Here is a 107,284-nt window from a genome sequence, read left to right on the forward strand (position 1 = left end):
TGTCCCATATAATCCAGTTGTCTTTTTTGTTACAAATAACTAACTTAAAACTGTGTTACTAAAACACTTAAATGTTATGATGTATAGAGAAAAGGTCCTGTTGCTCATATGGCCAACTCAACTTACGGAGGGGTATCCATTCTGATCATAACTTCTTACTGGATCCAGCTTAGTAATAGTGCTACACTAAAATCTACAAGCTGTAGCAGCTTGAATATCCATGCATTTTATTCTTACTATTGTCACCTTATAACCTCTCACTAAAAATAAGAATTTTTTGTATAGAGACCTTGGCCCACTCCATTTTGCACTGTGAGAGATTTTAATGCACACCATTGATTACAAATTTAGATAAGCTAGATAGGCTAAATTTGACTGGATCCAGCTTAATAATTTCTTTATGCTCTACATCTTTTTATTTTCACAGCTTGACTGGTCTCTTCATGATAATTTACTAGATATCAATTGTCATCCAGTAGCCTGTCATATAGTTGCAAATTTACTATCTTGCTGGCATATGTAACTCTGTAGCATATGTAACTTTGTAGATGCTAATTGGAAAAAATATAGCAACTAGCAACCTGGAAAAATCGGTTGGGTTGTGTCAAATCAGTTAATTAATGCCAATTTTTTGCTTATAAATCAAATGAATATTCGAAGGTTGCTGAGATGACAATCCCAAGAAAGTTTAAAAGACATCAACCTCCCAAAATGTTGGTGGAGTGATAAATACAATCAAGCTAATTGAGACAAAAAATAAATAATGGAATAATTTTTAGAAGCACCTTATTGCCAAAATTCTAGTGCTGTTTAAGAGAGCCAGAGCAAAATACCAGATAAAAATAAAACTGACAAACATTCTACCCAGTGAGCCTTGTACAGAAATAGTGCATCAGTAAAACAATGTCTTTTAATGGGGGATATTAATTTTTCAGATATTGCCTGGAACTTGAAGGTTGGCAAGACTAGCAAGACTTTTTTGGATTTATTAAATAATGTTGCCTTTCTAACTTGCTACTGTTTTCTACAGCAGCAAGTTAGAGAGGCAACAAGGGGTGTAACACTCTTGATCTGATTATCAGCAGTTATTATTCATGCATTATGAATCTGCAGATAAAAGAACCACTAAGTGGCAGAAATCACAGTATATTGATTTGGAATTTACTTAAAGTTGTAATTACCATCAAGGGTAGGAAGAGGTTTTTGCTTTCGTAAAGGTGACTTCAGTGGTCTCAGAGTTTTTAAATTCTATATAGTGGGACCAGCATCAAATTTTAAATGGGAAGCATTCAAGGAATTAGAGGAGCAACTAGGCTTTTCATACCAACTAAGAAATACTCTTAAAGCTGTAGGCACAAATGAATGCCAAATGAACTGATGAGACTTGAAGCAGAGAAGAAAAATGCATGGGATGCATATAAATTATCTGGCAGCACAGAAGCCTGTAGTAGATATAAATTAGTTTTTAATCAAATCACAAAGGCGGTTAGGCAAGTGAAGGCAGATTACGAAAGGATGCAAAGAAAGACAGCAATGATTTCTTTGTTTATGTAAACACGAGAAGGAAGGGGATGAATCAAATTGATCCACTGATATTGATGGTTTGGCCGTTGATGATCCTGCTCAGGTTGCTGACGAACTCAATGAGTATTTTGCATTAACGTTAACACATGAGATATTCTTTAGGGAAGCAGATGCCAGAGGTTTATCAAACTCTAACAGAGAACTAAATGATTTTGTAATAATTCAGTGGAAAGTGGAAGAGAAATTGTCGAAGTTAAATATAAGAAAAGTCCTGGGGAAAACTGGGATCTACCCAATTATATGAAGGGAGGCAGCAAAGGAAGTTAGCAAACACTTAGCCATAATTATTAGAGCATCCTTGGAATCGGGGGAGGTCCCTGTGGACTGCAGATGCGCACATGTATCCCCAATTCATAAGGAGGGATCAAAGTGACACGAGTCATTACAGACCTGTTAGTTTAACTTCTGTTCCAGGGAAAATAATGGAGTCATTGGATAATAAATAATGCAGTATCATCTAGACGACGTGACAATTATACTTCAAATACAGCATGGGTTTATTAAGGGAAAATCTTGTCTGGTCAATTTGATTGGATACTATGATGTTGTCACAAAGGAACTGGATGCAAAAAATTATTTTGATATCATAAATTTAGATTTCATGTAATCTTTTAATACTGTTGCACTTAAGGCTGCTATACAAATTGGAGCATTGTGGCGGTTGCTGCTATTGATAAAGGGATGGATAAGTGGGAGAAAACAGAGTGGTAATCAATGGACACTGCTCTACGTGAACTAATTTAGGACGAGGCTACTAGAGACGGTCGTGTTCCAAGCCGCTAAGTGGATTTTTCTTATTTATTGATTTGAAATTATTGTTTTTCTAAAACTTTTGATTTAAATTTAGTAGTATAACATTATTTTGTGATTTTCTGATTAACTTGGTGTATTTATTCTTTACTCGGCCTTGTAATTGCATAAAAGTATCGGTAAAGGTTTCCACGTGTTTCAACTCCGTTACCGTTCGTAATTTTCCCGCCATTGTGATACGATAGTTGTATGCCGTACTAGATAGCGTTAGTTGAACTTCGTTAGCAGTTAAATTGTACGTTTAAATAAATACATATAACGACTTAGATTACAAACGTAATATAATTAATTATATTTAACATAATTAATAACATAACATAATTAATTATAATTAATTAATAAATTAATAGAATCATGACTCAGACCAGAGCAGCAAAGCAAAAGGCTCAAGCTAATGGAAGCGCTGTGGCTCAGAGCAGAACTGAGGGGGGCAGTTGTCCTCTGACTCACAGCCTTATAAAATGCACTGTTTGCTTGATGTTTGCAGAGCAATCGGGTACGGGACATGATACTGCCAAGGGGGATGTCTTTGTGTGTGCGCGATGCAAGGAGTGTATCGATATCAGGCAACAACTCGGCGTTCTTGTGGGCCTATATGAGAGCTTGAAGGACAGGGTGGATGCCCTCGAAGAAACTAAATTGAGGGGCTCATCAAGCTCTCAGCTGCCCACATCAACGCCAGAGCTTGCACTTGGGCATCGCGTGACACAGAGACAACCCCCAAGGCAGAATGCGCTGGTCCCGAAGGAACTAGTAGTTGTTGGTGACTCTATTGTCAGGGAAACGGGGAACATGCTTTGTAAAAAAGATAGGTGGAACAGGACCAGGGTATGTCTGCCAGGGGCAAAGGTTGATGACATTGTAGAGCGAATATCATCTTTTAAGGGCACAAAAGGTGATATAGTTGTACACGTTGGCACCAATAATATTAAGAGTAGGAGACCGGCAGAATTACTTAACAAGTACAGGTCACTGTTGAACAAAAGCCGAAATTAGGGTTGAATTTGAAAGTGTCTGCAATTCTGCCCAGACACGATAGGAGGGAGTATATGATGAGAGCCTTGTCGATCAATTCGGCCCTGGAAAGACTGTGCAAGGCTCAAGGGGTAGAATTTTTTTCAGCCTGGACTGTACTTGTTAACAGGAGAGATTGCTTCTACAGGGATGGGATACACTTAAATAGAAAGGGTGCAAGAATATTTGCTGATGCTATCGAGGCAGTGTTAGGTGGGTCGGAAAACTGCTAGCTTGGGGGGGGGGGGGGACAAAGACCAATAGATTGACAGTAGCCACTGGCAGAGGTGAAAGAGATTCTTGCACTGCTTCTATTAGAATGAGCAGAAGCCTGAAAAACAAGATGCATGGTATTTCAGAGACTGCTGAGAGCCATTGCGGTACAAGTAAACACATGGGTTGTGTTAGGGTAGCTAAGAATAGAAACAGGTGCAGGTATACTTGCGTGTACACCAATGCTAGGAGTTTAGTAAATAAATTTGATGAATTTGAGGTATTGCTCAAAACATCAAAGGCAGATATTGTTGGGATATCAGAGACGTGGTGTCACACAGATATAAGGGATGAAGAACTGCAATTTGGGGAGTACAACGTCTACAGAAAGGATAGACAGGATAGGAAGGGGGGAGGGGTTATGCTATTAGTTCAGAAACACATAAAAACCAAGGAAGTGAAGCCAGTCGACATCGCCGGACAGTGCAGTGTTGAGTCAGTTTGGTGTGACATAAGCATTGGGAGATCAAAATTGAGAGTAGGAGTGTGCTATAGGCCTAATGACTCTGATGAGTATAATAAGGAACTGTACAGGGAAATAGAGTGGGCCAGTAAATCAGAGAGTCTTATAATGGGAGATTTTAATTTCCCAGATATTGACTGGAATTTGGGGGCTGGTTACTCACACACTAGCAGGGCTTTTGTGGATTTATTGGATGATTGTTTTCTACATCAGCATGTTCGGGAGGCAACTAGAGGGAGTAATACTCTTGATTTGATTATCAGCAGTGATTCTTCATGCATTAAGAATCTGCAGATAAATGAACCACTAGGTGGCAGTAATCACAGTGTGCTGAAGTGGGATTTACTGAAAGAGGTAACTACCATTAGGGGTAAAGGGAAGGGTTATTGCTTCCGTAAAGGCGACTACGATGGACTGAGACAGTATTTAAATTCTATACAGTGGGACCAACTGATGATGTTACCAACAGCAAATTCAAAATGGGAAGCATTCAAAGAACTTATCTTGGAAGCTACAGGGCTTTACATACCAACTAAGAAATATTGTTCAAGGTTTAGGCCTAAATGGATGTCAGATGAACTAATGAGGCATATGGCAGAGAAGAAAAATGCATGAGATACTTACAAATTAACACATGACACAGAAGCCTATGATAGATACAAGTCGATATGCAACCAAGTTACAAAGGAGGTTAGGCAGGCGAAGGCAGATTACGAGAAATCCTTGGCAAGGGATGCAAAGAAAAACAGCAAAGAGTTCTTTACTTATGTAAACTCTAGAAGGAAGGGGATGAATCAGATTGGTCCACTTGATATTGATGGGTCAACTGTTGAAGATCCTGCTCAGGTAGCTAACAAACTAAATGAATATTTTGCATTGACATTCACACATGAGGAGTTATTCAGCAAGGAGAATGCCAGAGGTGTATTCAACTCTAGCAGTAAGCTACAGAATCTTGAAATAACTGGGAGTAAAGTGGAGGAGAAACTGTTGAAGATAAACACAAGAAAGGCACCCGGGGTGGATGGGATCTATCCAGTTATATTAAAGGAGGCAGCAAAGGAAGTAAGCAAACCCTTAGCCATAATTATGAGAGCTTCCTTGGACTCAGGGGAGGTACCCATAGACTGGAAATGTGCAAATGTGACCCCAATTCACAAAGGAGGATCAAAGGCTGACACAAGTAATTATAGACCTGTGAGCTTAACTTCTGTTCCAGGAAAATTAATGGAGGCACTGGTTAAAGAAGCACTGCAGGATCATTTAGACAAGACTTCAGTTATAGCTCAGACACAGCATGGTTTTGTTAAGGGGAAGTCTTGCCTGACCAACTTGATTGGATACTATGATGCAGTCACAAAAGAACTGGATGCAGGGAATAACTTTGATATTATATACTTGGATCTTAGAAAGGCTTTTGATACTGTTGCACATGGAAGACTGCTACACAAATTGGAGCAGTGTGACATTGGAGGCAAATTGCTGCTATGGATAAAGGGGTGGTTGAGGGGGAGAAGACAGAGAGTAGTAATCAATGGACACTGCTCATCGTGGACTAATGTTATTAGTGGAGTCCCTCAGGGCTCAGTGTTGGGTCCATTATTGTTTTCTGTATTTTTAAATGATATTGATGATGGTATATCAAGCTTAATGTCCAAGTTTGCAGATGATACAAAGGTTGGCAGGGTTGTCAAGGACACTACTGACACTATGCTGCTGCAACAGGATCTGGAAAGGTTGAGCAGATGGGCTGAGAGGTGGCAAATGAAGTTTAACATTGACAAATGTAAAGTACTACACATGGGAAACAGCAACCCCAGAGCAACGTATCAACTCTGTGGTACTACACTGACAGTGGTAGAGAATGAAAGGGACTTGGGGGTGATTGTGCAGGCAGATATGAAGTTCTCTGAGCAGTGCAGACGGGCTGCAAGAGTAGCTCATGGAGTATTGTCAATGATATACAGGAATTTTTCCAGCAGGGATAAGGAGGTGATTATTCCATTGTATAAGGCAATGGTCAGGCCACACCTAGAGTACTGTATACAGGTCTGGAGGCCTCATTTCAAGAAGGATGTAGAGCTGCTGGAACGAGTACAGAGAAGGGCAACAAGATTAGTGAATGGAACAAAGGGGTGCTCTTACGAAGAAAGGCTTAAGTTTTGCAAATTACAGTGTCTGGAGACTAGGCACCAGCGAGGTGATCTGATAGAGGTGTATAAAGCCTTGAATGGTTTAAGCATGCTCAATGCTGATGAGATTCTTCCTCTAGCTCAGAAAAATCACCTGAGAGGGCATAAATTCAAATTGAGGAAAGACAGATGTAGGATAGACGTGCGGAAATTTGCCTTTAGCCAGCGGGTGGTTGGTTGGTGGAACAGACTGCCATCCCTTGTGGTGGAGGTTGATAGCCTAAATAAGTTTAAGGCTCAGCTGGACAGATATTTTGAACGAACAGAGGGGTGAAGTGGAAGTGGGTTTTTTTTTTTTTTTTTTTTGGGCTGATGCTGCATAAGCTTGCTTTCTTGCATCAAATGCCTCTACTAATGCTAATGCTAATGTATTAGTGGATTCCCCCAGGACCAGGTGTTGGGACCATTGTTGTTTTCAATATTTTTCATTGATATTGATGAAGGCATATCAGGCTTAATGTCCAATTTGCATATGATACAAAGTTTAACAGGGTGGTTAATGACAATACTTAAGGTGTGCTACTGTACCAGAATCTAGAAAGGTTAGGCAGAAGGACTGGGGAATGGCGACTAAAGTTTAACCTTGACAAATGCAAAGTACCATATGGATAGCAGTAACCCCAGAGTCATGTATCAACTTTCCGGTACTATACTTAGGCTTGTAGAAAATAAAAAAGACCTGGAGGGAATTATGCAGTCAGATGTGAAGTTTACTGAGCAGTGGAGACAGGTTGTCTGGACATCTAATGGGGATTTGTCAATGATATCCAGAAATTTTGCTAGCAGGAATAAGGAGGTAATTATTACATTGTATAAGGCAATTGCTAGGCCTCATCTTGGGCTGCATCTGGGTCTGGTGGCCTCATTTTATGAAGTATGTGGAATTCTGCTAATGAGTGCAGAGAAGGGCAAAGAGATTGGTGATGGGAACAAAAGTGTGCTTTTACCAAAAAAAAGCTTCTATTCTGCAAATTGCAGCATCCAGAGAAGACTAGGCACCTGCATGGTGATCTGATTGAGTTGGTTAAGGTGTTGAATGGATTGAACACACTCAGTGCTGATGGGATTCTTCGTTTTGCTCAGATTACCCTCATGAGGGCCACAAATTCAAACTGAGGAAGACGGTTGCAGAATAGATGTGTGGAAGTTTGTCTCTTGCCAGTGGGTGATTGATTGCTGGAATAAACTTTCATCTGTTGTGGAAGTTGATAGTTTAAATAAATTCATTGAAGAATTAGATGACTTATTGGTGGGAATAAATAGGTGAAATGGGAGGTGTTTTTTCTTTTTTTCTTGGCTGATGCTTAAAATATACTTATCCAGAGAAAATCTCATATATTATGAGATTTTCTCTGGATAAATATCACCTCGACTAATGGTTGAAACCCAAAGAGAAATGACTGTGCCACTGTTCACTCCTATCACACACTATCTGTTAAGTTTACGAAAACCCTCACATAAAGATCAATCAGTTACCACTCCCATTTTGGTACTTGTTAATTCTCCACCAGTAACAAAAGAAGTTGCTGGAGAAAAGAACAAGAAGTCTGAAATACCCCATAGTTCCTAAGAAAAAATGGAATGTTGAGAAGAAACTATTGGAGGATTCAGTCTTGGAACCCTTTGCAGAGGAGGAAATGGTCACAGAACATTGTTTATTTCCCCAAAAGACATAACTGCAAAACTGAGAAAAGTAAGCCTTCAGCACTTTGTAGATGGAGCCACCAAACCGAAATAATGGCTAAATTCCTACAATGGAATTGTTGTGGATTCCGGCAAAACACTAATGATATCAAGGCCCTCCTGAAAAAGCATGGCCAGTTGGTTTTTCTTGCAGGAGACTTACCTAAAGGCAAATAATTACCCCACCATGAATAAAATCACAAATTTTTCATAAGGATAGAATTGCAGATGGTCATGCTCATGGAGGAGTGGCTATCCTTGTGGGCAACCAAATCTCATTTCAGCCTTTGTGACTTACAACCAGCATAGAGGCAGTAATTTGCCTTACAGTGGGATTTTTGTTAACCATCTGCTCTTTATTTGCCACCTGGAACTGACATCCCCAGACAGACCCTGATGTTCTTGTAATTTAGTTGCCTCACCATTTCTTACTTCTTGGGGATTTTAACAGATATAAGACCCTGCGGGGTAGTGCCAGCATCAATGGAAGGGATGAGTCATAGTGCATATACACAATGACCTCTTCTTCCTAAATGTGGGAGCACAACCTTCTATGCCTACCCCTTCTTTTACTGCCATTGTTCTTTCTATCTGCTCCCTTCACTTACTTGGGAGGTGGAAGACAACTCTTATTGAAGTGATCACGTTTCTGTGATAACCAACTTAATTAATGGGAGACTGTTTTCTTGTTAGGTTACAGCAGAGTAAGATTGAACAGGGTGACTGAAATGCTTTTCAACATCAGGCCAATTTTTACATCACTGCAGTCAGTCAATGATGCAGTTACGTGCATTACAGAAAATATCGTCTGTGCAGCTGCAATTGCAATTCTAAAAACATTACCCAGTTTCCACCCTTTTCTAAATCATTGCACAGCAGCAAAAAAGGCTCAAAACAAAGCATGGGGTACATTCCAACAATATCCTACCATGGCCAACCTTATAGCTATTAAATGCCCCAAGCCATTTTAGTACCTGAGGCAAGAATGAAAAATTGTGCCCTCCCCTAAAATATATTTTTAAAAAAATGTAATTAAAAAATATATGATTTATTTAAAATATATTACTGGTACATAAATGTATTTTAAATTAAATGTATTTTAAATGTATTTCTGGTTTTAATAAAAATAAAAGGATGACAAAAAAAAAAAAGGAAAAATACTCTTAAATTGCATATCTTCCGTAGAGGTAGAGAGCGTTTACGCTCGACACTGTCAATGATAACTTTGCCTGAACATAAGTAATTGAGGTTATAAAAATGACAACCATGGTGGTGCCCCATATAGCGCTGCCGTGCAGAGCTTGGTATCTGTACAGTGGCGCGACAAAGATTTTCCTCTTTCAAAAGCAAGATGATAAACGGATTGGAATAATGAAAACATAAAATTGACAACTGACAAATATTTAATCTTTCTTTTGGCACCCCTTTCAACATTTAACCTGAGGCAAGGCCTTGGCACTGCTCTGAGCCAAAGCACACTGCTTCCGCTGTCAGAATCGGAAGGTAATTGTGGATCTGTTTCATGTCATCGATTACTCAGTCCACTAGTACTAAGGTGGTCTGGGATAAAATCCGGAAAATGAAGGGAAAATATGCATCATCGATTCTAGAATGTAATGGATGCACCCAGTGTTGAATCCAGGGGGGGGGGGTGACGGGGTGAGTTTCACTCCTGGTGGAATAAAATTCCCCCCCCTGTGAAAAATAGTAATTGTTATTTTATAAAACATGAATTCAATAAATTTATGTCAAATAAAGACAACACGAAAAATCACATCAACTAAGTGTGGTAGACAGCGAAAATAAATCACTAAAATTCAAGACATGAAATTTTCAAAATAATTAAATGGGCAGTATTTTTGGCTGCACACATTGTAACTAAAAGCCGCTATTTCAAGTGGCTGCATATTTGTTTTATGGTTTTCAGGTTCCCTTTATTTTCACACAAACCATCTCTTGATAGTATTTCACACAAATGGTCTACTTGCAACTAATTCTTTGTTTATATATTGCAAACAAGATTGCAGGCCGTGAATTGGTCCTTGACAGATGCAATTGTAATTATAAAGTGTCCTGCGGCTTTCAGGGGACTCTACTGCAGCCACTAATTCAATCATCAGCAATTTCACTTTAAGGTTTTCACATTCCCTTTTTTGATTTTTTCACAGCAAGAGTACTCGTGGCTAATTCTTCCTTTGTGTACCACAAACAAGATGGTTTGGTCACAGCCAATAAACTACATTTTATAATCTTTATATTATCTATGCACCTGTACTGTAATATTTCATAAAGATAAGCTGAGGGCCTAAATGAGTTATCAAAAAAATTAATAAATGAAGTGATTGATACACATATAAAGAAAAAGCACCAGTGATCTTACCAATCATGCTACCCATGAGGGCAAATTTGTGTGGGATCCTCACTCTCTCATCCATTTTGCCAAGAGGAGAGAGAGAGTACCACAATGATCAGTATTAAGTGTCACGCTTTTCACAAGAACAACTTCCTCCAACTGGACAAAGTGCCTTCTATGTTGATGACTAGACAAGGATAGGCAGGCAACCTATTTAAATGGAAAACCAAATAAAATGTGTGAGGTAAATGCAGACTAGATTTTTTTTAGCTTTCCATGATTTTTCAGATTATTAAAACGGTGTGTAATATAAAAACTTTTATGTTATTTATACATACTGGTACATATGACCATTTACCTACCAATCAAATTCAAATATATTGCATACCGCAGACCATTTTCATACATTCTTGTTGTATAGGGTTTTCCGGAATTTTTATCCTGAACCTGAGCCTAAATTGAGGCTCAGGGGCCTCATTTTCCCCCCACCCTCCAAGTGTCAAACCTACTATACTGAAATTCGGTTCAAACCCCACTCCAATACTACTTACGACCTAATGTGGCCCATCTCTGATGTCGATTTACATTTCTTAATCCTAGCTGTATAAGTATGCTGCCTACACGGGTAGAACAGCAGAATTTGCCACGGTCCCCCCCCACATTGAGTGGAAAAGGCCGGTTCGAATCCCGTTGATGATGCGAGGAAGTTTAATGAGCTTCTTTCACTTAGTGGCTGAGTTAGTCGGTCTCAGGCATAGATAGCAAGGTTTTTACCCCCATAAGTTGAGGTTTTTCGACCACAAAACAGGCAAACTGAACATAATATGAAGTATTTTTTTTTTTTTAAATTTAGTTCTAACCGATTGGTGCCATGATTTTCAAAAATCTTCCCTTTCCTCCTACCACAGGAATTCTCTACACTCAAGGTCATAGCCCTGAGTGCCAAGAGATATATTGTGCAATACATGAGTGCTCTTTCTCAGTGGATATATTTATTTTACAGTGTCTCTATTTTTCCTTATTTTCATAAGTGATTCTTTACTTAAAAGCTATGAAGTAGAACTCAGAAAGGAAATACACCTTTCTTTCCTTGTATATATATATATATTTATATAATCCATACTAACCTAACTAACTTTCTAAACCGCTTGGTCACTGATGGCACTGTTCCTGCTTCCACGTGGCGGGGCTGGTAACCTGGGAGAAGAAAATCACTCTTCTAGGGCAAAAAGGAGCAAAGATGGACATAAAGAGACATGCCACTTGCGGATCTCATTAGTATTAGTAATGGCCACATGGTGCAAGAAAGCTGGCTTAATGCTGCACCAGCCAAAAAAAAAAAAAAAAAAAAACGAATAAAACTGATAAAAAATAAAATAAATAATAATTAATAAAAGAAAAGGAAATTAAACCTATCATCCTATGCACTTCCCTGACACGAAGGTACTATCCAGATGACCTTTGAATTTGCCCAAACTGTCAGCCTCTACCACCCATGTAGGCAACTTATTCTAGTAATTTATAATTCGCTGGCTAAAATGAAACTTTCTGCAGTCCAATCTAAACATTTCCCCCCATAACTTGAATTTATGTCCCCTAGTTCTAGCATCATTTATAATCTTGAAACTTTCGTCCTCATTCATTTTACTGATACCTCTCAGAGCCTTAAAACACCTCAATCAAATCTCCTCTAAGGTGTCTAGTTTCCAACCTCTGCAACCCAGATCATGATCAACTCATGATCTAGATCTCCCAAACAGAGATGACTTAAATGCATGTAATGCAAAACGGCAGAAAAAAGAAGGAACAGAAAGCCCTGCTCTCTTTTTCTGATACTGCATTCTTTAACTGATGATCCTTTGAGTAAGCTCTTCCCATTCTTAATACAGGAATGTCTTGAAAATGTGGCAAGCCCTTTAAAATGGTTCGGAGATTAAAATCTGGAGACCTAGTGGAGATGAGTGAGAATAAGCACTCAGAAAGACTATTAAAAACATCGACTTTTGGTGGAATTCCCCACATGCCATCCTAAACTATTCTAAAGGGGTAATAGCTGAGTGGAATCTCCTTAATGTATCTGAGGAGGAGATCGTTCAAGAATTAGGAGATCAAAATGTAATAAATGCCAAAAGAACAGTAATTAAGAAAGATGGGTTTTACTCCTACCCGAACAGTCATCCTTACATTTAAAACACCAATTTTACCAACAACTGTTAAAACTCGATATTTAAGGTGCAAACTTCGACTTTATATTCCAAACCCAGTCCGGTGTTTTAAATGCCAAAAATTTGGACACGAAAGAGCATGTTCACACAGACTGCACCACTGAAATGCAATACTGCCCAAACTGTAAGGGAAATCATTCAGCATTTTCAAATTAGTGCATCCAGTGGCAGACAGAAAAGAATATACAAAAGTACAAAGTGGAACACAAGGTGCCACACCAAGAAGCAAAACGACATTTTTCGATTTCTAATAAATTGCCATCTTATTCTTCAGTTGTAAAAAAGCAACGAACCATAACAGTACAAACAGATTGTTCAGTTCTGCCAAGCAACTTAATTTCTGATTGGGCAAGGTGGGTCCTCTATACTACAGCCTGCCCAACAGCAATCAACTCATTCGGTAAATACAATATTGACAATACCGCCAGATAAAAATGCTGTACAACAGCCAGCTAATCAAACAAGCTCTGAAAGAAATAATCAAAAATCGAGTACTGATACCATGGACATAGATAGAATTTCACACCAAGATGAACCACTTCTTGAATTTCATGCAGAAAAGGAGGACATGGACGTCACTAGACAAAATTTCCCAAAAAGGGAAAAAAACAAGACTAGACAGGTGCAAACAAACCACATCCCACAAGCAAGCACACACACCGGATAATCCTCAATAATGCATAGAATCATTCAACGGAATTGCGGCGCACTCCGAGCTAACTTAGATGATGTTTATGACTTAATTACCGAATATAAGCCTGCTGTTCTTTGTCTACAGGAAACAAAACTTGACCCCTAAAATCTATGAGCATAAAACATCATATAATGCTTAGAAAGGATAGGAACCACTCTAATACAGCACACGGAGGTGTAGCATTGCTAGTAAACTCTACAACTCCCTTCAGACATGTCCCACTGCAAACAACTTTAGGAGCAATCGCTGCTAGAGTTATGATTGAGATAGCGGTAACAGTTGTTTCCTTATACCTTTCGCCCAATTATTCATACACTTTAGCAGATTTGGATGATTTAGTTACCCTGCTGCCATCACCTTTCTGTATCTTGGTAACTGGAATGGACATCACCCCTTATGGGGTTTCTCGCACCTTGATAAGAGAGGTCAATTAATTGAAAAATTTCTTGAAAGGCACAACTGAACATTATTAAACAATGGGACTCACACGTACGCGCATCTTTCCTCAAGGTCAACCTCTGCATTTGATCTTTCAATATGCTCGCCAAACCTCTTTCCGCCTATTGATTGGACGGTCACTGATAACCTTCGTAATAGTGACAACTTTCCAGTAATATGCACACCCTCGACAAACCCTCCTTCTCAAACTGAAATAAAAACTGTTTGGAAATTCGTCAAAGCTAACTGGAAGAAATATCAAAAACTGGCACATCTAGATATTCAGACCATTGAGACTCTCACCATTGACTCTGCCGTAACTTACATAACTCAGCAAATGATAGCAGCTGCAGAAACCGGTATACCCAGATGATCCATGAAAACCCGCTCACACCCAAAAATATGGTGGAACGAAGCCTCTAGCAATGCCAAAAAAGAGAAGAATAGATACTTGAACTTATTTCGTAAATACCCAACCATACAAGCAGAAAAATATAATCTCAATTTCAATACTTCACGACAGCTTCCATATAATCTACCCTTTACCATGGCAGAGTTACGTAATGCACTTGCAAGATCCCATAATAGTGCTGCTGGCTCTAATGGAGTGTATTATGCCATGATATATCATTTCAATATGCTAAAACTGTATAATAGGATCTTTGACGAAGATTACTACCATACCAGTTGGCGTCATTCTATTGCATTAGATTTCCTAAAACCAGCAAAGGACCATTCAGATCCAGCAAATTACCGACCGATAGCTTTAACTAGTTGTATAGGAAAAATATTAGAAATAATAATTAATGCCAGATTGACATGGTTCCTAGAAACTGAAAGCATTCTAAATCAAAATCAATATGGATTTCGAAGAACTAGATCAACACCTGACCTCAAGATCAACACCTGACTTTGAAGGAAACATCCGAAATGCATTTCTCAGGAACGAACACCTAGTGATGATATATCTTGACATCAATAAAAGCTTTCGATACAACTTGGCGATATGGGATTCTTAATGATCTCTATGAATCCGATCTTCGTGGTCATCTTTATGAATGATATTGATGATGGTATATCAAGTTTAATGTCCAAGTTTGCAGATGATACAAAGGTTGGCAGGGTTGTTAAGGACACTACTGACGCTATGCTGCTGCAACAGGATCTGGGAAGGTTGAGCAGATGGGCTGAGAGGTGGCAAATGAAGTTTAACATTGACAAATGTAAAGTATTACATATGGGAAACAGTAACCCCAGAGCAACGTATCAACTCTGCGGTACTACACTGACAGTGGTGGAGAATAAAAAGGACCTGGGGGTAATTGTGCAGGCAGATATGAAGTTCTCTGAGCAGTGCAGACGAGCTGCAAGAGTAGCTCATGGTGTCTTGTCAATGATATACAGGAATTTTTCTAGCAGGGATAAGGAAGTGATTATTCCCTTGTATAAGGCAATGGTTAGGCCACATCTTGAGTACTGTATACAGGTCTGGAGGCCTCATTTCAAGAAGGATGTAGAGCTGCTGGAACGGGTACAGAGAAGGGCAACAAGATTAGTGAATGGAACAAAGGGTTGCTCTTACGAAGAAAGGCTTAAGTTTTGCAAATTACAGAGTCTGGAGACTAGGCACCGGCGAGGTGATCTGATAGAGGTGTATAAGGCTTTGAATGGTTTGAGCATGCTCAATGCCAATGGGATTCTTCATCTTGCTCAGAATAATCACCTCAGAGGGCATAAATTCAAATTGAGGAAGGACGGATGTCGGATAGATGTGCGGAAATTTGCCTTTGGCCAGCGGGTGGTTGGTTGGCGGAACCGACTTCCATCACTTGTTGTTGAAGTTGATAGCCTAAACAAATTTAAGGCTCAACTGGACAGGTATTTCGAACGAACGGAGGGGTGAAATGAATGGGAGTGGTGTGTTTTTTTTTTTTTTTTTTTGGCTGATGCTGAATAAGCTTGCTTTCTTGCACCATATGCCTCTACTAATGCTAATGCTAATCTTCCGAAATTTATCCAGAACGTTTTGAGCAATAGTGCCTTTCAAGTACGATTTCACTCTGCTCTGTCGCAAACATTTGCGCAACAAGAGGGGGGGGTCCCTCAAGGTTCTGTGCTTAGTGCCACGCTCTTCTCCATCAGGATTCATTCAATTACCAAATGTATTCCCGACACAGTTGAAACATATCTCTATGCCGAAGATCTAGCAATCTCATGCCACTCACAAAACATGCGTTTCATTGAAAGGCAGCTTCAAGGCACAATTAACAATCTTGTTCAGTAGGGAAAAAATAATGGATATAGACTTTCAAAACAAAAAACAACAGTAATTCATTTTTGCCGTAATAAAATCAGAAGTTTCCCCTATCGTCCTATAAGGCAGTTCACCCCAAAATGGCATAATTTGTACCAAAATAAACTTTTTCAGAATAAACCATGTGGCATTAGATTACAAAGCATAACTATGTACTGGGAACTAAATATGAATAATATAATTCTAGATATTAGCACGGCTACACCATCGTGGCAAATACCCTTGGCCAATGTTGATCAACATTTCCAATAATGGGGAAAGGATGCACTTCCAAATTTCAGTATTCAGCAGATCCATGTAACTCACTCTTTTCAGTTCTCTAGTTTTACCCAAATTTGCACTGATGGTTCCAAGATAGATAGTAAAGTTGGCGCAGCTGCAGTTCTACCAAACATTGCAATGTCCTAGCAGCTCCCTTTGGAGTGCAGTATTTACACCGCAGAACTGTATGCTATCCTGATGGCTCTAGACAATGTAAAACAGTCTTTATATCCTCAAACCGCTATCTACACCGATTCCTTAAGCGCTGTATCTGATCTTCAGTGTAAATTTCCTTCCAGTCATCCGTTACTACAACAAATTCAAATAAAGTTAGTGCAGCTTCTTGCAAACAGGCAAAAATTAATTTTCTGCTGGATACCTGGGCATTCTGGTATCATAGGAAAGGAACAAGCGGATTTTGCTGCCTCACGTAACATCAGACAAGCAGATACCTTACATAGATTTCAAACACATCATACATAGCACTGTTAGAAAAAATAGGCCCTCGATTTGGCAGAGACAAAAGAAAAAAAAAAAAGGAATAAGCTCTTTCAGATTAAAATCTATCACAAGCAGTGGCTATCAAGCCTAAGAGGCAATAGAAAGGAAGAAATAGTACTTGCCAGATTGCGAATAGGACATACCCACTAAACTCATAGTTATTTACTCACTCAGGATGACCCTCAACTATGCAACAACTGTCAAACTGAACTCACAGTAAACTACTTTATCATTGAATGCCCATTTTACTTGAGAGAACGACAAACAGCTTTCTCTTCACATCTATAGTCCTCTAATAAACTTAACACAGCAGATTCTCGGAGACCGACAAGATATTAATGATGTTTTTACCTTCCTCAGAATGATAAACAAATATCATCTGATCTGAATCCTTTTTTGTAATATAACAATCATGTACTAAATAAGATTGTAATAGGTACATTACAATATGGCCTTAGTAGCTCTTGCACCATAAATCCAACAAACAACAACAACTCAAGATCATACTACCAACCAATACTGTGCTGGCTTAAATGAAATGCTTCAGTCCTGCAAATTGCAGCTTCTGGTGACTACATACTTTCTAGGTGATCTGATTGAGATGTTTAAGGCTTTGCATGAATTGAACAAGCTCAATGTCGATAGCATTCTTTCTATTTCTCAGACTACAGACCTGAGGGGGCGTAAATTCAAACTGAGGAAGGATAGTTGCAGGCTAGATGTGCAAATGCTTACCTTTAACCAGCGGGTAGTTGATTATTGGAACAAACTTCAATCTGTTGTTGCTGTGGAATGGGTAGTTTTTGAATAAATTTAACGAAGAATTATATTAAAGAGGGACAGACAGATGATGGGCGATTTTTTTAGCTGATTCTTTATAAGCGGGGTTTCTCATATCATATGCCTCTACTAATGCTAATACCAATACCTTTTCAATCTCTCTCTCATCCAAAGATGATTTAGTGATAAATAGTGAAAGCACCTCAAAATTTTTTTTATGTAAAAATCACATTTGTTAGATGACTCCGTAACAAAAAAATAATTTATTAAATATTATTCATTAGGAACAATATTACTACGAGGATTTATTCTGTGATTTATTTTGGGAAATTTTACTGGTATAATTTTTAATTTTCGGTTTTGCTCGTTATCAACATTGTTTAGAATTTAAAGAAGTGTTAAATAAGTTGGTAAATTACATAATTCTAAAACAGTGTATAATTATATCACATTCGCCTTGAAATGGATTGAAACTTTATTTTATCCCTCCAGTAACCTGTGACCTGGACAACAAAACTGGAACCTAAAAAGGGTTCTCTTTTGAACACAAAAAATATTTTTGGATATACACTGGAGTTCAAAGAAAGTGAACCCCTTAAAATTGTAATTGTCGTCCGAATAATGTAAGTATATGGCAATATTCCTTACAGATTGCATCAGATAAGACTGACACGCGTAGGTGATGACGTAATATTGCATCAGCTGTTACTTTCAGCTATATAAGCACCTCTGCAAAAGTTGCAGCATTCCTTGTATCAGGATGGAGAGTTAGTGCACAGTGGCGTAGGAAATGCCTTGGCTTTGGGGCAGGTGCCAAGGGCGCCACTGACAGGCTACATAAGTACAGTGCCAAGCTATTTAGATACCCGAGGCTAGCTGACGAATTGTTGATGATGGCGAATCAAGATGACAGCACAGGGAGGGTGAAAATTAATTTTGACACGGCGATGCAAGCATGCTTTCTTACCTCTGAGTACGTTCTGCATAGCGTCATAGAGTCTGCGTGGGTAGCACAGTGGTACCGCCACCGTCCTCCCCACACCGGGTGGAAAAAGGCCCGGGTTCGAATCCCGTCGATGACGGGAGGAACTTTAGTGAGCTTTTTTCACTCCGTGGCTGAGTTAGTCGGTCTCAGGCGTAGATAGCAAGGTTTTTTCCCTCAGAAACTGGGGTTTTTTCGTCCATCAAAACAGGCAAATCGACCAGAGAACACACGCAATTTACAGACACGAATACGGGTTAATGTATTTAATTACGGGAAACCCTAAAATAATAATAATAATAATAAATAGCGTCATAGATCAGACTGTAACTTTGAAGGGACCAATCAGGCGATCGCTTCATCAGCGCATGCTCGAATGCATAGTAGATCGCAATTCACTCATTGTGTACAAACTGAATAAGTTATAAGTAATAGTGTTTTTGTGATTGCTATATAAGCAGATAATCGTAAATATTGTGATTTATAATTTAAATAAAACAATAAAGGGAAAATTAATTTTAGACATGCCATCGAAGAAAAAATGTGGACATCAGTACCGCGTAGAAAGACTGCATAAAGAAGAAATTAGAAAAAAACATTCCGCTAGTTTACAAAACTGGATTACAATAAGCCACTCCGAACCTGAAAGTGACAAAGAAAACGAACATGATTCGAATGAAGATGAAATAAATGAAGATGCCACTGAAATAGAAGTCCAAGAAAAAGCTCAAACAGTTCAAGTTCTTTTAAAAGAATTAAAAAGTGTGGACGATAACCAACAACAGTTAGCAGAAGAAAATAAATGGCAGCAATAATATTAACATGGAACATGTAAGTCTGAATTTTAATGAATCGACCACATGGAACTTTAATACCCACAAAAACAGATCTCTTATGGTGCAACACAGTCCCGAACATATAGTCTTAAATACGGATCCTGTCACTAATGGCCGATGTTTCAATAATTCGTAGAAATACAAAAATGAAGGTATTAGGGGAAAAAAAAAGAGCGGAAATGTTATTTTATTGCAAAAACAAAGATGCAATATATTGTTTTCCGTGCCTCTTTATTTGTATCTGGCACAAATAGTGTTCCGTTTTGCAGCTCAGATGGATTTAACGATTGGAAACATCTAAACCCAAACGTTCTTTTTCATGAGAAATCATTACAATACAAACAATTTCACAAAATGTAGATTATTAGAAAAGGGTCTTCAAAAAGGTGGACTAATTGACGACGCTGCAAAAGCAGCACTAAGAAGCGTATCGAAATGGCATCATGTATTGAAAATAATATTGAAATGTATATTGTTCTGTGCTGAAAATAATTTGGCATTTCGTAGACACGCTAGTAATATCGATACCGAAGAAAAAAAATTGTGGCGTATTTTTAAACTTGATAAAATTTGTCAGCCAATTTTACGTTGGTATGAAAAATGCTCTTGAATCGCATATTAAACACCACACTAATTATTTATCTCCAGAAATTCAGAATGAATTGATTAATTTGTTAGCAACAAAAGTACGAAGTAAAATAATTTAAAATAACTAAATGCAACAAGGCATAATATGTTAAGAGTTTTATATCTATATAATATCGGTGTGGATACATCATAGATAACTCTTAAGAAAACACAACGATAGTAGTGTGGGAGGCATCATTTCCTCTGTATCTCATATTGTGCTAGATGATAGGCCAATAGCTTTGAAACGGTGCCGTTTCACTTCCACGAAACAACAGATGAACGCTTGTCAGGATAAAGGAAAACCACTTTACCAGGTGGTAGATGACTTTCATCAACCGGTGAAATACCACCACTTTGCTTATTGGAGGCTTGAAGTGGTGAAACCCATGTTTAGTCTCTAGAGCAAAGTTTCCGGCATCCCCCTCCCCCCATACTTCTCCTTCAACCCATGCATGGTACTAAGTACTATAGGTTTTGATACCTTTCGTGTTTGGGGTTTTCATAAAAAAAAAAAAAAAACTCTCTTCTAAATCTCTAACAGGGTGCTTACAATAGAAGGTTGACCAGAGCCTTGGTCTGCCCACTGGCTATGGATACACAGAAAGTAGTTGACCAGCTCGACTTCTCAGTATGTGGGACAGGTAGTCGGATAGGTTTTACGGGTCCCACTGAATTGCAGATGGTAATCTCTTTATCTTTTAATTCGGGCGTAACAACAGCACTGTTGCTTGCTTGAAGGCCATGGGTGCGAACGATGTGTACCCAATTAAGCATCGTAATGCAGTCGTTATATGGAAATTTTCTTCGTTCTACGAACGAAGAAAATTTTCGTTTCCATAAAATGAAGAAATAAAAAAATTCGGTAAAGAATAAAATTCTTTAGTCGCGTTAATTGACATGATTCGCAGTCAAACTGTTAAAATAGAAGAAATATAAGGCCGCCGTAGCCTAGTGGTCAGGCGCGCGGGTACATAAGTGCATGTGCCTTGAGTGACCGGGGTTCAAACCCGTGACTGTTGAATACGGTGCTGTTTCTTGTATTGTCTATCTTGTGAACTCCTTTGGTCGTCCCGGAGTATAAACAGAAAATTTATTTATTTTATCCCCCTCTTTAACACATTTTGGAATAAAAGTGCCTAGGGCCTACGAACACCAAAATACGGCCTTGTCTGCAGTTTATAAAACGTTCCGTAAATGCCAATGGATACTTGGCTATATTGGAAGGGAAATTGCTGCCAACCATTAGAGACCATTTCAACTTGCCAAGTAACTGCATCTTTCAGGACGACACTGCTCCTTGTCATCGGGCGAAAAGTGTAAGTAGTCACTTCAGTTTCATTTCTGCATTAGAGGTTCGACAGTAATGTGTTTACATTTGTTACAAGTGAAAAATGGTTGGAATAACGGTCCATTACAACAGTTAGCTGGCCAGGAAACAGCCCAGACCTGAATCCTATAGAGAACTGTTGGCATCGTGTGGAATCTGCAGTTGTCAGAAAGAAACCAATGTTTCTTGTTTGGAACCACGATCTATCGGTTGATTATCTTCAGAAATTGATCTTGTCAATGCCTCGACGATGTGCTGCTGTCATCAGGGCCAGAGGCGGTTCAACTAAATATTAGTTTGCACCTGGTAATCTTTTCATATCATTTTCCATTTAAAATGATAAACTGAAGCAAATTGAGGGCTTCTGATAACATTTCAGCTATAATTGTCTTGTTTACCAAAACTGTTGTGCAAAGGTTGCAAATGCTTATTTTGGAACATTTCTATTTGTTATGCTATTAATTAATTATTATTATTAGCCATATGGTGCAAGGAAGCCTAAAGCTTTTGCTGCACCAGCAAAAAAAAAAAAAAAAAAATTCTAAGTTACCGAGAGAGAGAGAGAGAGAGAGAACAAACAAGAGTAAGAAGTAGTAGGGAATCACCAAGGAAAGAGAAGAATGATGATATCCAGCTCAGGACCCTGGGTGTGCCAAGCCCATACTCACCAGATGTGAGCCCCTGGGGTTAATGTAACATACTAGTTAAATAACTGCCATTGTAAACAGTTTAAATTGAATAAATAATTGTATTTTGTAAACAATTTTAATTGCAAATAAAATGCAACGAGGCTTACTCTTGTTGATATTAGACAAAATTAGATATGAAACTACATACAGTATTTCAGTTTGTTACCCTTCGCAAATTAGTAATATGTCCCTTGGACATGTGTCCCTGTTTTATACCATAGTATGTAAATATCACTCCCTTCCCCCTCACTCACCCACCGCGGTCCATGGGGGTGGTGGAACCGCTCATTAAACAAGCAACAACAATACTAGAGTTAGTTGTGGCCTTTGGGATACCGTGTTGATTCAGTATCTTAATGCGAAATGGAAGCCATATGCAACTAAAAAAAAAAATCTCATTTAACTACTGCGCTGGTGTAGCGGCTGCTCGATATACCAGAGAAGTTACAATGAATTTTTGAATCCTCTATTCCCGTCTAGCCGTTCTGGAGTATAAACGGGATTGGATTTTCATTTTGATTATTGTTATTATTTTTGTCTCGAAATACTTTTTTCATTAAAATTCTATTATTATTTTTGGCGAGACCTCCAATTTCGCAGAAGGCGCTTTGCAGAAATGGTAAGGTCAAATATTTAGAAAATAAGTGTATGCACGATGCTTTCGTTCCTGCGTTGATTTGTCCTATTTTTGTTGTTATTCGTTCAGGAAGAAAATTGTAAGACTCTCGTCTTAGTAATAGAGTTAATAAATATATATTTTTGTGTAGTTTGACTGAAAAAAATTGAAAACGGTTCTGCTGTTTAGTCGCGGTACTTATCTAAGACTTCTAGGGAAGTTTGGTTTCATAATTAGCTGCAAAATGGCGGGAAGGTCTCTTTCGCATTGTTCTCTGCATACATATGTGTGTAGTGCAAATTCTGCAGTTGAATTAAAGCTTGTGAAAGAAGAAAGTGATTTGGAAAATAACGAGGCTTCATTTCATCCAGAGTTTACACACCAGCTGTTTGGAGATGGCGAGAGCATTTTTGGGTATGTTGGACTTAAAGTCAAACTGTATTATAGTGCTGCACGCTTGACTACTTTTTTAGGAATGACATACACTGAACGAGTAAATCCAAGACGTAGTGAAGGAGTTGAACCCGACGATGTCCTGAAAATTATAGGAGAAAAACTTCAGCCAGGATTTATTACGAATATTAATGACTTTTCAGCATGTTTAGCGAAAGATGAAAATTTCAAACCGGTTGGCGAATTGTTGCATACGTTTGAAATAGATGAAGCAATTTGTGCTGGCACCTATGAAATATATCGCGCAGATGTTTCTTATTCTGGCTTTCAAGACTATCATCAGAGGATGCAGACATTCGTATTGTGGTTTATTGATGCCGCGTCTTATATAGATATTGATGATGACCGATGGGAATTCTTTACTATCTACGAAAAAAGTATGCGCAATGGTGAACCTCGTTATTATTTCATTGGATATACAACAGTGTATCGGTATTATGCATACCCAACGAAGGTACGACCAAGAATTAGTCAAATGCTTGTTTTACCCCCATTTCAAAGGAGAGGTTTAGGGGCAGAAATGCTTCAAGCTATATATAATTGGTATATTCGTGATCGTGATGTTATTGATATTACAGTTGAGGATCCTTCTGACAACTTTATTAGGCTTAGAGATTTTGTTGATGCAAGGAATTGTTTAAGGCTTCAGAGTTTTAAACCAGAAAAATTGAAAAAAGGTTTTAATGAGGAGATGCAGTGGGAAGCACAGAAAGTTCTCAAACTTGGTAAGAAGCAAGCGAGGAGAATTTATGAAATTTTAAGACTGAAAGTGACTTGTACAGCAGACAAAGAAGAATACAGACAGTATAGATTAGATGTTAAAAACAGACTTAATTCTCCATTTCAAAGACAGAAATTGGACCTAGGAAAGCTCCAGAAGACTTTAACAGCAGAAGAGCTAAAAGCAGCACTGCACTGTATTAGTCGAGAACAAAGAATTGACCAGTTAGAAAGGCTTTATAAAGATCTTGAAGCAGATTACAGAAAAATTTTGGAAAGACTAGCAGTGGAAAAATGTTTATAACTAATATTAGTTGGGTAAATATTCAGAGATTTACTAAGAAGTAACATTCTTTGTGGAGTTGCCATAATTAAAAGTGCTCTGTTAATTAGTGTAAGGATATTCATAGTATGAAAGCTGTGTTGCAAATTGCATCTCATTGTGTTTAGGGTTTATTTATTTTTATTTTTTTTGTTGCATTGAATTTTCAAGAATTTGTATTTTTTTTCTGTTTTATTGCAGTTTTATTTTATTATTTTTTTTTATATTCAGCCGTACTCAGAATATTGTTCAGCCACAGTTATATATAAGTTAAGTACAACACCAGAAATTCATAATTATCAAAAACCTGGAACACATTTCTCTTACGGTTGCTGACTGAGGGCAGAAGGAAAATAGGCCAGTTGGATGTAAAAAAAAAAAAAAAAAAAAAAAAAAAAGCTGCAGGTACCAGATCTATCCATTATGTTTTGTTAATAATCTCCAAACACCAATTTCTTTCTGTTTTACATATTTGCTAGAATGTATATCATTATTTATGTATTTCCAATATATAAAATCATTCATTTTGCAAGACGTTAAATATTCTACTAGTTCACAGTATAGTACTTAATAGTACATACTACTAATAGTATGTATTTAGCTTTTGAGCATTTGGATTACTGATTATACTGTTCTACTTATATTACATATTAAAAATACTGGACAATCACAATTTGTCAATTAGAAAAGGCTTCTCTATCTTGGCATCCTTGTTTTGAAGCATGGGAATTTAATGCTACTGTATGATGAAATTTTTTCTTTTTCTAGGATGTTTATGAACTATGTAAACAAATTAAATATAGCCGTCCCCCCTTCTGTTAAGTAAATACTACAATATTTTTTTTTTTTTTTTTTTTTTGTAGATGACAAATCATTTGAACTTGATCTGTCTGGGTGTTTTCTACATCTTGGACAGCCTTGTTTGTGGTTGTCCAAGATGTGGGCGTCCATGGATACCCACCTTTCTTTTAAAATCTGTTTTATGCATAGTGGGATTTCTTTGATAATTTTCACTTAAATACAAATACATCAGTTCTTGATGTGCAACTTTTACTAGTTAAATTACTTCAACTTGCTCATTAGTGAAATAAGGCATTGTACAATAGTTTCGTATCCTTGAAGGAAAAAGTAATATGATTTCAAGTATCTGATACATTTTGTATAAGAGAGTAATAGTATTTATTTATTTATTTATTTTTTTTACTGTTGTAGTCATACTGTTTGAACAAGTATGGATTCTTTATTGTTAATTTTTCAGCCAAAGGTAATCAGCAGATTATTAGCAGTTTGTAATCTCAAATAAAAACAATCCTGGTTATCTGAAACAGTTGCTTATTTTGAATTGTCTGTTTTAATTTAATTTTTTTTGGAATAATCAATTTAAATTCAGTCTATCTACAGTATAAAAGGGTTACAGGAAAAATATTTGAGAGTCAATAAGGTAGTTTGCATTTATTATTTACACATGTACAGATTTAAAATAATTGATAATGTTTTACTGTTTGAAAGATGTTTTTTTTCCTTCCCATTTCAAGATTCTGTATTGTTGTCAAACACTCCAGTTGGTTCCTATTCAAAATTTTCTTGCAGTTCTGCACATGTGTTAGTGATTTGAAGGGTATTAAAATGCTTTGCTGACTTTGGTTGCCAGGGTGGCCAAGTGATTAAGGCACCAGACCCTGCCAAGCTAGATATATAGATGGCCTGGACTGAAAGTTGATATAATCCTTATGGATGTTATTGATAATATAAAGTTTTATAATGTTTAATAATATAAAGTTGAATGTTTAATGAAAATGCTGTGTATTCAATGAAATTCAAGTATGTTATTCATCATAATGTATCTCTTTATTTCAAAAAAAAACCAAAAAAATTGCCATCACCTGCTATACCCCCTCCAATAATTTGTCTAATTGGAATTAGACTCTACTACTACTACCCCCCAACTAGATACAACTACCGAAAGATTTCATCAGAATCCTTCCTCTTGACACTGCAATTTGCAGAACTGAAGCCTTTCTTGGTAAGGCCACCCTTTTTTCCCTCCACAAATCTTATTTCCCTTCTCTGCACCTGGCAGATCTACATCATTAATATGCCTCCAGACCTGTTTGCAGTACTCATTACCTATAATTACCTCCTTATTCCTGCTAGCAAGATTCCCATATATCATTGATAAAATCCCATGAGCTATCCTGCATCATGTCTGTGCTGCTTAGATAACTTCATCTGACTGTATAATTACCCCATGTATTTTTCATTTTTACACTATCCTGAGAGGTGTACCACACAGCTAGTATGTTAATCTGTGATTACTGCTACACATATGCAGTACCTTGCTTTTGTCAATGTTAAATTTTAAATTTGAACTGGCGTTTCTCAGTCATATCTGCTTAATTTTTCTAGATATTGTTGCAGTGGCTTACCTTGATTACTGTTATTAACCACTCTGCCAACCTTTGTATCATTTACAAACTTAGACATTAAGCCTCATGTATTCATCAGTATCTTCAACAGTATTCATCAGTATCATTAATAAATATAGAAAATAACAGTACTCCACTGCTACATTAGTCCACTAAGAGCAGTGTCTGTTAATAACTACTCTCTGTCTTCTCCCATTCAACCATCTCTTTATCCATTGCTGAATGCTAAATTAATTAGAAGAAAATATCACCTGACCTTATAACATTCCCGCTGGTAATGTATGTAGTACACAACTCATCCAACTCCCACTGTAGCCAGTCTCCTTTCATAGAATTGTAAAATTTTACAACCTGTGGTTCTTTTTTTCTCCCTTTCCTGTTGGAGCATCAATTTTACTGGCATACTACATATCAGAATAATGTTCTATGTTCTGGCCTTTTTTAGTAATGTAGGATGCTATTATGGCACCTTCCGGGATGCAGATACATTGGAGTTAGCCGATTTACTGCTCATGACCACACACTGCCAGAATTTCTCTGTCTTATTTTCAGTGGTAATACCCTCATAGACAAATGGTGAATGTGGAGATGCTTTTGGATAGTGGAAACATGCCATTATGATGAAAAGTAAGATTATACGGATCTTGCACATGTTCCCACAGATCCATGCCATTTCTTAAGCGCAAAACAAAAAATTGATTCCTTGTAATTCATAGTATTTTGAAATGAACACAGAAGGTACTGCATAAACATGGAGAATATAGGGAAAGGTACAAGGAGGGTTTGATTTTATTTCCAAATTTAAAAAAAATATATATATAGTTTAAGTGAAGTCTTTAGTAGAGGATACTTTTTCCACAAAAACAAGTAATTCCACAAATGGTATTGCTTTTTTTAATACCATTTGTGGATTTTTTCATCAGTTCATTATCAGATACTGTTCTGTTTTCTTTTAATGGCCAAAAATTAATATTTAGAGATATCTCTTATTTAGTTTTTTAGACAGTGATTGTTATGAGACACTTCCAATTCAGGAAAGCTTGAATAGGTTTTGTGATTACATTATTGGTCTCTTAGTGAAATTGTTTGAATGAATTTCTTGAGATTGAGGAGCCATATATATTTCTTTATTAACTAATAGTATGTTTAACTGCTGCTACCTACACAAGAAATTTCAGAAGAAGAATTTTTACACTGGAATGTGTTCCCAAAATTTTTACATTTTGGGAACATATTTTTCCCCTAGTGTACAAAATAGGGGGGAAAAATATATATATATATATATGTGTCCAATTCAGGAAGATTACAGAGCTATGGTTATTCGAATTAAAAAAAAAATGATTATGGAATTTTGATTGTTAAAAAAATTATAAAAAAAATAAAAAGTAAATGAGGATAAGCAGAAATATTGATCAATCTATCTGTCTACCTCTCTACTTACATAAAATGTTATATAAAAATTTTACTAGTTGCTTGTGTTATTCCTATTTGTGTTCTATTTTATCAGTGAAAACTTCATAACTGTTTTCTAAAGTTCCAAAAGCTGCAACTCCACTATTTAGTATCCAACACATTTATGACATTGGTTTCCATCATCAATCCCCCCCCCCCCCCCTCAGTTTCAGAATTTTTGCACATGTTTGAATTAATAAATGCAGCTATAGTGGAATTTGGTACTGAGTTGGCCAATTCAATTTGCTGATATTAGAAATTTGTGAATCAAAAGTAACAAATATGATATATTAAATTGTTTGTGGCTTTTGGCATTGAACATTTACTGTTAGTATTATTTTTCTTAACATATGGATTGTTGACCTTGGAATACTGTTTGTTGATATTTGTAAATAATATATCTTTAATACTAATCAAACACATTTCATCAGTTCAATCAGCACCCAAGATTCTAATTGTATTCTTCTTAACTTGTATAAATAATGGCTGATATAAATTAAAACGTGTTTTAAGATTGCTTAAACTAAAGAAATGTAATGGTGCCAAACCAATTTGTGAAAGGCATTCTCCTTAGCCATGTGCATGCTTATGACAAAATTAGTTTTAATAAATAAAGTTGAAATGAGGACATTTGTACATGGAATTTGTGCTTATTGATTACTTTAGCTCTGTGTTGATTAAACCTTTTAATAAAACTCCTGTCATCCATATTGAGATTTTATCAGGAATTTTGCTCACTTTCTTTTGTGTAATATGAATCAGGATTTTGTTTTTGTATAAATGCATATAATTAACCTTTCAAGAATTCTTTGTTCAAGTTATTTCAGCCAGTTAGCTATTAATATAATAGAATATTTTATATCCAAATTATGTAGCCGTTTTCTTTTTGTATATTACTGAACTTAATTTTTATACCATTGTTCTTGCTTAAAGATATCTTTAAAAGTTTTTATAAATCTGTATTATGTACCAAGGAGAGTAATCCATTAACTCTTGTTTTCTAGATAATGAATGTTGTATAAGTTGTATTTAAAATGGCAAAAGAAGGCATTTGGAATACTGCTTTTTGATACTTCTGTAACATAGAAAGGTAAAAATAAATATGTTCTCAGATTATGGATATATAGTCTGTTATAGTGAACTTTACTTAAACATGCAAAACAAATTTATATTTGTTGTGTTTAACATAAATATAGTATGCAATTATTGATACTATATTTATGTTAACATAAACATAAATATAGTATCAATATGCAACTAATATAGTATAAAAACAGGAGGCCCACTTACAAACTGTGTAGGTTTTTCAAAAGCAACCTCTTCCCATACATGGTTTTAGCATTAGCATTAGCATTAGTAGAGGCATATGATGCAAGAAAGCAAGCTTATTCAGCATCAGCCAAAAAAAAAAAAAAAAAAAACCCACTCCCATTTCACCCCTCCGTTCGTTCGAAATACCTGTCCAGTTGAGCTTTAAATTTGTTTAGGCTATCAACTTCAACAACAAGTGATGGAAGTCGGTTCCACCAACCAACCACCCGCTGGCCAAAGGCAAATTTCCGCACATCTATCCGACATCCGTCCTTCCGCAATTTGAATTTATGCCCTCTGAGGTGATTATTCTGAGCAAGATGAAATATCCCATTGGCATTGAGCATGCTCAAACCATTCAAAGCCTTATACACCTCTATCAGATCACCTCGCCGGTGCCTAGTCTCCAGACTCTGTAATTTGCAAAACTTAAGCCTTTCTTCGTAAGAGCAACCCTTTGTTCCATTCACTAATCTTGTTGCCCTTCTCTGTACCCGTTCCAGCAGCTCTACATCCTTCCTGAAATGAGGCCTCCAGACCTGTATACAGTACTCAAGGTGTGGCCTGACCATTGCCTTATACAAGGGAATAATCACATCCTTATCCCTGCTAGAAAAATTCCTGTATATCATTGACAAGACACCATGAGCTACTCTTGCAGCCCGTCTGCACTGCTCAGAGAACTTCATATCTGCCTGCACAATTACCCCCAGGTCCTTTTCATTCTCCACCACTGTCAGTGTAGTACCACAGAGTTGATACGTTGCTCTGGGGTTACTGTTTCCCATATGTAGTACTTTACATTTGTCAATGTTAAACTTCATTTGCCACCTCTCAGCCCACCTGTTCAACCTTTCCAGATCCTGTTGCAGCAGCATAGCATCAGTAGTGTCCTTAACGACCCTGCCAACCTTTGTATCATCTGCAAACTTGGACATTAAACTTGATATACCATCATCAATATCATTCATAAACACCGAAAACAACAACGGACCCAACACTGAACCTTGAGGAACTCCACTAATAACATTAGTCCACGTTGAGCAGTGTCCATTGATTACCACTCTCTGTCTTCTGCCACTCAACCATCCCCTTATCCATAGCAGCAATTTGCCTCCAATACCACTCTGCTCCAATTTGTGCAGCAGTCTTCCATGTGCAACAGTATCAAAAGCCTTTCTAAGATCCAAATATATAATATCAAAGTTATTCCTTGCATCCAGTTCTTTTGTGACTACATCATAGTATCCAATCAAATTGGTCAGGCAAGACCTGCCCTTAACAAAACCATGCTGCGTCTGAGCTATAACTGAATTCTTGTCTAGATGATCCTGCAGTGCTTCTTTAACCAGTGCCTTCATTAATTTACCTTGAACAGAAGTTAAACTAACAGGTCTATAATTACTTGTGTCAGCCTTTGATCCTCCTTTGTGAATTGGGGTTACATTTGCACATCTCCAGTCTATGGGTACCTCCCCTGAGTCCAAAGAAGCTCTCATAATTATGGCTAGGGGTTTGCATACTTCCTTTGCTGCCTCCTTTAATATAACTGGATAGATCCCATCCACCCCAGGTGCCTTTTTTATGTTTATCCTCAACAATCTCTCCTCCACTTTCCTCTCAGTTATTACAAAATCATCCAGCTCACTGCCCATGTTTACTTTACCTACATCATTCTCCTTCCTGAATAACTCCTCATGCGTGAATGTAGATGCAAAATACTCGTTTAGATTGTTAGCCATCTGAGCAGGATCCTCAACTGTTGAACCATCAATATCCAGTGGACCAATCTGATTCATTCCTTTCCTTCTCGAGTTCAAATATGTAAAGAACTCTTTTCTGTTTTTCTTTGCATCCTTTGCCAAGGATTTTTCGTAGTCTGCCTTTGCCTGCCTAATCTCCTTTGTGACTTGGTTACAGACCAACTTATATCTATCATAGGCTTCCATGTCACCCATTAATTTGTATGTATCCCATGCATTTTTCTTCTCTGCCACATGTCTCATTAGTTCATCTGACAACCATTTAGGCCTAAACCTTGAACAATATTTCTTAGTTGGTATGTAAAGCCTGGTAGCCTCCAAAATTAGTTCCTTGAATGCTTCCCATTTTGAGTTTGCTGTTGGTAACATCATCAGTTGGTCCCACTGTATAGAATTTAAATACTGTCTCAGACCATCATAGTCGCCTTTACGAAAACAAAAACCCTTCCCTTTACCTCTGATGGTAGTTACCTCCTTGAGTAAATCCCACTTCAACACACTGTGATCACTGCCACCTAGTGGTTCATTTATCTGCAGATTCTTAATGCATGAAGAATCACTACTGATAATCAGATCAAGAGTATTGCTCCCTCTTGTTGCCTCACGAACATGCTGATGTAGAAAACAATCATCCAATAAATCCACAAAAGCCTTGCTAGTGTGCGAGTGACCAACCCACAAATTCCAGTCAATATCTGGGAAATTAAAATCCCCCATTATAAGACTCTCTGATTTACTGGCCCACTCTATTTCCCTGTACAATATCTTATTATACTCATCAGAGTCATTAGGCCTATAGCACACTCCTACTCTCAATTTTGATTTCCCTATGCTTATGTCACACCAAACTGACTCGACACTGCCCTGTCCATCGATGTCGACTGGCTTCACTTCCTTGGACTTTATGTGTTTCTTAATTAATAGCATAACCCCTCCTCCCCTCCTGTCCTGTCTATCTTTTCTATACACATTGTATTCCCCAAATTCCAGTTCCGCATTACTTATATCTGTGTGACACCACGTCTCTGATATCCCAACAATATCTGCCTTTGATGTTTTGAGCAATACCTCAAATTCATCAAATTTATTTACCAAACTCCTAGCATTGGTGTACACGCAGGTATACATGCACCTGTTTCTATTCTTAGCTACCCTAACACAACCCATGTGTTTACTTGTACCGCAATGACTACCAGCAGTCTCTGAAATATCCGGCATCTTGTTTTTCAGGCTTCTGCTCATTTCAATAGAAGCAGTGCAAGAATCACTTCCACCTCTGCCAGTGGCTACTGTTAATCTATTAGTCCTTGTATCCCCCCCAACTAGCAGTTTTCCGACCCACCTAACACTGCCTCGACAGCATCAGCAAAAATTCTTGCACCCTTTCTATTTAAGTGTATCCCATCCCTGTAGAAGCAATCTCTCCTGTTAAACAGTTATGGGAAGAGGCAATAATTAATACGCTGTTTACAAAATTGCAAATTTTGTATATAGTGTTACCAAATACCTATAAATTCAGCGTCAGCTTTGGCAACAAAATGCTGATATTGGATTTATAGATTGCCCTTTAAGCAAATACTTGAATCAATTCCTAGAAGGCTATCCTTTTTACGGTGTAGTGGATTCATCACTCATTTTGAGTGGTCTGGGTTCACATTCATTTGCAGACAGGAATTGAATTCTTTTCAATTTATTGAAGCTTTTGGGTTAGCTGATTTTGGAGGAGGGGAATTAATTCCCATATCGTTAAGAATTTTTTTTCAACTCACAATGTTGCAATTAGCCTGTGAACATAAAATTTTATAGGCAACGTACAGTACACCACATGAAATAGCACAATAGGAAGTGGTGCTCTGTGTGGTATTTACGAGATAGTAAATATGCCATAAATCTCCGAATTAAAAGTAATTAATTACTTTTCTAGTAATTAAGTATATTTATTTTTTAAAATTAGTTTTCATTATTTATGAATTAGAAAACAGTTGGCTTGCAAGTACCACAGCACCCAGTGATGTCAAATATATATCATGTAAAATCCCAATCTATAAAATATGTAAAATAACTTGCTGAAATAAATAATAAAAAACAAATGTAGTAAATCTCATGATAACACTCCCCCATATTGCACTGTCTTGCTTTTAGTGCTCATTTATCGTGGGGCAAGACATGTTCCTTGTGAAGTTGGGGAGGGTCTTGTTCATAGTGCTGTTTGGAACCAGTCTCTTTGAAAGTGCTATAATGGGAGTTTACTGTATACAAAAAAATTTTTTAAGGAAATAAACATGTCTTTCTCTTCTAGTGCAGGTGATTTGATTTTTTTTTTCCAAGATTATAATCCACAGAAGTAACTTTTTCTAGTAATTAACAACTTGCTGGCTAAAAGTGAACCTCCTACAATCCAGTCTAAATATCTTTCACTAATTTGAATTTCCCTTATTTCTGGATTTATAAGAATGAAAGTTTTGCCTTCATTAATTTTACTATCCCCTCTCAGAGCCTTATAGACCTTTACTGGATCTTCTCTAAGGTGATTCGTTGCTTCAAATGTGGACTCTGAATATGTGGTTTCCTTGTATGCCCTTTACAGGTCTTTCTAAGAGGTTTGTCTGTTTCTGTACCCTTTAAGAAGTGCAGTGTCTTGCTTTATACAGTGGCATCATGACCTATTTCTACAGGCAAATGCTTGATAAATCATTAGAACACCATGTCTATGCTGCTCCACTTTTGATCTAACACAACTTCTAGATCCTTTTCTTTCTGTTTTATTTTTAATTTAACTTCACCAAATAGAGTTGAATTAAAAAGTGTATAGGTTATTTTGGGGTTGCTATACCCCAAGTGCAAGGCTGCATTTTTCTGCATTGAAACACAGCTATGACTTTACTGACTATCCTTGAAGCTTGTTCAAGTCATCCTGAAGGAGCACTGCTTTTTGCTGACCATTAAACACTTCCAATCTTCATATCTGCAAATTTTGCCCTCTATTGATTTGTCAATGTCATTTATGAAAATCAGAACGAACAGTGGTTCCAGAAGGTGCCCTTCCAAGAGTCAACTTTTTACTCTAGACCAACCTGAACAGGAACCAGTAATCATGGCCCTCTGTTTTCTGCCCAGCAACCATCCTGTGACCCATCTTTGAATCTTATCCATGATCAAAAGTGTTCTAGCTTATATGGTAAATAGGGACTGAGTCAGATGCTTTGCTTAAATCCAAATTAAATTATTTCTTATATCTAGCACTTGAGTAACTGCATTCAAATAGCCAACCAGATTAGTTAAATATGATTTTCTCTTAATAGAACTTATGTATCCTTCAAATTACATTTTTAACTAAATAACAGGAATGGAATTCTAGTGGTACATTGGCACTCTTCTTATCCGGACTCATCTCTTCCAAGTCCAATGATACCCTCATAATTAAGAAAATATTTATGGTTAATGGTTTTGTGCACTCCGTTGCTGCCTCCATCAAAATTACTGGGTATATGCCATCAACTCCAGAAGTTTTACTTGCCTTTAGGCTCAAATAAGCAGTCATCTATAATTTCATTGTCACTAATCTTCTATTGCTCAGCCTCACATTCACATCTTTTCAGCCTTAAGAAGGGTCTTAAGGTGACCAAGAGGAAGGATTCTCGGTAACTTGGGCAGCATCAAGCTCCTCCAGACAGCACCGTTTCAAGGCTTTTTTCCCTTTCATTGGTGGGTGGGCATGTACCCTGGTGTTGCAACAATGACAACCCACTTACGAAGTATAACTCCTCAATATGAGAGATGCCTGGTGGTGTACAGTAGTTTAAACTAAATCGCTAGAGACATCTTTATGGCTAGAGCCTTAGACTACAAATGAGTTTACTGATAAACTGACATAGTTATACTTCATAATCGGGTTGTCACTGTTGCAACACCAGGGTACCTGCCCACCCACCGATGAAGGCCAAAAAGGCTCGAAACATTGCCGTCTTGATGGTTGTATCCACCGAGAATAAGTGACAATAGTCTGCTCCATTGGTGAAGCGTTACTTATTTGGGGTAGTGCAATATCATGGCAACCCTTTGTGAAGGTATTCACAATATGAGATATAATAAAAACGATGCCAATTCATCTACCTTGGTAGTTTACTGTATGTAAAACTGTTGCGATTGCATTAATCCACATTAGCATTAGTTGAGGCATGTGATGCAAGAAAGCAAGCTTATAGAGCATCAGCCAAAAAAAAAAAAAAAAAAAGCTTCACATCTGGTCACTCCAGATGTTTGTCTAGTTTAGTCTTAAATTTATTTAAGTTATCAACTTCCACAACAGATGGAAGTCTGTTCCAGCAATCAACTACCCTCTGGCTACAGGCAAACTTCCACACATCTATTCTACAACTGTCTTTCTTCAATTTGACTCTATGCCCCCTTGGGTTCATAATCTCAGCAAGTGGAAGTATCCCATCAGCATTGACCCTGCTCAAACTATTCAAGGCCTTGTACACCTCAATCAGATCACCTCGCAGGATGCCTAGTATCCAGATGCTGCAACTGACAGAATTTAAGCCTCTCCTGGTAAGAGAACCCCTTTGTTCCTCTCGCCAATCTTGTTTCCCTTCACTATTCTCGTTCTAGTAACTCTACATCCTTCTTAAAATGAGACTTCCAGAGCTGTACGCAGTACTCAAGGTGTGGCTTGACCAGCCTTATACAAAGGTATAATCACTTGTCTCTGCTAGCAAAAGTCCTGTATATCATTGACAAAACTCCATGACCTGCTCTGCCAGCCCATCTGCACTGCTCAGAGAACTTCATATCCGACTGCACAATTCCCCCCAGGTCTTTTTCATTCTCCACCTCCCTGAGTTTAGTACCACACAGTTGGTACATTTCTCTTGAGTTATTGCTACCCATATGCAGTACTTTGCATTTGTCAATATTAAACTTCAATTGCCACTTCTGAGCCCATCTACCTAACTTTTCTAGATCCTGTAGCATACTGTCTTTACTATCATTAACAACCCTGCAAACTGGGACATTAAGCCTGATATACTTTCATCGATATCATTAATAAATACAATAAACACTAGTTACATTTGCTTTGCAGACCACACTTTTGTTGAATTATGTTATCACACAGACATGATTGAAACAAAAACTAAAAAAAAAATTGAATTCTTTTTTCTCACTGTCCTTTCTTTAGTGTTAATATTGGTAACATGATGGAAGAAACCAGAGCTTGTATGCAAAAGAAAAAAAAAACAACCTACTTAATTTGTCCATTACTTCTAATAATTGGTCCAAGCCCTCTTTAAATTTATTTATACAATTCACGTCTACATCACTAGGTGAAATTTTATTCCGACAGTTGATTATTCTCTCTAGCTTATTAAAATATCTGTACATCTATTTTGCAGCCATCCTCAAAAGACAGCTGGTAAGTGTTTACGTATTATTGTTATTTACTATATAAAAATTAACCTTACAACAAAATCCTTTGAATTAGACTTGAGTAATTTACTAGAACTTTTAATGCTATTAAAATTTTGAATAATTCCATAATAATAACCCTTAGTTACTGTCTTTGCAGTCACTGAAGAAATGGTAAGAAAATACAACAAAACATTTGAATCCATTATGTATATATTCCCAATCCAGAAATAAACATAATAATACCAACATATATTTTGAGTTCTTTATCTTCAAACATCCTTTTTCAATTTAAATTTATGCTCCCTTGTACGTGTTATCTGAGAATCAGTAAAGATGCCATCAACATTTAGTTTACTTAACCCATTTAAGCCTTTTACACTTAGATCACCACACAGATGCCTAGTTTTCAAAGATTACAATATATAGAAGTCTGCAGTCTTCCTAAGAATATCCTTTTGTGCCCTGACTAATCTTGTTTCTCTTCTTTGCAACTCTCCAACAGATCTCTGTATGTCCTAAAATGAGAATGTGCACAACCATTGCCTTTACAAGGTAATTACCCCCTTTATCTCTGGCAGCATTATTGTGTCTTTGGCAGGATCACATGAGCCTGTTCTAAAAGGAAAACTTCCTTTTCAATTGCCTTGAGTTTGCTACCAAAATGATATGTTATTCTGAGATTACTGCTATGCAGTAACACACATTTATCAGTGTTAAACCTTAAATTGCTGTTTTTAGCTGATCTGCCTAGTTTATGTAGATCTTGTAGCATGCTCTGATTATTCTTATTAACCATCTCGTTGCCTTTCTGAGTAGTGCAAACAGGCTGCTAGAGTAGCCCATGGGGGTCTTGTCAATGATATACAGGAATTTTACTAGCAGGGATAAGGAGGTGGGTATCCCCTCGTATAAGGCAATGGTCAGGCCATGCCTTGAGTACTGCATACAGGTCTGGAGGCCTCATTTTAGGAAAGATGTTGAGCTACTAGAACGAGTACAGAGAAGGGCAACAAGATTAGTGAGTGGAACAAAGGGTTGCTGTACCAAGATAGGCTTAAGTTCTGCAAATTTCAGTGTCTGGAGACTAGGCACCTGCAAGGTGATCTGATTGAGGTGTATGTCTTGAATGGTTTGAGCAAGCTCAATACTGATGGGATTCTTCCTCTTGCTCAGATTCCGCACATGAGCGGGCGTAAATTCAAATCAATTAAAGACAGTTGTAGAATAGATCTGCGGAAATTTGCCTTTAGTCAGTGGGTGGTTGATTTCTGGAACAAACTTCCATCTGTCGTTGTGGAAGTTGACAGCTTGAATAAATTCAAGGCTGAGCTAGACAAACTTTTGGATTGAATGGATAGGTAAAACGGGAAGGGTTTTTTTTTTTTTTTTTGGCTGATGCTATGTAAACTTGCTATCTTGCATCATATGCCTCTACTAATGCTAATCACTGTGCCAACCTGCCCACCTTTGTATCATCAGCAAATTCAGGCATCAAACTTTGAAATACTTATATCGGTATCATTAATAAATAATAAAAACAGTAAGGGATGCCCAACACCATTCCTGTGTGTGTGTGTGTGTGTGTGTTACCCGACTCATTACATTCCTTCATAAAGAGCAATGGCCATTTATTAGTGATGATGCTATGGTAATGGCAAATGATGCTAGAACAAAAAAAAATTTTTTCCCATATCCACCTGTCCATCCCCTCTAATAGTTTGTCCAGTTCTTCCATTTATTTATTCAAACTACTACTGGAATACCAGATGGAAGTTTATTCCAATACCTGCTGACTGAAGGCAAATTTATACATGTCTAACCTGTGACCATTCAGGTTCACAATTAATTAGAATTTAATTAAATACTAATTAATTCTTAAATTCTTCTTCAATTAGAATTTATGCCTCATCATGTGTAATTTGAGTAAGAGGAAGGATTCTATCAATATAGAGCTTACTCTATATTGATAGAGTAAGCTCTATCAATATAGACTATAAATTCATTTTATGCTCTATCGTGTTAGATTCGATAGAATCTAACATGATCCATTCAAAGTCTTAAACACTTTTTCAGACCTCACAGGTGCCTAATCCCTAGATGCTGCAGTTAATAGAACTGAGGCCTTTCTTGGTAATAGTACCCTTTTGTTCCCTCTCACTAATATCTTATTGCTCTTCTGTTCATGTGTTTCAAGAGATCCACATCCTTCCTAAAAAAAAAAAGAAAAATAATTGTATATTAATAATTTTTTTTTTTTTAATGAAAATGCTCAGTTTTGTGTTTTAATATAATAAAACTGATATCAAGATCAACAAGAATATATGTTATTTTGATATGTCTAGTATAAAATGTTTTTTTTTTTTTAATTCTAATAACTTAAAATGCATCGTGTGTCTTGTTTTAGCTGACCGATAATGGCATTACTGGATCTGATAAATCAAGTTCAAAATGGGATGGCTAATCCACAAAGCTTGGTTGCTGCAGAAACAACACGCCGTGTTTTGTCATTGGAGCTTAGCAAATATAGAGATCTCGAGCATTCTCATTGTGGTGGTGGAGTGAATTCTCTTGATATTGGGGGAATTGAGAGTAGATAGTAAGTTTTCTTACTTCTCATTTTAAGATTATAATTGGGTGATTAGTAATAATTTAATATCAAAATCTATGGTTTCTTTAGAGATTTTCTGGAAAAGGGGTTAACAAACTTTTGCTAAGCAAAAATACTATAACTAGCAACAATTTAAATTTTGCAAAAAAAACAAAACATGCACATTTTCTTTTGTGATTGTTAATAAGAGGTCAGTATTTCTGTTTGCTAATTTTGTCTAATGTGACATTTTACAAAATGCATGCATTGGGCAGCATTCTTGAATTCTGATCGTAAAGAATGGTTAGCAGAAAAATAAATTACAGTTTAGCAGATTCTAGCATTAGCAAGGACATTGCAAAACTTGGATAAGGATTCAAAATATAGGGAGCTAATTCCAGTGCTCAAAATAAACTATTTCCCATTCTAGTTCTGTTTTTGTCAAAAAAAAAAAATAAAATAAAAGCTGGGTTCCAGTTTATTTAAAAAAGAACTGAGCAGTACCTGATATAATGTGAGAATTGAAGAGTATTAATTTGATTACCACACATCTGGCAGAATGCAATTTGATGTTTGGGAACCATACACTATATAGTTTCCCTTTGCACCATATGGTCTTACACTAATATTTCTGGTATGTTAAATCATTTTTAAATGCTTTAACATAGCAGAAACATAGCATTTTTTATTTTCTTTAAAACAATTTTTATTTCAGTGTATATTAACTTATATTTTCCATAGTATCTATTAAAAATTATGTATTATGTACTCCCAGATTTAATAGATGGAACTGAGAATAGCTATTTCCATATCCACAAACATTTATAAATGTTATATAAACTTCATGAAAAATGTGCATTTTGTGATTTTTCTAGATGCTTCCTTTCTTGATAAATTTCAGTTTGAGTTTGTTATGTTTTTCAAATGTGCATTTCTATTGTTTTTCCACCACAGTCCTACTGACTACTGAAGTCACAGTGAGTGTAATTAGGTATAAAGGTATAGTGTATAAAGAGTATTAGTATTGGTAACATGATGCAAGAGAACAAAACTTATACATCACCAGCTAAAAAAAACTGTTGCCCATTTTTTCTAATACAGGTAGTTCCCGACTTTACGAGTTAATTCGTTCCTAGTGAGCACTCATAAAGCGATAACTGATAAAGTGGTAATTTATTTCCCATAGACATAACATTAAAAACAGGCGGTTACATTCTCAACAATGGAATTAGTTAGCTAATTAGTTTATTTTTAAACGATGATTGATTGATCCAAAGAAATGAAAACATAGCCTGTAAAATAAAGCAAATTATAATTTAAAGAAATTATTTATGACTTACAAATGTTAAAGAATGTTTATTCTTCATCATCACACTCGTTGATCACTCATTGTTGGTTTGTTGCACAAGGAGTTGTCTTCTCCAGAAATGCTTCAAGAGGCATTTGTTTTCAAGATAATCTCTTCTCTTTTCTTTATAAATTACGCGATAGAATGCATAAGCATTTTTTACGCACAGATTGCAACTAACTAACACGATATGTGCAAGTGAGATTGCAACTAACACGATTCGCGTGCAGTAATAAGTTTATGAAGCTTTAAACAAAAAAAAAAAGGAATGAAGAGAAGATTCTGAAAATTTATGTTTTTTATATGATTGAAGACTGCAGTAAAGGGGAAACACATTTCATCATAATAATGTAAAAACCCACACAATTCCAGCTATCGCTATTTTTGCATTGATAACATCGAGTTTACTACCCGTTTATAATAGATTGTGCTAACAGAAAAGCCCAATAAACTAGAAAGTGCAAATTGTTTTATGGTCACATAATATCGCAAAATTGTTCAAAATTGGTTCTTATAACAGAACATGTGATAATAATGAAAGTGTAGTGCATTTTAATGATTTGAATTGGACTAATACAATTTACATTATAAAAATGACCTTTTAGAGAGATAAATAGCTTAGTTATATAGCGAAAATTTCAACTTACGAGGTCTTGGCACGAATAACTAAAAAACAATGTGTTATTGGGTTCACATTACAATATTTTCACGATACGATGGTGTCTTTGAAACGGATTAATATCGTAAAGCAAGGTGCACTGTATTGTATAGCTATGCGTGTGGTTTGAAATGCGGTACTTATGAATGTTTAATCTTCTTTTTTGCAATTAATGTTCATATATATTCGATTTTGTTGATACTTGATACTTGCGAAAAAAAAAAACTCGTAAACCCGGGAACTGGTAAAGTGGGAACAGCCTGTAATTTGTATGAATGTTCCATAAATTTATTCAAACGACCCATTTCCACAATGCTAGATGGATGTTTATTATAACGATCAGTTACTCTTCATCTGAATGCAATTTCCACTCATCTGTTCTGCAACTGTTGTTTTTAGGGTCTGTAGTCTAACGAAGGACCTTTTATAATGTCACTCGGTTGTCTGTCTGTCCATCCATCTGTCACAGCATTGTATCTCTGAAAACACTCAACCTATTGACTTGAATGAAGTTTTGCATGGGTTTGTACATTACGTGTGCCAACTTAACACCATATTGATCGTTGTTAACAAAAATTTGTCTATGAAATGTGGAGGGGACAAAAATGTTGTCGACAACCTATAGCTCATTATACACCATTGGAAAGAGCTCAATGAGTAGGTTTAAAATATAATTTTAAAATATTTTTAAAATTAAAAATGGCATCTCCAGACAGGAAAATGTGAGTAATTTTCATGTCCCCCCCTCTATTTACATTGCTTACAGAGCTAAAAAATGTAAAAATCACATTAGCTATGCGTTATTCAATGCTTATCAAGGGAAAACAATTCCGATTGAAATCTATCATTTACTTTTTGTGTTAAAATTAAAAAAAACAATTTTTTATTGCACTTCGGTAGTGCACTTCTTTGTACTAAGATTCTCCTTTTGGTGACAAAAAAGGTTGCTAAATAGTTAGTTAATAATTCTATATATGTCATTTATAAATTTTGCAATGAGAAGTATTTTTTAACCATTTTCAAAGCTGGAGTTGTCCTGGTAAGGAGGTACTCAGAGAGCCAGTGCTGAGGCAGTGGTGGTGGTGGGGAGGCACCTGTGCGGAGTCTTGCCATTCGCTTTTCCCTCCCCCAAGACTTTAATCGCTTCTCCAGAAAGAAGTTGGAGTTGTTCTCCCACCAGGCCAAACCAGGGTACTAGAAACTTTTTTCAGTTACCATAAAGCTCTATTTGAGATACTACACTAACAACCATTCATGACTATGGATCCTTAATCCCGAGTGCCCAGCACTCAGTAGTTGGCCGATTTATGTTAAAGCATGAAATCAAATTTATATATTTTAATTTGAGAATTTCGTTTTGCCAAATATAAAATCATCACTGAGATCATTACTAAAAGCATTATTCCAGAAAACCAATATATTTTTTTTTATTTCCTATTTTTTGAACGAATGAGTTAGATTTAATTGTAAGGAAATGATAGGGGCATTGTCTATAACTATTATGGCAGCCTTTACAGGTTAATTGGGTCGCATTATGTGATGCCCATTTTTCAAAAATTTCTGGATACATCTGATTGTGATAATCCCCCGTTGTTTTAATTTTAATTTGTTCTCTTTTATGCATCTGAGGAGGATTGAAGATACTATCAGCATTAAGTTTAACCCTTTTAGAGCCATACAGATGCCTATACATTCCCAGACTGCAATTTACACAATCCAGGTCTTGTTAACAATGTCCTTTTGTGCCAATAACAATATCCCCCAACTAATACTGTTGTTGCTCTCTGAACCCAATATGGCCTTCCTAAAGTGAGGGTTCCACATTCCAGATGTGGTCTAACCATTTCCTTATACAACTTAATGACCTCTTTGTTCTTAGTGGCAAAATTCCTGTATGTTACTGACAGAACCCCATGAGCTGTTTTAGTGGCCAATTTGCACTGCCCAGAGAACTTCATGTTGACTGTACAATTACCCTCAGGTCTTTTTCCTTATTTTGAGGTTGATTCTACCCAAATGGTATGTTATTCCAGGCTTACTTCTATCCAAATGTTAAATGGAAGCAAACTTACTGCCACCCATTTTATCAATCTTAAATCTCAAGTGCTATTTTTCAGCCCATCTTATTATTTTATCTAAGCCTTCTTGAAGTAGCATACTCTAATTACTTCATTAATCACCCTACCCACATTTTCTTGTTGGCAAACTTGGGTGCTAAACCTGAAATTTCTACATTCACATCATCATTCATTAATAAATATTAAAAACAGTAAAGACATATATTGATCCCTATGTTATCTTTAGTGCCCCACAAAGAGGCCATAAATAACCACTTTCTGTATCCTGCTACTCAACTACTTTTAACCATAGTAGTCATTTGTGCTTAATGCCATATTTGCTCCTGTTTATACAAAATTATTCATGTGGTGCAGTATCAAGGGCTTTACTGAAATCTAAGTATATGATATAAGAATTCTTTTCCTCCAGTTATTTTGTGATAACCTCATGGTAGCTGATAAGCTTAAATTCTATATACCAAGCAAATTGTTTGATCAAGTGACTTTGCTAGTAAATTTGCCCTCTTTCTTGAAAAAAATGAATCATTTTTTATTTAAAGCATTATATTATATTAATGTTGTGGATAACAATGATTTTTATATAGTGAAACCCATATGATGTGCATTGAGAAAGGTGCACTTTCCTCTATGCAGTTTAATTTTAACCAGTTTTTAATATCCAATTCTTTTTAATTCTGATCCATTAACACATATGCAGTAGGGAGATAAGTTCCTGTATTTATATTTCTGATCCTTTTATTGTTAAGGTGTTATGTTCACGGTGACAGTGATCACAAGGTATTGATGTGGGAATTACTTAAAGATATAACTACCTTCAAGGCTAAAGGGAAGGGCTTTTGTAAAGGTAACTACAGAAGTCTCAGACAGTTTTTAAATTCTGTACAGTGGGATCAACTGATGATGTTACCAATGTTGAATTCTAAGTGGGAAGCCTTCAGGGACTTAATTTTGGAGGCTACTAGGCTTTTCATTCCAACTAAGAAATACTGTTTAAAATTTAGGCCTAAATGGATATCAGCTGGATTAATGAGGCTTGTGGCAGAGAAGAAGAATGTATGGGGTGCATATAAAGTATCACGTGACACAGAAGCCTATGGCAGGTATAAACTAGTCTGTAATCACGTCACAAAGGAGGTTAGGCAGGCGAAGGCAGATTACTAGAAATCTTTGGCAAAGGATGCAAAGAAAAACAGCAAAGAGTTCTTTACTTATATAAACTCTAGAAGGAAAGGGATGAATCAGATTGGACCACTTAACATAGATGGGTTGACTATTGATGATCATGCTCAGGTAGCTGATAAACTGCATGAGTATTTTGCATCTACATTCACACATGAGGAGTTATTCAATGAGGAGAGTGCCAGAAGTTTATCAAATGCTAACAGGAAGCTAAGTGATTTTGTAATAACTGAGAGTCAAAGTGGAGGAGAAATTGTTGAAGTTAAACATAAGGAAGGCACCTGGGGTGGATGGGATCTATCCAGTTATATTAAAGAAGGCAGCAAAGGAAGTAAATCTTAGCCATAATTATGAGAGCTTCCTTGGACTCAGGGGAAGTCCCCATGGACTGGAGGTGTGCAAATGTATCATCAATTCACAAAGGGAGTTCAAAAGGTGACACAAGTAACTGCAGACCTGTTAGTTTAACTTGTGTTCTGGGGAAAATAATGGAATCACTGGTGAAAGAAGCATTGCAGGATCATCTAGACAAGACTGCAGTAATAGTTAAGACACAGCATAGGTTTGTTAAATCCCATCAGCATTCAGCATGCTGATAGGATTCTTCCTCCTCTTCTTTTTTTTTTTTTTTTTTCTATGAAACCCCCAAACACGAGAGATATTAGAACCTATAGTACTTGGTACCATGCTCGGGTTGGAGGTTGAGAAGATGAAATAAGATATTTATTGACATTAGACTTGAACATCTGTAGACTGTAATTTTCAGGAAATACGTACGAAGGAAGGTTGTTCCAGAAAACGGCAGTTGAATGAAAAAAACGAGGAAGATGAAAAGTTGGGCAGTAAATGGATGATTGATGGTGGCGGTACGTGTTTGGACTGTTTTGAAAGAGAATGAGTGGGAATTATAGAAGCCAATTCAGAAGAACAGTGCCCATAGAAGTATCTGTAGAAAAGGCATGCAGCAGAAACAGTACATCTATGAGACAGCGAGTGGGGAGACTCTGTTAGAGAGGAGTCATTAATTAACCTAACTGCCTTCTTCTGAATGGAATTTAGAAGCCCGAGAGAGGTTTTCGGGGCATTGCCCGAGATGTGGGAACAATATTCCATGGTAGGGCGGATTTGTGATTTGTACAGAGTGAACAGCTGTTTAGAAGAAAAGTAACACCGAGAACGAAAGAGAAAACCAAGTTTATAGATGCAGAGGAAGCAATATTTGTAATGTGCTTGTGCCAAGAGAGATTAGAATTCAGGGTAATCCCCAAAAGATATATATCATCTTGGCTAGAAATTGGAGTGTCACCAAAAGATAAGCATAGGAGTAGAAGAATCCTTTTTATGAGATATAAGACAAGACTGGGTTTTAGAAGGATCGAAATCTACCAAGTTGTCTTTGCCCCACTGGAGAATTACCTGGAGATCAGCATTTAAGGAATTGGTAGTGGATATTCGAGAAGTTGAAGCTGATTGAGCAGGGCGAGGTTTCTCAAAATGGAAAGTGGAATGTAATGTGCTATCATCGGTAAAACTATGGATAGGATTTCCAGTCATTAATATACAAGAGGAAAAGAGTGGGAGAAAGAACTGAACCGTGGGAGACACCAGCATTAGTGGAAAAGTTAAAGACAGAGGGTGCCTCCATAGCCAGATGGGCAGGAGCAAAAGTGCTAGCACACGTTTCTTGATTAAACTGGGGTTCGAGCCCGTGCCCACCAAATACGGAGAATACGGAAAGGTCAGGTAATGACCAGCACATATCCCCGGAGCAATATGGCCTTAGTTGCTAATGCTCCTAAAAACCAAATAACAAACAAACAAACAATAACAGAAGACAGAGAGCCATCTATCATCACCCTCAGTGAGCAATCAGAGAGAAAACTGGTTAAACAATTACAAAAAACAGTTGGAAAACCATAAGATGGAAGCTTGTTTAGAAGACCTTTATGCCAAACACAATCAAAAGCATTTGAAATGTCTAGAGCAACTGCTTGTGTTTCACTGAACTTTTCCATTGAATTTTTCCATAAATGGGTAACATAAGCCAGAATTTCATCAGAGGATCGACACTGAAGGAATCCATACTGACGATTGTTGATCAGATAGAGGTTTCTAGGTAGTTTAAGAGTTGGCAGTTAATTGATTTCTCCATTACCTTAGAAAGAGTACAGGTAATTGGATGGGAGGAATTTGTCACCCTTTTGAGGAACTGGCTGCATATGAGCAAATTTCCAAGCAGAAGGAAAAACACCTTTGGAATAAGAAAGTGAAAAAAGGTGGCAAAGAACAGGAGTAAGTTCAGAAGCACAGGTTTTGAGAACAAGTGGAGAAATACCATTAGGACCTGGAGCTTTCTTAGCATCAAGATTTGTCAAAATCTTTCTGACATCCTTTTGACGGAAGACTACAGGAGGCATTGAATGGAGCGTGTTGGGAATGGTGGGAGGTGTTTTACCAAGATTATTAGTACATGAGTTGGAAGAAAAATGGGATGCTAGTAGGTCAGCTTTACCCTTGGCTGAAGTGACAACAGAACCAACTGGTTTTGACAGAAGTGGGAGCAGAGATGGGCAAAAGTTGTGGCCAATAGTTTTGGCAAGAGACCAGAATGCTCAGCTACCATTAGGGCAGGAAGCAATTTTTCTACTCTTAGTCTGTTCAAAATGTAGTTTGGACTGATTAATAACTGCTTTACAATTGTTGTGAGCTTTGGTGTACGTAGAAAATGAAATTGAAGTTTTGGAAACAAGCCAATTATGATATGCAATATTCTTCTCTTGAACAGCCTTAGCACATTTATTGGAAAACCAAGGTTTGGATAAAGGACGAGATTTTAAATTGGAGCATGGAATAAGAATTCCATTCCTACAAGAATAATTTTTCTGACAAGATCTGAGCAAACATTGACATCAGAAGTTTTGAAAGAGTAATCTGACCAAGGAAAAGAAGAAAAGAAATTTTGCAGGTCATCCCATTTTGCATTCTTGTAATACCAAACAACACGAGGTTGGGAATAGCCTTGAGATAAAGGCTCCATTGGAGAAGAGACAATCACCAAGTTGTGATCTGAGGTGCCTAAAGGACCACTCAGTTCGACCATGTACTTAGATGGGTTGTTTGTGAGAAAAAGATCTAATGTGTTGACTGTATGATTAGGATTGTCCGGTATTCTGGTAGGTAAATGAACAATCTGTGTGAGTCATTAGCAATTGCAAAAGCCTCAGCATCTCGATCAGCTGGGTCTGTGTAACTAGAAAATGGAAGCCAGCTGGAGTTGTGAACATTAAACTCACCAAGGAAAATTACCTCACTGTTAGGAAAGTTGGAGTAGAGAAAGTCAAGTTAGTTCATTTATGGACTAATTCAATGGAAAGGTTCGGTGAAACACAAGTAGTTGCTCTTGACATCTCTAAGGCTTTTGATCGTGTTTGGCATAAAGGTCTTCTAAACAAGCTTCCATCTTATGGTTTGCCAACTGTTTTTACTAATTGGTCATCCAGTTTTCTCTCTGATCGCTCACTGAAGGTGATGGTAGATGGCTCTCTGTCTTCTAATTTTTCCCACTAATGCCGGTGTCCCCCAAGGTTCGGTTCTTTCCCCCACTCTTTTCCTCTTGTATATTAATGACCTTCTTCCATTGACTGGAAATCCTATCCATAGTTTTGCCAATGATAGCACATTGCATTCCACTTTCCATTTTGAGAAACCTTGTCCTGCTCAATCAGCTTCAACTTCTCGAAAATCTGCTACCAATTCCTTAAATGCTGATCTTCAGGTAATTCTCCAGTGGGGCAAAGACGACTTAGTTGATTTCAACCCTTCTAAAACTCAGTCTTGTCTTATATCTCGCAAAAAGGATTCTTCTGCTCCTGTGCTTATCTTTAGTGACACTCTGATTTCTAGGCAAAATGATATATCTCTTTTGAGGATTACCTTGACTTCTAATCTCTCTCTCTTGGCACAAGCACATTACAAATATTGCTTCCTCTGCATCTAAAAAACTTGGTTTTCTCTTTCGCTCTCGGCGTTACTTTTCTTCCAAACAGCTGCTCACTCTGTATAAATCGCAAATCCGCCCTACCATGGAATATTGTTCCCACATCTGGGATGGTGCCCCCAAAACCTCTCTCAGGCTGCTTGATTCCATTCAGAAGAGGGCAGTTATGTTAATTAATGGTTCATCTCTAACAGAGTCTCTCCACTCGCTTTCTCATAGATGTACTGTTTCTGCTGCATGCCTCTTCTACAGATACTTCCATGGGCACTGTTCTTCTGAATTGGCTTCTATAATTCCCGCTCTCTCTTTCAAAACAGTCCGAACACGTGCCGCCACCAGCCAACATCCATTTACTGTCCAACTTCAAACCCCCAGAACCAACTTTTCATCTTCCTCATTTATTCATTCAACTGCCGTTTTCTGGAACAACCTTCCTTCGTACGTATTTCCTGAAAATTACAATCTACAGAAGTTCAAGTCCAATGTCAACAAATATCTTCTTTCATCTTCTCAACCTCCAACCCAAGCATGGTACCAAGTACTATAGGTTCTACTACCTCTCGTGTTTGGGGTTCATATAAAGTTGTAAAGAGAGGAAGTCAAAGTGTTCCAAGTGATTAGTGGAGTTGGGAGAATGGTAGAGAGAACTTTATGAATTTAATAGAATGAGGTAGAGAGATTTTAAGCCAGAGAAAGTCGAAAAGAGGAGATTCCAAATTACCAAGTCTCTGACAGGGAATATCAGAATGGACATATGCACAAGTAACACCTTTGCGGTGAAAGGAATCATACAGCGAATAATTTGGGCAGCTGAGATGAGCAGTGGTTGAATCAACTTCTGACTGAAATTCTGTCAGAAAAAGTACATGGGGTTTGGCAGACTGCAAGTGGAAACAGACATTGTTGAGATTAGAATGGAGACCACATATATTTGTGAAATGAACTAGGAAGTGTTTGGGAGGTTTAGATCTTTTTGCAGATAAGCTTACTCTATTAGTTTGACAATTCATGGTGTATTCAATAGTAAGAAAAGGTGGGAGGGGGCATTCTGTATGAAGTAATGAAATTTTTGGATATGGCACACACATGGTAAGAATATACCCAGATCCTTGACATAATCACCCCAGGGGCTCACATCTGGTGAGAATGGGCTTGGCACACCCAGGGTCCTGAGCTGGATATCATCACTCTTCTCTTTCTTGGTGATTCCCTTCTACTTCTGACTTGTTCTCTCTCTCTCTCTCTCTCTCTCTCTCTCTGTCTCTCTCTCTCAGGGTAACTCAGTAAATTTTTTTGGTTGGTGCAGCATAAGCCTCAAGCTTCCTTGCACCATATGACTTTTTTTTTTTTTTTTTTTGTTCTCGGCTTTTTCCCATTATATGTATGAGGTTACGTTTTTACTGTTTTGACAAGAACTTTTTACGGCCGAATGCCCTTCCTGACGCCAACCTTCACCCTTTATCTGGTCTGGGGATATGCGGTGGTCATTCCCTGAACTTCCGTATCCCCCGTATTTGGTGGTCACGGGCTCGAACCCCGGTCTAATCAAGAAGCGTGTGCTACGCAGTGCTGCTCTTGCCCACCTGGCTATGGAGGTGCTCTTGCACCATATGACTAATAATAATATAATAACTTTGCTTCGACATTCCCCCCTCCCCACATACACATAATCGGACTCCCTCCAGTCATTATCTGGCAGAGTAGAGGTAGTAAGATTATACACTAGCTGATCCGGAAGACTCCTAGAGAGTTACCAATAGTTTCAGTCTGATGTACTAGCTAGTGGCTGGCTTGCGAACACTGTTTTAGAGCTGTACCTTTGAAATGTAAGGAAGGTTGAATCTTGTCATGGTGTTCATCATAATCTCAAAAGACATCAACCATACTGCATGATGGAAGAGATGGGGTCAGGTTGACTGGAACTTAGCTCTTGAGACTAAACATGGGTTCCACTCCTTCAAGCCTCCAATAAGCAAAGTGGTTGTATTGCACTAGTTGATGAGAGTCATCTACCACCTAGTATTGCCTGGTAACACAGAGGGGTGGCATTCCTATGTGTCGTGTGGGCACCACACCTCGACCACTGCTTGTGTTGGTTCGCACCTGGGTAGTCACCCACAGTGTGCTTGGTCATGGGGGTTATATCCTGGATTACTAACAGTCCCACCATCGTGAAGGTGCAAGCAGAGGATTTGGCTGTTGGAGACTGTCCGGACTTCACTGAAATTGGGTCCACTTGACTGAGTGTCACCCATATATCAGTTCCATCAGCATTTTAGACTCCCAGGTAGCAAGCACAGCTTGTCTGGCATATCTGAGAGAATGTCTGTGACAGCCTCAAGGACCTACAGCAAGAATTGCAAGATCAGGGAGTGACTAATGTGAGATGAGTCATGACGATGCAAGAAGGTAGGTTAGTTCCCATGTGGAACATAACCCTTATCTTTGATTAGCCTAGACCACCAACAGTGAAGCAGGCTAACTTACCTGCTGTATTTAACCTCACATTCTAAATATCCCTTATGTTGTTACACATACTTGAAGTTTGGGTACTTGCAAGCAATCTTCAGAGGAGTAGCCACCTGTGCCATATATAGATCTAGTGCACTCCTTGACATGGGCACCTGTACATGGTGAGAGGACTTCCCCAGTGATGCTGCTGTTTCTACAGATTAGCATCACCAGTATCCAATGCCCATAACCTAGGTTCCATGCTAACACCATAAGAATAGTATGTTTGCTGTGTTCTGGAACCCATGGAAAAGGGGATCCTGGTGGTTGAGCGTTCCAACTTCAACACACCACTTCAGTTGTGCTTTGACAAGATAAGTGTCCCTGGTATGTCTTGCCCAAGATCATTCATTTAGTGGATTTGTCCAGAACGGTCAACTGTGTCGAGGCCATGCCCCCACTCTCATATCTAAGAGATGGGATTCAAGCTGGCAGAAGTGCAGGTAACCCTGGAATCCCACTCCTGAGTGCATTTATTGCTTGCTGCATAGCGGGGCTTTCCCTTAGGCTCTGTGGTAGGTGCAGAGTTTGGGCACTGAAACATAAAAAAAAAAAAAAAAAACTTTATGAATCCTGATAATGTAGTATTCTGGGACCCCAACACTGTCCCTTGCATAAAATCTAAACACTGATTCAGCTAAGGGGTGTGAAATCGAAGCAGTATTAGGTTCTAGATAATGCACTCAACAGAGAAACCGTTTAAAAAAATGTTGCTGCCCCTCGTTATACAGAAGGGTTTAGAAGGACTAGCAGGTGCCTACAAGTCAGTTAAGAGGATTTGTTCTGGAGACCTAATTGAAATTAAAAGTGATGCATTCTAAACGACTACGTCAACCTCCATTGGAGGGATACCAATTGTGGTGCCACCACATAAAACATTAACATCATCAAGAAGTGTCATCTTAGAGTGAGACCTCCGTGATTTTTCTAAGAAGGAAATCTGTGCTTAATTGAAGTCTCAGGGAGTGTTAGCAACAAAAGATATTTGTGCATGGGGAAGAGATTTCAGTGCCAACCAGAAACCTCATCCTTATGCTCGATAACAGTTGGGTATCTACACTGCACAGTAAAGCCATATATCCCAAACCCTTTGCTTTATTTCAAATGGTTAAAATATGGATGTTCACAGATGGCCTGCCTTGGAGAACATGTCTGTGGTCATTGTGGTGCAAAAGACAACGAGAAGTGCATGTACAGCCACCACACCCACTTGTATCAATTGTCAAGGCATACTCTAGGGCAGGCCTGGGCAAACTACGACCCATGGGCTGCATCTGCTTTTTGTTCGGCTATCTTGTGCCTTCATTTCACTAGTAACTTTATCAAGATAATGAATACTATCATAAACGGTGTACTATAATACTATCACTGATGAGCCAAAACATTATGACCACCTATCTAATATGATGTTGGTCCTTCACGTGCAGCTGAAACAGCTCGTACCGGGTGAGGCATGGATGCTGCAAGATTTCTAAATGTGTTTTGTGGTATCTGGTACCACGTAACCAGCAGATCCTTTAACTCCTGTGAGGTCTGCGATTGAGACACTGCAGATCGGAGTTGCTGTTCCAACACAAACTACAGATGCTCGATGGGATTGATGTCTGGGGAATTTGGAGGCCAGGGCAATACCTGGAAGTCTTCCTCACGTTTCACGAACCAATCTCGAACAATCCGGGTGGTGTGGTGTGGTCTGGCGCATTATCCTTCTGAAAGACGGCACTGCCAGAGGGGAAGACCGTTACCATGAAAGGGTGTACCTGGTCAGCAATGATGTTTAGGTAGGTGGTAGACGTCAGATTGCCCAGGATATCCCAGCAGGACACCGCCCAAAGCATGACACCTCTGCCATCAGCTTGTTTTCTTCCCACAGTGCATCCAGGTGCCATCACTTACCCAGGTAAATGACGCATACATACCCAGCCATCCACATGGTGAACAGGAAACGTGATTCATCAGACCAGACGACCTTCTTCCAATCACTCAAGGTCCAGTTTCGATGCTTGCGTGCTCATTGTAGGCACTGTCACCGGTGAACTGTGGTTAGCATGGGCATTCAGAGTGGCCTTGCGTCTGCTCAGCCCCATTTTCATCAGGGTTCGATATACTGTGTGTTGTGACACATTACTCCCATCACCAGCATTCCAATTACCGGCGAGTTGCACCACAGTCTCCCTTCTGTTGCCACGTACCATCCAGCAGAGCCTTCGCCCATCTCGAGCATCAATGAGCCGTGGTTGTCCAACACCTTGCCGGCGGTTCATGGGTTTCCCCTCCTCGAACCATGTTCGGTAGGTACTAATCACAGCTGACCATGAGCATCCCACCAGTCGTGCTGTTTCAGATATGTTCTGACCCAGTCATCTGGCCGTTACAATTTGGTCTTTGTCAAACTCGTTTAAGTCCGCTGCCTTTCCCATCTGAAGAACAAGAGTAACACTGAGTAACAGAGCTCAGTATCAGGTCCCGACCCGCACTCATGCCGTAGTTCACATGCAGCTGCTTCGATTTGCATAACGACTCGCTGGTCATAATGTTTTGGCTCATTGGTGTAATACTATCATACTATATAAATACAATGGAATCAGCAGTGATAGTGGTATACTATCAACAGTGGTAGATTATCAACAATACTATCTTCACAATGCTATGATGGAACTTCCGAGAAATACTGTTTTGACAAAATTGCTGAGTAATCATGTGCATGTGGAACAATAGGGATGTGAATCCATACTTTCTACCTGCAGTTCGAGTCAGACAGTCAGGTAGTATGGAGCTCATCGCTCACAGTAACAGTGTTCTTGTGTGTGGATTTACAAAGTTTATATAAAAATCAGTGTGGTGAAGTTGACAGTGATTAGGTGAGTGGATTACCACCAAGTCGGATTAGTCAGTGATCACTAACACATGCGTTATTTTCTGGGTTGAATTGATGTTTTAGGATATTTTGATTTGATTTGGATTTATCTTTTGAACTTGTGACAAGCTTATCTTATTAGCTTATAATTTGAGCATACTTTGTGACTTTTTGTTTTAATTTTGTTATCCCTGTATATTTCATAAAATGAGTAAAAAATGAAAAATCGAGGATGAGTGTCGTACATTTAATGAGGAACGGAAAACTAAATATTTTTTCACAAGCATTAAAAATAGGCTGTATCTCTCATTGGCAATGAAAGTTTCGGTTTTTAAGGAATATAACATTAAGAGACATTACACGACTAAACACTCTATGCATGGAGAAAACTTAACTGATGATGCAAGAAATAATTTCCTAATGATCAACTCATTAGGAAATTATCTCTACAACAAAGTGTTTTTATTCGACAAAATGATAAACAGAAAGCTGCCACAAAAGTAAGTTATATCATTACCAGCAAAATCTCAAAAGCATGTAAATCACTTTCAGATGGCAAATTCATTAAAGAATGCATGTTAGAAGCTAGTACAATGTTATGTCCAACTATGAAGTCTGAATTCCAAAACAAGTTTGTCCCGGCGTACTGTAGCTCGACGTGTCGAAAATATTGCTGATAACTTGGTAGAGCAACTATCAGCAGAACTGAAATCCGTGGAGTAGTATTCCCTGGCTCTCGATGAAAGTACCAACATAAAAGGCACTGCACAGTTGCTAATTTTTATTCATGCTTGTAACAGTGATTTTGGAATTGTTGAAGAGTTGTTATCCATGGACTCAATGCAAGACAGCACACAACTTCATCATATATTTTTGAAAAAGTAGAAAATTGTCTAAAGAGGTTTAATTTACCCTGGAATAAAATTATTAGTGTAACAACGGATGGTGCACCATATTTGACTGGTAAAAAATAACGGATTATTGAAATTGATTCAAGACAAAATTAATGAGACTGATCCAAAACACAAAATAATACCAGTTCATTGTATTATTTATCAGCAAGTCTTATGCAAAACTGTACTCAATGTGTAGCATATAACCACACCTATTATAAAGATTGTAAATTTCATTCCATTCAAGGGGTGAAATCACCGACAGTTCATAAACTTTCTAGAAGACCTTCAGTGTGAGCATACCAATGTATCTTATCATAGTCACATAAGGTGGTTAAGTTTAGGAAACTTGCTTCGTAGAGTATGGGAGCTGAAAGATGAAATTATATTATTTTTAGAAATGAAAAATAAAAAATAACTGCAATTTCACCGAGCTGCAAATTTCTGCAAATTGCATGTCTGGAGACTAGGCATCTGCGAGGTGATCGAATTGAGGTGTATAAGGCCCTGAATGGTTTGAGCAAGCTCAATGCTGATGGGATTACACACCTGAGGGGATTTAAATTCAAATTGAGGAAAGAAAATTGTAGAATAGATGTGTGGAAATTTGCATTTAGCCAGTGGGTGGTTGATAGTTGGAACAAACTTCCATCTGTCGTAGTGGAGATCAACAACTTAAATAAGTTCAGGGCAGAACTGGACAAGCATTTAGAGTTATGGATGGATTTTTTTTGTTTTTGTTTTTTTTTTTTGGCTGATGCTATATAAGCTCAGCTTTCTTGCATCATATGTCTCTACTAATGCTAATGTTATTTTTTCCCAAGGTCTGATCGGTTCAGGAAAAATGTACACCACCCAACACCAATATGGTAATGGGAGCTTTTTTAATCCAGTCACTGAAGGGTTAACAGAAGCGAAAATGTGGTGACATAAAGAGAATGTCACTGTAAAGCTGTTGATGAAAAGAGAGATGTTAAGTAGTAGATGCAAATCCTGCCTCTACTGCTGTGGATAATGACGATGAGAGAGGTAGCAGTAGTAAAAGGCAAAGGAATGGGTTTTAATTTCAGAAAAGGAAATTATGATACCTTAATGTACTACATGGCCTCTATTAACTGGGTAGATATCGCACAGAGAATGAATACAATTGAACAGTGGTATGCTTTTAAAACATTAATCACAGATGCCTTGAATGCGTATTTACCATTAAAAAAATACTCCACGAGAAGGGTTCCAAGTTGGATGAATAGTGAAGTTGCCACATTACTTGAACAGAAAAAGGTGTCATGAAAAGGTTACAGAGCAATAAAAAGTACTGAAGACTATAACAGCTACAAGATTATCTGTAATAGAGCCACAGAAAAGGTTCGACAGGCAAAGGCAGTTTATGAGAAATCACTAGCAAACAGAGCAAAGAGGGGGGGGGGGATAAGGAATTCTTCACATATATAAATGCCAAGAAGAGCAGGACAAAGCAGATCGGACCTTTACGTAAGGGAAGGGGGATAGTATTAAATACACCAGCTGCCGTTGCAGATGAACTCAACAGTTATTTTGCATCGATATTTACCAATGAAGTGGCAATGGGAAATTGTGGGAGCGAAGTTGAAAAATATGTAATTAATGATATTGAAATTTCGCAAGATTATTTAATGAAAAAACTTTCGAGCCTACAGGCCAGTAAGGCTCCTGGAGTTGATGGAATATACCCTATAATCTCAAGGGAGGCGGCAAGTGAGTGCATTGAACCATTGAAGCTAATTATGAGACTTTATAGAGTCTGGGGAGATTCGGTTGGATTGGAAAAGTGCCAATGTATCTCCCATACATAAGGGTGGCTCTAAGAGTGAAGTGGGAAATTATCGACCTGTCAGTCTGACTTCAGTGGTAGGAAAAATCATGGAGGCAATGATCAACGGTGGAATTCAGGATCATTTGGATCGAATTGAAATTCTCAAGGATACTCAGCATGGTTTTGTAAAGGGAAAATCATGGTTAACAAATCTGGTTCGCTATTTTGAAAGTGTCACTAACGAGCTGGATTTAGGTAATAATCCAGCTCGTAATAATTTCGACATCGTTTATTTAGATTTCAGCAAAGCTTTTGACTCAGTCGCACATGAGCGGTTGCTTTATAAGCTGGAACAGGTTGGAATCACTGGGAAAATCCTTAGATGGATAGAAAGACGGCTTCAGGGCAGGAGGCAGAGGGTTGTGATAAATGTCTATTCCTCAGATTGGGTTTATGTAAGAAGTGAGGTTCCCCAAGGATCAGTATTAGGACCACTGTTGTTTTTAATTTTCATTAATGAAGGGATATCCCTTCATCGACATCGATGAAGGGATAGAGGGCGTGATGTCTAACTTTTCAGATGATGTTAAAATTGGTAGAGTAGTTAACGATCACTGTCAAGCTGAGCTTCTTTAGAGAGACCCAGATAGACTTCAGGAATGGTCAGAAAAATGCCAGCTATACTTTATTCCAACAAAGTGTAAAGTATACACCTGGGAAACAGTAATCCCAAAATAACTTATTCTCTTGGTGGAGTTCAACTAAACCCAGTACTGGAGGAAAGAGACTTGAGTGTTACGATACGGTCAGATATGAAATTCTCTGAGCATTGTAAACAGGTTGCAAGGAAGGCCCATGGTGTCCTATCGATGATCTATCGAACTTTTGCAAGTAGAGATAGGGACGTGATAATCCCATTATATAAGGCTTATGTTAGACCACACTTGGAATACTGTGTTCAAGTATGGAGACTGCACCTAAAGAAAGACATCGAGCTTCTTGAAAGGGTGCAAAGACGGGTAACTCGCCTGGTGAGATCGGCAAAAGGGCGTCCTTATGAAGAAAGACTTCGAATATGTCGGTTGCAGAGTTTGGAAACTAGACACGTTAGAGAAGATTTGATTGAGGTGTTTAAGGCTCTGAGAGGCATCAGTAAAATGAATGAGGACGAAATTTTCAAGATTATAAATGATGCTAGAACTAGGAGACATAAATTCAAGTTACGGGGGGAAATGTTTAGATTGGACTGCAGGAAGTTTTATTTTAGCCAGCAAGTTATAAATTACTGGAATAAGTTGCCTACATGGGTGGTAGAGGCTAAAAGTTTGGGGAAATTCAAAGGTCATCTGGACAGTACCTTCGGGTGAGGGAAGCGCATAGGATGATAGGTTTAATTTCCTTTTCCTTTATTAATTATTATTATTTATTTATTTTTATTTTATTTTTTGTCATTGTTTTATTTGGTTTTTTTTTTTTTTTTTTTTTTTTGGCTGGTGCAGCATAAGCCATAGGCTTTCTTGCACCAAGCGGCCATTACTAATACTAATACTAACACAGAGGAAGAAGTGATGGGGATGGTAGTGCTGCCCAAATCTTCTGCCTAATTATTATACTGAGGTAATTCATGTTTTCTGCTTAATGAGTTGTGGGGATATTGATTTGTTAGAAATTGTAGAAACCTGTTTGTTATTTGTTATTTGGTGTTTAGGAGCATTAGCAACTAAGGCCATATTGCTCTGGGATATGCGGTGGTCATTCCCTGACCTTTCCGCATCTTCCGTATTTGGTGGTGACAGGCTCGAACCCCAGTCTAATCAAGAAGCATGTGCTACACACTGCTGCTCTTTCCCACCTGGCTACGGAGGGGTAGAAACCTGTGGTATTCTTTTAGTATTATCAGGAGATTCAGGATTAAGAAGACCCAAGTCCTCTTGATACTGAATTTTCAGATTGCTAAGTGCAACAACTGTATGTTAGGTGCCCTTATTGAGTTCCTGGTGCACTGTTGTGATTTATTTCAGGAGTAGACATCCAGGTTTAAAGATTTTCAAGATGATTGGGACTTTTGAAGGCACTTTCTGTGGAAATTGGCAGCATTCTGGTACCTTTCCTTCACCTATGTTGAGCGAAGGGTATTTTATTTAATTTATGTCTCATTGCATATAGAATGCTTGATTTGTCAAATATATAGAGCAATTAGTTTTAAAATAACTGTGCCTTGTATTATTTTATTGTATTTTAGTTTGTTGTCTGCTGGGGGAAATGGAAACCTCTGTATTCATGATCTGTATAATTTTAAAGGTCAGCCACACTATACGTGCAAGATTATTTGCAAAGTTGAGAAGTAAGTATTTTGTCATAATTGATTATAATTTTTTTTATTTTAAGTGTTTGTACCTCTGAAAGTATTAAATAGGTTTCAAGGTTTTGATAATTAACTCCACAGGACCATACAATCTTGTTTATTAGCCTCTGGAACTAGGAAAACATTTAATATCAAACTCAGAAAAGAGTATTGTCTATTGTAAGTAAAGTAATATATATATACAATAAATTCCCATTATAACATTCCTGCCTATAGTGTGCTCTGCTTTTTGCTTTAATACTTTTCTTCTTGTCCGATGGTTAATTTTATGAAATTCCATAATTTTTTTTTTAACATCTGTGGTGTTCCTGTTTAAAACTCTTTCCCACTTATAATCACTTATTTAAGGATATAAAGAAGGAACAAACCTGGATGTAATCCACTTTCTTTTGATTTTTACTTTTGGTAAAGGGATTCTTTATTTATTCTAGTTCAGGTGATGTTTGTTTATTTCATATTTAACTGAAAGCTTTGGAGATGGAAAGGCTGCTCTTCATCACTCAGTGTTTAGTCATTTATTGTTGTATATTTACATACTATCCTCAGCTTTGTCTTAATATTCAACATTGTTCTGTTTTCCATGCTGGTATAGTAATAAGTCGTGTGTGTGTGTGTGTGGGGGGGGGGGGGGCAGCAATTTCAACATGGCATCAATAAATTTTGTTAATGACAGCATTATTGTTATTTTATTAATACTACATTTATTATGTTTATAATACTTGAGATACATTTAATTTATTAAAATATTTTAATAAATTAACTAGGGGGGCTCTGCCCTCTTGCTCACTTTGCTTGCCAACCCCACACATGCTTTTCTACGTAATATGTAGAGGTATGGCAGAGTAAGTAAGTCAAATCTTTCTATGTAAAAGACACACCTGTTGAAACGCACTGATCGATATCAAATCTAATATATAAAAGAAAATAGAAGGTGTAAGAAAAAAACTATAAAAAGTAAAACTGTGTGAATGTTGTGTGAATGAAAGATATTATTAATTGCATGTTCTATCTTAGCCTCTTCACCGGACAGACTGATGGCCCTCAGGGGCCTCATGGTTATCCAAGCTGACACCATGCTGTAGCTTTTCCTAGCTGGCATGGTGTGGGATGCTGACACTGGCCATTAGGGTAACCCCTAGGCCAGTGTGAGACAGCTGCAAAAAGCATGCTCCACCATAGGAATCCTTATGTTCTTTTATTTATGTTCTCTTTCCCTATGTTCTTTTATGCCTACCACCTGGGGTGGTTGAGTCTCCTTCCCCAATCCCCTTCCCCCACCCTGTGTGGCCCCTACCTCCTTTTGCCTGGTGGCTCACTCCACCACCCAATTTCAACTCCCATGCTCTGGAATAGGATGGATGTCTTGTACCATGGGTACCCTTACTATCTCCCCTTTTAAATCAGGCGAGTGCCTCAACACTGCACCCTCTGTTGTTCTCTATCCCTTTTATCTCACCCTCTTCCTATCTCCCCATTATCTTCTTTCTAATAAAAATTTTTTTCTTTTCTTTTTTTTTTTTTTTTTTTTTTTTTGGGCTCTCCTTGGATGCCTAGGCTACCCCAGGATTCACCCTGCCAGAGCTTTCTTCTCTTCTAATGTGTCCTGGCCATCCTTCCCGTGGCAGTGAAGGAAACTGGGGGTTGTTAGTGTCCGATCCCAGGCTAAGTGGCCAGAGGAACAACACAACCCACACTAATACTTCACAAAACACACACCTTGGCCTTATGCAGAGTATTGTATTCTATGCAAAGTAAAAATGTGGAGTTGGGGGTGCCCCCCAGTGCTGCCAGACAAAAAAACACTATGTCACTGTGATCGACATCTAATCAGGAAATGACCTATGTAATTATTTACCTATGCATTTGTAGTGTGCAGCATTCTCAAGGTCGAATAAATATCACTATGTAATTATTTACCTGCGTTCACATAGGTCATTAGAAAAAGCCCTTTTGCTTCGAGTTCTCATAATGCATGAGAACACCTGAAAGAGCAGGACTAAAATATTTACAAACTATACAAATATTTAAAATATTTCTAAATTACTAAACTTATACAAATATACAATATTCATTAATATACAAAAAACATTACAATGGAACATCAAATGTTAGACAGCGATGCCTGTGCATGAGGTTGGTGAACTTTATGGAGGCAGTTGTCAATTGAGTGAACTTTATGGAGGCATTTGTGACATAACTGTCTTGCTCTCTTCTCTCATTGGCTCGAATAAATATTACTAGGAGGAAAACTTTTTTAATGTATAGTGAGAAATAAAAAGTAAAATAAAAGTATTTTCATTATTTTTTTTAATAGCATTCAAAAAAGATTAAAAGGAAAAAAGACGCATTCCTAGTACATTAGGTGAGTAGGTGCACATCAGTTCTTAAAAAACTGAAAGTGCAAAAAAAACTGAAAAATTATTATTATTATCAACTTTTTCTCCTTTTTTTCTGCCCTGTGATAGGTACCAGGTGCGTGGGGTGTTTGTTTTGTCCGGTTACTATATTATTGGTTGAGGAACTTTCTGATCATCCTACAGGTGTCCAGGATTACAGCTTTCGCAGAGTTACATGTAAGTGTTCTTTGTGAGGCTTATTGCCTGTCAGGTTGTAATGGAGGCTCTTTGGCACCACACCAATGGTTGATATGGTGATTGGGATGGTCATTAGTAGTTCCATATGTCTCATTTCTTTGATTTCCTATCTTAGGTCTGTATACTTCTTGATCATTTCCTCATACGTTTTCTGGAGGTTGTTGGTGTTGGACACCACTATGCCAATCAGATAGGTAGCCCTTCATTCATTGGTTATGTCTGGCCTGCTGTGGTGGATCATTTTGTCCATAATTATGGCATGGTCCCAGTACAATTTGAGTAGGGGTCTCTAGTATGGCCTAAGGTTCATACTTGTAACACAGTACACTTTCTTTGATCAACTTTTATTTTTGTTCTAGCTTCCGATGTGTTATCTTGGCTACCTGATTGTGCTTATGAGTATACTTCGTCTGCGTCCTGTGGTGATGTGCTGGATTGTTTCTAGGGCCAGGTGGCACTAGTGACTTGTGTCATCTGTCACTCCAGGGTCTTTGGTGATGTATTTTTTTGTTGTTCCTGGTCTTGAATGGCAAGCATAGATCCTTCAGTCTCGGGGAAGAGCATCCTGCTCATGAGCTATGTGTTGGAAGCCATCTTATCTATATAGTCTTGTTGGAGGTCATTGTAGCATCTGCCATGGAGTGCCTTCTTCACCCACCTTTCTGTATTTGTTTCTTCTGTTTGGGTGAATGGTATCTCCTTGTTGAGGTTGAGCAGTGTGTGCTGTTTGTCTATGCTCCTCATGTATTGGTAGATTAGTGCAAGTAATCCCTCAAATTCTTAATCACTTACTGTTATTCAGTGAGGTCTGTCGAACTCCTTCCTTGTTCTTTCCGGGCTATGATTAGTCTTTCGATGGCTGACTTTGGGTGGTGTTGGCTGCTCTTGGTCACCATTATCCTAATCGATCTCCTATACCTCGGTATTGGTCCAATTGTGATCCTGAAGTAGTACGTTAGTACTGGGACTGTGTAGGTGTTTATGGCTCTGACCATGTTTCCGCCATTCAGCTTTGATTTTAGTGGTCTTCTCTGATGGTAATTCTCAATCAGGTGGGCTTTGATTTCCTTGTATTCTAGTTGTTAAGCCTGCATCAACTCTAGGTATTTGTAGGTCTCTCCCTCTGTTGCTTCAATCTCTTCACTGGAATTTAATTGTTAGTTTCAGCCAACTATATTTCTCTGATGTATTCTATGAGTCTTGCACATGTGTAGGCCAAATTGCATCCTGATGTCAGTGTTGAACTCTTCAGTGATCTGGAGTAGCTGCTTAAGTTGTTTCTCAGGTGCTCTGTAGAGTTTGAGATCATCCATATATATCAGGGAAGATAGTGTGCAGTTTGTTCCTTCCTTCTTTGAGGGTATATCCGTACTTACTGTGTATCAGTTCTCAGTGACGATGCAAATCTGTCCGACTTATTTAATTTTTTAAAAGAAACTCATTTATATGAACTTATCTCACATGAAAAAAAATAATAAATAATAATTCAATTGCAGAATTACTGTGACAGGCACAATTTTGCCGTTGTTGCCCTTGTGCCAATAAAATTCCATTAAAACCAACCAACCAGCTGTGGTGTCAGCATGGTGGATAACAGGTTGAGTGCCAGACAGAACCACAGTGGGCTCAGGGCATTCTCTGGAAAGATTCCTCTCTTGATTGGGATTGGCCTTGTTGTGATGTTTTCTACCTTGAAGGTGATACTCCATTTCATCATGGTTGCTTCTAGGAAGTTTGTCAGTGTCAAGTTAACTTTGCATGAGGTCCTTGCGATAGTCAATGTGAGGAAGTATTTTATGACTGCATGTGACTACGTAGTGCACCAGTTGAGAGTTTGAGGTGTAGGGTAGATGCCCTGGAAGGAATTAAAATGGGGGCCCATCAAGCTCTCAGCTGCCCAACTCAACACCAGAGCTCACTTCTGTGCATCAGGCAACACAGCAGCACCAGCAGCAGCAATCTTCAGGGCAGAATGTGCTGGTCCCACAGGAGCTAGTTATTGTCGGTGACTCTATATACCTTACCTGAAGAGTCACCGACTCTTCAGGTAAGGTATATGAACAATTTATCCAAATCATTTGAACAAGAGGAGGGTGTACCGCAGGGTTCCATTCTAAGTCCAACGTTATTTGCAGTAAGAATTACAAATATGACACGGGAAGTACCAAATACAGTAGAATTGTACATGTTTGCCGATGACCTCATTATCTCATGTCAATCCCAAACTATGAACACCATTGAAAGACAACTTCAAATTTCCATAGCTAAAATAGAATCATGGACACTGCGGAATGGTTATTCTTTAGCAGAAAAAAAATCCACTGCAATTCACTTTTGTAAAAAATGCAAACTCCACCCGGATCCAGAAATATTTTTAAAAAACAGCCTGATACCTGTCACTAACAATTTTCGTCTGTTGGGGTTACATTTAGATAATAAACTTAATTTTGCTTCCCATATATCCTACCTTCGAACTACATGTCTTAAAAAACTGAACATCCTAAGAGCCGTTTCAGCTATGTCCTGGGGTGCTGACAGAAGCTCTCTTCTTCATCTCTATAGAGCTTTAATAAGATCACGCTTAGATTATGGATCACCTGTCTATGACTCCGCTAGGAACAGTTCGCTATTATGTCTGAACACCATACAGCATAGTTCCCTTAGGATAGCTGTGGGAGCCTTCAGAACATCTCCAATCCACAGCCTGTATATTGAGGCAAATGAACCTCCACTGCACCTAAGGAGAAAATCCTTATTATGTAACTATGCACTAAAGATTGAGTATTCCATCACATCCTAGCTGGCAGCGCTTGTTCGACCCTAAATACACCATGCTATATCAAAATAAACCTAATGCGAATCGCCCCGCAGGGCTTTGACTGCAAGAACTCATGATCAGTTGGAACATTAATTTTCAGAATGTCTTCCAAGACCTTGGTACTCTTGAACCTCCCTGGACTGAATTCGTACCTCTCTGTGACAATTTCTTTTTAAGATGGGGGAAGACATCCCTGGCTAATACAAATTTTCAACAGCTCCATAAATCGCATTCCTTGGAAAACTCAGGAAAAGTACATATCTATACTGATGGCTCCAAAACAGATACAGCTGTAGGTGCACCTTCTCAGTAGCTATGTCTCTTTCCATTGAATGCAGTATCTATACTGCAGAATTATTCGCAATAAAACTAACTCTAGATAATATAAACAAGTACCATATCAAGGAATCTTTGATATATACAGACTCCTTAAGCGCAATCACTGCCATTGAATCTACTTTTTCTCCCTCTCACCCCATTCTTAAAGAGATCCGATCTAAGTTATTTCACTATCAAACAGTCAATCAGAAGGTTACTTTCTTCTGGATCCCTGGTCACGTTGGCATCTCAGGTAATGAACATACGGATGCTGCTGCAAAACATCCCGACTCTGGATCTTCCAGACAACTAAACCCTACACCGATCACAAATCTTTCATTAAAACAACATGCAGGAAACAATGGTCTCTCCTTTGGAAAACTCAAACCAATAATAAACTGCTGCAGATAAAAAAAAAGAGCCACAACTGTAGACATCTAGTTCCAGGAGAAGCAGGCGACAAGAAGTGATTCTAGCAAGGCTCCGCATCGGTCATTCGCATCCAACTCACCTGTATTTGCTTATGGGAGAGAATCCTTCTTAGTGTTTCTTTTGTCAGTCGCAGCTAACAATAAAACACATCCTCATAGAATGTTCCCACTTTCAACAGTCAGAAAATCAAGCTTTAGCTCGCTGTCCAACTTACAGGAACCCTTAACCTTATTTCATATTCTTGGCAATGAAGCAAATTTCGAGGAACTGTTTAATTATTTGAAACACAAATCTGTATAATAGACTGTGATCTTAGTGACAAACAAATCACGAACAGGCACAATATGGCCCAAGAGGCCCTTGTGCCAAAAAAACCCAAATACAACAACAACAGCAAAAACAGGATACCTGCCACCCACCGATGAGTAAGCCAACAAGCTTCGAAATGGTGCCGTCTGGGTGGTGGTATCCGCTGAGAATAAGTAACATTAGTCTTCTCCACTGGTGAAGCATTGCTTATTCAAAGCAGTGCAATACCTTGGTAACTCTTTGTGAAGGTATTCACAATATGAGATATAATTAAGCAATGCATGCATACTACCTTGTTAGTAGAAATGATGGAAGTGCATTACCCATGCATAAACAACCATTTCAATTTCAGACATGATTGAATAAATTCAAGGAGGGATTAGAAGAATTCTTAGAGAGATTGTGCAGAATTTTTTTTTTTTTAAATAAATTAGAGTTAATAAATGAACAAGTTGAGATCACTCCAAAAACTCAGGTCACTGTCTCATAGATGGCTGTAAACAATCGGTTACTGAGTCAACAGAGTGAAAGTTTACCTAGTGTTAATCAAGTTGATCTTGTTTAATACTAGGAGAACAAGAGATACATGATTTTCAACCAAAACAATATGTGCTGTATGAGCATGTGTTTGTGGAAGGTGGTATTATTGTAGATGTACTCCCTCCAACTGCTTCAGTGAGTTGTTCATTTATTCAAACTGGGATTGTATCAAATGAAAATAATTAAAGAGTGCAGCGAAATACATGCTTTAAGAACTGAGTCACAAAGAACGGTTCTAGCATATTTTGTATGGATGTGTGGGGATTGTATGGAATTAAAAATAATTGGAAAGTAATGATCACTATTATGGACTGCCCAACAGTACCAACTGTATACTTGGGTAAAGAGTGGAAGAGCAGATAGATCTATGACAGAAGATTGTACAGATGTGTGTGTGTGTCGCCCCTACATGCATGTGCCAGTTTTCAATCAAGTTAGATTATAATAATATTCTTATTATAGCTGTAAAAGATATAATTACAGCGATCTCATAACAGAAACCAAAGGGATTTAAAAAACCAGAAACACATAACAAACCTCAAGTATTGTGCCTTAATGCAAATATGCATCCATTCAATTGTGGCCGTCTAGAGAGTGCTGTAAAAGCTGTAAAATACAGTTTCATGCTTAATTTATGTTGAAATTATTTCACCTAGCTTAGTATTTTCCACAAGAAGAAAAGGTAAAATTTCAACCCAGTGCTTTTTTTTGATTGATTTTTGGATTTTCATAAAGAGCTACAGTGAAATATAAAATAAAGTTGAGTATTATGTAATATAATTAATATAAACTAGGAATATTTTCCTGAAAAAACTGTGGTGATTTTATTCAAAATATTTTTGTGCTTGTTTTTTTGCCAAAGCAACTAAGGCTACAAAACATCAGTGTATTGTGTTTGTAAATTTGCATGTATTGCATGAAATACAGTTCCATGCTTAATTTATGTTGAAATTATTTCATCTAGCTTAGTATTTTATCCAGAAGATAAAAACCATGCAACCTATGCTTGTGGCCAATGGTTGCATGGTTTTTGCCATGCATAATTCAGCCATGGTGTAAAAAAAAAAGGTTCACAAAACATAAATCATTTCTCTGGGATTTGAGTCCAGGCTTTTAATACATGGAGTTGAAAGAAAAAACTATAACTAATTGTTACTTCCTGAAGGCATTTTATTGAATGTGCATTCAGAAAAGTTCATTCCCTATGACAGTGATGCAAATACATGGCACTTTATTTTTTATGGAAAAAGACACTAGATTCCTTTTTAGGAATAGTGTAAAATAGTGTAACTTATATTTTTTTCTAGATTTTGATTTGATATCATTCTTCAGTAAATATTTTTATACTTACTGAAGAATGATATCAAATCAAAATCTAGAAAAAATATTATAATTTACACTAAAGGCACATAGAAAGGACCCTCAAAATATAAGCAGCAGCAAATGTTTTAAACTGAATAATTTGACAAAGGTTAAAAAAAATAATAATAATATGCTCATTCAAAATTTCATGAAGTTAAGCTTCTAATTCTGAAAGAAACTAAGTCACAATTACTGCTGGGATGATTGAAGAAAATGATCAAATGATTATTGGTTCAAAGGTCCAGAACTCTACATGAGGTGATCTGCAAGATTTATATTCCTCTTTCCCTTGGTTGGATTAAATCTTTCTGTCCTAATGTTTGCTCAGATCATATTAGTAAAATTATTCTTTTTGGGTTGAAATCTTTTATCCTTTATTGAAATCCTTGGTTTTCCAATAAATGTGTGAAGGCTATTCGAGATAAAAATGTAGCATATCACAATTGACTTGCATCTAAATTTGCAACTTTTCTGAACTTATACCAACACCAATTTTCTGAATTCGACTAGATCTTGCAACAATTTTAAACAGTTATTAATCAATCCAAATTCTATTTTGAACAGGCCAAGAGTTGAAAACTTGTTTCTCATTCAAGTATTGTCAAGTGTCCTGGTCTTTTGCAAAAACCATAAATTCTGTACATTTGTATCCACTTCTGTTAATCTGATGATTCTGTTGCATCCTCAGCTAAGAGAAGGGCTGAAGTATTAGCATCCTACTTTCTTTCTAACTCTTGTATTGACTTGGCAAATCACCAGCTACCATATTAAATATACTTCACTCAATTCCTACCATGGTCTTCTGACAGGCAGATGTTAGAAGAACTCTGAACGATCTTGATGTTAAGAAAGCTCTACGAGCCTGATGATATTTCTCTACTTGTTCTCAAAACCTGTGTTTGTGGCTTGCACCCGTTTGCATCCAGTTGAAATTTGCTCACATCAAGCCAGTTCCTAAAAAAAGGGCAACAAATCCCACTTACCTCTAATCTTTCCAAAGTGATGGGGAAATTGATCAACTATCAGGTCTGACACTGTCTTAACCTTTCCTGTGATTAATGATCACCAATATGGATTCTGTAAGTGTTGATCTGCTGATATATTGACTTATGTTATTCATTTTTGGACAGATTCAGTGGAATGGTTTGTGAAATTCGCATTTGCTCTTGATTCCAATGCTTTTGACTGCGTTTGGCATAAATCTTTTAAACAAGCTCCCATTTTATGGATTTCAACGTATTTTTTAAAATTTGGTAGCCAGTTTTATCTCTCTGACTGCTCACTGTTGATGATGACAGATCTTGTCTTCTGACTTCTCAACTAATGACAGTGTCTACAAAAGTTTTGTTCTTTTTCTTGTATTTCCTTGTATTTCAATGACCTTTTCTTGTATTTTGATGACCTCCTACTGATTGGAAATTTTTGAGAAACCTTGTCCTGCACAAACAACTTGAACTTGTAAAATATCCACCACCAATTCCTTAAATGCCAATCTCTAGGTAAATCTCCAATAGGGCAAAGGAGTAAAGTCAGAAAGTCAGTCCTATCTTATTTCTAATAAAAAAAGAGCCTGTGTCTATTATGCTCATCTTCGATAACACTCAGATTTTTAGACAAAATTGCATATCTATTGAGGTAACTAATCTTTCTTGATGTAAGCACATCACAGATATTTCTTTCTCTGCACCAAAAAAAAAAAAAAAAAAAAAGCAACATTTTCTTTTTTCATCCCAGGTGGTGCCTCCAAAACATCTCATGCACCTTTAGTGTCTATTCAAAAGTCACACTCTGATTTATTAATGACCCATCTCTTACAATATCTCTCCACTCTTTATCTCAATAAGTGTTCATTTTCTACTGCATACCTTTTCTATAGATACTTCCATGTCATCTATGATTCTGCCACTCTCCCTCTTCCAAACCAGTCTGAACCTTTTTATGCCTAAACAAGTTAACACCCACTCATTGCCCAACTCCAAAAATCACAGAACTCTCTTTTTCTCTTCCTAATTTATCCCTTCTACTTCTCTTCTTGAGGAAAACCTTCTTTCACATGTATTTACCAAAAATTATAATCTCAGAAATTAAAGTTTTCTTTGCTTTGAAGTGTTGGGAGTTTTGTTTTCATATATAAAAAAAACTCCCCATATTTGCATAAAAACAAATTGACAATTTGGTGTCACATGGAGAATTCTTTCGGTAAGTAATATAAAAAAGACATAATCACGAGCACACACACGATTATGTCTGTTCTATAATACCTTCTGTGTTTTCTGTATTACTTGCTTTCTATTTTAAACCATTCAAATATATCTGTATTGATTTAGTCATATTAAATTTTTGAAATTGGAAAATCATATTGAATTACACTGTATTTTACAAAAGACAAATAATACTGAAATTATTCAGATCTGTAAGAAGTTTTTTTGCTTAAAAATAATAATATAACTAAGCAACTAATAACAAAAATACCTTACTACAATTTAACTGAACTCGCAGAATTTGCTTGTCATTTAGATAATATACATAGTTGTAATTTGGATGTGATATAAAAATGGTATGCAATTTGGCTTCCTTTCCAATCATCTAATAAGCTGATTGGAATTTGATCTAATAAACAATCAAATAATAATCTAATAAATCAATCATCTAATAAACTGATTGGAAAAGAAGTTGAGAATTGCAACATTTGTTATTTCTTAATTTGAAATATTATCCTTAAAAACTTTTACACAATTTCATTCTTCATTACAGCATCATCTTGCTGTTTCTTTCAGATCATCTCGTTATGCTCACCGTTACAGTGTAGAAACTGTTCAGTGGTACCCTTTTGATACTGGTCTTTTCATTTCAAGTGGAATGGATAACAAAATGAAAGTATGGGATACCAATACTCTTAAACCTGCTGAAACATTTTCACTACAAGGCAAAGTTTATAGACACCATATGTCTGATGTGGCAACTTGTCATTGTCTTGTGGCAAGTAAGTAAAGTCTTAATTCTTAAAATAAGTTAGGATACTGTAGGTACAGTTTGCATAATTTGTTATTTTCAGTGTTTTTTTAGAAATAACTGTGATTTTTACACACAAGCTGCAGCTCACAAAATCTTTTGTCATGAATGTTAATACAAAGTGAAGGATGCAGTGTTGGCATTCTTAGAGGAACTGTCTTCTGGAAGAATGGAAAAGTATTCTTTGGAGGAGTGAATCTCAATATGTACAGTTTTCATCAGATAGAAAAACTTAGTTGTGGTACCAGCCCAGAGAATGTTTTGAAAGAGGATTGCACCATTCTAACACAATGATAGCAGTCTGGTTTGTTCTTCTTTTTGTGGTATAGTGTTTTATAGAACTGACAGCTTTTGGCTCTCTCTCTCTCTCTGGAACAGGAATAAAACTGGCAGGATCATTATTGACAGTAATCAGGGTATGCTACTGCAACAAAGATCTAGACAAATTAGGCAGACAGGCTGGGAAATGGCAATTGAAGTTTAATATTGACAAATGCAAGGCATTGCACATGAGGAGCACTAATCTCAGATGAAAGTACTGACTATGTGACACTACGATCAGGGTAGTGGAGAATGAAAAAGACCTGGAGGTAATTGTGCAGTTAGATATGAAGTTCTCTGAGCAATGCAGACATGCTCTCAGGACAGCTCATGGGGTTTTGTCAGTGATATACAGGAACTCTGCTAGCAGTGATAAGAACGTGATTATCCCATTATACAAGCCAATGGTTAAGTTGCATCTTGAGTAACAGCATATAGGTCTGGAGGCCTCATTTTAGGAAGGTTGTAGAGCTGCTGGAATGGGTGGGGGCAGAGAAGAGCAATGAGATTAGTGAGAGGAACAAAAGGGTATGCTAACCAGGAAAAGCTTCAGTTCTGCAAATTGTAGCACCTGGAGACTAGATGATCTGACTGAAGTGTTTAAAGCTTTGAATGGATTGAATAAGCTCAGTGCTGATGGTGGAATCCCTCCTCTCAGATTACATACAAGAGGAGGTATAAATTCAAACCAAGGAAGGCTGGGTGCAGGGTAGATGTGTGGAAAATTGCCTTCAGCCAGCAAGTGGTCAATTGTTGGAACAAACTTTCTTCTGACATTGTAGAGGCAAGTAGTTTGAATAAATTCAAGGAGACACTAGACAAATTATTGGAAGTGCAGCTTTTTTTTTTTGACTGATTCTGTACAATCTTTCTTTCTTGCCTCTTTTGCTACTACTAATACTAACTGTATAAAGTAGTTTCGGAATAAAAAAAACAGATGTATTTTACTTCATGCAACAGCTGCCAAACTTTTGTTAATAAATTTGAAAATAATTACGACAGGTATGACCATTAACAAAGATAGGTTCACTTATGATACAGACCTGTCATAAGTGTCATCACTTTAATAAGTGATATTCACTTATGATAGGTTCACTTGGATTCACAGAATTTAGTAGATTAACTGCTGCAAGAGTGGTTCTATCTTCTACTTCATACCTTTTAGGTTTGATAGGTGTTGAGACCTGCATTCCATGTCATTAGCTGTGTATTGGTTTGAGCTTAGTGAGATATGGCAAATGGATTTCTGTATGTACTGTATGGATGTTTCAAGTAGGTGTCCTGGAGAACTCAAATAACATTTTACCTATAATTACATGAAGCTATTTAATAGCTAATTAGACTGCTCTATTGAACACTTTTTTCTTTTATTATATTTTAGAGAGAGAACTATAGGACAGGTTTGAAAAATACAGTAATGCAACTATACTATAGTAATTTATTAAGGCTAGTGTTAATTTTAGTAAAAACCTATAGTACCATATTTCTTCAACTAAATTCTTTAGCAATAGCTTATGTTTTCTACAATACTCACCTTTGAAATCCATATGGTTCAAGTGAAGGAATTAGCATTAGCATTAGTAGAGGCATACAATGCAAGAAAGCAAGCTTATGCAGCATCAGCCAAACCCCCCCCCCTCCCATTTCATCCCTCCATTCATTCCAAATGCCTGTCCAGCTCAGCCTTAAATTTATTTAAGCTATCAACTTCCACAACAAAAGATGGAAGTCTGTTCCACCAATCATCTACCTGCTGGCTAAAAGCAAATTTCTGCACATCTATTCTACAACTGTCTTTCCTCAGTTTCAATCTGTGCCCCCTCAGGTTCTTAATCTGAGCAAGAGGAAGAATCCCATAAGCATTCAGTTTGCTCAACCCATTCAAGGCTTTATACACCTCATTCAGATCACCTTGCAGGTGCCTACTCTCCAAGTGCTGCAGTTTGCATAATCTAAGCCTTTCTTGGTAAGAGCATCCCTTTGTTCCCCTCACCAATCTTGTTGCTCTTCTTTGTACTCATTCTAGCAACTCTAAATCCTTCTTAAACTGTACACAGTACTCCAGACCTGTACACAGTACTCTAGGTGTGGCGTGACCATTGCCTTGTATAATGGGATAATCACCTCCCTATCCCTGCTAGCAAAATTTCTGTATATCATTGACAAGACTCCATGACCTGCCCTGTCAGCCCCTCTGCACTGCTCAGCAAACTTCATATTTGACTGCACAATTACCAGGTCTTTTTCACTTTCCACTTCCCTGAGTGTAGTACCACACAGTTGATACGTTTCTCTTCGGTTATTGCTACCCATATGCAGTACTTTGCATTTGTCAATGTTAAACTTCAGTTTCCACTTTTCAGCCCATTTGCCCAACTTATCTAGATCCAGTTGGAGTAGTATATTGTTTTTATTGTCATTAACAACCTTGTCAACCTTTGTATCATCTGCAAACTTGGACGTTAAACCTGATATACCTTCATCAATATCATTGATAAATATACAAAACAACAATGGGCCCAACACGGAACCCCGGTGAACTCCACAAAGAGCAGCGTCCATTGATTACCACTCTCTGTCGTCTTCCACTCAACCATCCCTTTATTCATTGTAGAAACTTACCCTTAATGCCATACCTATCCAAATTGTACAGCAGTCTTCCATGTGCAACAGTATCAAAAGCTTTCCTGAAATCCAAGTATATGATATCAAAATTATTTTTGGCATTCAGTTCCTTTGTGACCACGTTATAGTATCCAATCAAATTGGTCAGACAAGACCTCCTTTAACAAACCCATGTTGTGTCTTAACTGTTAGTGCAGACTTGTCTAGATGATCCTGCAATGCTTCTTTAACCAGTAATTCCATTATAACTATAGAAACTAACAGGTCTATAGTTATCTCTGTCACCTTTTGAACCCCCTTTGTGAATTGGTGATACATTTGCACACATCCGGTCCATGGGACCTCCCCTGAGTCCAAGGAAGCTCTCATAATCATGGCTAAAGGTTTGCTTACTTCCTTTGCTGCCTCCTTTAATATAACTGGATAGATCCAGGCCACCCCAGGTGCCTTTTTTATGTTTAACTTCAACAATTTCTTCTCCACTTTGCTCTCAGATATTACAAAATCACTTATCTCCCAGTTAACGTTTGATAAACTTCTGGCATTCCCCCTCATTGAATAACTCCTCATGTGTGAATGTTGATGCAAAATACTCATTCAGTTTATCAGCTACCTGATCATGATCATCAATAGTCAACCCATCTATGTTAAGTGGTCCAATCTGATTCATCCCTTTCCTTCTAGAGTTTACATAAATAAAGAACTCTTTGCATCCTTTGCCAAGGATTTCTTGTAATCTGCCTTTGCCTGCCTAACCTCCTTTGTGACTTGATTACAGACTAGTTTATATCTGCCATAGGCTTCTGTGTCACCTGATACTTTATATGTATCCCATAAATTTTTCTTCTCTGCCACGAGCCTCATTAGTTCATCTGACATCTGTTTAGGCCTAAACCTTGAACAGTATTTCTTAGTTGGAATGAAAAGCCTAGTAGCCTCCAAAATTAAGCCCCTGAAAGCTTTCCATTTAGAATCAATGCTGGTAACATCATCCGTTGATCCCACTGTACAGAATTTAAAAACTGTCTGAGACCCGTGTAGTCACCTTTACGAAAGCAAAAGCCCTTCCCTTTAGCCTTGATGGTAGTTACATCTTTAAGTAATTCCCACATTAGTACCATTGTGATCACTGTCACCCAGTGGTTCCTTTATCTCCAAATTCTTAATGCATGAATAATCACTGCTGAATATCAGATCAAGAGTATTACTCTCTCTGGTTGCCTCTCGAACATGCTGCTGTAGAAAATGGTCATCCAATAAATCCACAAAAGTCTTGCTAGTATGCGAGTGACCAATCCACAAGTTCCAGTCAATATCTAGAAAGTTAAAATCCCCCCATTATAAGACATTCTGATTTTCTGGCCCACTCTATTTCTCTGCACAATTGCTCATTATGCTCATCAGATTCATTAGGCCTATAACACACACCTACTCTCATTTTTTAGTCTGTGTTAATTAGGAATTTAGTTTGTGTTAGTAGAATTAATTGTTATTAAGAAATTGTAGTTAAAATAAAGTTAAGAATAGCCCTAAGGAAAGAAGTGTACCACACTTTTCTCAGGTGTTACAGCCAACTGATGATGATTTCAAAAGCCCTACGTCAAGGCTCTTGGTTTAGTTCATATTTTAACTCGTATCACAGTTTATTCATGTATGACAACCCGAGAAAAAAGTGGTGCACTTTTTTCCTTAGGGCTATTCTTAATTTTATTTTAACTACAATTTCTTAATCATAATTCTTAATTCCAGTTACTTCACTTGAATCATATGGATTTCGGAGGTGAGTACTGTAGAAAACATAAGCTATGGCTAAAGAATTTAGTTAGTTTATTAAGGCTTTAATAAGTTTTTGTGATATCTATACATCAAGTGGTTGTCAACTGACTGACCAGTTATTCAGCTGCCATTGTGAGCTTGTTGCCTATTGCCCAATTGCAGTTAAATGTGATTATTGCTAATTTTAATATGTAAGTGTATTATATATATATATATATATGAGACATTCTTTTAGTCTGGCTATCGGTCTGCTCAAATCCCCCGAAGAAGTAGCAGACCGATGACCAAATGGAAGAATGTTATTTTCATTTTCATTTTCATTGTTTATTATCATTTTTATTGTTATTTTCATTTTTCATTATGATTTTTATTTTTATATAGACCTTTCAGGCTAAAGCTAGTTTACTTTTTACTAACTTGTTAGTTTGGTCCTTATACACCTAATTCCCTATAGATAGATACCATAAAATAAAATTTACTAATATATATATATATAGATAATAATAAAATAAAAAAAAAAATAAAAAATAAATATATATATATATATATATATATTTTTTTTTAAGAAACTGGTATTATTCACTAATTATGCTGTTGACTTTGCAGTGGAAATCCTCCACTGGGAGATTAATATTCTGCTACCAACTTTATAACGATTCTGGGTTTCAGTTTTTTTCATGGTAGGATATTAGCATTAGTAGAGGCATATGATGCAAGAAAGCAAGCTTATGCAGCATCAGCCAAAAAATAAAAATAAAAATTCCCATATTCACCCCTCCATTCAGCCTGTCCAGCTCAGCTTTAAATTTATTTTGGCTATCAACTTCCAAAACAAAAGATGGAAGTCTGTTCCACCAATCAACTACCCACTGGCTAAAGGCAAATTTCCACACATCTATTCTACGACTATCTTTCCTCAATTTGAATCTATGCCTCCTATTTGAATCTATATGAGAAATGATTACAGTTTGCCTCATAAGCTTTATGAGGGTTATACTAATTATTTCTTTTATCTATCTGTTGTTATAAATCTTGGAAAACAGGTTCTACTTAGTTTTCTACATGTAACTCAAGTGTTTTTCAACAATATTGAAGACTGTTGCTTTCGAAAATTCAAATTTCCTGCCCAAATTAATTCATTAGTGCCACTTTCAGTTCTGTTTATCATGATTAAAAGGTTATATATATTATAAGTAAAATGTATTGTACATAATTATTATAATGGTTTAATTTAAAACCAAAATGGTTTTAAAAATTCTAAATGCTGATAAGCTAAATTAAAATGATTTTAAAAATTTTAGTATTATTATTATTTTAATACTTGTTGTAGTACTGATAAATAATGTAAGCAAGCTTATACAGCATCAGCCAAAGAAAAAACACAAATAAGAAACACATTACTCACCTTATCTGTGTCCATCTCTTCAAATAATATGTCTAATTTTTCCTCAAATTTATTCAAACTACCCACTTCCATTACACTAGATGATAGTTTGTTTTAACAATCAAGTAATGTCTGCTGAGAGGAAATATTTGCACACCAATCTTGCAGCCATTCTTTTTCAAAATGAAATAATATTGTACCAACCACAAACTGTTTAAAAATAAATAATTTTAATCTGAGAATTTAATTACATATACACAAAATAAAAAATTACAGACTGAGAATTGTATAAATAAAAGCACTAAAACTGTGTACAACTAACTAAAATAAAATGAGATAAACCAATATTAAACCTTATGAGAATCTTTTAAGGCATCATGCTTCTTTGTTAGCTCAAAATAAGAAATACGACACTGGCCAATATATTGTCAGAAGCAGTCTTGCACATGCACAGACATCTTCCAGTGCAGATTGTGGTTGGCAGAAGTAAAAAAAAAAAAAGTGAGAAATGGAAAGGGGTGGTGAGATGTGAAAGAAAAGAAGGACATCACTCACTAGACTCTGCAAACCCAGTGTGGTGGAATTGGCGATGCAATTAGGCTGGCATTTCTCATCACACTGTAAAATAACGACCTCCATAATAAGATGCACATGAGTTCCACCACTATGATTAATGGTGGAACCCACTGCAGCTATATGGTGGGCTTCCCTCCACATGAGATGGCTGGATGCAATCATGAATGCAATCACACTTTAACTGTCTGGCTAGTGTGAATATGTACTATAACATGTAACAAAGGGACTGGATACAAATAATAATTTTGACATCATACAAAGCTTTTGACACACAGAAAAGATTGCTGTACAAATTGGCACACTGTGGCATCAGAATCAAGTTACTGCTGAGGATAAAGAGATGGTTGAGTGGCAGAAGGTATGAAGTAATCAAGATGTGTTCAGGCCACATCTTGATTGATTACTTCATATTGATACAGGTCTGGAGCCCTCAATTTAGGAAGGATGTAGAGCTGCTGAAGTGGGTACAGAAAAGGCAAAATTGGTAAGCAGAACAATGGAGTGCTCTTACTGCAAAAGGCTTCAGTTTTGCAGATTGTAGCATGTGGAGACTAGGCACCTGCAAGGTGACCTAATTGAGGTGTTTAAGGTTTTAATGGATTGAGCAAGCTTAATGCTGATGGGATTTTTTCTCTTGCTCAGACTATGCACATGAGGGGGCATAAATTCAAATTGAGGATGGATGGTTGCAGATTAGATGTGCAGAAGTTTTCCTTTACCCAGTGGGTGGTTGATTGCTGGAACTAACTTCTTTCTGTTGTGAATGTGGATAACTGAAATCAATTCAAGGAAGAACTGGACAAAGTATTGGCAAGAATGGATAGGTAAAAAGTGAATTTTTTTTTTTTTTTTGGCTGGTGCTGTATAAGCTTGCTTTTTTTTGCATCATTTGCTAATACTAATACTGAAATCTCTTTGTTGGTACAAAAAAAGCTTAGTACTTTCTGTGATTAGTTTCCCAAATGCCTCCCACTTAGAATTTGCTGATGGTCCCACTGAAAGGAATTTAAATACTACCTATGGCAACTGTTGCTACCTTCATGAAGTAAAATCCCTTTCCCTTACTGTTGACAATAGTTATATCCTAAGTATGTCCAATCAGTATATTATGATCACTGCTTACCTAGTGGTTCCTTTATGTGTATATTTGTAATGGATATTCTTAACATGTAGCAAGGTTTTTAAAGGAATTTTAATATAGTTAACTAATTTTATTACAGTGAACTGTGACATAAAATTTTTTGTCACAGTTCACTATAATAAAAAGAACACTGCAGTGTTTCTGTTCCAAAATTCTTTAGTAGTTAAAGGTACCATTCAGTGTTTTTTTGATCCTTAGCCACCAATTAAGAATTACACTTAAAATTTGTAACACAAAGCAGTCCTTTTTCCCCTCTTAAATAATATTCCTCAACATTATTCTTATTATGTATTTTGTGATTCTTCAACTTTTTATTCATTAATCATCTAATTAATCTTAAAGCACAGAAATAAGGTACAGTATTTTTTTGCTTGGGAGAATTTTTATGTGAATATTTATTTATATGAACCATTGTCAGTAAGAAGATATTTTGCCTATTTTGTAACACATATTAATGTGGTCATGATTATTGAGAATGGTAATCTGGCTATAACAAATAGCTAAATGTTGTAAAAACATTTGCTCATCTTCTTTTATAGGGTATCTACATTTTTTTTAAAGATCGTTTGACAACAGTCAAGAGGGAGAATAAATAATAAATTTTTTCATATGAGTTTTAGAAATTGAATTATCTAGAGCAGAGGTTTCCAGCGTGGGAAACCCCTACCTGGGAGACACACATGGTTTTTTTTTTGGAGGACTTGTTTTTATGAAGCACTTTTTTTTAATGAAATTTGGACAAACCACCCCACAATCCAGGTATAAAGTTTAGTTTTATTTCACTCTTTTTGAGATTAAATATATTGATGTATGTATTAATTTATAAGAGTATATATACCCATTAGCTAAATTTTACGTCAAATATGTTTATTTGCACTTGTTCTGCAAGATGGGGACATTAATTTTATGAAATATATTGAGGGAGACACAAGGTACAAAAATTTGGGAACCTCTGGTCTAGAGATTAAAAAATTGATTTCTGTAGATGATAAGTATTAATGCAAATGTTATCCTTTCTTAGCTGCCATGTCTTATCCTCATGTCGTTTTGGTTGATCTGAAGTCAGGCGCCCACACACACGAACTGAGAGGGCATAGAGGAGGAGGAGTAGTAAGTGTGCAGTGGTGTCCAAGCCAAGAATTTTTGCTTGCATCTGGTGGAGCTGATAATCGTCTGCTATTGTGGGATATACGATGTGCCAAAGGCTTTCTTAAGGCTTTTGATCAGCATAATGGCAAGGCTAATCGAGGTCCAAAAAGTATTAGTACTGCACATGATGGTATAGTCAATAGTTTACGTTTTTCTCCTGATGGTCTCTTTATTTTATCATATGGAACAGATAGTCGCCTTCGATTGTGGGACATTGCTCTGTGCCAGAATACAATGGTAAACTTTGGAAAAATATTAAACGACTGCCCCAAAGCTTTACAAATGGATCTTTGTTTTGATTCTTTCCCTCCAGTAGCATTTGTACCAAGTTTTGGTGATATATTTGTTATGGATATGATATCAGGAGAAAAAATTAGTACACTTCATGGTCATTTTAATAGTGTAAATTGTTGTATATATCGTCAGAGGTATCATGAACTTTATAGTGGTGGAAATGATAGGAACATATTATTTTGGACTCCTGATGGTGAGCAGGAGATCTTATTTGCTCAGAAAATCAGACAGTCTGGAGATAAATCTTCAGCTTCTGGATTAAGTAGATTAATAACTGGTGATAATTGGTCCAGTGATGAAGATTAAAATTGTTTTACCGTATTTTATGTTTGTAATATTTCGTTGATATGTTATGTATATTACAGTAGAACCTCATAAATGTGGCATCCTCAAAGACACAGCATTTTACAGATTTTTGAAAATTCTGGTTTTTTGAAGGTTATGCATATAGCCTTAAGTATTCAGGGGTAATTCATTATTTCTATTATGTAATACAGTAGCTCTGATCTGTATAATCTCCACCATTAAGCCTTAATTGTTAATCCTTATTGGTCTGGTAGATAATGCACTTACAAAGAAATAAAGGTCATGGGCTTCAATGCCCCCTTTAGTATGGGTGTTGCCTTGTCCATTATTTTTTAATATGAGGTATAAATAGTGCGATATTATTTCAGCAAACAAATTGCCTTAAAAAAAGTAAATCCATACCACTGTACTATTAAGTATTGTTCTGTGAACTAATGTTGGATATCTTCTAAAATGAATGATTTTATACATTGTGAATACATAATTATGTAAAGTCTGGCCAGCTTGTTTTCTCCTTGCCATTGTACATTCAACTACCCTCAGAGGAATATTCAAAAAGTTTTGGATTTTTGATGTTCTACTGTATATCATTTCATATACATTTATTATAATCATATTTAGTTACAAACTTTGTATTCTTCTTCTCTTCCACACAGAATTATATTTAAACCTAAAACTTTTTTTTTTCATATTTTAGTGAATTCTTGGAGTCTTAGAATGTGTGATTGTTTCTTTATATGAATCTGATGTTCCATTGTGTTAATTTGTCACTGGGAAATATCTGTTGCTAATGAAAATGCTATGTAGAGAAAAGAAAGTCAGCATCTTAAAAAGGTGATAAATCCAGTACTGATGTTAATTTAATGAAGTTTAAAGCTGAATAGGGCCTCAAACTGAAGATGAACATAATATTGTGTTCATCTTCAGCTCTAACTGACATCAAAAATATGTTCTTTTTCAGAAGTGCTGATGCAGACTGTGAAAGCATACATGTAGCACACAGTAACTTCCTTTAGGTCTGATGCTAGTATATTTCAAACTATCCTTTGAGAAAAACACTAACTTTCAAGAAAGACCTACCCACCTGATTTAAACTTCCCAGTCTATCTTACTCAAATGATTCATGTTGTCAACAGATATCACCTGCAATCATCCAGTAGATAAGATAAACCAATATAAATATATATATATATATATATGTTAGTCATTGTTTCATTACTGCACCTTATTATAACTTATATTGAAAACTGAAAGGCTTTACTCCTATAGTTATTATAAAATTAATAAAAAAAAAAATTCTTTGAGTCTGTCCACAGAATTCTACAGTAATGGCTCAGGTTTAGAAGTACTATGAATATTACTTTCCTTTTCCCTATTTATTTTTGTGAAATAAAGGGTATGGGTGGGTGGCTAAATTAGAATGAATTCTTCACTTTAATGTCTTGTGCAAAGTTAATAGTATAATTTTAACTTTCACATATACAAACAATAATAAACTACTATATTAGATATGAATAAGGTGGCCATCAGTCATTAACTCGACAGTACTTATCCACCCAGTCACAAAGAAAAAAAAAATGCTTATGCTGTACCTGACAGGTGTCTAACTTCCTTTTTTATGTCTGGAAAAGTTTCTGGTTTTTAATTTTATTTGGAGTGTATGAATGCGTGACCTTTTACTAATATATTGTAATTTTAAAATTTAAAATTTTTTTAATGAAACATCTAAAGATGTTTTTTACACCTGTTATTTTTATTCACTTCCATTCTCAAGTTTATTAAACTGAAGTGTTCAAAATTTCAGAATTATGCATTTATACATATTTCTGCTTACAAATCATGTACATAAATATTTAAAAAATAAAAAAAAATATTTTTTTTAACTTTTATTTATTTTAAAATAAAATATAAAATTTTTATATGTGTGTGTGTGTGTGTGTGTGTGTGTGTGTGTGTGTGTGTGTGTGTGTGTGTGTGTGTGTGTTCCCTCACAGGTTTTGCTTAAAATGCAAAATGTAATGCTCAAATGGCCTCTGAACAAAAAAATTAAAGGAATGTTCCCACTTAACCTCAAAAACCTTACTTCAATAACTACTTCAGTAAAACTGTTAATGATAACTTTGAACTTATAATCTTTCCACAAAGATTTTTCTAATGCTGCACCCGATATGTACAGCATGAGCACTGCAAGGTTAATGCTAATATTAAGCCTTTTGTGGTATGCACACGCATATGTTTTTTCATGTGAAGGACCAAAGGAGCATGAACATGTATACATTTTTTGAAGGTTCTTTTAACACGCTGTATCTATATATGTACTGATTCTTTCGAAACTCTACAGAGACATGCTGTTATTTACCTACTCTTTTTACAAGTAATAGTAGCTGTTTTTACATTTATGATAGTTTTGAAAATCTTAATGAGGTGTATCTATTTGACAAGATTCAAGATAATTAGGTTTACATGAGCTGAACTTGAAGAAATTCTTTTGAACTTTTATTCAGAAGCTGATGAAACTAAATCAAATAATACATGTATAAACATAGAGGATATTACGGCAAAGAAAAAGTAATGATGAATTTTAAAAATTTTTTTAAATGAACTTTTGATTTTAATGTTTATTGTTTAATGTCAAAATGGGAAATAATTAATATTTAAGAGCATTTATGTCTGTAGTTTTTTAAATTTTTTCAAACTTTCACATTCCTTAAAAAAATAATTCACTCTAAGTTGCATGTGTTTATATGGACCAGAAACCCAAATTAAATGTCTGACATTTAACTTTCAGTAATCATGTAGATGATAATAGTAATCCACCATTTTTAGTTGGGTGGTGGTGGGCGGTAGTTCCAAGTTGTGGCAAACACAGTAGAAGCATGGCACCTGACAGGTGCCAATTTCTTTTTAATTTCTGGAAAAAGTTAAAACTACATATACTTAAAAAATAAAAAATATATATATACAGGGTGTCTGGGCTAGAGGTATCTAAAAATACACACACACATATCTCAGCATCTATAAGGTGTATTAAAATAATTTTTTTGTTATTATACAGAGTAACTCACCAAGTTTTTATGAAGGTTAGTAAGGTTCAATGTAGGCATCTTTTATAGCTCTACAGATGTCAAAGCAATACTCGAGCTCTTGCCAAGTGTTTTCCAGTATCTGAGGCGTTATTAGAGCAACTGCTTTAAAGATACGCTGTTTCAAATCGGTCCATTTTTTTTCATAGAGCCCACAGTGATTGGACACACTTTCCTTGACATGCTGCAGATCTTTGCTGTTCCAGATTCTCCCAGGTTTCAGCAAAGTGGTGCTTCATCACACTTCCATCAAGATGTTACCACGTTTTTGAACAAGACTTTTCCTGGACATTGGATGGGAAGAGGAGGCCCAACTGCCTTGCCACCTAAATCTCCGGATATGACTCTATTGGACTTTTTTGCATGGGGCTTTATTAAAGACTATGTACCAGAGAAAAGTTTGGGATTTGGACAATTTGAAACTGCGTATCGTTGAAGCAGTTGCTCTAATAACGCCTCAGATGCTGGAAAACACTTGGCAAGAGCTCAAGTATTGTCTTGACATCTGCCGAGCTACAAAAGGTGCCCACATTGAACTTTACTAACCTTCATAAAAACTTGGTGAGTTACTCTGTATAATAATAACAAAAAAATATTTCAATATACCTTATAGATGCTGCGATATATGTATGTATTTTTAGATACTTCTAGCCCAGGCACCCTGTATATATTAGATATTATTACTCACTTCCATTTTCAAAATTTATTTAAATTTGGTGCACTATGAAGCATGCCAAATTTTAAATGTACACATCTTGCTTTCCACAGAGTAGTAGACATCTTTAATGGATATTGCATTTCATGGTCTTTTCTTTATTTATACAAAGTTATAGAAATTTTTTCAAAACAACTCCTGTGAGAATTAATTGTTGTAATAACCACTCTTCTACCATGTGAGATTAATAATATAGTTTATTAAGCTTCTAGCCCAAACCACTATATATGTACATTTAAGGTGACGCTTCAGGCAACTTTCTGCTTATCATCAAACCATACATTAGCTCTTAGGGGAAGAAAATATAAAGAGTTACAATTTGGAAACATTTGTAATTAGTTATTAATTGTGAATTTTAGGGAATCTAAGCTAAGTATTTTTATAGTTAAAATTACACGAGGGTTATGCAGGGTTGTACCATAGATTAAGGTAAATAAATTCGGATGCACATACATAAAAAATTTAAATTCTCATCTGTTGTCAGTCTCCTGCTTGCCGATGCTACTAAAACCTGTTGTGCATATTGGCAAGAGGTGTTGCCAATAGTTACATTATAAGATTAAATCTATTGACCAATAGTAGGGTGGCAAGTTTTACTATCCTGGATCCAGTGGTTCTGGTTTGAGGTGTGTTATTAATGAGACTGATCCAAAACACAAAATAATACCAATTCAGTGTATTATTCAGCAAGTCTTATGCAAAACTGTACTCAATGTGCAGCATATAAAAATTGTAAATTTCATTCGATCCAAGGGATTAAATCACCGACAGTTCATAAACTTTCTAGAAGACCTTCAGTGTGAGCATACCAATGTACCGTATCATAGTCACTTAAGGTGGTTAAGTTTAGGAAACATACTTCGTAGGGTATGGGAGCTGAAAGATGAAATTATATTATTTTTAGAAACAAAAAGTAACTGCAAGTTTACCGAGCTTAAAGATGAAGGTTGGATCTGTGATTTTGCTTTCACGGTAGGTATTGTTACACCTCTGGATATTGTTACATATTGAACAAAGAGCTACAAAGGGGAAAATAAATTTTCACACAATATAATAATCAGTTTGAATTCTTTCCTTCTTAAACTGTGCTTGTCTTCTCGCCAATTGAGTTCTAAAAACATGGGCCATTTTCCTACAATGTCATCGCTAACAAATATTGCAGAAATAAAATTTACTGGTTATACAGCATCAATCAAAAACTTAAATGAAGAATTCGAGTCCAGGTTCCTTGACTTTCGAAAAATTTAATATATTTATCAATTGTGCGGGATCCATTCTCTTCAAGCATTGATAATGCACCAACTGAAGTTCAGCTTGAGCTTATTGATTTAAATGTGACTCCAGCATATGGGAACTTCATAATGAGAATGATATTAGAGAATTTTATAACATTCTTGACCCAAAAAAGTTTTGTAGCATGAAAAATTTGGCCAGAAAGATGATATCAATTTTCAGTTCCACCTCTAAGTGTGAACAAACATTCTCTGTAATGAACATTAATAAAAATAAACATATTTTTTTGAACCCTCAGAACACAACCTTCATTGTGTTCTGAGGGTTGCTACTTCAAAATTAATACCAGACTGGAATAAGATGATTAATGATTGTAAACAGCTTCATAAATCCCATTAAAATAAAGTTGTTAATTTATTTATATTCCTTGTATTTATTGATCGTATTGCTTCCAAAAACCTTGATAAATCTTGTTGAGGCCAACTACAAGGTGACTTTCTCATTACATTACATTCACAACATCTGCGGCCCGCAAACACTCCCAAATGTCTTGGTGCAACCCACTAAAAAAACATTTGGCCAGGCCTGCTCTAGAGTATGCCAGTGGTGGAAATAAGAAATGGAAATATGACATAAAGTAGTGCTGAATATTCCATATCAGGAGGCAAGAAAACTCTTAATGTCAATAAGTAACAATAATCCTACAAATACATATAGAAGATTGCAGGGAAGTATTCCATTGGAATACAAACTGAATTGACCATCCCCACCAAAAGTCTTTTGCCTCTTATTACACAGTATTTATTGAGCTGTCAAAAGCCAGTACAAAATACTCAATCGGCTGCCACTCCCATTTCAGTGTCTCTTACTGCTCTCCTTTTGACAAACCCAATACACAGAAGATCAAGAAACCTGATTAGCATCATATAACAATTGAAAAAATGGATACAGAGGTGTAGATGCTGTCTGTGAACTCTTTGCAGAGTAAGATATGAATACAGGACAACATCTGTACCACCCAAAAAAAAGGATAAATTCAAGACTGAAACACCAAGCCCTCGTCCCCTCGGAAGCGTGTAGACAGATCCTGCAAACCTAAATAATATCCTTGTTCAAATTCCTACAGCAGAACTGTTATGGATTTTGTTGAAATAGTGACAACATCAAGGTTGTGATGGACTTTGGATTTTTGTGACATAGTGAAACATCCATGTAAAAGTAAAGTTGTTTGTTTGTTGTAATTTCTTTTGTTATATTTTTAAATGATCTTGTTTTTTGAGAGTGTTCCTTGGCCAAGTGATCTCAGTGCATGTATCAAAGCAAAATATCTAAAGAGCTTTTGCCATTACATATTCTGTTTATTTCTGAATACCGTTTTCTTCATTTTATATTACAGTAGCTCTTTCGTTCTACAAGAAGTAGGCAAAGGCCCAGAAAGGAAAGACACCTTTCTGTTTCTTTTTCTCTATTACTGACACAACTAATAGCCACTTGGTCACCTCATGGCACTGCTCCTGCCTCCCCATGGCGGGGCCGGTAACCTGGGTAGAAAAGACGAATCTGCAGGGCCAAAAGGAGCCATCATGGATAAAAATTCTTATCCACCCTTAGAGCCTTCAAGCTCAACAGCAGAAAATTACATTGACCATGACTCAAATCACAACTTAGGAAATAATACAAAAAAACAGAAAACTGATAGGATGGAGCAACCCTGCCCATTGTTTCTAATTTTCCACTCCCTCTCTAGTCAGCCTATTAGTAAACTCTCCCTTTGTGATTCAAAAACATCTGGAAGGTATTGCAGGATCTCCTAAGACTGTTAAGACATTGCAATCAGGAGACCTATTAGTGGAAACTGCTAACCACAGACATTCGTAGAAACTTTTACAGCTTACTAATTTTGCTGGCATTCCAGTAAAAATATCACGCAACCCTAAATTCATCTAAGGATGTTATATCCAGTTGGGATCTACTAAACATCAGCGAGGAAGAAATAACCCAACAGCTGCAGGGATAAAATGTAATTTAAGTAAAATGTAATAATGACTAAAAAAGACAACCAACTTATGCCTACCAGAAATATTATATTCACCTTCAATACCCCTAACTTATCCGCCTCTGTATAAATGACCCTATGGGCAGTGATCACTTCTCAATCATATGCAAGGTATTGATAGCGCAGGCTCCTTTAACTAAATCCTGCAGGAAATGGAAATTTGACCAAGCAAACTGGGCAAAATTTCAGTCATCAATCTCTTTCGATGAGAAAAAAATCCGTCTCCAGCCTATTGATGATGTAACGATTATATCATGTTTCATCTCCTAAATGTGGCCAAAGATGTAATACCATTATCAAATCCCCCACGCCAAAAGCATTATAATTATTGGTGGAATGAGGAATGCACAAAAGCAAAAAATAAAGCCTGGAATTTCAATATCCAATCACAGCCAATCTGATAAATTATAAGAAATTAAGGGCAAAAGCACGTTTCGTACAAAGGCAAGCTAAAAAAGAATCCTGGACCCATTTTGCATCAACAATTAACAGAAACACTGACAGCAAATTAATTTGGAAAAAAATTAGACAGCTTTCTGGTAAGTTTTCAATCATACCTTCTCTACTCCTCTCCTGGAATGGGCAAGATTTATCTAGTCCCTCGGATATAGCTAATGCTTTGGGCAATACTTTTGCTGAAATCTCAGCAACATCAGCTTATACTACATCTTTCCAGCGAATAAAAAACAGTAGAGAACAGTATTCTATTAACTTCCAAACTGCCCTCATTCTACCGTATAACAAACCATTACAATATTCTGAACTTTTGCATGCCATTAAAACAGCTCATAATGGTGCCACTGGGCTAGATGGGATCTATTATATCATGCTGCAACGTTTTGATGACAAAGCTTTGTGGTCTTTGTCATCAAAGACCTTTGTGGTCTTTTACAACCGTATTTTTTTAGAAAATGTTTATCCAGTTTCTTGGCATCACTCTTTTGTTTTGGCATTCCTGAAGCCTGGAAAAGATCCATCCAACCCCCATAGCTATAGACCAATATCTCTGTTAAGTTGCCTCAGCAAAATCCTTGAAAAACTTGTCCACAATAGACTTGTCTGGATCATTGAGGCAGAACATCTAACGAGCCATAGTCAACATGGCTTTCGACAAAACAGGTCATGCTTGGATCTCATGATCAAGGCTGAATTTGCCATTCAGAATGCCTTCGTTAAACACGAACATCTAGTAATGGTTTCTATAGATACAGAGAAGGCTTTTGACACCACACGGCGGCATGGCATACTTAGTGATCTTTATTCTCTTGGCCTATGAGGCTACCTTCCCATATTTGTTCAGAACTTTCTACACACTAGATCGTTTCAAGTGAGATACCAAAATGACCTCTCTACAACTTTCATTCAGGAAGGTGTTCCTCAGGGATCAGTATTGAGTGCCACTCTTTTTGCTCTTAGAATCGATTCCATCACTAAATAGCTTCCAAACACAGTCGAAATGTACCTGTTTGCTGATGACCTTTCCATCTCTTGCCATTCCCAAAATATGAGATCTATTGAAAGGCAGCTTCACATATCACTGATTAAAATGCAACAATGGGCCAGCCTTAACGGCTGTCGACTCTCACAACAGAAAATAATTGCTATCCATTTTTGTAGACATTTTTTTAGAAAAGTTCAGGATCCAAATGACATTTGGATCCTGAATTTCAAATTTCCAATGTCTCCATCCCAGTCACTACTAACATCAGATTTCTAGGATTAATCCTTGACAACAAATTAAATTTCTTAGATCATATTAAAAATGTACATACTTCCTGTTTAAAAAAGTTAAATATACTCAGAACTTTATCTGCCCTAACATGGGGTGCAGAATGAATCTCCCTGCTTCAATTATACAGGGCATTAATCAGATCCCGTCTTGATTATGGCGGTCCTGTCTATGATTCTTCTAGAGCAAGTGCTTTGCACTGGCTTCATCCAGTTCAGCACAGTACCTTGAGGATTGCACTTGGGGCTTTCAGAACATTACCAACACATAGCCTCTACATTGACACTCATGAGCCCCTGTTAACTCTACGTAGGAAAACACTGCTACTGAAGTATGCTGTCAAAATACAAAGTTGTGTCTCGCATGCAATTCAGTCATACCTGTTCATTCCACCATTAGAAACCTCTACAGAAATAAGCCTAGTATAGTAAAACCAGGTGGTCTTTGTCTTCTTGAACTGATGCAGGTTTGGAGTGTTTCCATTCATTCTGTACAACAGGTAGTAACGTGTGCTCAACCACCATGGACTTGTCCTCCTCTACCGACCTGTGACACTTACCTTTGCCAGTGGCGAAAAAATATTCTTCAAGCATCAAATGTGAAACAACTTCATGCAGTTCACACACAGATATTTTGATTTTTCTCCAATTTATACAGATGGCTCTAAATCTAACTCAAACATTAGAGCAGCAGCAGCAGTGTTCCTAAATACCACTATTTCAACATCCCTTCCACCTGAATTCAGTATCTTCTCAACAGAATTATATGCAATTAAACTAGCTGCCTTAGAAAATCTGTTCTGACTGCTCATTAAAATTTGTTATTTACACTGATTCCCTCAGCTCAATTATGGCATTATTTAACTCCTCAGATAAAGTTCACCTTGTTCTAAATGAAATTAGAAGATTATTACTGCAGATTGAAGAGCGCCACCAACTGATCATCTTCTGCTGGATTTCAGCACATTCCGGAATTTCTGGTAATGAACTGGCTGATAAAGCTGCAAAAAATCCTTAGATTTAACAAATATCCTTGTTCCAGCATCAGACTATCCACAAATCATTCATGGTGCATGCCTACCAGAATGGACAGCACTCTGGCACTCTCAAACAAATAATAAACCTTTTCAATTTAAACAGGGTACAAAAATTTGGCATTCCAGTGTCTGTACATCAAGATGAGAAGAAATAGCCCTTTCAAGAGCAAGAATAGGTCATACTCATTTAAGGAGGAATTTAAGGAAAAGGAGGTGATTGTCCCTCTGTATAAGGCAATTGTCTCTGTATAAGGCAATTGAGTACTGCGTACAGGTCTGGAGGCCTCATTTTAAGAAGGATGTAGATTTACTTGAGCGTGTACAGAGAAGGGCAACAAGATTGGTGAGGGGAATGAAGGGATCCTCTTACCAAGAGAGGCTTAAGTTCTGCAAATTGCAGTGGCTGGAGACTAGGCACCTGCGCGGTGATCTGATTGAGGTGTATAGGGCCTTGAATGGGTTGAGCATGCTGAATTCTGATGGGATCCTTCCACTTGTTCAGATTACGAACCTAAAGGGGCATAAATTCAAATTAAGAAAAGACAGATTAGAATAGATGTGCGGAAATTTGCCTTTAGCCAGTGGGCGGTTAATTGCTGGAACAAACTTCCATCTGTCGTTGTGGAAGTTGATAGGTTGAATAAATTTAAGGAGGAACTGGACAGGCATTTGGAGGGAATGGTGTGATTTTTTTTTTTTTTTTTTTTTTTGGCTGATGCTCATAAGCTCATACACTTGCTTTCTTGCATCACATGCCACTACTACTATTTACTCACAGGAGATGATCCACTACAGTGTCCACATTGCGCTATAAATCTGACTGTTAAGCACATCATCACTGAATGTCCACACTATAAACAAGACAGAAATACAACCCTACTATCATTGGTTAACCTTCGGAAACCAATAACTCTTGAGAATGTCATTGGTGACAATGCAAATATTCCTGAATTTTTTAAATTTCTGATGCAAATTGGAGTCTTTAATCATTTCTGATTTCAGCCTTTTCTGACATTACAAGAATTTCTTATATATTCATATAATAACTGAGTAGGCACATTATAGCCAAAGCAGTTTATGCATCATCAAAACTCCCACAACAGCAACAACAACAACTGAGACATATACCAGAATTATATGCACAGACTGCATGGAATAACATTACTGCTGATGAGCATAAGCACTTTTAATATTTTTTAAAGTATTTGTGTGTTTCAAATGTACTCAAAACAGTTTTCACAAATTTCAATCTTTTATTTGTTTTTTCTTTGAATTGACATGAATATTAATCAATCTTCATTTGTTATAATTTTTTTATTTCATTTATACTGTATATTTCTATTGCACACAGGTCTGGAGGCTTCATTTTATGAAGGATGTTAGCATTAGCATTAGTAGAGGCATAGGATGCAAGAAAGCAAGCTTATGCAGCATCAGCCAAAAAAAATAAAAAAAACACTCCCATTTTACCCGTCCGTTTGTTCGAAATACCTGTCCAGCTGAACCTTAAATTTATTTAGGCTATCAACTTCCACAACAAGGGATGGAAGTCTGTTCCACCAACCAACTACCCGCTGGCTAAAGGCAAATTTCCGCACATCTATCCTACATCTGTCTTTCCTCAATTTCAATTTATGCCCTCTCAGGTGATTATTCTGAGCAAGAGGAAGAATCCCATCGGCATTGAGCATGCTCAAACCATTCAAGGCTTTATACCCCTCTATCAGATCACCTCGCCGGTGACTAGTCTCCAGACACTGTAATTTGCAAAACTTAAGCCTTTCTTCGTAAGAGCAACCCTTTGTTCCATTCACTAATCTTGTTGCCCTTCTCTGTACTCGTTCCAGCAGCTCTACATCCTTCTTGAAATGAGGCCTCCATACCTGTATACAGTACTCAAGGTGTGGCCTGACCATTGCCTTATACAAGGGAATAATCACCTCCTTATCCCTGCTAGAAAAATTTCTGTATATCAATGACAAGACACCATGAGCTACTCTTGCAGCCCGTCTACACTGCTCAGAGAACTTCATATCAGCCTGCACAATTACCCCCAGGTCCTTTTCATTATCTACCACTGTCAGTGTAGTACTACAGAGTTGATACGTTGCTTTGGGGTTGCTGTTTCCCATATGTAGTACTTTACATTTGTCAATGTTAAACTTCATTTGCCACCTCTCAGCCCATCTGCTCAACCTTTCTAGATCCTGTTGCAGCAGCATAGCATCAGTAGTGTCCTTAACAACTCTGCCAACCTTTGTATCGTCTGCAAACTTGGACATTAAGCTTGATATACCATCATCAATATTATTTATAAATACTGAAAACAATAATGGACCAAACACTGAACCGTGAGGGACTCCACTAATAACATTAGTCCACGATGAGCAGTGTCCATTGATTACCACTCTCTGTCTTCTCCCCCTCAACCACCCCTTTATCCATAGCAGCAATTTGCCTCCAGTGCCACACTGCTCCAATTTGTGCAGCAGTCTTCCATGTGCAACAGTATCAAAAGCCTTTCTAAGATCCAAGTATATAATATTAAAATTATTCCCTGCATCCAGTTATTTTGTGACTGCATCATAGTATCCAATCAAATTGGTCAGGCAAGACTTCCCCTTAACAAAACCCTGCTGTGTCCAATCATGTAGAGCTGCTGGAATGAGTACAGAGAACGGCAATGAGATTGGTGAATGGAACAAGGGGTGGCTGTTATGAAGAAAGGCTTAAGTTCTGCAAATTGCAGCATCTTGAGACTAGGCATTTGCGAGGTGATCTAATTGAGGTGTATAAGGCTTTGAATAGGTTGAGCAAGCTCAATGCTGATGGGATTCTTTTTCTTCCTCAGATTACGCACCTGAGGAGACTTAAATTCAAATTGAGGAAAGACAATTGTAGAATAAATGTGCAGAAATTTGCCTTTAGCCAGTGGGTGGTTGATAGTTGGAACAAACTTCCATCTGTCGTAGTGGAGATCAACAACTTAAATAAGTTCAAGGTAGAACTGGACAAGCATTTGGAGTGAATGGATGGGTGAGATGGGAAGGTTTTTTTTTTTAATTATTTATTTTTTTTGACTGATGCTATATTTCTAAGCTTGCTTTCTTGCATCATATGTCTCTACTAATGCTATCTCTTGCCAGTATGCACAACAGTTTTTGGCATCATTGGCAAACAGGAGTCTGACAACCGATAAGAACTTAAATTTTTTATGTATGTGTGTCCAGATATATGTATCTTAATCTATAGTACAACCCTGTATAACCCTAATGTAGTTTTAACTATAAAAATACTTAGCTTGGATTCCCTAAAATTCACAATTAATAATTAATTACAAATGTTTCCAAACTATAATTTTTTTTTAATTTTCTCCCCCTAATAGCCAATGGTATGGTCTGATAATAGGCAGCAGTAAGTTGCCTGAAACATCATCTTACATGTATAGGTTTGGGCTCTATAAGCTTAATAAACTATATTATTAATTTGATATGATAGAAGAGTTGTTATTACAACTCTTCTATTAATTATTAATATAAATTAATTTTCATGGAAAACAACCACATGTCCTTTCTTAACTTAACTCCTATGAGAATGCAGATGTTTGTATGAATAGTAGGAGAGGAAAAGCAAGTAGCTTTAAACTGTAAATAGATGCCATTTTTGTAATTCAAAACTTCATAGTGCCGGCAATGTGAGATGATTTGCTACTTTTTGATTTTCTCTTAGAGTTGTAAAGTGTATAGCACAATACCTCATAGATTCTTGTGCCCAATTACTCCACAAAACAGTGAGAAAAACAAAAAAAAAAACAAAAAAAAAAAAAAAAACAGGTACTATGCAGTAAAAGTATGACTATGCTTAGGGGAAGGTAGAAAAAATTTCAGATTTTAATCACTGATTGCCAATCAATGATTAAAATTTAGAGAGACACTTAACACGTGTATGGCTATCACTCACCACTGAATTAAAACTGTTGCCCACAATTGATATTTGCATATTAGCATTAACATTAGAGGCACATGATGCAATAAAGCAAACTTATGCAGCATCAGCCAAAAAAAAAAAAAACTCTCCCATTTCACCCCTCTGTTCATTCTAAATACCTGTCCAGCACAGCCTTAAATTTATTTAGGCTATCAACTTCCACAACAAAGGATGGAAGTCTGTTCCACCAACCAACTACCTGCTGGCTAAAGGCAAACTTCCGCACATCTATCGTACAGCTGTCTTTCCTCAATTTGAATTTATGCCCTCTCAGGTGATTATTCTGAGCAAGAGGAAGAATCCCATCAGCATTGAGCATGCTCAAACCATTCAAGGCTTTATACACCTCAATCCGATCACCTTGCAGGTGCCTAGTCTCCAGACACTGTAATTTGCAAAATTTAAATCTTTCTTCGTAAGAGCAACCCTTTGTTCCATTCACTAATCTTGTTGCCCTTCTCTGTACTTGTTCCAACAGCTCTACATCCTTCTTAAAATGAGGTGTCCAGACCTGTATACAGTACTCAAGGTGTGGCCTAACCATTGCCTTATACAAGGGAATAATCACCTCCTTATCCCTTCTAGAAAAATTCCTGTATATCATTGACAAGACACCATGAGCTACTCTTGCAGACCATCTGCACTGCTCAGAAAACTATATCTGCCTGCACAATTACCCCCAGGTCCTTTTCGTTCTCTACCACTGTCAGTGTAGTACCACAGAGTTGATACGTTGCTCTGGGGTTGCTGTTTCCCATATGTAGTACTTTACATTTGTCAATGTTAAACTTCATTTGCCACCTCTCAGCCCATCTGCTCAACCTTTCCAGATCCTGTTGCAGAAGCATAGCATCAGTAGTGTCCTTAACAACCCTGCCAATCTTTGTATCGTCTGCAAACTTGGACATTAAGCTTGATATACCATCATCAATATCATTTATAAATACAGAAAACAACAATGGATCCAACACTGAACCCTGAGGGACTCCACTAATAACATTAGTCCATGAAGAGCAGTGTCCATTGATTACCACTCTCTGTCTTCTCCCACTCAACCATCCCTTTATCCATAGCAGCAATTTGCCTCCAATGCCACACTGCTCCAATTTGTGCAGCAGTCTTCCATGTGCAACAGTATCAAAGGCTTTTCTAAGATCCAAATATATGATATCAAAGTTATTCTTTGCATCCAGTTCCTTTGTGACTACATCATAATATTCAATCAAATTAGTCAGACAAGACCCTCTCCTTAACAAGCCCTTGTTGTGTCCGAGCTATAACTGAAGTCTTGTCAAGATGATCCTGCAATGCTTCTTTAACCAGTGCCTCCATTAATTTCCCTGGAACAGAAGTTAAACTAACAGGTCTGTAATTACCTGTGTAATTACAGACCTGTTAGTTTAACAGGTCTGTAATTACACAGGTAATTACAGACCTGTCCCTTTGATCCTCCTTTGTGGATTGGTGTCACATTTGCACATCTCCAGTCCATGGGTACCTCCCCTGAGTCCAGGGAAGTTCTCAAAATTATGGCTAAGGGTTTGCCTACTTTCTTTGCTGCCTCCTTTAATATAACTGGATAGATTCCATCCACCACGGTTGCTTTTTTATGTTTATTCTCAACAATTTCTCCTCCACTTTCCTCTCAGTTATTACAAAATCATCTAGCTCACTGCCAGAGTTTACTTCACCTCTGTCATTCCCCTTCCTGAATAACTCCTCATGTGTGAATGTAGATGCAAAATACTCATTTAGTTTGTTAGCCACCTGAGCAGGATCATCAACAGTTGAACCATCAATATCCAGTGGACCAATCTTATTCATCCCTTTCCTTCTAAAGTTTACATAGGTGAAGAACTCTTTTCTGTTTTTCTTTGCATACTTTGCCAATGATTTCTCATAATCTGCCTTTGCTTTCCTAATCTCCTTTGTGACTTGGTTACAGACCAGCTTATATCTATCATAGGCTTCCATGTCACCCATTAATTTATATGTATCCCATGCATTTTTCTTCTCCGCCATACGTCTCAATAGTTCATCTGACATCCATTTAGGCTTAAACCTTGAACAATATTTCTTAGTTGGTATGTAAAGCCTAGTAGCTTCCAAGATAAATTCTTTGAATGCTTCCCATTTTGAATTTGCTGTTGGTAACATCATCAGTTGGTCCCACTGTATAGAATTTAAATACTGTCTCAAACCATCGTAGTCGCCTTTACGAAAGCAAAAACCCTTCCCTTTACCCCTGATGGTAGTTACCTCTTTGAGTAAATCCCATTTCAGCACACTGTGATCACTGCCACCTAGTGGTTCCTTTATCTGCAAATTCTTAATGCATGAAGAATCACTGCTGATAATCAGATCAAGAGTATTACTCCCTCTAGTTGCTTCCCAAACATGCTGACGTAGAAAACAATCATCCAGTAAATCCACAAAAGCCTTGTTAGTGTGTGTGACCAACCCACAAATTCCAGTCAGTATGTGGGAAATTAAAATCCCCCATTATAAGACTCTGATTTACTGGCCCACTCTGTTTCCCTGTACAGTTTTTTTATTATACTCATCAGAGTTGTTAGGCCTATAAAACACTCCTACTCTCAATTTTGATCTCCCAATGCTTATGTCACACCAAACTGACTCGACACTGCACTGTCCAACGATGTCAACTGGCTTGATTTCCTTGGATTTTATGTCTTTCTTAACTAATAGCATAACCCCTCCTCCCTTCCTATCCTGTCTATCCTTTCTGTACACATTGTACTCCCCCAAATTCCAGATCTGCATTCCTTATATCTGTGTGACACCATGTCTCTGATATCCCAACAATATCTGCCTTTGATGTTTTGAGCAATACCTCAAATTCATCAAATTTATTTACCAAACTCCTAGCATTGGTGTACACGCAAGTATACATGCACCTGTTCCTATTCTTAGCTACCCTAACACAACCCATGTGTTTACTTGTACCGCAATGACTCCCAGCAGTCTCTGAAATATCCTGCATCTTGTTTTCCAGGCTGCTGCTCATTCCAATAGAAGCAATGCAAGAATCACTTTCACCTCTGCCAGTCCTTGTATCCCCCCCAAGCTGGCAGTTTTCCGACCCACCTAACACTGCCTCGATAGCATCAGCAAATATTCTTGCATCCTTTTTATTTACGTGTATCCCATCCCTGTAGAAGCAGTCTCTCCTGTTAACAAGCACAGACCAGGCTGAAAGTAATTCTATCACCTTGAGCCTTGTACAATCTTTCCAGGGCCGAATTGATCGACAAGGCTCTCATCATATACTCCCTCCTATCATGTCTGGGCAGAATTGCAGACACTTTCAAATTCAACCCTAATTCATGGCTTTTTTTCAACAGTGACCTGTACTTGTTAAGTGCAACGTCATCAGTTGGTTCCACCATATAGAATTTAAATACTATCTCAGACCACCGTAGTTACCTTTACGAAAGCAAAAACCCTTCCCTTTATCCTTGATGGTAGTTACTTCTCTGAGTAAATCCCACTTGCACACTGTGATCACTGCCACCTAGTGGTTCCTATATCTGCAGATTCTTGATGCATGAAGAATCATTACTGATAATCAGATCAAGAGTATTACTCCCTCTAGTTGCCTTCCGAACATGCTGCTGTAGAAAACAATCATCCAATAAATCCACAAAAGCCTTGCTAGTGTGTGAGTGACCAACCTACAAATTCCAGTCAGTATTCGGGAAATTAAAATCCCCCCATTATAAGACATTTACTTGCCCACTCTATTTCTCTGCACAGTTACTCATTATACTCATCAGATTCATTAGGCCTATAACACACACCTACTCTCATTTTTCCTTTCCCAGTTTTTATATGACACCAATCAGACTCAACATTGCATTGTCCACCAACATCAGTTGGATGCACTTCCTTAGAATTTATATGTTTCTTAACTAACAGCATAACCCCTCCTCTCTTCCTTTCTGTACACATTGTACTCCCCAAATTCCAGTTCTGCACTGCTTATGTCTGTGTGACTCCATGTCTCTGATATCCCAACAATATCTGCCTTTGATGTCTTGAATAGCACTTCAAACTCATTGAATTTATTAACTATACTCCTAGCATTGATGTACATGCAAGTATACATGCACCTGTTTCTACTGTTAGTTACCCTAACACAGGCCATGTATTTACTTGTTTCGCTATGACTCCCAGCAGTCCTGGAAATTCCCATTGCCTTGCTTTCCAGGCTGCTGCTCACTTGCAATTGCATAGAAGTAGTGCAAGAATCACTTTTACCTCTGCCAGCGGCTACTGTTAATCTATTAGTCTGTGTATCCTCCCAAGCTAACAGTTTTCCGACCCAGCAAACTCTGCCTCGATAGCATCAGCAAATATTCTTGCACCCTTTCTATTTAAGTGTATCCCATCCCTGTAGAAGCAGTCTCTCCTGTTAACAAGCACAGACCAGGCTGAGAAAAATTCTACCCCTTGAGCCTTGCACAATCTCTTCAGGGCTGAATTGATTGACAAGGCTCTCATCATATACTCCCTTCTATCATGTCTGGGCAGAATTGCAGACACTTTCAAATTCAACCCTAACTCACAGCTTTTTTTTCAGCATTGTCTTGTACTTGTTAAGTAATTCTGCCGGTCTCCTACTCTTAATATCTAATAAAATAACAGCAAACAATGCTGTTTATCTGCCTTGAGAATTATAACAAAAAATTAGCTAAGAAAATAATGATTAGGGCTAAAACATTGAAGGTTCTGCAATATAACAACAATGTTAATATTTAGAGGAGAGGCCCATTAAATCTAATGATGGTAGTGATTTGAACTGGATTGGATGCAGCAGTTAGTAGTAGTAGTAGTGTCATGTGATGCAAGAAAGCAAGTGTATGAGTTTATGCAGCATCAGCCAAAAAAAAAAAAAAAAAACCCCATTCCCTCCAAATGCCTGTCCAGTTCCTCCTTAAATTTATTTAACCTATCAACTTCCACAACGACAGATGGAAGTTTGTTTCAGCAATTAACCGCCCGCTGGCTAAAGGCAAATTTCTGCACATCTATTTTACATCTGTCTTTTCTTAATTTGAATTTATGCCCCTTTAGGTTCGTAATCTGAACAAGTGGAAGGATCCCATCAGAATTCAGCATGCTCAACCCATTCAAGGCCCTATACACCTCAATCAGATCACCGCGCAGGTGCCTAGTCTCCAGCCACTGCAATTTGCAGAACTTAAACCTCTCTTGGTAAGAGGATCCCTTCATTCTCCTCACCAATCTTGTTGCCCTTCTCTGTACATGTTCAAGCAAATCTACATCCTTTCTAAAATGAGGCCTCCAGACCTGTACGCAGTACTCAAGGCATGGCCTGACCATTGCCTTATACAGAGGGACAATCACCTCCTTTTCCCTGCTAGCAAAATTCCTATATATCATTGACAAAACCCCATGACCTGCCCTGGCAGCCTGTCTGCATTGCTCAGAAAACATCATATCTGACTGCACAATTACTCCCAGGTCTTTTTCATTTTCTACCACCTTAAGTGTAGTACCACACAGTTGGTACGTTTCTCTGGGGTTACTTCTACCCACATGCAGTACTTTGCATTTGTCGAGGTTAAATTTCAATTGCCACTTCTTAGCCCATCTGCCCAAATTATCTAGATCCTGTTGCAGTAGCACACTGCCATTACTGTCATTAACAACCCTGCCAACCTTTGTATCATCTGCAAACTTCGACACTAAGCCTGATATCCCTTCATCAATATCATTGATAAATATACAAAACAACAGAGGACCCAACACCGAACCCTGTGGGACTCCACTAATAACATTAGTCCATGAAGAGCAGCACCCATTAATTACCACCCTCTGTCTTCTCCCACTCAATCATCCTTTTATCCATTGTAGCAACTTACCCTTAATACCATTCTGCTCCAATTTGTACAATAGTCTTCCATGCGCAACAGTGCGAAAAGCTTTCCTGAAATCCAAATATATGATATCGAAATTATTTTTCGCATCCAGTTCCTTTGTAACCACATCATATCGTTCATATCACATCATATCAGTTATGTTGAAGAGAAGTAGAGTAGGGCATCAATTATCCAGAACAGTGAGTATCGTGGTCTTTACGGCTACATAATTTTTCCAGTTAATTGAATAATGAAAAATACTTTAAAATGTACACATTTATTGTATAGTATTTTCAATTTCTATATTTCATTCAGTCATAATGTCAATTTTTTAATAGGTAAAGTTGCCACTGTAAATATGCCAAATTGCATATTTACAGTGCTGTAGAATCCGAGTTAATCAAAACAGTTGGGATGGAGGGTATTTCAGATAGTTAATTTTTTTTGTTGGATAATCAATTATATTTTACCTACAATATAAAAGGGGAGCAGAAAAAGATTTGGATAAATTTACACTACAGGCAAGCAAAAGTACAGCAAATTTACAGTTAAGCAAACCTACTGAATTCTAAGTATACAGTGTCACAATTATACCAGTATTTTGCATTCAGCTCCTTTGTGACTACCTCACAGTAGCTAATCAGATTTGTCAGACAATATCCATTTCTGATTGCTATACAACTGCATTCCTGTCAAGATGATCCTGCATTACATCTTTAGCCACTGACTTATAATATATTTTTCCTACACAGAAGTCAAGCTTAAATGTCTATAATTATTCACCATCCCCCTCATGAATAGCAGAGATATCCACAAACTTCAATCTGTACAGACCTACTCTGAATCCAAGGATGCCCTCATAATTATGGCTACAAGTTTTCTTACTTCTTTTGTTGCTTCTTTTACTATAATTGGATAGATTCCATCAGCCCCAGATGCCTTATTTACTTTTAGAGCTTCAGCAATATAACAAGGTTAATATTTAGAGGAGAAGTTAATAGAGGGTGATATTTTCTTCTCAGTTATCAAATATCATTTAGCTCTCAGTTATAATTTAGTATACTTGTGGTATTCCCATCTCTAAAAACTTCTTCATGCATGAATGTAGATGCAAAATATTTATTCAGTTTTTTAGAAATCTGAACAGGATCCTCAGTAGTTATATAGTTTGTATAACTACTGATGATTGTAATTAGTTGCCCATTGTGATTCACCCTTTTCCTTCTAGTGTTAACATAAGCAAAGAATTCTTTTCTTGAATATAGACTAGTCTGTACTTTCCATAACCTTCCATATTCCCCTGATAATTTATAATCAACCCATACATTTTTGTTTTCTGTTATTAGTTTCATCAGTTCATTGGACATACAGCATACCTTTATGTCTAAACACTGAACTCCCTCTCTCTCTGTCTTAGTATAAAAAGATTCTATAATTACTCAACTGAACACTGCCTATTTATCATTAGCTTCCATTTACAATATTTTTTAATCATTTGCAAAAGCAAAACTTTTTTCTTTTACTTGTGATAATATTGATGTGTAATTTTTAAATAAATTACACATCAATATACTGTGATGACTGCTAGCTAGTTCACTAGCTAGCAGCGATCCCAGTATATTGATAGCCTTCACCTGAAAATTTTTAATGCATGAAGATTCATTTCTCAGTGACTGAGATCAAGAGTATTGCTTTCTCTTATTGTTGGTGCAGGGGGTCATCCAGTAGTTACAGGATGACTTCCACTACTGAATAAGTGACCAGACCACTAGTTTCAGTCAATATTTGGAATAGTAAAATCCCCTATGATACAACATTCTTTACTGGCCCACTCTTTTTTTTCTTTATGATTGTGTATTGTGCTTATTGTAATTATTTAGCTTATAGCAGAGAAGAACCTGGAGAACTTGAGGTGTAATTAAGACAGCAGTCTGGTCATTGTAGCAGTATGGGAAGCACCACAAACCTTCTTATAATTGTGCATTTCTCTATTAAATTAAAGACAAGTTGAGTTGTTTAAATTTTCACTGTTCTCCATTTCAATTTACCTGTGTGCCATACCAGTAAAAGAACATAATGCTCTCATTTTTGTTTTCCTAGTGCCTGTATCACACCAGACTTACCCAACATTACACTGGAAGTCCATGTCATTGAGTATATGTATATTGCTTTGGAATCTCTGTTTCTTAACTGATAGCTTAATTTCCTCCCCCATCCTTTCTTACCTTTCTGCACACATTGTATTCAGCATCCCCTGTGTCATAGCGGCACCACATTTCTCATATCCCTGTGATGTCCAAATTTGACGACTTTACCAATACTTAACATATATCAAATTTATTTACTATGCTCCTAGTATTCGTATATAAAAGCAACTCTGTGTGCCTGTTTTTGCTCTTAACAACCTTAACACAGCTCATATATTTGTTTATCCCATGTGGGGGTGGAATTTTTTTTAAAAATTAAGCAACACGGATGTTTTTTAAAAAATTTTAAAAACTTTCTACTCCATGAGCCTTGCTTAAACTCCATAGCCTTGCATAACCTTAAAAAAAAAAAGATAAACTGCAGCCATTATCAACCCACTGCAAGATGGAAGCTTCCTCAACAATTCATGCTGAGGGAAATGGACCATAATCTGCCACGCTGGTTCATTGCAGGTTCGCAGATCGACCGTATTTAGCAGTCAGGGGCTTGAACACCGGTGCTACTGCACTCCCGCTCCTGACCACTCGGGTCAGAGTCTCTCTTGAGACAGTACGTGTTTTGCTGGGACTGGCCCACCTTCCCGTGGTGTGGACGAGTACCCAGAATCATCTGTCCAGGTGACTGATGCTTCTGGGTAGCCAAGAGGCCAGAACATAACAATAGAACACACAGAAACATACGTCACACACATATCTGGCCCATTTGTAGTGATACTGTTGTTCGCAGAGACACGAGGCGGAGTTGAACAAACGTTCTAGGTGCCGCCCTTACATATACACATGTCCACATGACCACTCGGCTACGGAGGCCGTTGCATAACCTTACTAGGGCCAAATTGAATGACTAGGTTCTTATTATTATTAGTAGTAATAAAAGTAGCAAATGATGCAAGAAAAAATAAACTATCCATCTCATCTGTCTATTCCCGCTAATAAATAAGTCTAATTCTTCCTTAAATTTATTCAAACAACCCACTTCTTCAACACCAGATGAGAGTTTGTTCCAACAATCAGTTATCCTCTGAAAGCAAATTTTCTATTCGGCAGTCATTCTTTTTCAATTTAAGTTTGTCTCCTTTTGTACGTTGCTTGAGAAAGAGTAAGAATGCCATCATCATCATTAAGTTACTCAGTCCATTTAAAACACTCAGTTAGGTCTCCTCGCAAGTGCATACTTCCCAAGTGCTGCAATTTGTAGAACCAGTAAGAGTACCCCTTTGTGTTCATGACTAATCTGATTGCCCTTCTTTTCACCCATTCCAAGAGATCTACATCTTTTTTTAAAATGAGGCTTCCAGACCTGTATGCAGTACCCAAGATGCAGCCTAACAATTGCATTATACAATCACAAGAAACAGCTTAACTCTTGCCCAACTTTTAATGAGAAGATTCAATTTACCGAGAGCTGGAGATTGGATAATAAGACCTAGAAGGAGCCAAAGACAGGTTTCAGACAAGTTGTTATATCACTTAATTTCATGCTCTTGCAGCAAGGAGGATGTTTTACAAACTGAAGTCTGGAATCTTCAGCCTATATATTTTAACACTGAAAAATATGATTGAATATGGGAAATAACTATAAGAGTGATTAAAAATATTAAAAATAACTAAAAATAAATTTTAAATAAATCAGTATTTATTTTAATTTAATTAAATATTAAATTAAATATTAAAAATAACTAAAAATACATTTTAAATAAATCAATATTTATTTTAATTTAAATAAATATTAAATTAAATATTAAAAATAACTATAAGCATGATTAACATTATTTTAAAATGAATAAATTGATATTTAAAATTGACATGACATTACAAGACATGACATTACTTTTAATTTGTAATTTTTATTTCAGAGATTTTATTTATTTTACAAGGTATTATAATATGTAGTAATCTGCACAGTATTCTCTCTTCTAACCTATCCCACTGTAAGGTGGGATCAATATCCTCATTCTGGAGGTTCCTGATATAGAAGTTTACATCTGGATTTGTACATATGGATTTTCCAGTACTCCTTTTCTATATGATTTGTTTGTACAAAGTTTCTCAGGGTTGATATCAAGGTAATTGAGCATCTGTATGGCATTTGCTGGAAAGAATCTTTTGAGGCTATTTAAATGGGTGATTTTGTTTCTTAGTTGTAGTTTGTTTCCTGCAACTCGTCTTTGATTCTCTCTATGTCTTAATCCAATCTCCAGCTTTTGGCAAATCCATTATTCTCATTAAAAGTTGGGCAAGAGAGAGAGATTTCTTGATTTTTACTTGTCTTCAGGGTGTGACCTGTAGGTTGGATTATAGAATGCCTTTGAAATGGTGAAAGGCTTACCTTAATCCTAATTAGCCATCTATACCTGGAATCCTCATACCAAGAGTTTACTTACCAAATTAGAAGTAGTCTAAAAAAATTTGTCCACTATCTCACGTTCTGTAACCCTCTGTTTTATCATTCAGTACGCTATGAATCACTGTGATTACTTTCATCTGATACCTCATAATCTGAGTGCCAGAAGAATTATTGTTGACATCACCCTTCTTGCCAAAGTAATCACTGAAACCTACAAAGCAACTGATATCCTAAGCAAAATCAACTTCTATGATCCTTCTGTACAAATCAGGAATCTCATGCTGTTTCGTCTTGCCTCTGCCAACACGGACTTTATGAAGTTCAGTACACTTAACAGAATTACCAGATAACTCTATCATTGACTTTTTTGACAAATCTCAATTTCTGATAAACTCCTTTCTGTGAATGGAGTCTCTTAGATTGCAAAGTGATTAGTTCTCATTTAACCTTTGTGGTTTATTTTTATTTATTTAATTTTTAAAAAAAATTGTGTTTTTCTTTTCTTTTCTTTTAATTCTATTATTATTTCTTTTACTGGTAACTAAACTTGCCATACACTTCATTTTGCACATATGATTTTAATGTTTCAACTGATTTTTATGGTTTTTAATACTGTTGGATTTCCTAACAGTAACAAAATTATAGTTGCCAACTCTGTTCATTGTTCTACTCTCAGATACACTGTTCATGGTTACCCCGTGTATCTTGTTATCAATAAAATAAAAAAATAAATTAAAAAATCTCAAGAGCCAGTATTCCAGGTATGGGGAAACCTTAATTCTGCTCTCCAGAGCTAATGACCATATTTGTGATGCTTATAAAGGAATAACAAATAATGCAACTGTTATTTTTTTTAATGTTAGACTGGAGGTTTCTAATGCCATTGAGCTTCTGTCTGGTGGTCCGGAGTGCCACATATGTTTCCCCCCCCCCCCTCGATATACTTAGATTGTGGAAGGAAATTCAGCCCTTCATCTCAGTCAATGTGCAACTGAATTGTTTAGACTTAGTTGTCATTCATATGTATTGTTGGTTGCACAAGAAGGCATCTTGTCTGCCTCTTTATAGAACCTCTTTCTTACCTGATACATAGCACTCATGTTTCCTTTCATTACTGTAATTTGTCTGCCTTAAAGCATGTTGGTTAAAATGTTGAGGATATTTCTTGTAATGAGGAAGTAATCCTGCACATTAACTGTGAGAGCAGGGATGGATGTTTTATGTAGCTGCCACATCTAAAATAATGACATCTTATTGCCATTGTTTATAGCTTTCTGGGTCTCTAATAAGGTCTACTATTTGAGAGGTCTACTATTTGTAATAGTAGACCTCTGTGTGATTACTGAGTGGAGATATTATGGTTTCTGCTTAAAGAAATGCTGAATAATGGCACCAATTGTTTTTAAGACTTTGTAGTATATTTTAGCCCTACAATGTTGGGCTGAAATATTATACAGATTTAGGGTTATTGATTTTGGGGATAGGAATAGGTTTCTGTAGTAGTTTTTCCACTGCTTCGAGAAACCCCTCTTCTTTCAGTATTCTCTGGAATATGTGTACTAGTATGTCAGTGATGCGATGCTGCAGATTTTATTCATAAATAGTGGAAATTTATCTGTCCCAGTTGTTGCTTTATTTTGGAAGACTATTGATTAATTTTAACTTGGCTCTGTTATTATTGACCATTCTGTTTTTCATTATTAGTCACAGCTTGATTGGTGGTCAGTTACCTTAATCGTTTTGATAATTTCTTGCAACTTATTAACGTTTTCTTCATTATTAATTTACTATCCCTTGAAGGGATGTCCAAATGTGGCTAAAGTCCATTCCTTAAAGATTTTTCAGTCATTTTCTGTGTGGAGTTTTTTTTTTTTTTGACAGTTCTTGTGTCTTGTCTTAATTTTGCTTTCACTGTTTCATGTGTCCATTGCTTCCTCTGAATGAAATATGCTCTCTCGTGTTTTTATTAGACATCATCAGCTAGATGTCCAGTTCTCTTCCATTTTCTAAATAAGTAAGAGCTTCCATAGGCTTCCATATCTCATTCTTCCGTTTTCTGTACAATTTTTGTTTATTTTTAAACATTACTTTTTAATTGTCAGCATAACCATGTTTTTGCCCAATCTGATGTTTTTATTTCTGTGGATGTTCCTTCTTGAGCTATATGTAACAGTTCCTTTGGAGAGTGCTGTTAAAGCATTCATCATTTGTCAGTAGTTTGGTGTAGGTTTTGCCAGTTATATTCCATGAGTTATTTTAATATGATATCAGTTTTAATATGTTTTGTTTTTCAGTTGTGAAATATTTGTTGGTTTATTATGGAGTCTTCTTCAAGTGGTTTTAAATGTGAGTGGGTGTTGATCTGATGCAAATTTCATATTATCCTTTTAAGGTAATGTTTTCATTGTTATATTGTATCCAAGTATGGGCATTCTATTCTTCTTGTTGCCGGTATTTTTAATTGGTTCATATTTAATGCTTCCATTTCCATGGTATCATACAACTTAGTTTTAGCATCCTGATGTTTTGACAGTGATGTGTTTGCTTCCTACCATTACAATTGTATCTATTATGCTTAGATATCAGGGTAGCTATGTAAAAAGTTCACTTCTGTTTTCTTTAGTGTGTTGTAATGATTCTATACAAAAATGTCAAAACATTTTTGTATAGAATTATTACTCCTCCACCCCTTTTATTTTCTCTTTCCTTTGCAATGCAGTTATAACTAAAACAATGCAGAAGGGCAGCAGGGTACCTGTTATTTTGGAGCCATGTTTCGATTAAGCATATGTCATCACTCTCAGAATTAAGCAATAAGCTTAATTCTGACTTTTTAGTTCAAAATCAATGTAGAAGCAGGAAAAAATCATTTGATACTGATTTCCTGTCCAAGTTTTAAATGAGTTCATCCATGATGGAATAATTTTACATGTTCTAAAATTTCTTTAGAATTCATTGTGTTAGAATTTTATTTTATAAAGTTCTTTCCTACTTTATGAGGCACCTCCAGGTGGGCAGGAGCAGCAGTGCATAGCACACACACTTCTTGATTAGACCGGGGTTCAAGCCCGTGACCACCAAATACGGAGGATACGGAAAGGTCAGGGAATGACCACCGCATATCCCCGGAGCAATATGGCCTTAGTTGCTAATGCTCCTAAACACCAAATAACAACAACAACAACCTACTTTATGAACAGTGTGTTTAATAAGTTAACTAAATTTCTAGTGAAAGTCAT

General features: G+C 37.0%; 2 protein-coding genes across 2 annotated transcripts; both read left to right on the top strand.

Moving 5' to 3' along the window:
* Positions 1-22,585: 22,585 nt before the first annotated feature.
* On the top strand, positions 22,586-79,746 carry LOC150077607 (DNA excision repair protein ERCC-8-like). The gene is made up of 6 exons (XM_090385957.1): positions 22,586-22,668; positions 29,043-29,128; positions 38,929-39,120; positions 58,667-58,768; positions 69,940-70,145; positions 79,019-79,746. The coding sequence occupies exons 3-6, from the start codon at positions 38,939-38,941 to the stop codon at positions 79,744-79,746; spliced, it is 1,218 nt and encodes a 405-aa protein (XP_090242083.1). The 5' UTR covers positions 22,586-22,668; positions 29,043-29,128; positions 38,929-38,938.
* On the top strand, positions 22,889-24,142 carry Hat1 (histone acetyltransferase 1). The gene has a single exon (XM_090385956.1). It carries the CDS (start codon positions 22,910-22,912, stop codon positions 24,140-24,142), a length of 1,233 nt encoding a protein of 410 aa, XP_090242082.1. The 5' UTR covers positions 22,889-22,909.
* Positions 79,747-107,284: the final 27,538 nt, after the last annotated feature.

This window comes from Mastigoproctus giganteus, chromosome 12 (genome assembly GCF_048544385.1).
Source record: "Mastigoproctus giganteus isolate SK-2022 chromosome 12, ASM4854438v1, whole genome shotgun sequence".
NCBI lineage: Eukaryota > Metazoa > Arthropoda > Arachnida > Uropygi > Thelyphonidae > Mastigoproctus > Mastigoproctus giganteus.

What these genes read in the sequence shown, in the direction of transcription:
- LOC150077607 (XM_090385957.1), top strand. Translation starts at nt 38,939, where the DNA reads ATGGCATTACTGGATCTGATAAATCAAGTTCAAAATGGGATGGCTAAT. An exon ending in GGGGGAATTGAGAGTAGATA is followed by an intron (nt 39,121 to 58,666) that starts GTAAGTTTTCTT and finishes ATTGTATTTTAG; the next exon opens with TTTGTTGTCTGCTGGGGGAA. An exon ending in ATTATTTGCAAAGTTGAGAA is followed by an intron (nt 58,769 to 69,939) that starts GTAAGTATTTTG and finishes TGTTTCTTTCAG; the next exon opens with ATCATCTCGTTATGCTCACC.
- Hat1 (XM_090385956.1), top strand. Translation starts at nt 22,910, where the DNA reads ATGGCGGGAAGGTCTCTTTCGCATTGTTCTCTGCATACATATGTGTGT.